Source organism: Pseudonaja textilis, chromosome 7 (assembly GCF_049901715.1).
Source record: "Pseudonaja textilis isolate UNSWEBS1 chromosome 7, rPseTex1.2, whole genome shotgun sequence".
NCBI classification, from domain to species: domain Eukaryota; kingdom Metazoa; phylum Chordata; class Lepidosauria; order Squamata; family Elapidae; genus Pseudonaja; species Pseudonaja textilis.
In genome coordinates this window covers 2,823,262-2,963,261 of record NC_141996.1, presented here as the reverse complement: position 1 = coordinate 2,963,261, position 140,000 = coordinate 2,823,262, and the positions used below count along the sequence as shown (strand labels likewise).

At 44.6% G+C, this 140,000-nt stretch overlaps 2 protein-coding genes and 1 long non-coding RNA gene across 6 annotated transcripts in view; 2 read left to right on the top strand and 1 right to left on the bottom strand.

Annotated features, from left to right (window-relative positions):
* FCHSD2 (FCH and double SH3 domains 2) overlaps positions 1 to 17,792 on the bottom strand; it is a 178,204-nt gene extending 160,412 nt beyond the window's left edge. The window contains 2 exon segments of the mRNA XM_087937803.1: positions 9,408 to 9,505; positions 17,573 to 17,792. Coding sequence (XP_087793929.1) covers positions 9,408 to 9,505; positions 17,573 to 17,593 — 119 coding nt within the window. The 5' untranslated portion in view covers positions 17,594 to 17,792.
* Positions 17,793 to 36,211: 18,419 nt separating this feature from the next.
* Positions 36,212 to 101,610, top strand: P2RY2 (purinergic receptor P2Y2). 4 transcript variants are annotated; one of them, XM_087936900.1, is made up of 3 exons: positions 36,212 to 36,650; positions 43,445 to 43,556; positions 79,668 to 82,997. In XM_087936900.1, exon 3 carries the CDS (start codon positions 79,683 to 79,685, stop codon positions 80,766 to 80,768), a length of 1,086 nt encoding a protein of 361 aa, XP_087793026.1. In that variant the 5' UTR covers positions 36,212 to 36,650; positions 43,445 to 43,556; positions 79,668 to 79,682; the 3' UTR covers positions 80,769 to 82,997. The 4 variants fall into 4 exon arrangements, 2 of the variants coding, with proteins under 2 accessions (XP_087793026.1, XP_087793027.1); XR_015744234.1 differs by lacking the exon at positions 79,668 to 82,997 and adding an exon at positions 99,809 to 101,610 and having other exon boundaries at positions 36,470 to 36,650; XM_087936901.1 differs by having other exon boundaries at positions 36,481 to 36,559.
* Positions 101,611 to 125,615: 24,005 nt separating this feature from the next.
* Positions 125,616 to 130,631, top strand: LOC148125222 (uncharacterized). The gene is made up of 3 exons (XR_015744397.1): positions 125,616 to 125,822; positions 129,924 to 130,069; positions 130,455 to 130,631. It is a non-coding gene; the product is annotated as an uncharacterized LOC148125222 (long non-coding RNA).
* The last annotated feature ends 9,369 nt before the right edge of the window (positions 130,632 to 140,000 follow it).

The window sequence follows — 140,000 nt, the reverse complement described above, 5'->3', positions numbered from 1 at the left end:
CTTACAATCATTCATTTAGTGACAATTCAAAGTTTTGTAAGTGAGAAAACGGACTTATGACCGTTTTTCACCCTTACGACCGTTGCAGCCTTCCCGCGATCACACTTGGCCGCTGACTTACATTTATGACGGCTGCACTGTCCTGTGATCTCCTTTTACGACCTTCCCAGCTGGCTTCTGACAAGCGAAGCCAATGAAGGGAAGCCGGATTTCCTTAACGACCACTTGATTCATTTAGCAGCCACCACGATTCGCTTAACAACCATGGCAGAACAGGCCGTAAAAGGGGTGGTGGTGCACAACTCACTTACCGACTGCAATTTGGGGCTCGGTTGTGGTCAAGGGCTACCTGTATTCTCAGTATTTCTGGATTATTTTTTTTTATTCGAACGTATTTCCGCTGGCAAAGGAATAACAGAGTCGGTAAGGAACTTGGAGATCATTTAGCCCTGTGATGATGAACCTATGGTACGCGTGACGGAAGTGGCACTCAGAGCCATTTGTATGGGCAAATTTACCTCACTGCGCATGCGCACGCCTCCCAGCTGATTTTTCGGGCTGTTTGAGGCCTTTTTCGGCCTCCCAGAGGCTTGAGGGAAGCCTCTGCAGCCTTTGCAGGCCAAAAAACAGGCCCATTTCATCACTTCCTGTATTTCCAGAAATACCAGAAGTGAGGAATTGGAGCAGTGCAGATAAGGGGGAAGGGGGATCATGCACGAATGCACAGGAGGTGTGGAGGGGCGCGCGCATTGCCTTCTAGGTACTGGCATGGAAGCCCCAAAAGGTTATCCACCACTGATCTAAGCCCCGGTTTAGGCTTAGGTGGTGGTCATGTGACTGTGTGGACATGGCTTGGTGGTCATGTGACTGGCTGGGTGTGGCCAACTCAATATCGCTCACATCGAGGCACGCATCTCCTCGCCTGGCCTCTCATGACTGTGGGGATGCTGCAACAGTCGTAAGTGTGAAAAAGGGTCATAAGTCACTTTTTTCAGTGCCATTGTAACTTTAAATGGTCATTTGACACAAGCAAAGTACCAGCAAAGGAGGGAAAAAATACTCCAGAGAAGTTCCAGAGACAGGAAGTCTAGTCTGGAATAAGACTGGAATAAGGGTTAACGGAGAGGCAGTTTCTGTAAGCAACACCAGAATGTTTCCTTCCTGCCTTCCTTACAGGATTAGCCCTGTAATTTCTTCTAACAACCGGTTCTCCCAACTGCTTAGAATGATAACAACCGGTTCTAGCGAATAGGTGCGAACCTGTAGAATCCCACCCCGATACAGTGTGGGGTGCATGCACGGGGCGCACACAATGCATTTGGGGGATACCCACGCATGCGCTCTGGGCACTTGGTGCCAAAAAGGTTAGCCATCGCTGCCCTATATCAAACTAGCATTCCTATCCCAAAGCTTGTCTACTCATTGTCTGCCTTCTTTAGCCATAAAGCAAAACACTGCAGAAGGCACTTTTGAGCGCCACAAGTTGGTTTAGCGTACGTAGCGCAAAAGAGTGAAGCCATCATCAAAGAACCCCACTGCTACGCAGAGAATGCGAGGTGTATTTATGTTCATTTTTCTTCTGTCTCCTCCTCCTCCTTGTAAGTGTGATTTTTTTTATGCACGCACAAAGGAACAGAGTTTTACACTGAGATTAGACTGGATGGAAAGATCTGACATATTGGGGGGGAAAAGGTGGAAAATTCAACGAAGACCCTTGCAAGCCCACTTCAAAAATCCTCCCCTTTAAAAAAAAAATCTCTCCCCCATTGGCACTGAAGCACATTTCAACCTAAGAAAGTGTTAATTCATTAACCTCCAACAATTTAACAATGCATATTTGAAGACGTCTGAATTCACTTGGCTGGGGAGGCAATTTTCTCACCGCCAAGGCAGGTAATCAACACCGCCTAAAGTTGATTAAAAGAAAGAAAAGAAAAAAAACTTTTCGGTATTTGCATATTTTCCAAGAGAAATAATAAGGAGCAAACGGAAACGTGTTTTTTTTAAAAAACCCACCAAGAAAAGAGTTGTTGGCTGACAGGAGATTTTGCAGCTCATGTTTAAAAGATGATAAAAGCGGCAGGGAGAACGCTCAATTAACAATAGCGTCTGAAAAACCCAGCGAAATCTTTCTTGAATCAAGAAGTTGCGATGATAGCAGCAGGAGGGAGAACCGATTAACAGGAACCTTTGCATGTTGCACTTCAACCACTCCCAGAAACCGTAAAACCTACACACTTGAAATCTGGCCCGTTGGTTCCTCTTGGCTTCTAGGGGCTCACTAAGAAAAGATTTTTCCAAATGACCCTCAGAGCATTTAGAGTATTTCCTATATTATTATTATTATTATTATTATTATTATTATTATTATTATTATTATTATTATTAACACGCTCTGATGCTAAGGAGTTCTGCTCCCCCTCCGCCACCTGGAAAGAAATCTCTTCCAAATGCAAAACACAAGCAGAGGAGAGGAGAGAGTGGAGTTTTAGTTTCACAGCAGCAAGCAGCTTTAGTACAGAACAGTTGAGCTAAGCCACGCCCAGGCTCCTTGCTGTCTCCTCCTTGCTCACACAGCAAATACTCTTTCAGTTTCCAAACAGCCCTCAACTCTCTCACACACCGACAGGACGCTAGCCAGGTGAATAGTGGTGGGATGCTGGTAGGCAGAGGCAGAATTTTATTCCCCTTATTTTCCTCCCCCAAAACTAAAGGTTATGTCTTATACTCTGGAGCGTCTTGCCCAGTCACATAATTTCATAGCGAAGCACGGGTACCCTGCTAGTAATATACTGTACATACATACATACATAATAAATCCCCTGCTCAGGCAGAAGACCCTATACTTATAAAGCAGTTTATGCATTATAATTAAATTTTATTCTATCTATCTATCTATCTATCTATCTATCTATCTATCTATCTATCTATCTATCTATCTCATCTCTCATATCTATCTCTATCTATCTATCTATATCTATCTATCTATCTCTGTCTATCTATCTATCTATCTATCTATCTATCTATCATCTATCTATCTATCTCTACCTACCTACCTACCTACCTACCTACCTACCCACCCACCAGAATAGCAGAGTTGGAAGAGACTTTGGTGGTCTTTTATAGTCTCCTTTACCATTTCAGATAAATTTTCATCTAATCTCTTCTTTAAAATCTCCAGTGATGAAGCACCCACGTCGTCTCCTGGCAAGTAGTTCCACTGGTTAATTGTCATCACGGCGAGGAAAGTCCTCCTTAATCCCAGGTTGCTTTTCTCCTTGGTGAGTTTCCATCCTTATTGCTTCTTGTCCTGCCTTCAGGGGCTTTGGGGAATAGCTTGACTCCCTCTCTTCTTTGGGGCAGCCCCTGAGATATTGGAGCACTGCTCTCATGTCATCCGTAGCCCTCCTTCTCGCTAAACTAGACTTATCCAGTTCCTGCAACTGTTCGTCAGTTTTCGCCTCCAGTCCCCTAATCATCTTTGTTGCTCTTCTTTGTGCCCTTTTTTTCCAGAGTCACAAAATCAATTTTTCTATCGAGGCCACCCAACCTGGATGCAGTATCCCAAGTGTGGCCTTACCGAGGCATTATAAAGCGATATTAACCCTTCCCTTCATCTTGATTCGATCCCTCGGTCAGTGCAACTCTATTGGCTTTTTGGGCCGCTGCCGCACACGGCTGGCTCCTATTTAAGTGATCGTCCACTAGGTCTCTCCAACATCCCTCTCCCAGTTCCTGCTCTTGAGCCAGGTACCACCTATTCTATACCTGTGCATTTCCAAGATATCAAACTCTCCGTTAGCACTAGGGATTCCAGCTCTGTTCTTTTCCGTGAGTCAAAGCGGAAATCCTTTTTCCATCGGGCGTAGCAGCCAAGCCCTCCCTCCCTCGGTTGCCCTCTGCCTATTTCTGCCTGTGAATTATTTCCTTCCCATCTTGCATTGAAAAGCTTTTGACATCTGCGTTACCACCGGAGCCTTAATTGGCCAAGCTGTTGAGGCAACACGGTGCCAGTTAGCTCATCCTTTCAGAATCTGGTGGTTACAAAGGAGGAACAGGACTCTCCCAGCAGCGTCTGCGCGGGGAAATAGCTCTTGGGGTGGGCCAATTGTGACTCCAAAGGGTCATGAAGGAAACGTTCGTAAGTTGAGGACTGTCTGTATGGGGGAAAGGTTGAAGGAAACTCCTAAGAGGGAGGACAATTAACTGGTGGAAGAGAAGTGGCCTCCGGAAGTTGTGGGTCTAGTTTAGTTTATTGACATTGCAGGTGGTTCAATGAAATTAAATACCACCTTCATTGCACATTATGACTATGAAAATAAACACAAACACACATCCTTCACAATCTATACGATTGAATGGAGAACCCCTTATATTGCATTGATGTTGCAATATACAGTAGAATTGCAATAGAGTTACTTGCCCTGGGATAGAAGCTGTTTTTCAGCCTGTTTGTCCTTGTTTTTATTATTCTCCTGTACCTTCTGCCAGATGGTAATACTTCAAAAAAAAAAAAGGGTGCCCAGGATGAGATGGATCTTTGAGGATGTTTTGAGCTCTCTTAAGGCAGCGGGAGCTATAAAGTTCTTCCAAAGAGGGGAGAGGACAACCAAGGATCCTCTGGGCAATGATGTTAACCCTCTGGAGTGCTTTCCTATCTGTCCCTGTGCAATTGGCAAACCCTACACAGGTGTGCAGGAAGTTAAGATATTCTCTATGGTGCAGCGGTAGAAGGTCACCAGCAGTTCTTCATTCATTGGGTGCTTCGTTACTGGAGGTTTTTAAGAAGAGACCGGATAGCCACACCTGTCTGAAATAGTATAGGTTTTTCCTGCTTGTGGCAGGGGGTTGGACTAGAAGACCTCCAAGGTCCTTTCCAAGTCTATTCCATTGATTCTGGGGAGAGCAATAGCATTTAAGACTTCTATACCGCTCCACAGTGCTTTCCAGCCCTCGCTAAGCGGTTTACAGAGTCAGCCTCTTGCCCCCAACAATCTGGGTCCTCGTTTTATGCACCTCAGAAGGACGGAAGGCTGAGTCAACCTTGGCAGTCGGCAGGTAAAGATTAAATGTGTGGAAAAGAGAAAAGGAAGATATACGAAAGATAGAGCCTGCAATACCGCATTCTGATCACTATGCCAGCCCGGTTCCTTCCTTCCTTCCTTCTTTCCTTCCTTCCTTCCTTCCTTCCTTCCTTCCTTCCTTCCCAATACATATATTCACAGTGCTTTCCAGCCCTCTCTAAGCAATTTACAAAGTCAGCCTCTTGCCCCCTTCCTTCCTTCCTTCCTTCCTTCCTTCCTTCCTTTCCTTCCTTCCTTCCTTCCCAATAAATTTATATATTCACAGTGCTTTCCAGCCCTCTCTATGCAATTTACAAAGTCAGCCTCTTGCCCCCAACAATCTGGGTCCTCCTCATTTTACCCACCTCGGAAGGAAGAAAGGCAGGACATAAGCCAGGACACAGCAACCGTCATAAATATGAGTCAGCTGCCAAGCGCCTGAATTTTCCTCGCCTGAGACCTTGGGATGCTGCAACGGTCATTAAGTGTGAAAAATGGTCATAGATCACCATTTTCAGTGTCGTCGTATCTTCAAACAGACACTAAACAAACACTTGTAATCAATAACATGTAAAAAAAAGTTGGGAGTTTTGGTACAAAATTTGGTTACGGCTAGAGGGAATGACGGGGTTAAAAATTAGTTATATACCACAGATGTTCTTACTAGGAATAACGGAAGAGAATTTTAGTAAAGCCGTTATCTATCTAATTGTACATGTAATCACGCAGAAAGAATGATATTCGCCCAAAATTGGAAAGCAAATGAAATCCCAAGTGAAGATGCTATGATTGATAAGATTTTGCAATGCGCCGAAATGGATAGGTTGACGCTAGAATTGAAGGAACAAGGTAAATCAGAATACTATAAAGTATGGAATAACTTTTATTATTGGAGGGACGTGAAAGGGAGTTGACAAAATTGAAATAAGAATTTAAGATGAAATAGGAAGAGGTGAGAGACCTCATAGCTGAGGAATAAGAACTAAAAAGGTAACAAAGCTTAAATGTGTATATGTATGTATAAATGTTTATATTTTTCGAATCTTTCTAAATGTAAAATGCTTCGACTGAAATGTACATCAAAGAAGACCACCACGTTCAATGTTTTTTTTAATGTTTATACTCAACAAAATTTATATATATATATTAAAAAAACATAAAGGATGCCAGATAGAAAGTGGAAATCCACTCTTCATTATTCAGAACATGGGACACAGAACAATAGACGTACACCAAAGGAAGGCCAAATCTAGTCAAATATTAGAGAAAAATGTAATGAAAAACGTGAATTTATCTGACATACAGAGTGACAGCGGTCTACCCTTGGTTGGATGTGATGGACTCCTATACTGAAAAGGGAGTAGAGATAGATGGCCTCAAGATAGATTTCCAACCCAAAGTTCTACGATAAATCTACAGGTAGTCCTTGACTTACAACCATTCCTTTAGTGGCTGTTCGAAGTCACAACTCAAGATAACATGACTTATGACCATTTTTTCCACTTAGAACCATTGCATGGTCATCAAAATTCGGATGCTTGGGCTACAATGTCCCATTATCTCTTTTGATAACCTTCTGACAATGGCAAAGCCAGATTCAGACAACAACCATGCTACTAACTTATCTGCAGTGATTCACTTAACAACTAGGGCAAGAAAACAGGGCAAACTCACTTAACAATTATCTTGCTTAGCAGCGGAAATTTGGAGGGCTCAGTTTTGATCCTAAGCTGAACATTACCTGTACTAAGAACATTTAACAAATATAACATTTCTACTGCAATTTCCCAAACGTACACATTCTTACAAGGTACTTTCCAAATAGCAAGTGGTTGGTTCGTTTTTCTTTGTGGTTAAGAAAAAAACAATTTTTTTAAGAAAAGGTTATTGCCAGCCGGGTACTCATTTGAATTTAGATATTTTTGTTTAACTTATAGGATAAAATAAAAATGCAAATAGGAAGACACAGTGGTGGGGAGAAGGGGAAAGAGAAGTGAAGGGGGGAAATTTTGAAAAAGTGACTTCCGACTCGCTCTGTTGCAGTAAAATAAAGCATTAACATCAAAGCACAACTTTTGACTTTTCCGCAATAACTATAAACTAACCATTTCTATGAAAATGATTCAACCTAATTGGTAAAACCCAAAATCAAAGTTTCATTATTTTTTTCGCCCCACATCGAACACAAAGTCCAGAAACTCCACCTGGCAACAAAAGAACTTATATTCTTTTTTTTTTTAATCTGTGCCAGCCATGCATTTATGATATAATTGGATGTGAAGATAACCTTGGCAAGACTGTTCTGTTCAGCCAACAAGAACTTTCCACAGATCTTGGACATACAGAACGAATTCCTAAGGGTCATAAAACGCAAATCCTTATTGATGGAAAAATATCTTAAGAGAGACAGTACTAGTAACCGGTCCAGCCAGCAATTTCTGAGCAAATAATTTTTCTTTTTTTTAAAAAAGGAACAAGCATTCTTGTAGAAGACACGGCAAAATTTCCACCGTGACACCAGGAGGATCTTAATGCGTGACAAGCATCCTGCAGACGGATAAATACTGACAGACTTTTATCACGCTGAATGCTTTCTAATTTGCTAAGAAAAGTCCCCAGAACTGCCATTTGATGTAGGATAATTTGCAAGACGCCCGTCGTCTTGCGGGATTTGCAGTCAGAAAGCACACCCAGGTTGATGTTTTATTATTGATTACATGGAAATAATTTCTTCGCAGGCCCGTCCTGAGAAATCAATTCTTTTTTACACCAAGCCAATGAGTATTTCTCAAGGGCGCTTATCCGAACTCGCTTGTCAAATAAAAAGGGATGAAAGGCTAAGGAGAAGAAAGTCCAGTTATGACCATTAGTACTACAGGTAGTCCTCAAGTTACGGCCACAATTGAGCGCAACTTTTAAGTTGCTAGGTGGCATATTTGTTAGGCGAACTTTGCCGCGTTTTTACGGACTTTCTTGCCACGGCAGCTGTTCGGTTAGTAACGTGGTTGTTAAGCGAATCTGGCTTTCCCCACTGACTTTGCTTGTCAGTGACCCCCAGACACCGCGACCGTCATAAATATGAGTCTGAATCTTAATCACGTAACCATAGGGATGCCGTAACAGTCGTAAGTGTGAAACATGATCGTAAGTCGTTTTCCGCGCCGTTGTAACTTTGAATGATCGCTAAGTGAACTGTTGTAAGTCAAGGGCTTACAGCCATTTCTTGAGTCACAACAGCACTGCAAAACGTAGCTGATGACCAGTCCTCCCACTTACGACCAGCACAACATCGCCATGGTCCCGTGATCAAAATTCAGAAGCGTGGCAAGTGACTCATATTTATGACGTGATCCCCGTTATGTGACCTCCTGGCAAGCAGTCAATAGGGAAAGCCAGATTCACTTAGCGACCATGTGACTAACTTAACCAATGCAACAATTCACTTAACATCCGAGGCAAGGAAGGTAATAAAACGATCAAAATTCGGATGCTTGGCAACTGACTCGTACTTACGACAGTCCCAGGGATCATGTGATCCATTTTTGGTGACTGCCTGGCAAGCAAAGTCATTGGGAAAACCAGATTCACTTAGCGACCATGTTACTAACATCACAAATGCAATGATTCACTTAACAACCGAGGCAAGGAAGGTCGTAAAAACGATCAAAATTAAGAAGTGTGGCAACGGACTATGGTTGCAAGGGTCCCCTGGGGTCACGCAATCCCCTTTTGCAACCTCCTGACAAGCAAAGTCAACGGGGAAAGCCAGATTCACTTAGCGACCGTGTTCCTAACCTAACAACCGTGGCAAGAAAAGTCGTAAAATGGAGCAACACTCAAGTCAATCTCTCGCTTAGCAACGGCAAATTTTGGGCTCTGCTGTTGGCGTAAGTCGAGGACTCCAGGTCATTTATAAAATTCCTTGTTGTTTTTTTTTTTAATCTTGCTGATTTTTTTCTCAAAAGCCAATTTGCAGAACGACCAATTCTGGCTCCCCCTTTTTTTCCCGAGGCGAAGCTGTGGAGAATCTGACTCGTTTTTAAGAGTCCCCCCAAAACCTCGACCCTTTTGGACGCTTTGCCTCCCATCTCGGTTCTTTGCAACTTTGGGTGGGTGGGTGGGTGGGGGCGAGAAAAAAACCCCCACATGCATTGTGTTAGTCGCCGTTATAACTTCCAGCTGTGGCGAGGCCTTCGCGAAGTTGGGAAAGGCAGGAAATCTTAAAAGGAAATTCCATCAGTTCCTGCCATTTTGTAAACCCCCAAACTGTTGTTCCAAAAAAGGAGCGCTGAGAAGGGTTTTAGGGAAGGGAAAATGTCACCGTTATTTTTTATTTTTTTTTACCTCATGTCTTCAAGTAAGTCGCATTCTGCCTGATGCTTTGCTTGAAGTTTTGTCATCTGCTCGGCCTGGATGAGTTTCAGCTCTTGGGTGATTTTCACCTAGAAGGGGAGGAAAATGTATTCTTTTAAAAATAATTTGTTTTCTGCAACGCCTTTCTTGTTTAATACTGTAAAGCAAGGGTCTTCAAACTTGGCGGGTTTAAGACTTTGTGGACTTCAACTCCCAGAATCCCTGAGCTAACATGACTGGAGGAGGAATTCTGGGAGTTGAAGTCCACAAAGTCTTCAAGCTGTCAAGTTTGAAGACCCCTGATCTACAGTATCCATCTCCATCCACCATCTATCGATTGATCTAGTCTGTCTGTCTGTCTAATGTGTCTGTCTGTCTACCTAATCTAAAGGTCTTCAAACTTGGCAGCTTGAAGACTTGTGGACTTCAACTCCCAGGATTCCTGAGCTAACATGGCTGGAGGGGGAATTCTGGGAGTTGAAAGTCCACCAGTCTTCAAGCTGTCAAGTTTGAAGACCTCTGCTAGAAAGGCTGTAAGTCGGGTTTTCCCCATCTTAGCCATGGTTAAGACCCCTGGACTTTAACTCCCAGAATTCCCCAGCCAGCATGGCTGGCTGGGAAATTCTGGGAGTTGAAGTCCAGGGTGTCTTAACGTGCTTCAGGTTGGAAATCCTTTTGTATTAAGTGTTAACCGGAGACTAAAACATATGGAGAACGGTTGCAGGAACTGGGCCTGGCTAGTCTAGGGACGAGAAGGACCAGGGGAGACAGGAGAGCAGCCTTCCAATATTTGAGGGGCTGCCACAGAAAGGAGGAAGGGGTCATTTTCCAAGGCACCCAAAGGCCAGACAAGGAACAATGGATGGAAACTGAACAAGGAGAGATTCAACCTGGAAATAAGGAGAAACTTTCTGACAGGGAGAACAATCAACCCATGAAACAGAAGTTGCCTTCAGAAGTTGTGGGAGCTTCATCCCTGGAGACTTTCAAGAAGAGACTGGACTGCCATCTGTCAGAAATGATGTAGGGTCTCCTGCTTGGGCGGGGGGTTGGACTAGATGACCTACAAGGTCCCTTCCAGCTCTGATTATCTGCTTATCTGTTAAGTGATAGACCTTTACACTTTACACTTGGGACGAGAATTCCCCTTGCTAAACAAGACGGGCGTTAAGTGAATCAGCCTGAATTGACAACCTTTTAATAGCCGTTAAGCAAATCACACAGGTTGTTAAGTGAATCCAGCTTCCTTTTCTCGGTTTTGCCAGTCAGAAACTGCCTTGAAGGTCACAAACGATGATGTGACTGTGGTATAAATATACATGTGTGGCCATGGGTATGTCATAACTGCGAGGACCAGTTGTAAGCTACTTTTTTCAGTGCCATTGTAATGTCAATCGGTCACTAGATGTAAATCGAGGATTGCCTGTAATGGCTAAATGCAGGTAGTCCTCGACTTACAACGGTTTGTTTCGTGACCAGAGTTAACGGTGGTAATGGGAAAAAAGTGACTTATGGCCGTTTTTCGTCGCAGCATCTCCCTGGTCACATAATCAAAATTCAGACACTTTGATTCATATTTACGACTGTCACAGTGTCTGCAGGATCACACGATTCCCCCTTTTGCCACCTTCTGTTGAGCAAAGTCAACGGGACAGGCGGATTCACTTAACAACCATGTGGCTAAATTAACAATGGCAGTGATTCACTTAACGACGGTGGTGAGGCAGGTGGTAAAAATCGGGCAAAATTCACTCGGCAGATGTTTTCACCGAGCGACAGAAAATCCTTAGTCATAAATCGAGGACTGCACCTGCATTACGGTTCCACTACCTTACAGCTCTCATCCCCTCCTCAACCAGATCGCCATGACGTAGCTTTCTCGAAAGACAAGAAATTAACTACCGGTTCGCCTGAACCGGGGCAAACCGCTAGCAGCTCACCCCCTGGTTCAAAGTTACAACAGCTTATAAATTATAACCGTGACTTATGACGGTTTTCTAGCAACAACCTTTGTAGCATCCCTGTGGTTATGTGATGAAAATTCAGACGCTTAGCCACGGACTTATAGTTATGACGGTGGCAGCGTTTCAGGGTCACCTGATCTCCTTTTGTCCAGCAAAGTCAATGGGGAACCCCGATTCACTTAACAACCGGGCGACTAACATATCCACTGCCGTGTTTCACTTAACAACAGAGGCGAGAAATTCACTTAAGCAGTGTTTCACTTAACAACAGAAATGTTGGGCTCAATTGTCGTTTTACGTGGAGTGCTACCCCTATTGTAACATGTGCTAATTTAAGATTGTATTTAAGGTTGTATTTAATATTTGCATGTAGTATTGCAGGCTAACTCAGCAATACTATTGCCCGCAGTTCGATCCTGACCAGCTCAAGGTTGACTCAGCCTTCCATCCATCCATCCATCCATCCATCCTGCCTGCCTGCCTGCTTCTTCCTGTGATTAGAAGGCAGTATTGCAGGCTAACTCTGCCAACCGACAGCAGTTCGATCCTGACCGGCTCAAGGTTGACTCAGCCTTCCTTCCATCCATGGAAGCAGAAATGGGTTTGATCTCCCTCGGAGCTATCCCAGATGCAAAATCCCCTTGCATTATGAACGATATTGCAAGCAGAGATCGCCACGTTCCCAAATAATCTAATACCTCCGCGGAAAAGTCACCTTCTACTCAGGTGACCTCTGCATCAGAGAAAGCCCGACTCCACTTAAAAAAAGGAAACAAACTCGACAATAATTCCAGCGGGCAGGAAACCCAACTTTTAAAAGGTTGTCGAGATGTTTTGTTTTCCTTTTTCTTTTTTTAAAGGCAGATCAATAGAAAGAAAAGAGAAACCTTCATCCTCGCGGTGTGCTTTGCTAGAGTCAACCATCAAGACGCCATTATTTGAAGGTTAAAAGTTTATATATTAATATTTGCCGCTTCAAAGGCCCTAAATGTTGGAAAGAGCTAAATGAACGCAGGGAAACTGATCAGGGAAACTAAGATCATTAAGACAGAAGCAGAAGGGGAAATGGAAAAATCCCTCCAAGAGCTAATAGGAACAAGGACCCGTAATGGATTCACAGGAGGGAAAGTACATATTCAGTAGGTGTGTGGGGGCAGAATCTTAAGGACTAGCTCCTTTCCCAATTATTTTATTAACAGGCAGAAGCTCTCCCACACCCACTGAGCATTTTGAGTCCCGAGAAGCTCCCGAAAGTTGCCGCCTTTTAATTGTGTTGACCGGAAAAGGATCCATCAACAAAACCTTCAGATGTTTTTTTTGGCAAGGAACTCAAGAACTACAGCTAGTCCTCGATTTAACGGCCGCCATTGGGCCCCAAATTTCCGTTGCTAAGCAAAGCAAAATTGTTCACTTTTGCCCAGTTTTACCACCCTTTTTTGGCCATCTTTGTTAGGTGAATCGCCACAGTTTGTTATGCAAGGAACACGGTTGTTAAGTGAACCCGGCTCCCCCACATGGACTTTGCTTGTCCGAAGGGGACTTTGCAAAAGGGGATTACGTGAACACGCCCCCCCACCAGGAACATCTCCACCGTCATAAATACGAGTCAGTTGTCAAGCCTCTGAATTTTGATCGGGGGTCCCCCCCCCATGGATGCAGTGACAGTCGTAAATGTAAAAAAAAAAAAACAACGGTCGTTGGTCACTTTTTCCCAGCGCCGTTGCAATGTTGAACGGTCCTTAAAGGAACAGTTTGTAAGTTGAGGACAACCTGCAATCCATCAATGCCAAAACGTGCGTTGTTGCCCCAAATGAAAATGCCCATTCTTAACAGATTGGTTGTGTAATCCTTTGCTCCCCAGCCACCCACTGGGCGAGAAAAAATTTCTCTTTTCCCCAGGTAGAAACCTCCAAGTCTACTGAAGGTCCCATCTATTATTCTATGTTCTAACAGGAAGGAAGGGAGGGAGGGAGGGAGGGAGGGAGGGAGGAGAGAGAGAGAGAAAGAAAGAAAGAAAGAAAGAAAGAAAGAAAGAAAGAAAGAAAGAAAGAAAGAAAGAAAGAAAGAAAGAAAGAAAGAAAAGATGAGAGAAAGAAAGGAAAGGAAAGGAAGGAAAGGAAGAGAAAGAAAAGAAAGAAAGAAAGAAAGAAAGAAAGAAAGAAAGAAAGAAAGAAAGAAAGAAAGAGAAAGAGAGAAAGATGAGAGAAAGAAAGGAAAAAGGAAGGAAAGAAAGAGAAAGAAAGAAAGAAAGAAAGAAAGAAAGAAAGAAAGAAAGAAAGAAAAGAAAGAGAAAGAAAGAAAGGAAAGAAGGAAGGAAAGAAAGAGAAAGAAAGAAAAGAAAGAAAGAAAGAAAGAAAGAAAGAAAGAAAGAAAGAAAGAGAAAGAGAGAAAGATGAGAGAAAGAAAGGAAAAAAAGGAAAGAAAGAAAAGAAAGAAAGAAAGAAAGAAAGAAAGAAAGAAAGACAGACAAACAGACATCTGAGTTAATCATGGATAGACAGAAGACGTGTGTTGTTTAAGGAAAAGAAGGATAGTGGGGACAGGATAGCAGTCTTCCAATATCTCAGGGTTTGCCACAAAGAAGAGATGTAAAAAAAGAGGTTGAGACTCTGGAAAGAGTGCAGAGAAGAGAAACCAGGATGATGGGGGGATTGGAGGCTAAAACCTACGATGGACGGTTGCAGGAACTGGGCCTGGCTAGTCTAGGGAGGAGAAGGACCAGGGGAGACAGGATAGCAGTCTTCCAATATTTGAGGGGCTGCCACAGGGAGAAGGAAGGGGTCAAGCTATTTTCTGTAGGCCAGACAAGGAACAATGGGTGGAAACTGACCAAGGAGAGATTCAACCTGGAAATAAGGAGAAACTTTCTGGACAGGGAGAACAATCAACCCATGGAACAGAAGTTGCCTTCAGAAGTGGTGGGAGCTTCATTCCTGGAGGCTTTCAAGAAGAGACTGGACTGCCCTCTGTCAGAAATGGTGTAGGGTGTCCCCCGCTTGGGCAAGGGGTTGGACTGGATGACCTACAAAGTCCTTTCCAACTCTGCTTATCTGTCATTTGTTATCGTCCAGGTTTCAATCAGATCTCCAGGCTCACTGAGATCCAAAGTCACAGTGTGGCAATCCGGATTAGAAAGATGCTCTAAAAATGGCATTTTGAAAAACTTCCTTTTTTTTCCTGCAATAACCGAGGGCGTGTTCACAACGTTCTATATATAGGAGGGGAAAGCCCAACCGTTTTTGTATTCGAGAGAAGAACCAAAACCAGGTGGGAAACATAGGAAAACAAAGCGGGCTGAGTCATTCAGAAGTTGTGGGTCTTCCCAACACTGAACAGAATAGAATAACCGAGTTGGAAGGGACCTTGGAGGTCTTCTAGTCTGACCCCCTGCCTAGCAGGCAGGAAACCCTACACCACTTCAGACGAAGGGTTACTGGAGGCTTTTAAGGAGAGATCGGACAGCCACTTGGCTGCAATGGGATCTGGTCTCCTGCTGGAGTGAGGGGTTAGACTAGAAGACCTCCCAGGTCCCTTCCAACTTTCTTACAGATAGTCCTCGACTTACAACAGTTCATTTGGTGGCCAAAGTTACAACAGCACTGGAAAAAAAGTGACTTATGACCATTTTTCACCCTTACGACCATTGCAGCCTCCCTGTGGTCACATCATCAAACGCTTGGCAACTGGCTCCTATTTATGACGGTCGGAGAGCCCCAGGGTCACGTGACCCCTTTTTCGAAGCAATGAAAAATCCAGATTCACTTAATGACTATGTTACTGCCTTCATAAATGCAATGATTCCCTTAACAACCACGGCAAGAAAACTTGTAAAATGAGGCAAAATTAACTTTAAGAAATGCTTCACTTAAGCACTGTAAGATTTGGGCTCAACTGGTGGTCGTAGCTCAAGGACTATCTGTGTTATCCGCTATGAGCTCAGCTCACCTCCAAATGGAGCCAAGAAAGAGCGAAACCATCCCAAGGAGAGAGGTGGGGGGGAAGACTTAATTTTCACAACCACAACAAAAATCCACCCTGTTTCTTTCTTTTTTTAAAAAGCAGAAAGGCTAAACTTGCTTTTATTTTTTCATCCAAACAGCCCAGGATAGAAATGTCCGCAAGCCAATCTCATCCTCCTTCCAACCTCTGAAACTCAAGCAGGGTTAGAGCAGCGACCCATTCAAACAACCGGTGGGGGGGAAATAAACCCAACCGCCTGTAAACACGGGCAGAACTTGGCTTGCCGGGCTGAACAAACCCCAATCCCGGGCACTTCAGGATCAGCCTCGTCCTTCTTTGCCCTTCCCTTCCTCCTCCCCCCCAGCCTTTTGTTGACAAAAAAAATATATATATAAAAATTAAACCTCTCTCCCTGGTGAATTTTAGCCAGGTCTGAACACGCAGGCACACGCCGGTGTGGGTGGCTGCTGTTGTTGTTGTTTTAAACCACACACACACACACACAGAGTTTGTTTTACGGCCGGGGCCAAGGCGGGCTGTGGGTTCCAGTTATGCAAGAGACAAGCCCGGCTGTCTTAAGTTGGTTGAATGGATAGACCTGGAGACCTACCCCCTCAATTGCAAAGGGACGGGGTCTCCAGGGTCTTCATGCCTGGCTTCTCCAACCCTTCCGGAGACCCCCACACCCCGCAGCTGGTCCCTTCTTGCAACGGCCGGCCGGCCAGACAGAAGCGTCCTGGCAGGCCCAAGCTTCCGTGGCTGGGACCCAAAAACAGCCTATAAATAGCCCTCCCTGGATCAAGGCCGGCCGGACAGTTCCTCCCCCCTTTTGACCCCCTCCCCCCAAGAAGGAAGGCCTCGAAGCCTGGGAGGAAAATAGGGAGGTCTTCAGCCCAAGGATGAATCCCCATCACCCCAGATTGGTCCCTTGGCCGTTCCCAAAAACTGGGGGAACCTTTGGTGACAAGCCGGATTTGTCCTCCAGCCCCACATCAGGCTGGCTGAGGATGATGGGCGCTGCGGTCCCCTCTCCCCACCTCGGAAAGGCCCCCCCCCAGGTGGGGAAAGCGGCCTGAGCTGAGCCAAGTTTCCAATCCTGGCTGGCTCCTTTCTGGGAGGAGGGAAGGGGGGGTGCCAGGACCCCCCACCACCACCAACCCCTCCCCAGCAAGCAAAGAGCAGGCTTGCCTTTTGAACCAAGGGGGGCTTGAACAGGGTCTCCTGGAGCACGGGAGCCCCCTATGTCTCCGGGTCAGGTCGGGGTTCCGGTTTTCTCGGAAGAGGCATCCTTTCAGTTTTTGGGGGACGAGGGGGGAGGGGGGGTCGGCAGAGCAGCCTCAAGCAAGCAACATCTTGTAGCCTTTCCCTCCACGATCCCCCTCCCCAGCCCTGCAGACCCTGCAAAACCTCTTCCCCAGGGGAGACATGCTTCCTGTAGCCCCCCAAGTCCCCCTCCTCCTCCTCCTCCTCCATCCAACCTCCCCAAAAATCCCTCCTCCGCCTGGCAACCCCCTCTCCATCCATGCAGCCCCCCAAACCCCTCCTCCCCTTGCAATCCCCAAGCCCCTTCCCCCTCCATGCAGCCCCCAAAACCCTCTTCTTCCATGCAGCCCCAAGCCCCCCTCCTCCTCCCCATGCAGCCCCCAACCCCTTCTCCAACCTGCAACCCCCTTCTCCTCCATGCAGCCCCCGAAAACCTCCCCTCTGCTTTGCAACACCCCCGAGTCCCCCTCCTCTTCCTCCATACAGCCCCCCAAACCCCTCTTCTTCCATGAAGCCCCCTCAAGCCCCTCCTCCAATCTGCAGCCCAAGCCCCCTCCTCCTCCTCATCCATGCAGCCCCCGAAAACCCCTCCTCCTCCCTGCAGCTGCAAGCCCCCTCCTCCTCCTTTGCAGCCCCCAAACCCCTTTCTCCAACCTGCGGCTCCCCGAAACCCTCCCCTCCGCCTTGCAGCCCCCAAGTCCCCCTCCTCCGCCCTACAGCCCCCTCCCTCTTCCATGCAGCCCCCCAGTCCCTTCGACGCCCCCACCCCGCCCAGACCCCCCACGCCCCCGCGGAGCTCCCCCGACACCCCCTCCCCACCGCCTCTCCCGATCGCCGGCCGGATCGTTTCCCCCTCCTGGGAAGCCGCCAGCGCCGTGGGAAGACCCGGCATCCCGATCCTCCGCTGGGCAATCCCACCCACCCCCCGACTCCCCGCCGCCTCCGGACCCTCGCCGCCTCCCCGCTCACCTTCCTCGGCGGAGGCTGCATGGCGGCGGCGGCGGCGGCGGCGGGGCCGCTCTCGGCCTCCACATCAATCCTTCCCCGTCCGGGACGGCGACGGCAACGGCCAGGCGGGCGGCGGGGGGGACGGACGACGCCGGGCCGGGCCGGGCTCCGATGCTGCGGCTGCAGCGGCGGCGGCGGCGGCGCGGAGGCAGACGAGCGGAGAGGCGTGGCCGGGAGGCGTGGCCCGGACGGAGGAGGGGGGCGGATCCCTGGCGCCGCCCGGCCTCCTCGCAAGCCAACGGGGCGGGGGAGGCGGGGAGGGGGAGGCGTGCCCGCGCGTGCGCAGGCGAGGCCTCGGGGAAACCGCGCGAGACTTCTTTCTGGGTATGCCTTTCCCCCCCCCCGCCCCGAAAAAAAAAAAAAGCCCGCGCTTTTTACGCGCTTCATCTTTCCTCAGGGTCGGAATAGAGCTGGAAGGGACCTCGGAGGTCTTCTAGTCCAGCCCCTTGCTCAGGCAGGAAACCCCACCCCCCTCCGCCATGGGCCATTTGAGGCAAATGGCTGCCCTGTTCTTCTCTTTAAAAAAACCCAGCGGTGGAGCACCCGCAACTTCTTTGAGGGAAGTTATTCAGGAGGGACAAGAGTTGAAAGGGACCTCGGAGGTCATCTAGTCCGGCCTCCTGCTCAGGCAGGAGATCCTACACCATTTCAGACAGATTTCTTCTTAAAAAACCTCCAGGGTTGGAGCACCCACAACTTCTGGTGGCAAGCCGTGCCACTGGTTAATAACTGGGAGCCGAAAGCTATAACGGGATTTTCACACACACACACCCGTTATCCTGCCGGCTTTCAATTCCCCACCTCGCGTAACGTGTAAATGCTGACGCGCGTCAGTCACCCTGAGGAGGTTGCGCTTTTTTTTTTTTTAATCTGCCGCGAGATTTTTTTTTTTAATACTATTCCTCCGGCCGTTCCCATTTGCCCCGGGAGATGAATTAAATGTATATATATATAACGGTTAATTAGGGGGTTCCTTTTTTAATTAAAGACAGTAAAACGAGGGCATTTTCTCGCTCCGCGCTGTCGGCGTGTGACAGGGCGCGCGAGAGAGGCGGGGCTTGAGGGAAGCCAATCGAAACGGGCGGCTCGCAAGCCGGGACACGCCCCCCCGACACGGCTCCGCCTTTCTATTGGGTGCCGCCCCTCTGGGCTGGTTCGCCCAGGACGAACGGATTGCGCTCCTAGTCGCTGCTGCCCCCTGGCGGCGACGCCCTGAACGGGGCGGCGGGCCGTTTTTCCCCATCCTGTTAAACAGGGTTGTTTTAATCGTGGTTTGTATAATAAGCCACCAAAAAGCTGGGTTGTGGCCCGATTAAACCCTCAATTGCAAACGACAGCTGTCCCTTCCGTAAGTACGAGAAGCCATAAGCAAGGATATTTCTTGCATTAATTATTTGGCTGTTCATAGTTGCCATTCAATCAATCGGAATAGAGCTGGAAGGGACCTTGAAGGTCATCTAGTCCAACAACACAACACACCCCAGCAGGAGACCCTACACCATTTCTGACAGAGGGCGGTCCAGTCTCTTCTTGAAAGTTTCAAGCGATGAAGCTCCCACAAGACTGTTAATGATTTGCAGGAATTAGCAAAATTGCCCACAAAAGCAATTGAACAAAAAACAGTCAGCCAGGAACTCAAATAATACAATTATAGCCATCATAAAAACAAGAAGAAAGATACTGCAGACCCAGGAGATGGATGCACTCTCTGGTGGCATCCCCTAGGTGAAGGCACTTTTACAGTTGCCCACAACTGTTTTTTTTAATAGAATAGGAGAGAATAGAATACAATACAATAGAAGACAATAGAATTCTTTATTGGCCAAGTGTGATTGGACACACGAATTTGTATTGGTGCAAATGCTCTGTGTTCATAAAAAGAAAAAATAATACATTTGTCAAGAATCATGGGTATAACATTTAATAGTAGTCAAAGGGTACAAATAACCAATCAAACCATATTAGGAAGCATAATAATAAGCGATCAAATGAAATTATACTAGTAAACAGTCAATTAAAAATCATAAGGATACAAGCAACAAGGGTTACAGTCATACAGTCACAAATGGGAGGGGATGGGGGATAAGGAGTGATGAGAAGATTAAGAGTAATAGTAGTGCAGACTTTGTAATAGTTGGACAGTGTTGAGGGAATTATTTGTTTAGCGGAGTGATGGCGTTGGAGGAAAAACTGTCCTTGTGTCTAGTTATTCTGGTGTGCAGTGCCCTATAGCGTCGTTTTGAGGGAAGGAATTGAAACAGTTTATGTCCGGGATGTGAGGGGTTTGACTTACAACCACAACTCAGCCCAGATTTTTTGTTGCTGAGCGAAACAGTTGTTAAGTGATTTTCATCCCATTTCATGACCTTTCTTCCCCTAGTCCAAGTGAATCCCTGCAGTTGTTAAGTTAGGAAGATGACTGTTAAGTGAATCCCTCCCACTATCCTAAAGCCCAAACTGGATCCTAACCCTAAACTCTTCTGCTAGTCCCGAAAGTGCTTTTTCTAAAAAAGGCAACTGGACTTTCTTGGGGGGGGGGGTGTGTTTCCTCCTTGAAAATGTTTCGCTCCTCATCCAAGAAGCTTCGTCAGTTCTTCCTAGATGGGAAGCAAAACGTTTTCAGTGAAACCAACCAAGAAATTCCAGTTGCCTTTTGGAAAAAGCATTTCCCGTGACCGGGGGTGATTGAGAATCTCCGTATATCTTCCTGCCAGTGTTGTCAAGGGGAGCAAATATCAACAGAAGTGGGTGCATCTCTGACCAGTTTGGGAATAGACTTCTTCACAAACTTTCATGATAGTTTTGGTAAGGGTTGGTAACCTCTCTGTCAACACTATCATGAAAGTTTTGCTGATAGAAATCCCTCTGTTTCAAAGGCTTATTTTATTTATTTGTTTTACTGATTTATTTGTCAATCGTTTACAAGATAATAGGTATAGGTATAAACATGAGTAAGAATACAGGAAATAGGAATAAATGGGGACAATAGGACAGGGACGGTAGGCACGATGGTGCCCTTATGCACCCCCCTTACAGACCTCTTAGGAAAGGGGTGAGGTCAATAGTGGCTAGTTTGAGGTTAAAGGAGTTTGGGGGTTTAGAGGATGTAACAAGAGAGTCAGTTGGTGCATTCGAGGCATTCACCACTCTGTTGCTTGTACTTTCTGCAGTCGAATTTGAAGCCGTTTACACTGAGTTTGTATCTGTTGTGTGCTCTTGTATTGTTGCGGTTGAAGCTGAAGTAGTTATTGATGGGGTAGGACGTTGTAGCAGATAATTTTGTGTACTATGCTTAAGTCCAACCGTAGGCGGCGTAGTTCAAGGTGGTTCCAAGCCCAAATTCTCAAGTCTGGTGGTGTAGGGTAGTCTGTTGTGAGCAGAAGAATGGAGAACTCTTCTCGTGAAATACTTCTGGACTCGCTCGATTGAATTAATGCCCGATATACGGTGAGGATTCCAGACCGAAGAGCTGTATTTGAGTATTGGTCTAGCAAAGGTTTTGTATGCTCTAGTTAGCAATTCGATATTTCCGGAGCAAAATATTCCGGAGCAGATATTTCCTTGTGGGAGGTGGTATCTTCATTGAATTCAAGGCGGCTCAGGCTTCGGCGGGAGATTTTCAGGAATCGTTCAGTGGCGTGGGAGTGAGACGCTGAGGAACGTCAGAGTGTTTGCAGCGTGACTACTATTGTGAGACAACCCAGGAGCACAACCCAGAGCCTTTGTCTTTTAACAGTGGTTTATATGCAAGACTGCTCTATACATAAATATGCAGTATGTGTTAGGCACAAAACAGGCAAGCAATCATTCTTCATTACTCTGCACTGAGAACTACAATGGAGATAGAACACAAGGAGAGAGAGAGAGAGAGGTGGTCCTGTCATGGCTGTCCTTATAGAGACAGCTTCTTAAAGTGGCAATAACCCTACTGACTCATTCTCATTGCATCAGCATTTAAAGCAGCCTTACAACAGCTGGCCAGCTACTAAATCAATACCTTAACAAGGAAACAGTACAGAAGAAGGGTGTACAGTAATTCATGACCGTAATATCATTGCACTGATGGTGTTACCTAGTTAGGGAATGAACGGCTGCAAGAAAACAACCAAGCTTAGACAACATCAAAGACCCCAGAGTCCTCCTCCTCCTCCTCTTCTTCCTCCTTTTCTTCTTCCTCCTCTTCCTCCTGCTTCCTCTTTCTCTTCCACTCTTCTTCTAGTCCCGCCTTAGGCATGAAATCTGGTTGGGTGACTTTGGGCCAATCACTAGGAGACGGTGAGTTCTAGTCCCGCCTTAGTCATGAAAGCCAACTGGGTGATTTTGGGGCAATCACCAGGAGATGGTGAGTTCTAGTCCCACTTTAGGCATAAAAGGCAGCTGGGTGACTTTGGGCCAATCACTAGGAGACTGGGAGTTCTAGTCCCGCCTTAGGCATGAAAGCCAACTGGGTGATTTTGGGCCAATCACCAGGAGACCGGGAGTTCTAGTCCCGCCTTAGGCATAAAAGGCAGCAGGGTGACTTTGGGCCAATCACCAGGAGACTGGGAGTTCTAGTCCCGCCTTAGGCATAAAAGGCAGCAGGGTGACTTTGGGCCAATCACTAGGAGACGGTGAGTTCTAGTCCCGCCTTAGTCATGAAAGCCAACTGGGTGATTTTGGGGCAATCACCAGGAGATGGTGAGTTCTAGTCCCACTTTAGGCATAAAAGGCAGCTGGGTGACTTTGGGCCAATCACTAGGAGACTGGGAGTTCTAGTCCCGCCTTAGGCATGAAAGCCAACTGGGTGATTTTGGGGCAATCACCAGGAGACGGTGAGTTCTAGTCCCACCTTAGGCATAAAAGGCAGCAGGGTGACTTTGGGCCAATCACCAGGAGACTGGGAGTTCTAGTCCCGCCTTAGGCATGAAAGCCAGCTGGTGACTTTGGGCCAATCACCAGGAGACCGGGAGTTCTAGTCCCGCCTTAGGCATGAAAGCTAGCTGGGGGACTTTGGGCCAATCACCAGGAGACGGTGAGTTCTAGTCCTGCCTTAAGGCATGAAAGCTAGCTGGGGGACTTTGAGCCAATCACCAGGAGACTGGGAGTTCTAGTCCCGCCTTAGGCATGAAAGCTAGCTGGGAGACTTTGGGCCAATCACCAGGGGACAGTGAGTTCTAGTCCCGCCTTAGGCATGAAAGCCAACTGGGTGATTTTTGGGCCAATCACCAGGAGACGGTGAGTTCTAGTCCCACCTTAGGCATAAAAGGCAGCTGGGGGACTTTGGGCCAATCACCAGGAGACTGGGAGTTCTAGTCCCGCCTTAGGCATGAAAGCCGGCTGGGGGACTTTGGGCCAATCACCAGGAGACAATGAATTCTAGTCCCGGCTTCAGTATGAAAACCAACTAGCTTACTTTGTGGCACTCTCTCTCTCTCTCTCTCATCCGAACCCACCACACAGGGTTGTTGTGGGGAAAAGAGGAAGAGGAGGAGTATCAGGTATATATTCACAACCTTGAATCGTTTATAAAAATAATAAAGGCGGGATAAACAAACATGTATTGAATAAATAAACGTGCTGTTGCAGAGAGATCTTTTAAGACCATGGCCAGGTAGTAGGGTCACCAGGAGCCCGCCAGATGGCAGCACCTCCCAGGATTTTGGCTGGCGTTGGATAAAGTCAGCAGGCTGAGGTCCCATCAAAGGTTGTGGGTTGAATTGGGAAGTCCAGGAAGATAATCTTGAAGGTGGCCGGGATCAACCACGTCTGCTATCGTTGCCAAGAAGAACAAACAACGATTTAGTCCCCAGGAAGCAAGCAATCGCAATAGCAATAGCCCTTAGACCTATATACCACTTCACAGTGCTTAACAGTCTTCGCTAAGCAGTTTACAGAGTCATCCTCTTGCTTGCTTGCTTGCTTGCTTGCTTGCTTGCTTGCTTGCTTGCTTCCTTCCTTCCTTCCTTCCTTCTCCCCCTCCCTCCCTGTTTCCTTTCCCCTTCGTCCTTTTCCTTTCTCCTTCCTTTCTTCCTTCCTTCCTTCCTTCTCTCCCTCCCTCCATTTCCTTTCCTTTCCCCTTCCTCCTTTTCCTTCCTTTCTTTTCTCCCTCCCTGTTTCCTTTCCTTTCTCCTTCCTTCCTTCCTTCCTTCCTTCCTTCTCTCCCTCCCTCTTTTTCCTTTCCTTTCCCCTTCTTCCTTTTCCTTCCTTCTCTCCCTCCCTGTTTCCTTTCCCCTTCCTCCTTTTCCTTCCTTCCTTCCTTCCTTTTCTCCCTCCCTGTTTCCTTTCCTTTCTCCTTCCTTCCTTCCTTCCTTCCTTCCTTCCTTCCTTCCTTCCTTCCTTCCTTCCTTCCTTCCTTCTTTTTCCTTCCTTCCTTCCTTCCTTCCTTCCTTCCTTCCTTCCTTCCTTCCTTCCTTCCTCCCCCTCAAGCGTTTTTTTTACAGAGTCTGCCTATTTGCCCCCAACAATCTGGGTCCTCATTTTACCCACCTCGGAAGGACAGAAGGCTGAGTCAACCTTGAGCCTGGTGGGATTTCAACTGACAAATTATAGGCAGCTGACAGGCAGCAGAAGTAGCTTGCAGTACTGCACTCTAACCATTGTGCCACCAACACCGAAGCTGGTATCAGTAGCTCATCGGGAAATAGTCTTCTTCCTCCTCTTTAGGAATCCACCTGCAGGTGGCTACGGAAGAGAATTTCATTTTCAAGAACACCCTTGCCCATTCATTGGGAGGACTACAACCCCCATCGTCCCCACTGACATACCCACAGGGCATACCAGCTAGGTGCAACCCAAGGGACATTGTTCAACTGATGATAGGAACAGATACTGCGCCTGATCTTCAGCTGTAAGCTGGGAAATGCCACTTTTACATCGCTTCTCCACTCCTTGATATAATGAATCATACACACACGAGGCAGGATATTTTTTTTACACCATCATCAAATAGGTCATAATGCAATTTGAGGAAATTTGCTGGCAATGGTGCCAAATCCCTAAACCAGAGGTCTCCAAACTTGGCCACTTTTAAGACTTGTTGGACTTCAACTCCCAGAATTCCCCAGCCAGCATAGCTTACTCTCTTGTAATCCCTTCCTCTGCAATCTCTCTCCGCTTTGGGAGGTTGAGAGAGAAAAAATAAACAGACATTGGCCGGCTGGGGAATTCTGGGAGTTGAAGTCCACAAGTCTTAAAGTGGAAAAGGTTGGAGATCTCTGACTTAGATGACCCTTCTGGTCTCTTCCAACTCTATCATTCCTGGCTGGCTGGGGAATTCTGGGAGTTGAAGTCCACAAGTCTTAAAGTGGCCAAGTTTGGAGACCCCCTGCCCTAAATGTTGACATGGGAATCCAAAAAGCCTTTCCTTGTTTGCCTCTGTATAGGTAGTCCTTGACTTACGGCCACGATTGAGCCTGCAATTTACGTTGCTGAGACCGTTCTTAAGGCGTGTTTTGCCCCATTTCACAGACTTCCTTGCCACCCTTTTTCAGTGAATCACTGCGTTGCTACATTAGTAACACGGTTGCAAAGTGAATCTTAGGAATAGGTATTCTCTTTCCTTCCTTTCCTTCCTTCCTCCCGGTCCCTCCTTTTTCTCTCCTCCCTCCATTCTTTTCTCTCCTTCCTTCCTCTTCCCTGTTCTCCTTCCTTCCCCCTTCCTTCCTTCCTTCTTTTATTTTTTATTTGATTTATTTGATTTGTCAATTGCTTACAAGATAATAGATGTGAGTATTAATATGAGTAAGAATACAGGAAATAAGAATAATTGGGGACAAGAGGACAGGGATGGTACCCTTATGCACCTCCCCTTACAGACCTTTTAGGAATGGGGTGAGGTCAGTCGTGGCTAGTTTAAGGTTAAAGGAGTTTGGGGGGTTTGAGGATGTAACAGCAGAGTCAGGCAGTGTGTTCAGGGCATCGACCACTCGGTTGCTGTAGTCGTACTTTCTGCAATCGAGTTTGGAGCGGTTTACATTGAGTTTGTATCTGTTGTGTTGCTCTTGTATTGTTGCGGTTGAAGCTGAAGTAGTCATTGACGGGTAGGACATCATAGCAGATAATTTTGTGTAGGACGCTGAAGTCCAACCGTAGGCAGCGTAGTTCTAGGTTCTAGTTCTAGGTTCTAGCCAAACCCAACTCCCTCAACTGTTCTTCATATGTTTTAGCCTCCGGTTGAAGTCTACAAGTCTTAAAGTGGCCAAGGTTGAGACACCTGCTCTGAAGCAGCAGTCACCAGCCAGTGGGCCGGGGACCACTGGTGGTCCATGAGAAAATGTTGGTGGTCCGCAGAGAAATGTCCTCCCCAAAGCAATTAATCCAGGCTGCGCGGGAACACAAGGCTGCGCCGCCCACATGGCCCACGAGATACACAAGGCTTCCGTCGCTTGTGTTGTGCACAACACGAGGTAGTGAGGGGAGGGGGGAAAGAGCGGAGGGGGAACTTGCCCCACTCGTCCCATGCGCCTGGCCTGGCCACCGGGCTGCTTCTTTCCGCTTCTTTCTTCTGCTTTTGGCTTCGTGAAAGGAAAGCAGCAAAAGTCTTTCTTTCTCTCCCCCAAACTCTGCCAGAAATGAGTCTTTGGGACCCTGCAAGGCCTCCCGCTCCAAGAGGCTCCGCCGGCAAAGACTCATTTCTGGCGGAGTTTGGGGGAGAGAGAGAAAGAAAGACTTCTGCGGCTTCTGCTGCTTTCCTTGCATGAAGCCAAAAGTCTCTCTCTCTCTCTCTCTCTCCTCCTAAGAACGGAGCTGCAGACGGTATCCTGTGATCCCAAATAAAGAACGATCAATCGGTAGGAAAATGGGGTGGGGGATTTTCCTGCAGGCTTTTGGGGGGATTTTTCCAGGGTTTCTGGTCCGCGGGGTTTAAAATGATGAGTTTGGTGGTCCCTGAGGTCCAAAAGGTTGGCGACCCCTGTTCTAAAGCAGTGGTTCTTAACCTGGGCGATATTCTCCCCCCCCCATGGAGCGATTTCATTTTTCAGGGGGGCAATGGAACGAAAAGGGGCGATGCGGGGCGAAGGAACGGAAGGGGAACGATATGGGGAGGATGGAGCGAGAAGTTTTGGGGACACTTTTGAGACTTTTTTCGTACAGTGAACCGCTGCATATCTGTTGTACAAAACCATCCGATCGCTCGCTATCAGCGGATCGAACAGTGTTTTAAAATGTTCCGCCAGCTAGCTTCAGTAGAGAACGCCGTACCTACGTGAATACGCATCGCTCATCTTCCTGCGCGATATGGGGAAAAGACTGGAAATAAATATGTTTGCATCGATATGTCCCGAGGACAAGTTTAAAGAAGACAAAACCCGTGTTCGCCTAAATTGAAGGATGATTTCCCTGTGTTGGGATTGAGAGGTTATGTTGGGGGGGGGCAATGATAACTTCCTCAATGGCTCAAAGGGGCGATTCTTTCGAAGAATCGGTTAAGAACCCCTGTTCTAAAACAGTGTTTCCAGCCTCAGCTCCTTTAAGAGGTGTGTGGACTTCAACTCCCAGAATTCTCCAGTCCGTGCATGTAAGGGCTGGGGGATTCTGAGAGTTGTGCATAAGGGGCGTGCATAAGCGCACCAACGTGCCTACGGTCCCTGTCCTATTGTTTCTTTTATTTTTCTTATATGTACCCATTTCATGTATTCATAACTATGCATACACTTATACTTATTATCTGGTAAACAATTGACAAATCAAATAAATAAAACTAAAGTAAATAAAATAAACGCCAAACATCTTAAAAGCACTGAATTTTTTTATTTTATTTTTTAAAAAAAGAAAACTGCTCCAAGTTACTCCTTTGAAACTTCTGACGCACCGCTGCTGCCATTTAATCAGGGAAAAACATCACCCAGCTCCTCCCGTGAACTTTGACAAAAATGTGCCCAAACAATGGTGCTTGAGCAAAGGTTTTGGATAGAGCTAAACTCCTCCTTCGCATTGATGTCACCTTTCTGCCCGTGGAAGGGGAAGAAACAATATCGATGCTTAATTGCCTCCTCTTCTGCAAAAGGTTTATTTATTGACCATGTTTGTTTCGGACCTTCTTCCGGGACATATTTTTCTTTGCACAAGCACCCTGCGAGGTGCGGTTGGTTTAAACCTTGCAGTCAACTTTCTTTTTGGGCTGGGCTGTCTGGACTAGACTAAACTAGAGGAAACGAGATGAGACGAGACAAGACAAGGAAAAAAATGCAGAATAGACTAGAACAAGATAGAATAATATAGAGTACAGGATAGGGATAGGAATTAGTAGAATAGAATAGAGAAAGAATGCAGACTAGAATAGAATAGAGAAAAAATACAGAAGAGAATAGAGAAAAAAGCAGAACAGAATAGAACAGAATAGAATAATATAGAGTAGAGGATAGGGATAGGAATTAATAGAATAGAATAGAGAAAAATGCAGCATAGAATATAGAACAGAACAGAACAGAATAGAATAGAATAGAATAGAATAGAATAGAATAATATAGAGTACAGGATAGGGATAGGAATTAGTAGAATAGAATAGAGAAAGAATGCAGACTAGAAGAGAATAGAGAAAAAATACAGAAGAGAATAGAGAAAAATGCAGAAGAGAAGAGAATAGAGAAAAAAGCAGAACAGAATAGAACATAATAGAATAATATAGAGTAGAGGATAGGGATAGGAATTAATAGAATAGAATAGAGAAAAATGCAGCATAGAATAGAATAGAATAGAATAGAATAGAATAGAATAGAATAGAATAGAATACAGGATAGGGATAGGAATTAATAGAATAGAATAGAGAAAAATGCAGTATAGAACATAGAACAGAACAGAACAGAATAGAATAGAAAGAATAGAATAGAATAGAAAATAGAATAGAATAGAACAGAACAGAACAGAATAGAATAGAAATAAGAATTAGGAATGAAGAACAGAACAGAATAGAACCCTACAGTTGGAAGGGACCTCGGAGGTCTTATAGTCCAACCCCTTGCTCAAGCAGGAGACCGTATACCATATCAGGAAAATGGCGGTCTAGTCTCTTTTTAAAAACTTCCAGTGATGGAGCACCCGCAACTTCTGGTGGCAAGTCGTCCCACTGGTTAGTTGTTCTAACAGCCAGGAAATTCCTCCTTTAATTCCAGGTTGCTTCTCTCCTTGATGAGTTTCCATCCGTTGCTTCTTGTCCGGCCTCTTCAGGGGCTTTGGAGAATAGCTTGACTGCCTCTTCTTTGGGGCAGCCCCTCCAATATTGAAGACGGCTCTTGTGTCTTCTCGTCTCTTCCTTGTAAGCATTCCGTTTTCGTTGCATTGTAATTCTGCGGAGCATGAAGCCAGTTTTGCCTGATATTACAAGCTTTCTTGCCAGAATTGTTAAGTGAGTCACATGGTCGTTATCTGGCTTCCCCGTTGACTTCGCTTGTCAGGAGGTCTCCAAAAGGAATCCCACGACCCCGCCAGGGACATCGCAACCATCCTAAATCTTGAGTCAGTGGCCAAGCCTCCGAAGGTCCATCCCACGACTCTGGGTCAGCATGCTGCAGGGGTCGTAAGTGTGAAAAATGGCCATAACGTGTCCCTTCTTTCAGGGACATTGAACGGTCATTAAACTGACGATTGTAAGTCAAGAACTATCTGTACTCATCCAGCGAGTAATTCAGGATGCAACGGAGTTGCTCTCGACTGTTGAGAAGAAACCCCGTGTTTCAAACCACAATTATGAGCGCAAAAGGAACCGTGGCTTCCCTATTCTTTGAAGAAACACACAATGTTCACACAATGGCATTCACTTCTGCAGGCTTTCACACACACACACACACACAACCCCCACCGTTGTTTTGCACTCATTAGTGCCAAGGGTTTTATTTTTCTTTTAATTTTTTTCCCCTATTTTTTAGTCTTTTTCTCCATTGCCCAGGATAGAAAATCCTGCCCTTCAAATGGGCAAAATCCAGGATTGGAATTCCTTCCTCACTTTGCATGCCTGTTCTTTTTTTTTTTAAGGACATTCCCACAGTTTCTCCATCGGCTAGGAGAGAGATTAACAGAGTTGGAAGGGACCTTGGAGGTCATCTAGTCCTACTTTTTTTCCCCCTGTTGTGTGGAACGTGAAGAAAGCAAGAAAGTTTTGCAAAGTTTGTTTTTCCTCTGATCGGGGAGGGAGAGAAACATCCCCCACACTAAGAGCCATCAAAGTGGATACAAAAAATAATTCAATCAGAATATTATAGAAATAGAAGCCTTGGTCTGGAAGGGATCGCTGAGGTCTTCTAGTCTAACCCCCTGCCCTGGGCAGGAGTCCTCATACCAGAGGTCTCCAAACTTGGCCACTTTAAGACTTGTGGACTTCAACTCCCAGAATTCTCCCCAGTCAGAATCGCTTGCTCTCTCGTAATCCCTTTCTCTGCAATCTCTCTCCACTTTAGGAGGTTAAGAGAAGAAAGAAACAGACACGGCTGGCTGGGGAATTCTGGGTGTTGAAGTCCACAAGTCTTAAAATGGCCGAGGTTGGAGACGTCTGCTTTGCTGGCTGAGGGATTCTGGGAGTTGAAGTCCACAAGTCTTAAATTGGCCGAGGTTGGAGACGTCTGCTTTGCTGGCTGAGGGATTCTGGGTGTTGAAGTCCACAAGTCTTAAAATGGCCGAGGTTGAAGACCTCTGCTTTGCTGGCTGAGGGATTCTGGGAGTTGAAGTCCACAAGTCTTAAAGTGGCCGAGGTTGGAGACCTCTGCTTTGCTGGCTGAGGGATTCTGGGAGTTGAAGTCCACAAGTCTTAAAATGGCTGAGGTTGGAGACCTCTGCTTTGCTGCCTGAGGGATTCTGGGAGTTGAAGTCCACAAGTCTTAAAATGGCTGAGGTTGGAGACCTCTGCTTTGCTGTCTGAGGGATTCTGGGAGTTGAAGTCCACAAGTCTTAAAATGGCCGAGGTTGGAGACCTCTGCTTTGCTGGCTGAGGGATTCTGGGAGTTGAAGTCCACAAGTCGTAAAGTGGCCGAGTTTGGAGACCCTTGCTGTAGATCATGCTCCAGTGAGTGATAATAACGGAAGGGACAGGTGAGTTCTGGGAACTGCTTGCCACCTTCTGAATGAAGGTACGTACCCCGGGGAAAAAGTAGCTGCCTGGGGAATTCTGGGAATTGAAGTCCACCCACCTTAAAGCTGCAAGGTTGGAAAAATTAATGATGTATATAGATCCTAAGCAACAACTTGGAACAACAACACCCCATCATTGCTTGACAAAGGTCTTTTTTTTAATATAAATAAATTTTATTAATTTTACAATTAAAACAGACCAACAACACATACACAAATGAAAGAAAAGAAAAAAAAAGAAAGAGAAGAAAATAGAAAGAAAGAATAGAAAGCAGTTAAAAACATTCTCATCTTCAACAGAAGACAAAAGTCTTGATGGCGGTTTTAGGATGCCAACCTTCTAAAAAACAGAAGGGGTGGCTATTTTTAGCTGGCTTTTATTCTTTGAACTTGGAAGGCTTTAGCCTTGGTGATGCCAAGAACAATCTCGTTTCCTCTACTCTAGAATTAATTGTTCCCTAATTACAATTCCGAACACTGGGCTGGGCCGGATACCTTTTCAGGTAATCCCACAGGTGAGGTGACCCATTATTTCACGCCTACATCAGACTGGCCTCTGTTGGAGGCTGAAGGGTTCCCCGAAACCAGTTTTTCCAGGGCTTGTTCCAGAATGCAGAAATGGGGCTTTGCTCACAGGGCAGCCAAGGATCAACCTTAAAATAAACCAGAATTAACTTAGGGATGTAAAAGGAGGGGTTGGCCCACCCATTTGCCATTCCACATTTAGGAATGTTTGTCTGTTTGTCCGGATGTATGATTGTTCTGGAGAATGTAAAAGGATTAGGTTAAAAGTAGGTACACATGTTCAGAGCACAATTCTACATTTCAAGTTTGAATGCTAAGCTAAGAGAGAGGGAGGGAGGGAGAGGGGGAAGGAGAGAGAGAGGAAAGGAGAGAGGGAGAGAAAGAGGGAAGGAGGGAGAGAGGGAGGGAAAGAGAGAGGGAACGAGAGGGAGAGAGTGAGAAGGAGAGAGGGAGGGAGGGAGGGAAGGAGAGGGAGGGAGCGGGGAAGGAGAGAGAGAGGAAGGAGAGAGGGAGAGAGGGAAGGAGGGAGAGAGGGAGGGAGAGAAAGGGAAGGAGGCAGAGAGAGGGAGGGAGAGAGAGGGAGAGAGGGAAGGAGAGAGGGGAGGGAGAAGGTGAGAGGGAAGGAGAGAGGAGGGAGAGATAGGGAAAGAGAGGGAGAGAGAGAGGGAAGGAGAGGGAGAGAGTGGGAGGAAGAGGGAGGGGAGATAGAGGGAAGGAGGGAGGGAGGGAGAGAGGGGGAAGGTGAGAGGGAAGGAGAGAGAGGGAGGGAGAGAGAGAGGGAAGGAGAGAGGGAAGGAGAGAGGGAGGGAGGGGAGAGAGTGGGAGGGAGAGGGGAGGGAGGGAGAGATAGAGGGAAGGAGAGAGGGAAGGAGAGAGGAGGGAGGGGGGAGGGAGAGAAAGGGAGACTGAGAAAGAGGGAGAGGGAGGGGAGAGGTAGAGAGGGAGGGGGAGGGAGGGAGAGAAAGAGAGGGAGGGAGAGTGGGAGGGAGAGAGGGAAGAAGAGAGGGAGGGAGGGAGGGAAGGAGAGAGGGAGGGAGGGAGAGAGGGAGGGAAGAAGCAAGGGGAGGAGCGAGGGAAGGAGAGAAAGGGAACGAGAGAGAATACATAAAATACAACACAGCGGCTGCATTCATTCAGACAGCAAGAACAATGAACCAGTGGAACATCCCGCCACCAGAAGTTGTGGGTGTTCCAACACCGGAGGCTTTCAAGAAGAGGCAGGACAACCATTTGTCTGGAAAAGTACAGGGTGAAGATGTCCAAACCTGGGAACTTTACGACTTAAGTAAGCTAGTTTCACAAATTGCAATTTTGTTTTCCTGAATGAGAAAATGGTCTGAATCACTTGCAGTCATTCCTTCCTGTTGATTTGGGGTGAGCTTTGGCCTTGTTAAAAATGCCAAGAAAGGAAGACAATCAGGATCCACCTCCAATATCACTATTAATATGACAGGGGTATCCAACCTGGGCCGCCTTAAGACTTGTGGACTTCAACTCCCAGAATTCCTCAGCCAGCCATGAATGATAGAGTTGGAAGAGACCAGAAGGGTCACCTAAATCAAGGGGTCCCCAAACTTGGCCACCTTAAGACTTGTGGACTTCAACTCCCAGAATTCCTCAGCCAGCCATGAATGATAGAGTTGGAAGAGACCAGAAGGGTCACCTAAATCAGGGGTCTCCAAACCTGGCCACTTTAAGACTTGTGGACTTCAACCCCAGAATTCCTCAGCCAGCCATGAATGATAGAGTTGGAAGAGACCAGAAGGGTCACCTAAATCAGGGGTCCCCAAACTTGGCCACCTTAAGACTTGTGGACTTCAACTCCCAGAATTCCTCAGCCAGCCATGAATGATAGAGTTGGAAGAGACCAGAAGGGTCACCTAAATCAGGGGTCTCCAAACCTGGCCACTTTAAGACTTGTGGACTTCAACCCCAGAATTCCTCAGCCAGCCATGAATGATAGAGTTGGAAGAGACCAGAAGGGTCACCTAAATCAGGGGTCTCCAAACCTGGCCACTTTAAGACTTGTGGACTTCAACCCCAGAATTCCTCAGCCAGCCATGAATGATAGAGTTGGAAGAGACCAGAAGGGTCACCTAAATCAGGGGGTCCCCAAACTTGGCCACCTTAAGACTTGTGGACTTCAACTCCCAGAATTCCTCAGCCAGCCATGAATGATAGAGTTGGAAGAGACCAGAAGGGTCACCTAAATCAGGGGTCTCCAAACCTGGCCACTTTAAGACTTGTGGACTTCAACCCCAGAATTCCTCAGCCAGCCATGAATGATAGAGTTGGAAGAGACCAGAAGGGTCACCTAAATCAGGGGGTCCCCAAACTTGGCCGCCTTAAGACTTGTGGACTTCAACTCCCAGAATTCCTCAGCCAGCCATGAATGATAGAGTTGGAAGAGACCAGAAGGGTCACCTAAATCAGGGGGTCCCCAAACTTGGCCGCCTTAAGACTTGTGGACTTCAACCCCCAGAATTCCTCAGCCAGCCATGAATGATAGAGTTGGAAGAGACCAGAAGGGTCACCTAAATCAGGGGGTCCCCAAACTTGGCCACCTTAAGACTTGTGGACTTCAACTCCCAGAATTCCCCAGTCAGCTGTGTCTGTTTCTTTTTTTTTCTCTTAACCTCCTGAAGTAGAGAGAGATTGCAGAGGAAGGGATTACAAGAGAGTAAACTATGCTGGCTGAGGAGAATTCTGGGAGTTGAAGTCCACAAGTCTTAAAGTGCCCAAGGTTGGATACCCCTGCAAATATGGTGTTTTAAACTTTACTCAATGACCTCCTGATTGACTTAATAACTGCATGGATTTGCTTAATAACACTGGCAAAAAAAAAAGGCTTGTAAAATCAGGCATACCTCCCTTAACAATGAACCTTTTAGGCTCAGTTGGGCCTGTAAGTTTATTTCATAAATAAATGCACATTTCTGGAAACCTCAGAGTCCATTCCAGGACAGGTAAGTACAATGGTTGATTTAGCTGCTGCTGTGAACTTATAATAACCCTGGAAAAAGTGACTTATGACCACTCCTCACACTTACGACCGTCACTCTATTCCCAACTGTCACATGGTAAAAATCCAGACGCCGGGCCACTGGTGTGTAACAATAATGGTTGTAGCATCCAGGGATCACAGGACGTTGCTAGCTTCTCAGAAGCCAATTCAATGGAAGACGCTGGATTCGCAACTCATTTAACAACGGCAGTAACTCAATTAACAATCGGGGCAGGAGTCATAAAATCAGGTGTGACTCACTTAGCAACCAAAATCCTGGGCTCCACAATGGTCATAAATCAAGGACGGACTGCATTCCTGTCTCACTTAGAGCAAAAATTTCAGGAGGGTTTGACAAAACTCGCCAAAAGCATTTCAGCTCAAAGGGGTGAAATTTTCATTTTGGGTGGTTTGGTTTTTTTAAAAAAAAAACTCACAAAGGTCAGTTTTTTCGCCCCCTTGAATAAGAAAAGTTATTTCTCCATTTTGGCCGCTTTGAAGGGTGTGGACTTCAGCTCCCAGAATTCCCCAGCCCTCCACAAGTCTTAAAGGGGAAGCGTAGCTGGCTGGAGGATTCTGGGAGTTGAAGTCCATAGAATTCCAAGTGGATAAAGTTGAAAACCGTTGAATAAGAGACGTCTAATGGAGATTCTCCGTCATCCCAGGTCCTGGTCGTCCCAAAGGTGCTTTTTTTTTAAAGAGGCAACTGGACTTTCTGATTTTTCTTTTGAAGATGTTTTGCTTCTCATTGAAGAAGCTCCTTCAGCTCAAAAGCCGAAAAAGCTCCTTGGATAAGAAGCAAAACGTCTTCAGCCCAGAGCCAAAGAAGCTTCTTAGATGAGAAGTGAAACATCTCCAGCTCAGAGTTGAAGAAGCTCCTCGGATGAGAAGTGAAATATCTGCAGCTCAGAGTTGAAGAAGCTCCTCGGATGAGAAGCGTAACGTCTTCAGTCCAGAGCTGGAGAAGCTCCTCAGATGAGAAGCGAAACGTCTTCAGCTCAGAGTTGAAGAAGCTCCTTGGATGAGAAGTGAAACGTCTTCAGCTCAGAGTTGAAGAAGCTCCTCAGATGAGAAGTGAAACGTCTTCACCTCAGAGTTGAAGAAGCTCCTCAGATGAGAAGCGAAACGTCTTCAGCTCAGAGTTGGAGAAGCTCCTCAGATGAGAAGTGAAACGTCTTCACCTCAGAGTTGAAGAAGCTCCTCAGATGAGAAGTGAAACGTCTTCACCTCAGAGTTGAAGAAGCTCCTCAGATGAGAAGTGAAACGTCTTCACCTCAGAATTGAAGAAGCTCCTCGGATGAGAAGTGAAACGTCTTCACCTCAGAGTTAAAGAAACTCCTCAGATGAGAAGTGAAACGTCTTCAGCTCAGAGTTGAAGAAGCTCCTCAGATGAGAAGTGAAACGTCTTCAGCTCAGAGTTGAAGAAGCTCCTCAGATGAGAAGCGAATCGTCTCCAGCTCAGAGTTGAAGAAACTCCTCAGATGAGAAGTGAAACATCTTCAGCCCAGAGTTGAAGAAGCTCCTCGGATGAGAAGTGAAACATCTTCACCTCAGAGTTGAAGAAGCTTCTTAGATGAGAAGCGAAACGTCTCCAGCTCAGAGTTGAAGAAGCTCCTTGGATGAGAAGTGAAACGTCTTCAGACCAGAGCCAAAGAAGCTCCTCAGATGAGAAGCGAAACGTCTCCAGCTCAGAGTTGAAGAAGCTCCTCAGATGAGAAGTGAAACGTCTTCAGTCCAGAGTTGAAGAAGCTCCTCAGATGAGAAGTGAAACGTCTTCACCTCAGAGTTGAAGAAACTCCTTGGATGAGAAGCGAAACGTCTTCAGTCCAGAGCTGGAGAAGCTCCTCGGATGAGAAGCGAATCGTCTCCAGCTCAGAGTTGAAGAAACTCCTCAGATGAGAAGTGAAACGTCTTCAGCCCAGAGCCAAAGAAGCTCCTTGGGGGAAAAGCGAAACGTCTTCAAAGAAAAAACCAAAAAGTCTAGTTGAAAAAAAAGGAAGAAAGAAAGAAAGAAAGGAAAAAAAGGCACCTTTGAGTTGAAGGGGAGCGTCAGTCCTGGGCCCGGACACCTGGGGCCAGCAAGGAGTCGCTTTGGACTTTCGATCCTGTTCCTTTCTCTGAACAAGGGTTAAAAGTCCAAAGTTTTGTCCCAGACTTTTGCTTTGGAGTTGAGCAAGAGGGAGGGGCGGGGGGAGGAGAGCGGCTCTTTGCCGTGCCCTCCCTTCTAGGCCCATGCCGGCGAGGGTTGGCCCTGGCAGGCACCGGCGGGCACGCCTCCTCCTTCCTCTTCTTCTCCTCTTTCACCACCACCGCCACCACCAGTGTTGCGGTGGGAACCTGCGGTGAACGGGCGGCTTTGGCTGGAGCCCCACATCTGGGAGGTGGGCAAGGAAGCCTCCTTGGAGGGTGGGGGAGAGATGGACCCCAAAGGGAGCCAAGCAGCTTGAGGGGCACCTCGGGAACCCTGGAAGGGTAAGTTGGGGCGGGGACCGGCTGGTGAGGCGTACGAGATTGCTGAACCAAACCGGGTGGGACGTGTTTCGGGGTTGCCTCTGGGCGCATTCCGACAGGCTCTCGGGCACAGGGCTTCCCTGGCGGAGGACTTCTTCGGGAAGGGTGGAAAATTCACCAAAGCTGGCCTTTAAAGTAAGGGGAAGAGGGGGAAAAGGAGAGGGAGGGAGGGAGGAGAGGAGAGGAGAGGGAGGGAAGGAAAGGAAAGGTAGGAAAGGAAACGAAAGGAAAGGAAAGGAAAGGAAAGGAAAGGAAAGGAAAGGAAAGGAAAGAGATGGAAAGGAAAGGAAAGGAAAGGAAAGAGATGGAAAGGAAAGGAAGGAAAAGGAAAGGAAAGGAAAGGAAAGGAAAGAAAGGAAAGGAAAGGAAAGGAAAGGAAAGGAAAGAGATGGAAAGGAAAGGAAAGGAAAGGAAAGGAAAGGATGGAAAGGAAAGGAAAGGAAAGGAAAGGAAAGGAAAGGAAAGGAAAGAGAAAAAGAAGGAAAGGAAAGGAAAGAAAGAGATGGAAAGGAAAGGAAGGAAAGGAAAGGAAAGGAAAGGAAAAGAAAGGAATGGAAAGGAAAGAAAGGAAAGGAAAGGAAAGGAAAGGGAAGGAAGGAAAGAGAAGGGGAAGGGAAGGAAGGAAGGAAGAAAGGAAAAGGAAGGAAGGAAAGGAAAGGAAAGGAAAGGAAAGAAGGAAAGAAGGAAGGAAGGAAGGAAGGAAGGAAAGGAAGGAAAGGAAAGGAAAGGAAAGGAAAGGAAAGGAAAGGAAAGGAAAGGAAAGGAAAGGAAAAAAAAGAACAGAGAGGGAAGCAAGGAAGGAATGGAGGGAGGGGGTGATAGAAAGGAAAGAAAGAAAGAAAGAAAGAAAGAAAGAAAGAAAGAAAGAAAGAAAGAAAGAAAGAAGGAAGGAAGGAAGGAAGGAAGGAAGGAAGGAAAGAAAGATAGACAGAAAGACAGAAAGGAAGGAAGGAGGAAGGGAGATGGAAAGGAAGACAAACAGAAAAAGAAAGAAAGAAAGAAAGAAAGAAAGAAAGAACAGGGGAGGGAGGGAGGAGAAAGGAAAAAAAGAATGAAGGAATGACACAAAGAAGAAAGGAAGGAAGAAGAGTGGGAGGAAGGAAAGAAAGAGGAAGGAAAGAAAAAAGAAGAGAGAGAGGGAAGCAAGGAAGGAATGGAGGCGCAGAGAGAGAAAGAAAGAAAGGCTGGTGAAAGAGAGGGAGAAAGAAAGAAAGACAGAAAAGAGGGATGGAGGGAGACAGAAAGAAAGGAGGAAGGGAGAAAGAACGAAAAAGAAAGAAAAAAAGAAAGAAAGAACAGGGAGGTAGGGAGGAAGGAGAAAGAAGGAAAAGAAAGAAAGAAAAAGATAAAAAAGGAAGGAGGGAGAAAGGAAAAGAAAGAGGGAAGGAAAGAAGAATGAGAGGAAAGTAAGGAAGGAGAGAGGGTGAAGGAAGGAAAGAAAGAGAGGAACGGAAGGACGGAAGGATGAAGACAGGGGGGCTGAAGGAAAGAAAGAAAAAACCAAAATTTGCAGGAAAAAGAGAAGAAAATATAAACGTAAATTGAACCCTGGATATACGTCTACTGCACAACTTTCATTTTTTGCTTTCACCGCCTATTGTTCCCAATCCTCAAACCCCCACACACATCCTAATTTCATTTTTGTTTCCCCCTTTCATGGGTTCCACCAACACCGAATTTAATCCACCCCTTTTCCCTAATCAAAGCTGTCGATTTCATGCTTCCAGCCAGCTCTGCCCACTTCCCCACCTGCATCTTCCACTGTGGATCAGGTCCAATTTATTAATAACAAAATCATAGAATAACGGAGCTGGAAGGGACCCTGGAGGTCTTCTAGTCCAACCCCCTGTCCAGGTAGGAAGCCCTCTACCCAGGGGTGGGATTCTACCTGATCGGACCAGTTCTATAAAACTATAAAACTCCTTATCTGGCAAATCTGCCTGCTAAGTTGCTATTTTTTCCTTTTTTTCACCCCCTCCCTGACCATCAGCTGTTTTTCTGTGCCGGGAGATTTAGATTAGCTAGAAAGCAGGAAATCCTTGGATTTCTTGCTTTCTAGCTAATCTAAAAGCAGAGCTGAACCTTCCTTAGGACCGAAGCTTCTATTTTTCAGTGCAGACTCAAGTAGCAGATGGCAGATAGATAGATTTCTGAATGAATCTGTGATTCTGCGAGCAGCTCAATCTGCCTGCCTGCTTGGCCTGATTTGGGGTAAAAGTTCCTCCTTTTTTATATATATATATTTTAAATATTTACATAAATATTTATCATGTTTACATACAAGCCACGCCCAGTCAGCAAGCCAGGGCCACCCGGTCACATGACCGTCAATCCATGGTCACAAATTAGGCCACGCCCACAGAACCGGTTGTTAAGAAATTCGAATCCCGACCCTGCCTCTAACATTCTTCTTCTTCTTAAAAACCTCCAGTGTTGGAGCACCCATTCTCACGGGAAAACCCTAAAAACCGCTTCACAGACCCTGCGTCCGTAAGCCCCCTGCCCCAAATAATCTCCTCCCCGAACCTTAATCAAATCTTAATTTCCAAACCTTGGAGAGATTGGACAGCCAATGGCCTGGAATGGTTTGAGATCTCCTGCTTGAGCAGGTCCCTTCTGTTATTCTGTTACCCGTATTACATTTTATTCCGCTTTTCTTTTCCACGGTTGACGGAAAAGCTATCCTCTCTACGTTTTCGATCACTCCTCTCTTCCCTTCCCTGGTTCCCCCTCACCCACCCTTCCTGCTATTTTTAGAATGCCATTTTCTCACCTCTGACTTTAAATAGGACGGGAACCTGCCCAAGGTTGATCTATGATATAAGGCGTTTGCAAATGCCCCTCGAATAAATGCTACCAAGACAACATCTCAACGAGGCCCTAGAGACTGCAATTCAAAATAACAAAAACTGGGGACCCTATGCCATTCCAAGCAAAAGCTCGTCCGATCTTCCCCTTAAAATCCTTCTGCGATGGACTACCCAGAACCTCTGGTGGCAAGTAGTTCCACTGCTTAAGTATTTTCGCTGTCAGGACCTTTAGCAACAACACAAGAGCACACAACACATACAAACTCAATGTAAACTGCTCCAAACTCAATTGCAGAAAGTAGGACTTCAGCAACCGAGGGGTCAGTGCCTGGAATGCACTGCCTGACTCTGTAGTTACATCCTCAAAACCCCCCAAACTCCTTTAACCTTAAACTAGCCACGATTGACCTGACCCCATTCCTAAGAGGCCTGTAAGGGACTTGCATAAGGGCACCACCTACCGCCCCTGTCCTATTGTCCCCATTTATTCGTACCTATTTCCTGTATTCTTACTCATGTTTATACTTATACCTATTATCTTGTAAGCGATTGACAAATCAAATCAAAAATAAAAGAAGGAAGGAAAGAAGGAAGGAAAGGGGCAGGAAGGAGAAGAGGGAAGGGGAAGGAAGGAAGGAGAGAAAAGAAGGGAGGGAGGAGAGAAAGGAAGGGAGAGAATAACCATTCCTAAGAGGTCTGTAACCCCCATTCCTTTAATCTCAAACTAGCCACGATTGACCTCACCCCATTCCTAAGAGGTCTGTAAGGGGGGACGCATAAGGGCACCGTTCTTTTCTTATTGTCCCCTTTATTCGTACCTATTTCCTGTATTCTTACTCATGTTTATACATACCTATTATTATTATACCTATTAATATACCTATTAAGCAATTGACAAATCAAATAGATAGATGATTGACTGATAGATAGATAGATAGATAGATAGATAGATAGATAGATAGATAGATAGATAGATAGATGGATGGATGGATGGATGGATAGATAGATAGATAGATAGATAGATAGATAGATAGATAGATAGATGGATAGAGATGTTAGATAGAAAGATAGATAGATAGATAGATAGATAGATAGATAGATAGATAGATAGATAGATAGATAGATAGATAGATAGATAGATAGATAGATAGATAGATAGATAGATAGATGGATGGATGGATGGATGGATGGATGATAGATAGATAGATAGATAGATAGATAGATAGATAGATAGACAGACAGACAGACAGACAGAGATTGATAAATATGAGAGAGATTATAGATAGATAGATAGATAGATAGATAGATAGATAGATAGATAGATAGATAGATAGATAGATAGATAGATAGATAGATAGATAGATAGATAGATAGATAGATAGATAGATAGATAGATAGATAGATAGATAGATAGATAGATGATAGATAGATAGATAGATAGATAGATAGATAGATAGATAGATAGATAGATAGGTCCAGGTTGCTTCTCTCCTTGATGAGTTTCCATCCGTTGCTTCTTGTCCTGCCTTCTTCAGGGGCTTTGGGGAATAATTTGACCCCTTCCTCTTCTTTGTGGCAGCCCCTGAGATATTGGAGCACTGCTGTCATGTCTCCCCTGGTCCTTCTTTTCATCCAACGAGACATACCCACTTCCACCAAGTGTTCTTTATATGTTTTAGCCTCTCAGTCCACTAATCCTCTTTGTTATAATATGATTTATCGCAGCTATGTGATTTACGATCATTGTTCACACTTAACAACCGTTGCAGCATCCCCATAGTCAGGTCATCAGAATTGAGACGCTTGGCCACTGGTTCATGTTTATGATGGTTGCAGTGTCCCAAGGTCACTCACATTTATGACCGTTGCTGGGGTTACGTGATCCCCTTGTGCGACCTCCTGACAAAACAAAGTCAATGGGCACACGAGATTCACTCCACAACTTTCTTGCTAATTTCACAGCTGCCGTGATTCACTTAGTAACGGTGGCAAGAAAGGCCACAAAGAAAAAAAGAAATGGGACAAAATTCCCTTAAGAAACGTCTTGCTTAACAGTGGAAATTTTGAGCTCAGTTGTGGTTATGCGTCGAAGTATTTTAGAGTTACTGGTTTTGTTTAATTATGAGACACAAGTTAACCTGAAGAAAAAAAATTGCTCCCCATTTCTTGTTCTTCAAATTGTTTCGAGCTGCATTTTTCAACCCTGGCACCTTGAAAATATGCAGAATTTGATGTCCAGAATTCTCCAGCCGTATCAATAGCTGTCTTTTTAAAACTATATTAAAATGTTTAATATTTTAATGTTAAATATCTGTCACTGTCCATATCTACCACTGTCTTTTCTAAAATGTTTATTTAACCTTTTTAAGAATATTCAAGTCTTCCTGGACAATTTTAAGCAGAAAAAAAAACCCCACCCAATTTTCAAAGCGTTTTTATGATATTCTAGTTATGGTATTTGTAAGCAGTTTGGGAAGTTGGTGGATTTCATATAAATCTTGGTTTATTTTTAGTATACTTTATTATTTTATTTGGTTTGTCAATTGCTTACAAGATAATAGGTATAAGTAAAAACATAGTTATGAATACATGGATACATATAAGAAAAATAAAAAGAAACAATAGGACAGGGATGGTAGGCACGTTGGTGCGCTTATGCAGGCCCCCTACAGACCTCTCAGGAAAGGGGTGAGGACAATAGTAGACAGTCTAAGGTTAAAGTTTTTGGAGTTTGGGGAAGAAACCACAGAATGAGGTAGAGTATTCCAAACACTGACCACTCTGTTGCTGAAGTTGTATTTCCTGCAATCAAGTTTGTTTATTTATTTATTTATTTATTTTTGTCAATTGCTTACAAGATAATAGGTATAAGTAAAAACATAGTTATGAATACATGGATACATATAAGAAAACTTTATGTATTTCTTGCAATCAAGTTTGGTGCGATTAACTTTGAGTTTGTATCTATTGTTTGGTCTTGTATTGTTATGGTTGAAGCTGAAGTATTCATTGACAGGTAGGACATTGCAATGTATGGTTTTATATACTATACTTAGATCGGACCGAAGGCGGCGTAGTTCTAGATTTTCTAGGTCTAGAATTTCAAGTCTGGTGGCATAAGGTATTCTGCAAGGAGTAGAGAAGTGGAGAACTCTTCTTGTGAAATATTTCTGGAATTTCTCAACTGTGCTAATATCAGATACGTAATGTGGGTTCCAGACTGATGACCTGTATTCGAGTATTGATCTAGTTATTAGTGTAACATTACCAGAGAAAAAGCTACGTAAGATTAGGTTAACAACTCTTAGTGCCTTTTTGGCTAGGTAGTTACAGTGGGCTCTAGCACTTAGATCATTAGAGATGAGTACTCCAAGTTCCTTGACAGAGTTTGGATCATCAACAAGGTCTTGACTATTCAGCTTCTATTTTATTTTCTGATTTTTTTTGCCAATATGTAAGGCGGAGCATTTATTTGTTGAGATTTGAAGTTGCCATTTGATTGACCATTCTGACACATAGTCAAGGTCTTTTTGGAAGGTAGCAGTATTGTCTGTGGTGTTGAATAGCTTTACAACATCAGTGAAGAGAATGCAGTTGCTCTGGATATGATCACAGAGGTCATTTATGTAGAATATGAAGAGAGTTGGTCCTAGAACACTGCCTTGGGGGACACCACTGTTGACAGGTACAGATATATATATTTTTAAATTTGTAAACATTTTGAATACAGTGTATTGTCATTTCTAGAAAAGCAAAGAAAAACAAGCAAACAGAAATATTAACATATACACTGATAACAATAATAATAGTGTAACAGAATAGATTTCTCTTTATATTAGCTTATTTGTAATTCTGTTGATTATATTGGCATAGTTATAATTATAAATCATCGTTGATATTTCATTCCTACATAGCAGTAAATTTTCTTTTCTTTTCTTTTTTTAGAATAGAAAAATTCTTTATTGGCCAAGTGTGATTGGACACACAAGGAATTTCTCTTGGTGCAAATGCTCTCAGCGGACATAAAAGAAAAGAGACATTCGTCAAGAATCATCAGGTACAACACTTAATAATAATCATAGGGTACAATAAGCAATCAAATCCTACTAGGAAACAGTCAATATAGATCATAAGGATACAAGTGACAAAGTCACAAACACACAGTCACAAGTGGGAGGGGATGGGCGATAAGAAGTGATGAAGAGATGAATAGTGATAGTAGTGCAGACTTTGTAAATAGTTGAACGGTGTTGAGGGAATTATTTGTTTAGCAGAGGGATGGCATTGGGGAAAAACCTGTCTAGTTGTTCTGTTGTGCAGGGCTCTATAGCCTCGTTTTGAGGGAAGGAGTTGAAACAATTTGTGTCAGGGATGTGAGGGGTCTGTGGATATTTTCACAGCCCTCTTTTTGACTCGTGCAATAGACAGGTCCTCAATTTAAGGCAGGTTGGTAGTAATTGTTTTTTCTGCAGTCCTAATTACCCTCTGGAGTCTGTGTCTGTCCTGTTGGTTGCAGGACTTCATCTAATTTCCACCTCTTTTATCTCTAACCACTCGTAAAATCCGTTCCATGTTAAGTAATTTTCTGGGTCTAGAAATCTCGGTTTAATATGTGACTTTTTGCTGGCAGGGTGAAGGTTTTGATAGCTGAACGTTTTAATGAGTGACATCTAATATTAGTCCTCACTAAATTAAGCCTCTTCTTCTCCCCGGCGTCATTCAGAGGGTGTTGGGTTTCATCACATTCCCCATAATCCCCGGCAAATGCCAAAGGATGGAACAACACGCTGAGATCCATGGGAGAAAAGTATTTATTTACAAACAGTCCTTGCTTTCCCATTATGATCGTAACTCGAGGAATGCTTCTAAATACAGATAGTCCTTGACTTAGAACAATTTGTATAGGGACCGTTCGAAGTTTACAACGGCACTGAAAAAAGTGACTTGTGACCAATTTGCACGCTTATGGCCATCTCAGCATCCATCCGTCCCTGGTCACATGATTTACAGATGCTTGACAAGTGATTCGCATTTATGACGGTTGCAGTGTCCCGCGATCCCCTTTAGTGACCTTCTGACAAGCAAAGTCAAAGGGGAGGGGAAGCTGGATTCGCTTAACGATGGTGTGACTCATTTAAGGACCGCAGGGATTCGCTTAACCAACGCTGCAAGAAAAGCCGTACCATGGGGCCATACTCACTTGATTTCTCACTTAGCAACATGAAAGGTGGGCTCCGTTGTGGCCGTAAGTCAAGGATTGCCTGTAGCTTGCCCGCCTATTGCAGTCGTAAGTCAGGATGGTTGTAAAACAGGTAATCAGGTTACTGAGCCGGTGTCAGCCTCAAGATCTCTTCGGGTACCCTAACTGCTATCTATCTCATTTATCTCTCTCATATCCTATCTACTGTATCTTCTCTACTACTAGGCTTAATTCTTTTGGCTGTCATTAGCAACGGTGGGGGGAGGTAATTGTGGGGGGGGGAAAGAGAGCTGGAGGTGTTTTGCATGCCTTTACTGTGGGCAAGCAAAAGGGGGGGGGGTGTATGATTTCTTCTTTTCAACTTTCCATTTCCTTGCTAGCTTCTATCCCTTTTTGCGCAGCTGCGCAGTTTTATCAAAATACGTCAAGGTCAACGGACAGAGGCCTCATCACCACCTGAAGATGCCCGCACACGATCATATGCAGAACTTTTAATTGGAAGAGACTTCTGGACTTTGGGGGGGGTGGTGGGAACAATTCCACCCCTTTGTATATGTGATCTGCGCGCCAAATTCTCAGATTCGGAATTCCATCTGTAACTTCCACTTTAATTTCCAGTAAAAGGATAACTTTGCTCTGATCCATGGAGTCTGGGTATTTCTTTCTTGGATTTTGAAGGGAGCTCACGCTGACATTATTCCGAATCTGAGAATTTGGCGTGTGGGCAAATCATGGCCACTATACAAAAGGAATGGAATCTGTTCCACCCCAAAAATCAGATAAATCAGAGATTGGAAGGGAATCTTGTAGGTCATCTAGTCCAACCCCCTACACTATTTTTGACAAATGGCAGTCCAGCCTCTTCTTGAAAGCCTCCAGGAATGAAGCTCCCACAACTTCTGAAGGCAAATTTCTGTTCCCTGGGTTGATTGTTCTCCCTGTCAGAAAGTTTCTCCTTATTTCCAGGTTGAATTTCTCCTTGGTCAGTTTTCATCCATTATTATTCCTTGTCTGGCCTTTGGGTGCTTTGGAGAATAGATTGACTCTAGAAGAAGAAGAAGAAGAAGAAGAAGAAGAAGAAGAAGAAGAAGAAGAAGAAGAAGAAGAAGAAGAAGAAGAAGAAGAAGAAGAAGAAGAAGAAGAAGAAGAAGAAGAAGAAGAAGAAGAAGAAGAAGAAGAAGAAGAAGAAGAAGAAGAAGAAGAAGAAGAATTATAGGAAGAGAAGAGGAAGAAGAAGAAAAGGTGGAAGTGGAGGAAGGAGGAGGAGGAGGAGGAAAAAGAAGAGAACAGAAGAGGAAGGAGGAGAAGGAGGAGGAGGAGGAGGAGGAAGAAGAAGAAGAAGAAGAAGAAGAAGAAGAAGAAGAAGAAGAAGAAGAAGAAGAAGAAGAAGAAGAAGAAGAAGAAGAAGAAGAAAAACAGTTATACAAACCCTTTTCGAATGATTAGAGCCCAGACAGAACCCACAATAATATTCATACAACCTTGGCTAACACCCAGACATAGCACCCCCAAAGGGTTTTTCAGTGGTGTGAAGGTTGTATCGTATGATGACACAAGGACCGCATTCCTGACTGGGTTAGGTAATACCTAGACAGCCCTCTCTGATTATTTAAATTTAGATTTAATTGTCTTGTTTGCTTAACATGGTACCAAGTGGTTTGGCAGCAGCGAAACAGGAAGTTTCGCAAGCCTCTGCATTCACTCCGAATCCCCCGGAAACAGTCACTTAACCTACCTGTAAAAACAGTCTTTTGCATTTTGAAGATTTTAGTGCAGTGTTTCTCAAAGTTGGCAACTGGAAAATGGGTGGACTACAACTCCCAGGATTCCCCAGCCAGCCTGGCTGGGGAATCCTGGGCGTTGTAGTCCACCCATTTTCCAGTTGCCAATGTAGAAAAACACTGCTTTAGTGGGGAAAAAAAGTTGATATTCAGGAGGTTCTAGGATAGTAAAGTGGCCTGGCCCTATTTTTAATAAGAAGAATCAATGGCAAAAGTACTACCCTGTTTTCCCGAAAATACGACCTACCCTGAAAGTAAGTCCTAGCTTGATTTTTACACGTGCACCCAATATAAGATCTACCCTCCCAAAATAAGCCCCAATTAAGGTCCTATCCACTCCAGGGTGCACAGGTAAAAAATTAAGCTAGGGTAAGGATGGGTGGTGTAACTGCCCTACTATTTACCTTTGGACAGTTGTAGCCAGGCCTCGCATACCTGCCTGGCAGGCCCATTTCTTCTGCAGCCCTCAAGGCTGGCCAGGATTTCCTGAGGGCCTCTGGAGCTGAGAACAAAGCTCTGGATCGATCCTGAGCTCTCTTATCTGCTGCAGAGGCCTTCAGGGAAGCCTTGCTGGCTGCAGAAGAAGAAGTTCCTGAAGGCCCCTGACAGCGAAAAGGAGGCCAGGGGTGAGGTGCACAAGTGAGGTTAGTCAGTGGATGACATCCCCTGAACATAAGACCTGGTGCCTTTTTTTGGTGGCAAAAATACAGTATATCTCTATCTCTATCTATCTATCTATCTATCTATCTATCTATCTATCTATCTATCTATCTATCTATCTATCTAGAATTCTTTATTGGCCAAGTGTGATTGAATTTGTCTGTCTGTCTGTCTGTCTGTCTGTCTGTCTCTCTCTCTCTCTCTCTCTCTATCTATCTATCTATCTATCTATCATCTATCTGTCTATCTAGAATTCTTTATTGGCCAAGTGTGATTGAATTTGTCTGTCTGTCTGTCTGTCTGTCTCTCTCTCTCTCTCTCTCTCTCTCTATCTATCTATCTATCTATCTATCATCTATCTGTCTATCTAGAATTCTTTATTGGCCAAGTGTGATTGAATTTGTCTGTCTGTCTGTCTGTCTGTCTCTCTCTCTCTCTCTCTCTCTCTCTCTCTCTATCTATCTAGAATTCTTTATTGGCTAAGTGTGATTGAATTTGTCTGTCTGTCTGTCTGTCTGTCTGTCTCTCTCTCTCTCTCTCTCTCTCCTCTATCTATCTATCTATCTATCTATCTATCTATCTATCATCTATCTATCTATCTATCTATCTATCTATCTATCTATCTATCTATCATCTGTCTGTCTGTCTGTCTGTCTGTCTATCTACTGTATATATGAATGGGTCTTATTTTGGGGAAAACACGCTCCATGCCAGTGAGCCTATATAAATTAAAAAAAAAAAGAAGATAAGGAAGCTGCCATATCCAGAGGTCCTCAAAATGGAAATAAAGAGATGCACAGTGAATCTCAACTCTTTGCTGACTCCTTCTGGTCATCCATTTTGGCCCTTCACTTTCAACAGTTCATTCAGTGACCATTTGACGTTACAACCAGCACTGAGAACAGTGACATGACCAATTTTCACACTAGGAAGGAGGCTTCACGTTAAATAATGTGAAATACAGGTAGTCCCCAACTTACAACAGTTCGCTTAGTGACCGTTGCAAGTTACCACGGCACTGGAAAAAGTGACTTATGACCGTTTTTCACGCTTATAACCATTGCAGCATCCCTGTGGTCACGTGATTAAAACTCGGACACTTGGACACTGACTCATATTTATAACGGTTGGGGGTATCCTGGGGTCATGTGATCCCCTTTTGCGACCTTCCGTTGAGCAAAGACAATGGGGAAGCCAGATTCATTTAACGACCCTATTACTCACTTAACAACTGCAACGATTCACTTAACAGTGGCATGAAAGGTCGTAAAATGGGGCAAAACTCCCTGAGCCAATGTTTCACTTAGCAACAGAAATGTTGGGCTCAGTTGTGATTGTAAGTGGAGGACTCCCTGCATAAAGTTAAAAAAAAAGAAGCTGCAATAACCAGATGTCCTGAAGATGGCGATAAAGAGATGCACAGAAAATCTCAACTCTTTGGCGATCCCTGGTGGTCATCCATTTTGGCACTTCTGGAAAATGAAATATTTGCATGGTTTTGCCATCTGATCCCTCCAAATCTTTCAGTAGGACTCCATGGATCATGCACTCCCACTTTTCTACACCCCCAAGCACCTGGCAGATGTGGTTGTTTGGTTAGATGAAAAATATTTTAATTTATTTATTTATTCAATGTATATGCCTCTCTCATCTTGCTAGCAAGCAACTATGGGCACCTTATCGGATAAAAATGAAAATATAAAACATCACGGTGATAAACGTAAACGAAATGAATGGAAATTAACATAGGAACCTTCTCACGCGTTCTATGCATTGTCATTGGTTTCTGAAGAAAGCTGGAAATGAGCAGGATATTGTGCAAAAATGTGGCAATTACGGGAACTTAAATAATTTCTTGCAAACTTGAGGACTGTCATGGTCACAGGACTCCAATTCCAATCAATCAACAGATCTAAAAGAAACAACAAACCCCAAAGCACCAAGTTTTGCCTGTATACATCGATTTTCAAAGAGTATTCGGCGTTTGTGAGATTACACTGTGTGTAAATATGTTTGCCATATCCCAGATCAGTCAGTTAATCTGTCTTTTTAAACAGGCTTCTAGCGGTGGAAGAGATGCTACAGACCATCTCTTTTATTTTTTTAAAACCCTTGAAGTCATTTAGTCTGATCTCTTTCTCAGGACAGGAATCCATGTTAAATTATCCCAATTATCCCGCTTCCACCTTGAATGAATCCAACAAACAGGAGCTCTCACCTCCTTAGATCAAGGTTTGCACCCTCAAACTGTTTCTGAAGATTTCATCAGGATTGCTTTTCTGTAACCTGAATCCTCTCCCTCTCACTAGTATTGGGATGTGGGGATTTCAATTGGCATTCAGCTGGGGAATTCTGGGAATTGAAATCTGGACTTGCTGGTTGCGGAAATCAGGAACTCATTGTCTCCTGGCGTTTGGTTTTCGTGCCTAAGGTGGGACTAGAACTCACTGTCTCCTGGTGCTTGTCCCAAATTCACCCAGCTGGCTTTTGTGCTTAAAGTGGTACTAGAATTCACAACTTCCTAGTGATTAGTCAATCCAGCCCAGCTTTCATGCCCACGGCGGGACTAGAACTCACCCTCTCCTGGTGATTAGCCCAAAGTCACCCAGCTTTCATGCCTAAGGCAGGACTAGAACTCACAGTCTCCTAGTGATTGTCCCAAAGTCACCCAGCCGGCTTTCATGTCTAAGGGGGACTAGAACTCTCCATCTCCTGGTGATTGGCTCAAAGTCATCCAGTTGGCTTTCATGCCTAAGGCGAAACTAGAACTGACTGTCTCCTGGTGATTGGCTCAAAGTCCCCCAGCCGGCTTTCATGCCTAAGACGGGACTAGAACTCACAGTCTCCTGGTGATTGGCTCAAAGTCATCCAGCTGGCTTTCATGGCTAAGGCAGGACTAGAACTCACTGTCTCCTGGTGATTGGCTCAAAGTCACCCAGCCGGCTTTCATGCCTAAGGCGGGACTAGAACTCACTGTCTCCTGGTGATTGGCCCAAAGTCACCCAGTTGGCTTTCATGCCTAAGGCGGGACTAGAACTCACTGTCTCCTGGTGATTGGCCCAAAGTTACCCAGCCGGCTTTCATGTCTAAGCCACGACTAGAACTCACAGTCTCCTGGTGATTGTCCCAAAGTCACCCAGCCGCCTTTCATGCCTTAGGCAGGACTAGAACTCACAGTCTCCTAGTGATTATCCCAAAGTCACCCAGCCGGCTTTCATGCCTTAAGGCTCACTTAACAAATGTCCCGCTTTTAATAGGAATTCCGGCCCTGATTGTAACTGTACATGGAGGACCAATGTATGGTTTTCCGCCTGCTATCCCTTCATTCGTAGAAATTTTATTTCCCCTTTGGAGCAGCAGCGAATACCGGTTGGTCCTGTAAAAGGGGAGATTTTGCAGAATTTTCTGCAATTTCCGGCAGAGATTTGCTTCGAAATTCCAAATCCAGCCGCTCCAGTCTTTGCCCTCCAAGCCTCTCTGGGCTTCAGGCTGTTTGATCCACCAGGTTTTTTTTTTCCCCGCTTCTACTGACGTCCATCGATGGGTCACTCTGTGGCGAGGTCTGACCTTTTGTTCTCGGAGTAGGAGTATCGGAGCTGAGCTGTTGAACAATAAGCTCTTTGAAACAATAAATGGAGACGCTTTGGAATTCGGCATTCTCACATTTCAGGAGAACCCGGGCAGGACGAGCCAATTGCGTCTACATTCCTTCTCGCTGATCCTTGCAAGCAAGTTTTAAAACTGGGGGGGAAAAAAAACAATGTTTCTTCCCCTCAGCAAATTTAAGCCGGGTGGACTTCAACTCCCAGAATTCCCCAGCTCCCATGACTCCATGTCCAATAGGAATGTTTCTTCTCTCAGCAACTTTAAGCCGGGTGGACTTCAACTCCCAGAATTCCCCAGCCGCCGTGACTCCACGTCCAATAGGAATGTTTCTTCTCTCAGCAACTTTAAGCCGGGTGGACTTCAACTCCCAGAATTCCCCAGCCCCCATGACTCCACATCCAATAGGAGTGCTTCTTCCCCTCAGCAACTTTAAGCCAGGTGGACTTCAACTCCCAGAATTCCCCAGCCCCCATGACTCCACGTCCAATAGGAGTGCTTCTTCTTCTTAGTAACTTTAAGCCAGGTGGGCTTCAACTCCCAGAATTCCCCAGCTGGCAATCCACCCAGCTTAAATTTGCTGAGACGGAGAAACACAGCTATGGCATCTGGAGTCACTCCGACTGGGGAATTCTGGGAGTTGAAGTCCACACGCCTGCCAAGATTGAGCAATGCTTCCGAAAAACCTTCTGGGGTTTATTAATTGATTTACTTGCTTGCTTCCTTATAAAATTTAATCGACCTTGGGGATCTAGTCGACCTTGGTGGGGGAGGGACTAGAAGACCTCCAAGGTCCCTTCTGAGTCTGTTATTCTATTTCCTATGTTCTATCTCGCCCAATGGGGTCCAATAATTAAACAAGGTGGCTGTTGCAGAAGGCAAGATTCTAGAGATGGGTGTCTTTCATTGGGTTTCATTCTTCATATATTATTATTATTATTATTATTATTATTATTATTATTATTATTATTATTATTTTTATTATTATTATTAACACGCTCTGATGCTAAGGGGTTGTACTCCCCCTTCCCACCTGAAAAGAAATCTCTTCCAAATGCAAAACACAAGCAGAGGAGTTTCAATTTCAGGTTTACTTTCACAGCACCAAGCAGCTTTAGTACAGAACAGTTGAGCTAAGCCACACCCAGGCTCCTTGCTGTCTCCTTACTCACATGGCAAATACTCTTTCAGTTTCCAAACAGCCCTCGACACTCTCTCACACTGACAGGACACTAGCCAGATGAATACAGATGGATGCTGGTAGGCAGAGGCAGAATTTTTTTCCCCTTATTTTCCTCCTCCCAAATTAAGCCCAACTACATAATTTTATAGTGAAGAACGAGCATCGAGCCAGTTACAGGTAATCCTCAGCTTACAATGGTTCATTTAGAGACCAAAGTTAACAACGACACTGAAAAAAGTGACTTATGACCACTTTTCACACTTACGACCATTGTAGCATCCCCCATAGTCAGGCGATTTACATTAGGATGCTTGCCAACTGACTCACATTTAATGACGTTTTCTCCATTGTCCCGGGAATCACACAATCCCCTTTTGTGACCTACTGACAAGCAAAAATCGATGGAGAAAACCAGATTCACTTAGCGACCGCCTTACTAATTTAACGACTGCAACGATTCACTGAACAACGGTGGCAAGGAAAGTCGTAAAACAGGATGAAACTCACTTATCGAATTATATAAGTTTTGGGCTCAGTTGAGGAGACTCTGTATTCACACTTACACCATGTCAGCATCCCCAGGGTCATGGGATCAAAATTCAAACGCTTGGCCATTGACTCACAGTTATGACGGGCCCAGTCTCCCGGGGATTGCCTTTTTCGACCTTCTGACTTGGTTCACTTAGCAATCGGAGGCGATTTCGCTTAACAACCGTGGGGAAAAGCATCATAAAATCAGGTGTGACTTACTTAACCGCCACCTTGCTTAGCGACGGAGGTTCTGGTTGCCGATTGTTGGCCGTAAGTCAAGGACCAACTGTAGAGTCAACGCTGCAGCTCTCCGATAGCCGGGCGTTTTGCATCTCCCAAGTACACCTGAAGAGATTGGGCGTGAAGGAGTTAGAAAAGTGATGATCCGGCAGAACGGATTGTGCCGCGTGAGCGGTATGAAGTGTGCGATGTTCAGACATGTCCTCTTTTTCGAACACAGCCCTTCCCCGCCTCTCCTTAAACAGGAGCCTCGCAGGCGAGTGAGGGAAGAAATCCAGCCCAGCCCTGTAACCTGTTAGATTTCTGCCTGCCAGGGAATTTTATGCTGCTCTGCTTTTTATAAATAAAAGCAGAAGAACCAAGAGTTGGAAGGGACATTGGAGGTCTTCTAGTCCAGCCCACTACGCAGACAGGAAACCCCTATGACAGTGGTGGCTAACCTTTTGGGGCTCCTGCGCCAAAAATTGTGCACGTGCTTATGCGTGCATGTGTGCATGCCAGCATCCAGAAGGTAACGTGCCCTGCAATTTCCCTTGCGCAGGTGCACGCAATCCACCACCACCCGCCTCCCCCTTACCTGTTCTGCGCTTCCCAGCTGATTTTCAGCCCATTTGAGGCCTTTTTCGGCCTTTCAGAGGCTTGAGGAAAGCCTCTGCAGCCCGAAAAACCAAACAGGCCTATTTTTCGGGCTACCGAGGCTTTCCTCAAGCCCTTAGAAGGCCGAAAAAGGCCTCAAACGGGCCCAAAATCAGCTGTGAGGCACGCGCATGCGTAGTGAGGTAAGTTGGCCTGCAGCTCACATACCGGCACAAATGGCTCTCAGTGCCAGCTGTGGCACACGTGCCATAGATTCGCCATCACGGCTCTATGCCATTTCAGACAGATGGCTGCCCGGTTTCTTCTTAAAAACCTCCAGTGATGGAGGCCCCCCCCCCGCAACTTCTGGTGGCAAGCAGTTCCGCCGGTGAATTGTCCTCACTGTTAGGAAGTTTCTCCTTAATTCCAGGTTTCCTGATGAGTTTCCATCTGTTGCTTTTTTTGTCCTGCTCTCAGGTGCTTTGGAAAATAGCTTGACCCCACCCGCCATCCTCTCTGGGGCAGCCCCTCCAATATTGGAAGGCTGCTATCATGTCTCCCCGGTCCTTCTTTTCATCAAATCTAGACCTACCCATTTCCTGCAACCGTTCCTTATATGTTGTAGCCTCCAATTCCCTCATCCTCTTCGTTGCTCTTCTCTGCATTCTTCCCAGAGTCTCGACATCTCTTTTTTTTTTACATCGTGGCGACCAAAACTGGATGCAGTATCCCAGGTGTGGCCTTCAAAGGTAAAGGTTCCCCTTGCACATTTCGTGCTAGTCGTTTCCGGCTCTAGGGAGCGGTGCTCATCTCCGTTACAAAGCCGAAGAAGAGCCAGCGCTGTCCGAAGACGTCTCTGTGGTTAGGTGGCCGGCAGGACTAAACGCCGAAGGCGCATGGAACGCTGTTACCTATCCCATCAAAGGCGGTGCCTATTTTTCTACTTGCGTTTTTTTTTTTTAACGTGCTTTCGAACGGCTAGGTTGGCAAAGCTTGAGACAAGGAACGGGAGGTTGCTCCGTTCTGCGGCGCTAGGGATTCGAACCGCCAACAAGCTCGGCATCTTAGCTTCTGAGCCACCATGTCCCTTTCTGTGTGGCCTTACCAAGGCCTTACTAAGTGGTCTTAACGCTACACGTGATCTTGATTCTATCCCTCTGTTTATGCAGCCTAGGATTGCGTTGGCCTTTGGGGCTGCTGCAGTGCACGGCCGGCTCTTATTTAAGTGACCATCCGCTAGGATTCCAAGGTCAAATTGCTTTTCTTCTCTGCTATTCGAAATCTCTCCTGTCCCCTCCATTCTATTCCCACTTCCGGCTCCTGGGAGGCCCTAGGTGAGCATTCACAAGCTATTTGAACAGGTTAGTTAAAGATCAAGCTTCGTTCAATCGTGGTTAGTCTCGATGCGCAGCACAAAAACCTGTATTGGGCTTGTTTCTGATTGTTGGCTTGAGCAAGTGGGTTGGCTTGGCTCTACTTATTAAGGGATCAGGCTAGAAACCAGGAGACGGTGAGTTCTAGTCCTGCCTTAGGCAGGAAAGCCAGCTAGCTGCTCTGCAACCACTAGGTGATGGTGAGTGCTAGTCCACACCTTTGCCATGAAAGCTGACTGGGTGACTTTGAACCAGTCACCAGGTGATGGTGAGTTCTAGTCCCACCTTAGACACAAACATTGGCCAGCTCACTGTTGCTAATCACCAAGAGACCGTGAGTTCTAGTTCCACATTAGACACAAAAACCAGATAGGTGATTTTGGGCCAATCACCAGGAAACTGTGAGTTCTAGTCCCATCTTAGGCACAAAAATTAGCTAGCTGACTGTGGGCCAATCACCAGGAGACAGTGAGTTCTAGTCCTACTTTAGCCGTGAAACCAGCTAGGTGCTTTGCAATCACTAGGAGATGGTGAGTTCTAGTCCACACCTTTGCCATGAAAGCTGGCTGGGTGACTTTGGACCAGTCACCAGGTGACGGTGAGTTCTAGTCCCACCTTAGGCATTAAAAGCTAGCTGGCTGACTATGGGCCAATCACCAGGAGACGGTGAGTTCTAGTCCCACCTTAGGCATAAAAGCTAGCTGGCTGACTATGGGCCAATCACCAGGAGACGGTGAGTTCTAGTCCCACCTTAGGCATAAAAGCTAGCTGGCTGACTATGGGCCAATCACCAGGAGACAATGAGTTCTAGTCCCACCTTAGGCATAAAAGCTAGCTGGCTGACTATGGGCCAATCACCAGGAGACGGTGAGTTCTAGTCCCGCCTTAGGCATGAAAGCTAGCTGGCTGACTATGGGCCAATCACCAGGTGATGGTGAATTCTAGTCCCACCTTAGGCATAAAAGCTAGCTGGCTGACTATGGGCCAATCACCAGGTGACGGTGAGTTCTAGTCCCACCTTAGGCATAAAAGCCAGCTGGCTGACTATGGGCCAATCACCAGGAGATGGTGAGTTCTAGTCCCGCCTTAGGCATAAAAGCCAGCTGGCTGACTATGGGCCAATCACCAGGAGACGGGGAGTTCTAGTCCTGCCTTAGCCATGAAAGCCAGCTGGGTGACTTTGGACCCATCATTTTCAGCCAAACCCGCCTCACAGGGTTGTTGTTATGGGGAAAAGTAGCAGGAGGAAGGAATACGAGCTACGCTTTGTGCCTTGAATTACTTCTAAAGTAATAAAGGTTTTTTTTTTTCCCAAGCTTTGGGGGAAAAAACTCAACCTTATTCAAGTAAACAGAGAACAGTTTAGACATGTGATCTTGATTATAAATGAAGGAATGTCCCCGTTCCCCACACACGAACACAACTGGGGAACCCCAGGCATCATCAGTGGACGATCCTAATAACCTAGAAGGAGATTTCAGTTCTGCTATTATTCTCACACGTTTCCGTTCCACCATGTAGGGCTTTTATACTTCCTTGCGTTAGATTAACTCCGTCATTTCAATTTTGCAAAAATGGCAAAAAAACAACACATACCCCTTTCTACAGAAATGCAACCGTCTGGCTTTAAAGGAGAGTAATAGCGTTCCGTAGTTGAGTGGACGTTACAACCACTCCTGCAATATGCTGTGAGTAACTCGCCGTTGGTTGGACTTACATCATCCTTTGCTTCCCTTGGTAAGTTCCCATTTCAAAAAATTCTTAGCGTTTGGTTATTCATCCCAAAGCATCGGCATAGAAACGCTCAGAAGTGGCACTAAGGTTAGTCACTTGGATTGACGGGGGACTCTCGCTCCCAAATTCTTGCATCCCACGCTAGAGGCAGTCCTTGACTTACAGCCAAAGTCGGGTCCAACATTTCTTTTGCTACGCAAGACATTTGTTAAGTGAGTTGCGTCATGTTGCAAACTTTCTTGGAGGTGGTGGGGTGGATGGAGAGAAAGAGAGAGAGAGAGAGAGAGAGAGAGGGTTTGATAGAGATAGATAGATGATAGACAGACAGACAGATAGAATTCTTTATTGGCCAAGTGTGATTGGAGACACAAGGATTTTGTCTTGGTGCAAATGTTTTCAGGGTACATAAAAGAACAGATACATTTGCCAAGAGTCCAGAATCATCAGGTACAACACTCAATGATAGTCACAGGGTACAATAAGCCATCAAATCATACTAGGAAACGGTCCATATAAATTGTATACAAGCGACAAAGTCACAGTCATACAGTCACAAGTGGGAGGGGATGGACAATAAGGAGGAGTTAGAAGATGAATAGTAATAGTAGTGCAGACTTTGTAAATAGTTGGACATAGATGATAGATAGATAAAAAGAGAGATGATAGATAGATAGATAGATAGATAGATAGATAGATAGATAGATAGATAGATAGATAGATAGATAGATACCGGTGGATGGATGGATAGGGAGAGGGAGAGAGAGAGAGTTAGAGAGAAAGAGGGAGAGAGAGAGATACCAGTGGGTGGATGGATGGATGGATGGATGGATGGGGAGAGGGAGAGAGAGAGTTAGAGAGAAGGGGGGAGGGAGAGAGGGGGGAGAGAGTGAGGAGGGAGGGAGAGAGAATGATAGATAGATAGATAGATAGATAGATAGATAGATAGATAGATAGATAAATGATAGATAGATAGATACCGGTGGATGGATGGATAGGGAGAGGGAGAGAGAGAGAGTTAGAGAGAAAGAGGGAGAGAGAGAGATACCAGTGGGTGGATGGATGAATGGATGGATGGATGGGGAGAGGGAGAGAGAGAGAGTTAGAGAGAAGGGGGGAGGGAGAGAGGGGGGAGAGAGTGAGGAGGGAGGGAGAGAGAATGATAGATAGATAGATAGATAGATAGATAGATAGATAGATAGATAGATAGATAGATAGATAGATAGATAGATAGATAGATAGATAGATAGATAGATAGATAGATAGATAGATAGATAGATAGATAGATAGATACACACAGAGAGACAGACAGACACCAGAACATGGCTGGATGGATGGATAAGTGGATAAATGGATGGAGAGAGAGAGAGAGACATAGAGACAATGATAGATAGATAGATAGATAGATAGATAGATAGATAGATAGATAGATAGATAGATGATGATAGATAGATAGATAGATAGATAGATAGATAGATAGATATATATGATAGATAGATAGATAGATAGATAGATATATGATAGATAGATATATGATAGATAGATAGATAGATAGATAGATAGATAGATAGATAGATAGATAGATATATGATAGATAGATAGATAGATAGATAGATAGATAGATAGATAGATAGATAGATAGATACACGCACAGAGACAGACAGACACCAGAACATGGCTGGATGGATGGATAAGTGGATAAATGAATGGAGAGAGAGAGAGAAACATAGAGACAATGATAGATAGATAGATAGATAGATAGATAGATAGATAGATAGATAGATAGATAGATAGATAGATAGATAGATAAGTAATGATAGAGATAGATAGATAGATCGAGAGGGAGGGGGTAGAGATAGATGATAGATAGATAGATAGATAGATAGATAGATAGATAGATAGATAGATAGATAGATATATGATAGATAGATAGATAGATAGATAGATAGATATATGATAGATAGATAGATAGATAGATAGATAGATAGATATATGATAGATAGATAGATAGATAGATAGATAGATAGATAGATAGATAGATAGATAGATACACGCACAGAGACAGACAGACACCAGAACATGGCTGGATGGATGGATAAGTGGATAAATGAATGGAGAGAGAGAGAAACATAGAGACAATGATAGATAGATAGATAGATAGATAGATAGATAGATAGATAGATAGATAAGTAATGATAGAGATAGATAGATAGATCGAGAGGGAGGGGGTAGAGATAGATGATAGATAGATAGATAGATAGATAGATAGATAGATAGATAGATAGATAGATAGATAGATAGATAGATAGATTAAGTAGGGATAGAGATAGATAGATCAAGAGAGAGAGAGAGAGAGGGATAGAGATAGATAGATAGATAGATAGATGATAGATAGATAGATAGATAGATAGATAGATAGATAGATAGATAGATAGATAAGTAGGGAGAGAGAGTGAGAGAGAGAGAGAGAGGTAGGCAGGCAGGCAGGCAGGCTGATTGAGAGAAACGTGACATCGTATCCGAGGCTAATTGAAAAAACCAAGGCAACCCCCAGGAACTGTGCCTGGCTCTTCGACCCCCTAACTAACGTTTGTGTGTGTCCCCATGTTCGTGCAAACGCAGCCCCCGTCTTGTGACGCTTCAGGAATCCTCTTAAGCTTCTTGAAGGGCTATTTGATCTGCACCCAGGAGCGCAAGGTGTGAAGGCAGCCATTGTCTTTTGATTAATTCCACGGTAAGCTCTGGTTGCAAGTCCAACCTCCTTTCGTAACCGGAGGGACTCTTGAAACTTTACCTCGGCTTGCAAGGAGTCCCGCAAATCGGTTACTCCTCGACTTACGCCCAGATCTGAGCCAAACAATGTCCACTGCTAAGCAAGACGGTTGTTAAACGAGATTTGCCCCAGTTTGCAACTTTACCTGCCACGGTGGCTAAGTGAATCATTTCAGGTTGTTCAGTGAGTCACGTGGTCATTAAGTGAATCAGGCTTCACTGGTCAGAAAGTCACAAAAGGGGGCGTCGCGTGACCTCGCGACACTGCGGCCATCGTCAGTATACGTAATCAAGGAGAGACCCAATCTAGAAACAAGGAGGAATTTTGTCTGAAATAGTATAGAGCAGCGGGTTGGACTAGATGACCACGGGGTCCCTTCCAACTCTGTTATTCTGTTACTACTATCTGCACCTGTGTCTGGACACTGGGGCAAAGGAAGCTGAATTTAAGGAATCGGAATCAGAATGGAGCGGGAAGGGGCCTTGGAGGTCATCTAGTCCAACCCCCCTGCTCAAGCAGGAGACCGCAAACCACTCCGGACAAGTGACTGTCCAGTCTCTTCTTAAAAATCTCCATGGATGGAGAACTCACAGCTTCTGGTGGGTGAACTCTTCTTCCTATCAGGAAGTTTCTCCTTAATTCGAGGTGGGTTCTCACCTTGATTATTCAAAAATAGAAAATTAACAGAATTGGAAGGGACCTTGGAGGTCATCTAGTCCAGTGGTCGCCAACCGGTGGGCCGGGGAGCATTGGTGGTCCGTGAGATAATATTGGTGGTCCGCAGAGAAATGTTACCCTCAAAGTAATTAATCCAGGCTGTGCGGGAACACAAGGCTGCGCCGCCCACATGGCCCGCGGGAACACAAGGCTTGCGTCGCTTGCATGGTGAATACCACGAGGTAGTGAGGGGAGGGGGGGAAAGGGCGGAGGGGGGGAACTTGCCCCACTCACCCCATGCGCCTGCCTGGCCACCGGGCTGCTTCTTTCTTCTTCTGCTTTTGCCTGCACGCAAGGAAAGCAGCAGAAGTCTTTCTTTCTCTCCCCCAAACTCCGCCAGAAATGAGTCTTTGGGACCCTGCAAGGCCTCCTGCTCCAAGAGGCTGCGCCGGCAAAGACTCATTTCTGGAAGAGTTTTGGGGAGAGAAAGAAAGACTTCTGCAGCTTCTGCTGCTTTCCTTGCATGAAGCCAAAAGTCTCTCTCTCTCTCTTCCCCTGAGAACGGAGCTGGAGACGATATCCTGCGATCCCAAATAAAGAACGATCGATCGGTAGGAAAACGGGATGGGGGGATTTTCCCGCAGACTTTTTGGGGGGGATTTTCCCAGGGTTTCTGGTCTGCGGGATTTAAACTTATGAGTTTGGTGGTCCCTGAGGTCCCAAAGGTTGGGGACCCCTGTTCTAGTCCAAACCCCTTGTCTCTTGTCCTGCCTTCGGGTGCTTTGGAAAATCAATTGACCTGTAGAAAGCCGGTCAAGACGTTCATTCTGCAATGACAACGTTGCTGTCTCAACTTGTGTGTAAATTCCACTCCCGCGGCCTGAGACCACCTCGGGTGCTGGCAGTGTGGGAGGTTAGGGGGTGTCGATGCGCCTGCTCTTGTCCCCAAAGACCCCTCCCCCTCCCTGCCACGTCCCCAAATAGCCTCCTCGGCGCCGTAAATCAAAGGCAGAAGAAAAGAAACCCGAAACCGGGCGTGTGTGAAATAGAGAATGCGGGCATCTAATCCCTCTCTGGAAAAGGACCAGGAAGGCTGAGTCCAGCTTTGTGTAGCCACAACGGAGGGCGGAGGGATGGAGTTTGCAACTTGCACCTGCTAGTTCCTCCCCCCCCCCTGGTCGTTTATTTTCCCCCTCCTGCCAGAGTGACCTCCGATCTCAGAGGCCGGCACCGGGAAGGGAGGGAGAAGGAGGTGCCTTAAAATAGCCTAATTCGACATTGGTTGCGACTCTGCTGCGATCCACTTGATCTCTTCCCGCTCTGGACACACAACCGGGGTGGGAAAATATATATTCCCCCACGCACAATTTTGCATGTTTCTTTTTCAGCCTCCTGAAACTGTTAACACGGTCACCGTCTTTCTTTTCCTCCTTAGTTTTTTTTTTGGTGGGGGGGGGGGTTTGTTGTCGTTGTTTGTTTGTTTGTTTGTTTAGGAGGTGTGTGTTTTGGATGTGCATGTTGCGTTCGGGGCTGGCTTGCTTTGCCAGGTGGTCCTTGCATGAAGCCAGTTTGGCCGAGTGGTTAAGAAGCTGGCCTAGATACCAGGCCACCCTGAGTTCTAGTCCTGCCTTAGGCATGAAAGCCAGCTGGGGGACTTTGGGTCAATCACCAGGAGACGGTGAGTTCTAGTTTCGCCTCAGGCATGAAAGCCAGCTGGGGGACTTTGGGCTAATCACTAGGAGACGGTGAGTTCTAGTCCTGCCTTAGGCATGAAAGCCAGCTGGGGGACTTTGGGTCAATCACCAGGAGACGGTGAGTTCTAGTTTCGCCTCAGGCATGAAAGCCAGCTGGGGACTTTGGGCTAATCACTAGGAGACGGTGAGTTCTAGTCCTGCCTTAGGCATGAAAGCCAGCTGGGGGACTTTGGGTCAATCACCAGGAGACGGTGAGTTCTAGGTTTCGCCTCAGGCATGAAAGCCAGCTGGGGACTTTGGGCTAATCACTAGGAGACGGTGAGTTCTAGTCCTGCCTTAGGCATGAAAGCCAGCTGGGGACTTTGGGTCAATCACCAGGAGACGGTGAGTTCTAGTTTCGCCTCAGGCATGAAAGCCAGCTGGGGGGACTTTGGGCCAATCACCAGGAGATGGTGAGTTCTAGTTTCACCTTAGGCATGAAAGCCAGCTGGGTGACTCTGGGCCAATCAACAGGAGATGGTGAGTTCTAGTTTCACCTTAGGCATGAAAGCCAGCTGGGGGACTTTGGGCCAATCACCAGGAGATGGTGAGTTCTAGTTTCACCTTAGGCATGAAAGCCAGCTGGGTGACTCTGGGCCCATCACCAGGAGACGGTGAGTTCTAGTTTCGCCTTAGGCATGAAAGCCAGCTGGGGGACTTTGGGCCAATCACCAGGAGATGGTGAGTTCTAGTTTCACCTTAGGCATGAAAGCCAGCTGGGTGACTCTGGGCCCATCACCAGGAGACGGTGAGTTCTAGTTTCGCCTTAGGCATGAAAGCCAGCTGGGGGACTTTGGGCCAATCACCAGGAGACAGTGAGTTCTAGTTTCGCCTTAGGCATGAAAGCCAACTGGGTGACTCTGGGCCAATCACCAGGAGACAGTGAGTTCTAGTCCCATCTTAGCTATGAAAGCCAACTGGGAGACATTGAGCCCATCACCAGGAGACGGTGAGTTCTAGTCCTGCCTCAGGCATGAAAGCCAGATGGGTGACTTTGGGCCAATCACCAGGAGACTGGGAGTTATAGTTCCACCTTAGGCATGAAACCCAACTGGGTGACTTTGGGCCATTCACTGGCTTTCATGCCTAAGGCGAAACTACAACTCACTGTCTCCTGGTGATTGGCCCAAAGTCACCCAGCTGGCTGTCATACCTAAGGTGTGACTAGAACTCCCCATCTCCTGGTGATTGGCCCAAAGTCTCTCAACCAGCTTTAATGGCTAAGGTGGTGCTAGAACTCACCGTCTGGAAATAAGAAGGAATCTCTGATTCCCATCGTATTATTTTTGGTGCAACTAGGTGTTGAACTGTGCCATCCTTGGTGCCTTCTGACCTTGTCGGTTTTCTTGCCGACGTTTCATCAGACAACTAGACCACATGCTCCCAGTTTATATACAGCAACTTGTAGCCCTGGTGGAGCTGTGATCTTTCTCTTCAATGGTTCCTTGATAAAATGTTTGTTTTTGTTGATCCTTAGTAATTCCTTCATTTGGGAATTGCTTTCTGCTGGATTGTTTGTCTGGTGTTGATCCCTGCTTCTCTGGAGGTTTGTGACTCCTTCAAATCGCTCTTTGGAATGGTGTGTAAATTGGGGTTGTGGAATCAACCTTCCCAGGTAGACCAAACAGGAAACACAACCAGGTGAGCCTAATTCTAAGGCTATACAGGTAGCCCTCAACTTACAAGCTTTCATTTAGTGACAGTTCGAAGTTACGGCACCGAAAAAAACCTGTTTTTTACACTTACGACCGTTGCAGCAAAATTCAGGCGCTTGGCAACAGACTCATATTTATGACCGTTGCAGTGTCCCGAGGTCGTAGGATTCCATTTTGTGACCCTCTGACAAGCAAAGTCGATGGAGAAAGGCAGATTCGCCTAACGCCCGCGTTACTAACTTAACTGCTGCAGTGATTCACTGAACAACGGTGGCAAGAAAGGTTGTAAAATGGAGCAAACCTCATTTAATAACTGCCTTGCTTCGCGACAGACCTGTTGGGCTCAGTTGTGGTCGCAAGCCGAGGACTAATTGTGCGAGCAGACTCTTGCAAATCCAAAAGCAACAGAGGCACAAAAACAGGTGACGTCCCTTTAATTCCTTCAATTTGGCTTCAAAGTTCCAAATATCCTTGACTGGAGACAAAAAAACTCCCCCACAAACAGTTACGACAAGGAGGAAATGCCGTCCAAACTAAAAATACCTATAAATTATAAATAGAAAAAACAACACAAACCACACTGAAGCAATTAAGGAGACAAGGCAGGATAAGGGCTTGAAGACGTCCACAGATATCGAAATACACACACTGGGAAGGACTCCAGAACTCAGATAAGAACAGACAAACTAGAAATATTTTCACGCTTTGCTTCCAGCACTGGCCCATACATATGTCCGTCCTTTTAACCTGTCCTCACAGCTGCAGCCCAAGAAGGGGATCAAGGCCCTTTCTTCCCCTGTAGACCACACCAGTCACGTTTCTCCCTTATCCACTCCTCCCTGCGTGCCCTAGGATGAAGAGGGGATGGGCCTGGGTCTTTGTCTGACTGCCCAGCCGGCCTGTGCCCTTCCCCAGCTTCCTCCACAACATCCGGAGCCACACTTCCACTTCCTGTCGGCTGTTCCTCCTCTCCCTCAGAGTCAGTCTCCACCAGGGGCATGGCAAAGCCCAAATCTCCCTCTTGTCTTTTTACAGCCTGAGAAACCAGGGAGGCTCCCTTCAAACTCTCTTTCTCCACCCATTATACAGCTGTGGGCCACGTCCTCTCTTATCTGACCACTTCCTAAGCTGCGTCTCTTTACCCAGTCTCCCAAGGTCTTTGCCACATACCATTACAACGGCTGACCGTACCTAAGAAATAGAGCGTAAATAATCGATGCTGCAATGTTATTACCGTATTTCCCCATGTATAAGCACCCCCTTTGTATAAGCCACCCCCCCCAATTTTTGGACTGTGAAGTTTTGAAAAAAATATTTTATTAGAGAAACAAGTTATGAAGAAAGAAAATTTACAAAGAAACAAAATTCAACGTCTAGATCTACAACTTGGTCATGACGCCTGAGCGGTGCGGGCGACGCTAGCAATCTACGCATCGGAGCGAGAGTAGGAACGCAAGCATTCAGGCGATGCCTAGCGTATGCATTTCTATCGCGTGCTCGCACTTTCGTAATTGTATCATCACGTACAATTTTTACAAAAAGTATAGCATACTGCTGGAAAACCAGTTTATTCCTACTTTATTATTTTATGCATTTTCACGTATAAAAAGTGTACCTGCTTTGTATGCCACCCCTACTTTTTGGGCTTGAAAATTTTGGAAAAAAGGGGTGGCTTATACATGGGGAAATACGGTATTCCCTTTATTGTGAGCATACAATATGTGTACAATGGGATTGGCTGAGCCTCCCTTCGTGCACACACACACACACACACACACACACACACACCAACACAACTCACAGTGAGGACAGAAGTCCCTAATCCAGTCCCAATCTTATTACACTAGGTGACCTTGTTGCACAGCACATCGGCCCCGCAAGTCTATCATACTATGTTGACGTGAACTGAGGTTGCAATGCAAGTGAGGTTTGAAATAAACATTTTTCCCAAAATCACAGTCCATACGGGGCTCACCTAACCTCCTGACACCCCCCTCCCCCAAATCCTAGGAGTGAATTTTGCTGTTACCATTTCCCCGAAAATACAACCTACCCTGGAAGTAAGTCCTAGCGCTTGATTTTTTTTACACATGCACCCAATATAAGCCCTATCCCCAAAATAAGCCCTAATTAAGATCCCGCCCACTCCAGAGTGGAGGGGTAAACATTAAGCTGGGGTGGGTGTGGTGGGGGTAGAGCTGTCCTACTACACATGCAGGTGAGGTTAGTCAGTGGATGATATCCCCCGAAAATAAGACCTGGTGCCTTTTTTTTAGTGGCAAAAAAAATACAAGACAGGGTCTTATTTTGGGGGAAACACAGTACTTATCCAGCTGTCCTACTACACATGCAAGTGAGGTTAGTCAGTGGAGGATATCCCCCGAAAATAAGACCTGGTGCCTTTTTTTTTTAGTGGCAAAAAAAAATATAAGACAGGGTCTTATTTTGGGGGAAACACGGTACTTATCCAGCATCAACACATTTCTTATCACCCCATCCATGATGGCTCACTGCTTTTAAGAACATCCAACTGAATAGTTCAACGGATCCAAGATCAGGAATAAAGATAAATGACCTTTTTTTTTCGCAAAAGGGCATCTCATGACCCCGGGAGATTGAAACCATCATAAACATGAGTGCCAAGCACCTCAATTTTGATCATGCGACCACGGGGATGCTGCAATGGTCATAAGTGTGTAAAACGGTTATAAGTCACATTTTGCACAGCCGTTGTAACTAGGGACAGTCACTAAAACATCCAAAGTTGAGGATTACCTGCAATTAATTACAACCCTTTGTGAATAGCAGAAAGCTACCCTGTTTCCCCCAAAATATGACCTGCCCTGAAAATAAGACCTACATTGATTTTTACATGTGTGCCCAATATAAGCTCTACCCCCCCCCAAAAAATAAGCCCTAATTAAGATCCCACCCACTCCAGAGTAGACAGGTAAAAATTAAGTTAGGGTGGGGATGAGGGGTGTGTGGAGCTGCCCTACTACTTACCTTTGGACAGGTATAGCCAGGTCTCGCGCACCCCAACACCTGCCTTGCCAGCCCATTTCTTCTGCAGCCAGCAAGGCTGGCAGAGCTTTCCTGAAGGCCTCTGGAGCTGAGAACAAAGTTCTGGATCGATCCAGAGCTCAATTATCAGCCTCAGAGGCCTTCAGGAAAGCCTTGCTGGCCATAGAAGGAGAAGTTCCTGAAGGTCTTGACAGCAAAAAGGAGGTGGATAATGCAAGTGAGGTTAGTCAGTGGATGACATCCCCCCAAAATAAGACCTGGTGCCTTTTTTGGTGGCAAAAAAATATAATACAGGGTCTTATTTTCGGGGAAACACAGTTATAGCAGCCAAGAATTGGAGTGGCCTCAATTCTTCTGCTTTGCCAGATTAACTGAGCCAAATAACACACACACACACACACACACACACACACACACCTTCCACTCGCATCAGCCTTGGGAATAGCCTGACCAAATATTTCAGCCCCTTGGAAGTCAAAACACATATTTGACCACTATGGTGTCACGGTTATTCTCTCCCTCCCCTTGCCTCAGACCATTGAGGAATAGAATCAGAGATGTGTCTTGTTGGATAACAACTCCAAGAATAAAGAGATAACAAAGGCTAACGCTGCCGTATATTCAAAACATCTCGGAAATAGCTAAGAGATTATTATAGCCACGTTGCAAACAAACCGATTCAAACCCTCCAAAACACCCTAAGTCAACCAAAAGGCCCATTAAGTCCCAGCAGAAAACTCAGGAGTCATCTACAACACGCAGTGTAAGGACGGTGCATCCACAAACCCCAACTAGAAGTTATGTTAAAAACGTGGCCTTAATTCTTGATAAAAACTCACTATAGCTTCAACTGGGAAATGGCGAGGATCCTAGATCAAGCCAGGTTCAAAAATGCTAGAAAATTCCTGGAAACTTCGGCCCTCAAATAAAGCAGCCATCAACAGACACGTAGAGGTAAACAACATTGACATACCATTCAAAAGACACCTTTGAAAAGCGAAAAGAGGAGAAGATCTCCTAGCCAGCAATGAACATACAGATAAGCAGGATTAATAGTAGGCCAACAACCAAGCAGTAAACAACATCCCAATCATGGCAATGCAAGCTCAGACAAACAATCCAACATTGAACAACCTAATCAAGGAATGACCAAGAACACTTCTACCAACATTGACAGAGGAAAACTTTCTTTTCTTTTCTTTTTCTTTCTTTCTTTCTTTCTTTCTTTCTTTCTTTCTTTCTTTCTTTCTTTCTTTCTTTTTCTTCATTCTTTCCCTCCTTCTTTCTTTCCTTTCTCTTTTCTCTTTTCTCTTTCTTTCTTTCTTTCTTCCTTCCTTCCTTCCTTCCTTCCTTCCTTCCTTCCTTCCTTCCTTCCTTCCTTCTTTCCCTCCTTCCTTCCTTCCTTCCTTCCTTCCTTTTTCTTTTTCCCTTCCTTTTTCCCTTCCTTCCCTGCCTCCTCCCTTCCTTTCTTTTTCTCTTTTTCCCTTCCTTCCTTCTTTCCTTCCTTCCCTCCTTCCTTCCTTTCTTTCCTCCCTCCCTCCCTTTCTTTCTTTTCTTTCTTTCCTTCTTTCTTCCTTTTTCTCTTTTTCCTTCCTTCCTTCTTCCCTCCGTCTTCCTTCCTTCCTTCCTTCTCTACTTTACTCGAGTTGTAGCCATTCTAAATAGACAAAAGACAGGAAGCTTGTAATTAAAGGTGAAAGGGTACTAGGCTAAACATGGTATCCTTTGGATAGGAGGCTTAATGTTAAATCATGTGAACTACAGGAAGTCCTCAACTTAAAACAGTTCACTTAGTGACTGTTGCAAGTTACAATGGTGCTGGAAAAAGTGACTTCTGACCGTTTTTCACACTTACGACTGTTGCAACATCCCCACAGTCATGAGAGGCCAGGCGAGGAGATGCGTGCCTCGATGTGAGTGATATTGAGTTGGCCACACCCAACCAATAACATGACCACCAAGCCACGCCCACCACCTAAGCCACACCCACAGAACTGGTTGTTAAAATTTTTGAATCCCACCCCGGTCACATGATCAAAATTTGACTGCTTGGCAACTGACTCATATTTACGACGGCCACAGTGTTCCACAGGGTTACACGATCCCCTTTTGCAACCTTCTGACAAGCAAAGTCAATGGGGAAAGCCAGATTCACTTAACAACCATGTTACTAATTTAACGGAGGAGATCCACTTAACAACCGTGGCAAGAAAAGGTCATAAAGCGGGGGGGGAAACTCACTTAAGGTCAGCTGTCACCTTATACTTCATTGTTATGCGGTGATCGACCGCCATGATCCAACCTGATACTTAACATTGGTCTTGTTTAGCAACAGAAATTTTGGGCTCAATGATCGTCGTAAGTCAAGGGCCACCTGTATTAGGTAAGGAGCCGTCAATATTCACAGTCAGTGATGTTTGCAAATAGGACGGTCATTCTCAAAGGCGTCTCAAGCTATGAGTTTAACCACAGTGTTTTGGCCTGTCGGCAGCCGAATCGGAGGAGGAGGAAGAGGAAGAGGAGGCATCGTGGGAATCAAGGTCAGCATCCAAGCAACCCGAGAGCTCCAAGGGGGACGATGGGATGGAGCTGGCAGAGATAGAGATGGAGGCGGAGCCTGAGCTGTCCATCAGCCCTGAGATGGAGAGTCAACAGCCCCCAAGTCTGGAGGTGGCTGATGAAGAAGAGGGGGAACAGCCGGGTCCAGTGCCTGATGCACAGAAGGCAGAGGAGAGGAGAGCAGTGGAAATCTATGGGCCGGTCCTCGGGATGGGAGCTCCAAGGGGAATGGAACTGGCACAGAGAGAGGGGCGGAGCCTGGGCTGTCCGTCAGCCCTTGGAGAGTCAACAGCCGTCAGGTCTGGAGGTGGCTGATGAGGAAGAGGAGGAACAGCTGGGCCTAGTGCCAGTGGCTGCGCAGAAGGCAGAGGAGAGGAGAGCAGTGGAAATCTATGGGTTGGTCCTTGGGGCGGGAACTCTGAGAGAGAATGGAACTGGCAGAGATAGAGAGAGGGAGGGAGAGAGAGGGAGAGGGGGAGAGAGGGAGGGAGGGAGGGAGAGAGAGGTGGAGCCTGAGCCGTCCATCAGCCCTCAGATGGAGAGTCAACAGCCCCCAGGTCTGGAGGTGGCTGATGAGGAAGAGGAGGAACAGCTGGGCCCAGTGCCCGATGCATAGATGCACAGAAGGCGGAGGAGAGGAGAGCAGTGGAAATCTATGGGCCGGTCCTCGGGACGGGAGCTCAAGGGAGGTTGAACTGGGAGAGAGAGAGAGTCAGAGCCTGGGCTGTCCACCAGCCCTCAGATGGAGAGTCAACAGCCCCAGGTCTGGAGGTGGCTGATGAAGAAGAGGGGACAGCGGATCAGTGCCTGATGCACAGAAGGCAGAGGAGAGGAGAGCAGTGGAAATCTATGGGCCGGTCCTCGGGCAGGGAGCTCCAAGGGAGAATTGAACTAGGAGAGAGAGAGAGAGAGACAGAGCCTGGGCTGTCCATCAGCCCTCAGATGGAGAGTCAACAGCCCCCAGGTCTGGAGGTGGCTGATGAAGAAGAGGGGGAACAGCCGGATCCAGTGCCTGATGCACAGAAGGCAGAGGAGAGGAGAGCAGTGGAAATCTATGGGCCGGTCCTTGGGACGGAAGAGCCATCACTCTTCCCACCCTAGTTCTGGGGATAAAAGGAGCGGGTGGAAACGAATTGGTGTGGCAAACAACTATTCATGTCCCTTCCAGACAGACTTATTAGCTTGTCGTGAGAGAGAGAAAATTTTTGTTGGGGCTGCCGGGCGCTCCTAATTAAAGGAATGTTTTGAGTTCACTTCAGAGGGTTCGTCATGTCTGGAGAGCTGGGTCCAAACACCCAACTGCTTAAAACAGCGAATCACTTTTTTAAAAAATGGATTGACCGGCTGGTCAAATGAATTATTCCCAGAGAGTTATGTCAACCTGATACTTTGATATACATGCACCTCCTTAATACCTTACTATAAAGATGCACAGGGACATATCTGAGGAATAAATCAGCAAAGGTGTTCTGCAAACAATCCGGTTCTGAGTTTCCGTGCCAGGTCGTGCCTATCACCTTTACAACAGAGTAAAGTTCAACGGGAAATAACAGATAATCAGAGTTGGAAGAGGACCTTGTACGTCATCTAGTCCAACCCCCTGCCCAAGCGAGAGACCCTACACCAATTCTGTCCAATCTCTTCTTAGAAGTCTCCAGGGATGTATCTCCCACAACTTCTGAAGGCAACTTCTGTTCCATGGGTTGATTGTTCTCACGGTCAGAAAGTTTCTCCTTATTTCCAGGTTGAATCTCTCCTTGGTCAGTTTCCATCCATGATTCCTTGTCTGGCCTTCAGGGGCTTTGGAAAATCGCTTGACCCCTTGATGACCCTTGGCATAGATAAATTTGATATATGAGGCAGATCACTGGGAGCCCTTCTTCTCCAACCCTGGTGCCCTCCAGATATTGGGGTTCCAACACACTAGAGACCCCAACTATCGATTCATCTGCGGGATACCAGATTGGGATGGTGATTGAAAAATAGCCCACCAGCATTTTCTGATGAGGGGAATTTGAATAGCATACAGAAGTCCTCGAGTCAACAACAACCACAATTGTTGCAACGATTCCCAGTCGTTAAGCGAGTCGCACCCAGCTTCATAACCTTTTCCCCATGGTTGTTAAACAAAGCCCTCAACAGCCAAAGCGGTGAAAGAGGAAGTAAACAAGAACTAAAACAAATCACGCTAGTTGTTACGTGACTCCTACGGTCCTTAAGTGAATCCAGCTTCTTCCCCGTTGACTTTGGTTGGTCTGAATCCAACTGGAGAGGTCGCAAAAACTCAATCGTGTGACCCTGCAGCCGTCATAAATGCGTGCTGATTGACAAGTGTCTGAATTTTTAATCGTGTGACCGGCCATAAGCCCCTTTTATTTTCCAGTGCCGTTGTAAGTTTGAATGTTGTTGAACGAGTGGTTGTAAGTCAAGGCCTATCTATAATATTTTCCTACTGAAGAATTCTGGAGGTTGGACTAGATGACCTACAAGGTCCCTTCCAACTTCTGGTCATCTGTTCTCTGTTATCTGAGTTGAAGTCCCCACGGGTAAGAATTCAAATTTGGGAAGTTATGTTAAGGGACGGGGCGAACTTGCAGATTTCCCCCATCTGCAAATGTGATTTTTTTTAAAAAATCGATCACTAAAGTCCAGCTTTTCTCCTGAGATGGGTGTTGTGTAAGGAAGTGCGATTGCCGATCATTTTTTTACGAGGAAGGTGCGCCCCGGGGCCTCTCACACCTGTGTGCAGAAGGAGGAACCATATCACACAAACCAGTAGAAACTCTGAGAGATGCACAGGTATTCTTTTTATGATCTCACGAAGAGGGAAGAAAATGCCAAAGTGACAATAACTTTGTTGGTTTTTGTTTTACTTAGAACAACTTTATTGTCACTGGAAATGTACACAAATCGGCATACCTTAAAATGAAATGTCACTGCACACAGTTTTCACTCACCACCTCCAATGTACACTACAAGAATAAAAATAAATAAATGCAAAATTATGCATATACCTACATCTATCAATATATAAAAGCGAAAAAACACTCACGCATCATCACAAAAATCTCCAGAACTGTAAAACCTACAAACTTGAAATTTGGCCTGTAGGTTTCTCTTGGCTTCTAGGGGCTCACTAAGAAAGGATTTTTTGAAATGACCATCAGAGCATTCATATTCCCTGTATTATTATTATTGTTATTGTTATTATTATTATTATTATTATTATTATTATTCTCTGATGCTAAGGAGTTCTACTCTCCCTCCCCACCTGGAAAGAAATCTCTTCCAAATGCAAAACACAAGCAGAGGAGTTTCAATTTCACAGCACCAAGCAGCTTTAGTACAGAACAGTTGAGCTAAGCCACGCCCAGGCTCCTTGCTGTCTCCTCCTTGCTCACATAGCAAATACTGCTTCAGTTTCCAAACGGCCCTCAACTCTCTCGCACACTGACAGGACGCTAGCCAGGTGAATACCAATGGAAGCTGGGAGGCAGAGGCAGAATTTTATTCCCCTTATTTTCCTCCACCAAAACTTGCCCGATCACATAGTTTCGTAGCCTGCTCGTATATTGTATGACACAGAGAAACAGCACGGTCTTGTTCAGATGTATGCATGATTTCTTGATTTGAGTGTGTCCTTGTTCCTCCTGGCATGTCTAGTTTAATGAAAAAAAAGGATTAGGGGTGACATGATAGCCGTCTTCCAGTATTTGAGGGGCTGCCCCAAAGAAGAGAGAGGGGTCAAGCTATTCTCCAAAGCACCACAAGGCCGGACAAGAAACAACGGATGGAAACTCATCAGGGAGAGAAGCAACCTGGAATTAAGGAGGAATCCCCTAACAGTGAGGAGAATTAACGAGTGGAACCGCTTGCCACCAGAAGTTGTGGGTGTTTCATCATTAGAGGTTTTTAAAGAAGAGACTGGACAGATGTGGCCATATGACATGAACTACATTTCCCAGGATACCTTAACTACACTTACCATGATGCATTTCCTTAAAGGAATAACTCCCAATTCCTAACTAACTATACCTGGCTGGACAGCACGTTCCCCTGCCTGAAATTATAAATTCCACTATTAACTAAAGAGCAAGTAACAGTATAACCAAGATAAACAGTAAAGAGTCTGGAACGGTGTAGAATTTCCCCTGCTCAAGGGGGTTGGACTATAAGACCTCCCGGGTCCCTCCGAACTCTGATATTCTGAGTGGCTTTGGCACAAACAGCACACAATTGCAGCTACCAAAAGGATGGGCTACAATTCCCACGTTCCACAAATGTTGGTTTGCAAATCCCCAAGCAATCTCATTACTGGGAAAACTCACTAAAGGTAGTCCTCGACTTATGACCACAATAGAGCTCCAAATTTCTCGTCCTGAGCAAGAGGTTGTTAAGTGGGTTTTGCCTCATTTTATGACTTTTCTTGCCATTGTTGTTACGTGCAGTTGTTAAGTTAGTAACACGGTTGTTAAGTGAATCTGGCTTCCCAGAAGTTGATCACTGCGCGTTCGCGATTACAAGGGCCCTGAAAAATGTGTTTTACAAGCCAGTCCTCGCACTTACGACCATCACAGCATTTCCCCTATGGTCACATGATCAAAATTCAGGCAACTGGCTTGTACTTATGACGATTGCACTGTCCTGGAGTCACATAATCATCATTTGCGACCTTCCCAGGCGGCTTCCGATGAGCAATTAGATTTGCTTAACGACACTCTGATTCACTTAACAACAATGGCAAAAACAAACTATTGCAAAACCAGGCCTGTCTCACTGAATGAACTACCTTGTTTTAGCTATGGAAATGGTCGTATGTCCAGGATGACTGTAAAGCCAAAATTTTATCCAACTGCATTTTTCGAAAAAATTGGAGGAATTTATTTATTTAGAAATTTTATATTGCCACCTATTCGCACCTGCCGACTCAATTTCCTTTTACCTCCATCAGGATCTGACTCCTGCCAATGGAGGCTTCTGCCCATAAAAGTATTTTATTTATTTAAAGTATGTCAATTCTGTACACCTGTTTATTACCTGACACAACCTGTTCAACTCCTTTTAAAGAGATTTTAAAAATCTGAGCTCCTCTGCTATCCAACCCATCTTATCTCTGTATAATCTCAGGCCATGAGAATTCTTCAATGCTTTCCTGCAAAAGCACTGAAGGAAAAAGGAACAATGAAACGGTAAAACGTAAGTAGGATTTACGGAGAAACAATCAAAAGCAGTGTGAGTCGTCCCGCCCTTACAACAGTTCGTTTAATGACCGTTCAATGCTACAACGGCCCTTCACAGGTACCTCGGGCAGCCTTGCAAACCTCCCCAGGACATTCCCAGCTCCAGGCCTGCCAGGGTGATGTAGTCCCAGGATATTTGGAGCATGGAGAGTTGCTAGGCCGATACCTCCCAAATGCCATCGTGTAGCAGCAATTACTTGGCAAGAAGTCAGGAACAAATATTCACACTAATCAAACAAACTAATTGTCTCCTACAAACACCTTTGTCCCTTTTCGCACCTCTTTATTCCCTATGGGTGGGACCATTCACCATCCACCATTACTCCCGAATCGACCCTTGTTCCTTAGCCGTTCCCTTCTCCTGGCAGCTCTGCGCATGCACACACTGGGAACAGGCTCCAGCTGTTCTTCTTCCCCACTGATCTCCAACTCTGAAGAGAGCTGATAATTGTCAGACGGACCTGTCTCCATCTATGCGTCTGACACAGAGCCCTTGTCTGGGCCTTCCCCAGAATCTAGGACTGGCCCTTTTTCCTCTCCAACCTCTTCACTGTCCGAGTCTGTCTTGCTGGCCTAGGCCACAACATAATTCAGGAGAAAGTCAGCTCACGAACCACCACAAATATTCTAAATATCACACTCCCACGCGCCACTGGAAAATGTCACCAGAATGCCAAGCAGCTTTCTCTTTTGCCCCGCGCCAAAACTCAACGGCTTTCTCAGAGCCTGGTGAATTATACACCCCTGGCAACATTTGCTGAGGCCGGACACTCCAAATACGAACCCTGGCCCTCCAAAAGCAGCCTCGAGAAGCGAGAAGGACATCACTCAGCTACCATCAAACAGTGGCGGATTGTTTTGCTTTGCTTTGCTTTTTTTTCCAAGTTTTTTATTTTTTATTTTTTTTACAAACACATCATTGTGTGAACAGTGTGGCACCCAAGCGTCGTACATTTTGGTACAAAATAATATTCTTCATATTTACTATATATAAGTTGACAATCTTATATAGCTTTAATAATAATAAGCATATTATTACACATATATTACACAAATAAAATAATATTCTTCATATTTACTACAAATTGACAATCTTATATAGTTTTGGTAATAACATAGACATATTTTGTTGAATTATAATCTTTTGTTATTTGATTGTTCGATATTTCAGTATGTTATTTTTATGCCAATCGCCATATTCTGAATGTAGAGAAAAGTAAAGTCCTACACTTGGGCAAGAAAAACCCAAAAGGACACATATAGCCTGGGTGAAACCAGGCTCAATAGCAGGAACTGGGAGGGGGATCTTGGAGTCTTAGTGGACAACCAGCTAAATAGGAGCCAGCCGTGTGCAGCGGCAGCCAAAAAAGCCAATGCAATCCTAACTTGTATTAACAAAGGGATACAGTCAAGACAAAGGGAAGTACTAATACCACTCTATAAAGCCTTAGTAAGACCACACCTGGAGTACTGCATCCAGTTTTGGTCACGACACAATAAAAAATGATGTTGAGACTATTAAATTAAATTAAAGATGCTGAGACAAATCAATCAATAAAATAAAATAAATAGAAAAAGTGCAGAGAAGAGCAACCAGGATGATGAGGGGACTGGAGGCTAAAATATGCAACGAACGGTTGCAGGAACTGGGCCTGGCTAGTTTAGGGAAGAGAAGGACCAGGGGAGATACGATAGCAGTCTTCCAATATTTGAGGGGCTGCCACAGGGAGGAAGGGGTCAAGCTATTGTCCAAAGCGCCCAAAAGCCAGACAAGGAATAATGGATGGAAACTGATCAAGGAGAGACTCAACCTGGAAATAAGGAGAAACTTTCTAACAGTGAGAACAATCCACCCATGAAACAGAAGTTGCCTTCAGAAATTGTGGGAGCTTCATCACTGGAGGCTTTCAAGAAGAGACTGGACAGAAATGGTGTAGGGTTTCCCACTTGGGCAGGGGGTTGGACTAGATGACCTACAAGGTCCCTTCCAACTCTGATGATCTGTTATCTGAATGTCACTCCTTTTGCTACAAACAAAACGCTAACAATCCTATGTGTTGTATTGAACAGGCTGACGTCGTTCTAATAGTAATGCACCTATTTAGGTTAAGTTATAATCTTCCGTTGTTTAATGATTCAATATTTCTGGGTGTTATTTTTATGCCGATCGCCATGTTGTTCAAAGTTTCTCAGGACGACCATCATTCAAATTCTAATTTCCCCTCTTACTACTACTACTCCTCATTGTATAAAACAGTGGTGGATTGTGAAGTCGACAACAACCCACAATCCAAAGCCACACTGGGGTCACATAGAAACAATGCCAGCCTTGTTGCCACCGAACTAACTCACAAAGCGGAGAATTCCTGTGGGAAAAGAGAAAAACGGGCATCGGGCCCGAAAGAAAATCCAGGCATTTTTGGCTGCTTCAAATTCTCCTTTCTTTATTCATCGTTCAACATTTGGAGACTTAGAAGCATTCCTTGAAAGTACAGGGGAGTCCTTACCTTACTACCGCAACGGAGCCCCAACATTTCTGTCGTTAAGCGAGACATTTTGTTCAGGGAACACAGGTGATCCCTCGGCTCGCAAACCATTTGTTTCATGGCTGTTCGAAGTTATATCAGCACTGGGAAAAGAGACTGGTAATGTTCTGACCCAAACCTGGTTCCAAGGAAACAAACCCAAAATGGAGGTAACAGCAAAACCTTTTAATGATTCTTTACGAATTCTGTTCCTTCCCGGTTAAAAGGCTGTTTCAAACTCATTGTCTCTGATAAGAACAAGCCTTGCCAAGGTGGCGCAAGGCTGCCAAGAACACCAGATAAAGTTGCCAAGAAATATTTCAAACACGAAGAGTCTCCAAACACAAACTAAGAGAGTCCGAATGTCCACAAGGCTTGAGTGTAAAAACTTCTTTGCTTCCTGCAAAGAACTCTGGTTTCTCAGCTGGCTTTTATCTCTTAAGGGAGGGGCCATTACCTTGCAGCCTTACTCCTGAGTCGCCTGTGCTGCCCTGCATGCACGTGCACTGGGCACAGGCTCCTCGGGAACCTCCTCATCGTTGCTGCCAGCCTCCACAATCTCCAAAGGCAGCACTCCACCCCCTGATGGTCCTGGCCCTATCTCTGCATCCCAGGTAGGCCCCTCATCCGAGTCCTCGCTCTCCGAAACCTCAGCCATCCGCACCTGCTGCTGGCGAACCACAACAGATGACCGTTTTTCACACTTAATGACCGTTGTGGCATTCCCCCCGTGATCACGTGATCAAAATCCAAGCGCTTGGCAAACCAGCAGGCACAGGGATTCCTCCTCGGCTTACGACCACCATGGAGCCCGAAATTCCTGTTGCTAAATGTGACATTTGCTAAAGGAGTCTTCCTCCATTTTACGATCTTTCTGGCTACAGTCGTTAAATGAAGCACTGGAGCTGTTAAGCTAGTAACCCGGTTGTTAAGCGAAACTGGCTTCCCCGTGTATTTTGCTCGTCCGAAGGTCACAAAAGAGGATCACGTGACCCCCCTGGGACTCTGCGACCATCATAAATATGAGTCCGTGGTCAAGCTTTTGAATTTTGATCAGGTGACCATGGGGATGATGCAACAGTCTTAAGTGTGAAAAACGGTCATAAATCACTTTTTCCAGTGCCGTTGTAACTTGCAACGGTGACTAAGCGAACTGTTATAAACCAACTAATTTTTACTTGGAATTATGACAGAAAGATATAATAAAGAGGAGATTTTTTTTAAATAATACATATTATCATGGCAGCAAGAATGACTTTTGCCCAAAAATGGAAAGATAAGAGAAATTCCCCAACAAAGGTGAGGTGATAAAGAAGATATTGATATGTGCTGAAACAGATAGATTGACTCTGGAATTAAAAAAAATAAGGACGAGACAGAATACCACAAAAAATGGAAAAAAAATTTTCCGTGGCTACGTTATCTGATTTTCTCAACGGCTCTTCCTTGCAAGCGCCAAGTGGATCGCTCATCTAGCTTGCCACACTGTTACCAGGTGTGCAATGCTCTTGCCTAAACGCCCAGAAGTTCAATTAAGCCTATTAAGAGTTTTCCCTTGCTGCTTGTCTTTCTGAGGTTATTGGGGGCTCTCCAAGCCCTGCAGAATCTTAGTGAGCCTCCAGCAGCCCACCCCTGGTTGGCTCCCTTAACAACCCCAATGGAAATGTGTGTCTTGATTGTGGTCGTAAGTCGAGGACTGCTGTAATTCTGCCTAGTTTACTCCTCCTTTCCTTCCCCGCTCGGCTGTCGCCTCCAGAAATTAGGGTGCGTGCGAACGATGATCCCTTTTGCTTCCTTCAGCATCTCCTCACGCGTTGCCAACAGCTGGCGAGTATCTTTGGAGAGTTAATAATTACAGCGCAAAACCCGGAAAGAGATGTTTAGAGACAGGATAGCATACACTGAAGGAATGTGAATTGTGCAATTCCCTTGAAGAGGCACCCAGAGACGTTGTCACATTTGCTGTGACCACTGATGTGCGGGGCAAGGGCAGCGTGGTCTGTTCACACACCTACCCGATCCAGTGCTTTCTGCTGCCAAAAAAGAAGCTAAACGTATTTAACTGTCTGTCTGCCTGTCTGCCTGCCTATCTATCTATCTATCTATCTATCTATCTATCTATCTATCTATCTATCTATAGTATCTATATCTATCTATCTATCTTCATCTATCTATCTATGGAATCTATATCTATCTATTTATCTATCTATCTATGGTTGGTCTATCTATCTATCTATCTATCTATCTACCTACCTACCTACCTACCTACCTATGTGTCTATCTATGTATCTATCTATCATCTATCTATAGTATCTATATCTATCTATCTATCTATCTATCTATCTATCTATCTATCTATCTATCTATCTATCTATCTATCTATCTATCTATCTATCCATCCATCTACCTACCTACCTACCTACCTACCTACCTACGGATCTATCTATCTATCTATCTATCTATCTATCTATCTATCTATCTATCTATCCATCTATCTATCTATCCATCTATCTATCCATCCATCCATCCATCCATTGATCTATCTATCTATCTATCTATCTATCTATCTATCTATCTATCTATCTATCTATCTATCTAAATTTATCTATGGCATCTATCTATCTATCTATCTATCTATCTATCATATCTATATCTATTTATCTATCTATGGTCTATCTATCTACCTACCTACCTACCTACCTACCTACCTATCTATCCATCTATCTATGTATCATCTATATATGGTATATCTATCTATCTATCATCTATCTATCTATCTATCGTATCTATATCTATTTATCTATCTATGGTCAGTCTATCTATCTATCTATCTATCTATCTATCTATCTATCTATCTATCCATCCATCCATCCATCCATCCATCCATCTATCATCTACCCATCCATTGATCTATCTACAGTATCAATTTATCTACGGTATCTATCTATCTATCTATCTATCTATCTATCTATCTATCTATCTATCTATCTATCTATCTATCTATCTACCTACAGCATCTACCTCCCTATCAATCAATCCTCCATCCTCAAAGCCAGGGAAGTACCTTGTGGGACTGCAACGCTTCCACCTGGGCTAACCTTTCTCCCTCTGCTTTCCTTCCAAGGACTCTCCCAGGGCGATGGAGAACCTCACGTTCCTGCCGTACGCCGTGATGATGAATGCCAGCGCCAACTCCTCGGAGGCCGACTGCGGTGAGGAGGAGCACCCTTACAAGTGCAAGTTCAACGAGGACTTCAAGTACATCCTCCTGCCCGTCTCCTACAGCATCGTCTTCGTGGTGGGCCTCACCCTCAACCTGCTGGCTCTCTACGTCTTCCTCTTCCGCATCAAGACCTGGAACGCCTCCACCACCTACATGTTCAACCTGGCCGTGTCCGACTTGCTTTACGTCATCTCCTTGCCCTTGCTGGTCTACTACTACGCCATGGAGGACAACTGGCCCTTCAGCGTGGGCTTATGCAAGATTACCCGCTTCCTTTTCTACACCAACCTGTACTGCAGCATCCTCTTCCTCCTCTGCATCAGCGCCCACCGTTTCATGGGCGTCTGCCTCCCTCTCCGGTCCCTGGAATGGGGCCAGGTACGCTACGCCCGTTGGGTCTCCGCTGCCGTGTGGTTGGTGGTGATCTCCTGCCAGTCGCCGGTCCTCTTCTTCGTCACCACCAGCCAGAGGTGCAACAGCATCACCTGCCATGACACGTCCGCCAAGGAGCTCTTTGACCAGTTCCTCATCTACAGTTCAGTGATGCTGGTCCTCCTCTTCTGCATCCCTTTCCTTCTCCTCATCGTCTGCTACTGCATGATGGCCCGCAAGCTTCTCCAGCCCACGCGAGGAATCTCCCGCATGTCCAGCTCCAAGAAGAAGTCCGTGAAGATGATCCTCATCGTCATGTTGGTCTTTATCATCTGCTTCCTACCCTTCCACATCACCCGGACTCTCTATTACTCCTTCCGCAGCTGGGACCTCAGCTGTCCCACGCTGGACGCCATCAACCTGGCTTACAAACTCTGCCGCCCTCTGGCCAGTACCAACAGCTGCCTGGACCCCATCCTGTACTTTTTGGCGGGGCAAAAGTTTGTCAAATTTGCTTGTCCCCAAACCGCAGCGAAAAATGGCACCCAGTCGGGGACGACCAGCGTTCCCCATTGCAACTTTCGGGGACGAGATCAACTAGCCATGAAAACCAAAACCACGGTATCGTAGCCAAGTCTCGTTTCTAACGTTGCCTGCCACCGGGAAAGCCTTCTTCTGAAATTCTGCAAAGGCGTTTTCCACCAGAGTTGGTTTCGTTTAGTTTATTGTCATTTGCACACACCGTACGATGAGATTAAACACCATCTTCAGTGTACTACGCAGTAGAAGGCAATAGAGTTACTGCCCTGGGATAGAAGCTGTTTTTCAGCCTATTTGTCCTTGGTTTTATTATCCTGTACCGTCTGCCAGATGGTAATAGTTCGAAAATAATAATAATAAGGGATGCCCAGGATGAGTTGGATCTTTGAGGATGTTTTGAACTTTCTTAAGGCAGCAGGAGAATGTTTTGAACTTTTTAAAAGCTCTTCCAAATAGGGGAGAGGGCAATTGCATTCTATGCAATTAATATTGTGTTAGTATTGCACTATATAGTAGAATGCAATAGAGTTACTGCCCTGGGATAGAAGCTGTTTTGCAACCTAATTTGTCCTTGTTTTTATTATTGTCCTGTACCATCTGCCAGGTGGTAATAGTTCAAAAAAAAGGGGGTGCCCAGGATGAGATGGATCTTTGAGGATGTTTTGAACTTTCTTAAGGCAGCGGGAGCTATAAAGCTCTTCCAAAGAGGGGAAGAGGACAACCTAGGATCCTCTGGGCAATGACATTAACCCTCTGGAGCGCTGTCCTATCTGCCACTATGCAATTGGCAAACCCTACACAGGTGTGCAGTAAGTTAAGATACTCTCTCTGGTGCAGCGGTAGAAGGTCACCAGCAGTTTTTCATTCAGTTGTTGTTTCCTGAGAAGCCTCAGGTAGTATAATCTCTGCTGGGCCCTTTTGACCAGGGCTGCAATGTGAGCACCTCCAGGTCAGGTCATGGAGGCATGAAGGGTATGGAAAAATCACTATTTAAATGTCTTTTTATTTTATTTTAGAAGCATGGAGACCAGAGCGCTCTTCATAAGCACTGGTTTATGTTTCCAAGGTGTATCTTGCACCGTGGAAAGTCGTTTGTCGATATAAAAATGTGAGGATATTATCTCATGGGGGGGAGGGAAAATTAATGTAAATCAGACATTGACTGTGTTCCGACAACATGGAAACAGGGTTAAAATGTGGCTTGGCAGGACAAGAGACCAGGGTGGGCCGACAACAACTGACAGCCAGGTATTATCGCTTCCTTGTTCCTAAATATTGTAATGTTTTCCTTTGCAATTATGGACAATTTCCCTTTATTAATGTCTCTTTGGAAGAGGTTTTGCTTTTGAGAGATGGAACAGAATAAAGATAACAATTGTACTGATCTAGTAATATATAGCAGAAATAATAGTCCTTTGTGATTCTTGATGTGGGATTTCAATCACAGAGGGCAGAGGCCTTTGAATAAAACGTGTTAGTCTGAAAAAAAAAATGCCACTGGACGCTGATTTTGGGCTAAAATAGACTAAAATGCTTGTGTTCCCACAATGTCAACATGTTGGGTGAACCAAGCCATCATGCTAAGTCATTGTGGCTGAGTTTACACAACATGTTTAACTCAGTTTAAGGAAAGACCTAGTGGAAATGTTGCTAAATTTAGCTAGAGTTAACCTTGATTGGATTTTTTGGTGGCTAAAGGTGCAGCGTTAAATTAACCAGATTACTAAACCGGGTTAATCTAGGTGTGTGACATGATAGCAATTTTCCAATATTTGAGTCTGCTACAAAGAAGAGGGAGTCAAGCTATTCTCCAAAGCCCCTGAAGAGGCAGGACAAGAAGCAACGGATGGAAACTCATCACGGAGAGAAGCAACCTGGAATTAAGGAGAAACTTATCAACAGTGAGGACAATTAACCAGTGGAACTGCTTGCCACCAGAAGTTGTGGGTGCTTCATCGCTGGACGCTTTCAAGAAGAGGCTGGGAAGTCACTTGACTGGGATGATATAGTTGAGCAGGGGGTTGGACTAGAAGACCTCCAAGTTCCCTTCCAATTCTGTTATTCTGTTACCCTGGTTCGATAACATAGTGCGCATAGTGTGAAGTTTTAGGCAATGTGATTTATTCATCGCATCGCAATATGTGATGTGAGCAACGTCACTGAGTTCTCTTGATTTTAAGAGGTTACCTGCGTTTCTAATATTGTACTGTAATTGACAAAGCATTGCATGAATAATAGCTGATATCCATTAACCTCCCAATTTTTATGGACCTCCATTCAGCAGATTTTGGATGCAATAAAGAAAATTCACTTGGACAACATTTGTATATTTTCTCTAGAATTTGAATATAAATTAGAAAAAAATCTCTATGTAAATTATGAAAAGATTTACTCAATTATCTACCTTCTCATTTAATGGAGATTTGGCTTTAACAGATACCCTTTCCTGATCCATGGGTTCATAAAATTAAGGTGTTTTTTTTTAAACTAATGGTATTATTATTTTTTTCCTGGGCTGCAACCTTTCAGCTTCCAAACAGCCGTAGAAAGGAAAATAGAAGTGGTATTTTTCAAACGTGGCAACTTTAAGTTGAGTGGACTTCAACTCCCAGAATTCCCCAGGAAATATACAGATTGGGGAATTCTGGGAGTTGAAGTCCACCCATCTTTAAATTTGCCACATTTGAGAAAGCCTTGATTAAAGTTTTGAGACTTAAACTTCCCTTTGCATTGATTATTCCTCCTCTGGAATGTTTCGATTCAGCAAAGTTTGTCCAATGCGGGTCATCCTTGACTTATGACCATTCATATTGTGACCGTTCAAAGCCAAAATGGCACTGAAAAAGGTGACTGATGACTTTTGCAAGAAAGGTGGCAAGAAAGATCCTAAAATGTGGCGAAACTCAAGTTAACTGCTGTCGTGCTGTCGGCAACAATTGTGGCCGTAAGTTGAGGACTTCCTATACTTGCAAACTGCCAGCTGCAATCCATGTGAAAACATGGCAAATTGGCCATTTAAATGCTTTATAAATAAGGCGAGTAGAACCAGGTAATTCACCTTTGCCCCTTTTCTTCCCGTACACCTTGGACAACAGCGACTCTTGCAGAAAGTTGCAAATGACGGTGCTTAATGAAGTGCTCTTAAAAAGGCCATTTTTCCAAACGACTGTTTGTTAAAGTCCCTGCAAGAATTTTAAGGGTTTTCTTTTCCTTCTGGAAACTCCTGTGTGTTGAAAATTTGCATCCCTTTCCCAGCCATAAAACCCACAAGATCCCCTTTTAGGCGAGCCGTTTTTGTATCTCCTGCCACAAACTTGCAAGTTGGGTTCACACAATCTTTTCAACCAGACCTGTTTAAAAAAAAAAAAAAGAACCTTGTACGTGAAGCCGGGGTTTATTTGAAGATGGGTTGTTGCAGGAAAAAAAATGACCTATTATTAATTACTATTACAAGATGGTTTGTGGATGAATTTCATTCTCTCGGGTTAACCTCAAAAAAAGGGGAAAACACAGACCCAGGAAACTATAGACCAATCAGCCTAACATCAATACCCGGGAAGATACTGTAAAAAATAATAATTAAAAAAAAACCAGATCTGCCAACGTCTAGAAATAAGTAAAATAATAACTAGCAGTCAGCACGGGTTTGTTAAGAACAGATCATGCCAAACCAATCTTATTTCATTCTTCAACAAAGTCACTAATTTAGAAGACCAGCAAAATACTGTGGACATAATATATTTAGATTTCAGCAAGGAATTTGACAAAGTATACCACAACCTACTTCTTAGTAAGCTAGAAAAAAAGTGGAATAGATAGCACCACCACTAGATGGACTCGCAACTGGCTGGCAAACTGTACTCAATGAGTCCTTAATGGGTCTAAGTCTACAAGTAAGCAGTGAGGTGCCACAAGGTTCTGTCTTAGGCCCAGCCAGGACTCTTCAATATCTTCATTAACGACTTAGATGAGGGAATAGAAGGGGAACTTATCAAATTTGCAGATGATACTAAGCTGGCAGGAATAACTAACACCCAAGAAGATAGGCTCAAGATACAAACTAGACTACAACACTGGGCCCTATCTAACAAAATGAAATTCAATGTAGAGAAAAGTAAAGTCCTACACTTAGGCAAGAAAAACTAAAAGGACACGTATAGACTGGGTGAAAACCAGGCTCAATAGCAGGAACTGGGAGGGGGATCTTGGAGTCTTAGTGGACAACCAGCTAAATAGGAGCCAGCTGTGTGCAGCCGCCGCCAAAAAAGCCAATGCAATCCTAAGTTGCATTAACAGAGGGATACAATCGAGATCAAGGGAGGTACTAATACCACCCTATAAAGCCTTAGTAAGACCACACCTAGAGTACTGCATGCAGTTTTGGTCACCACACTATAAAAATAGGTATTGAGACTCTAGAAAAAGTGCCGAGAAGAGTAACCAGGATGATTAGGGGACTGGAGGTTAAAACATACGATGAACAGTTGCAGGAATTGGGCCTGGCTAGTCTAGGGAAGAGAAGGACCAGGGGAGACAGGAGAGCAGCCTTCCAATATTTGAGGGGCTGCCACAGAGAGGAGGAAGGGGTCATTTTCTAAAACACCCGAAAGCCAGACAAGGAACAATGGGTGGAAACTGATCCAGGAGAGATTCAACCTGGAAATAAGGAGAAACTTTCTGACAGTGAGAACAATCAACCCAGGGAACAGAAATTTGCCTTCAGAAGTTGTGGGAGCTTCATCCCTGGAGGATTTCAAGAAGAGACTGGACTGCCATTTGTCAAAAATGGTGTAGGGGGTTGGACTAGATGACCTACAGGGTCCCTTCCAACTCTGATTTATCTGTTATCTGTTATCAGACATCCAAGCATTTGCTTGGCTGAATTTGAACTCGCTTCTCCTTTTAAACACGTTTTTCTGACCCCCGAAATCACCGGATAGGAAGATGTGCCTTGTTCACAGAGGTGCTTTGTTCCTCGCGAACTTTTAAGGCGCTGACTGGGATTCGTGATTTTAACCAAGATTCTTTAACCCTTTTATTTGTTGTTGGGGCTTTTTGGTCTTTTTTTTTTTTTTGGTGTCTTTTGTCTTTTTCTTTTAAAAAATGCACTCTGCTGGGAAGGAGGAAAAGCAGCTGGTGATTATTCAAATAAAGATGTTATTAATCAGAAGGAGTTGAATGGGGGCAGAGGCAGTGGCAGTCAAAAAAGTCAAGATGGCGGCTGCAATGGCACCGTCAAAACTTCACCTCAGGTTTTAATTGTTGCAGCCACCATCTCGGCTCTTTTGACCATCGCTAAGCTGCAAAATAGTGGAATCATATCAATTCAAAGGGCAACTGACCATTGCAGTAACCGAATGTTAATCTGGACAAAGGACTTTGTTATACCTAGAGGCAATCCTTGACTTACAATGGTTCACTTAGTGACCATTCAAATTTACAACCGTCCTGAAGGGGAAAAAAAAGACTTCTGACAGGTCCTCACACTTACAACTGTTGCAGCATCCGTTCCCCAACGGTCACAGGATCAAAATTCAGACGCTTGGAAAACAGACTCATGTTTATGACGGTCGCAGCGTCCTGGAGTCACATGATCCCCATTTGCGACCTTCCCAGTGAGCTTCCCACCACCACTAACGGGGACAATAGATTTGTTTAACAACTGTGTGTGTTTCACTTAACAACTGACATGATTCGCTTAAAAAACATGGCAAAAATAGATGATAAAATCGGGCGCAACCCACTTAAAAATTGCCTTGTGTTTGGGGTTCTCAGTTGCGGTCTTAAGTATGTATGCATGTATATATATATACACGTGTATACATATATATATACACACACACAAGCGAAATGCCCCTCACGCACCATCACAAAATCTCCAGAACCGTAAAGCCTACAAATTTGAAATTTGGCCCGTAGGTTTCTCTTGGCTTCTAGGGGCTCATGAAGAAATGATTTTTCGAAATGACCCATCAGAGCATTTAGAGTATTTCCTATATTATTATTATTATTAACACGCTCTGATGCTAAGGAGTTCTACTCCCCCTTCCCACCTGAGAAGAAATCTAGTCCAAATGCAAAACACAAGCAGAGGAGAGGAATTTCACTTTCAGTTTCAGAGCACCAAGCAGCTTTAGTACAGAACAGTTAAGCTAAACCACACCCAGGCTCCTTGCTGTCTCCTCCTTGCTCACACAGCAAATACTCTTTCAGTTTCCAAACATCCCTCTACTCTCTCACACGCTGACAGGACGCTAGCCAGATGAATGCTGATGGAGGCTGGTAGGCAGAGGCAGAATTTTTTTCCTCTTATTTTTCTCCCCAAAAACTAAGCCCGGCCACATAATTTTGTAGCGAAGCACGGGTATCTAGCTAGTTACGTATATTATCTTAGTGTTCCTCTCTGCCCTGTTGGAACAGCTCAACTAACCACACAGGTAGTCCTCAACTTATGGCCACAATTGAACCCAACATTTCTGTTGTTAAGTAAAACAGCTGAATTTTGCCCCATTTTACAACCTCCTTTGCCATTGTTGTTAATTGAATCACTGCAGTTAATAAGTTAGTAACCTGGTTGTTAAGTGAATCAGGCTTCCCCATTGACTTTATCTTGTCAGGAGGTCACAAAAGGGGAACCACGTAACCCCAGCAATGGTCATAAGAGTGAGTCAGTTGCCAAGCATCCGAATTTCGATTCGCAGGATTATGGGGAATGCTGAAACAGTCATTTAAGTGGGAAAAAATAGTTATAAGTCACTTTCTTCAGCGCCACTGTTTGTTTGAATGGTCACTCAATGAACTGTTTTAAATCGAGGGCTATCTGTATGTGGGAAAAGAATTTGGTGGTGGGGTTACCAATTCAAAACCACAGAGGAGGTTTTAACTAAGTTTTTATATGTTTCATGTACCGACTCCAAAATGCTTGACCACATAACAACATGGACGGAATGGAGTAAGGAATCCTCAAACAGATTAAGTATGCCTGACAATTTGGCAAAAATGAACCCCAAATTAAAATTTCTTCTGCCTTGAACCAGTTGGATGGGTTGCACCTGGTTTTTTTTGTTTTTTGAAGTAAAATTGGTGGAGATTATCAAACGTATTGATGGATTTTAAACAGAATTTTGAGCAGGAATGTTGTATACTCACAGATTTCCTCAACCAGACAAGAACTTCAAGGTTATTTTAATTTTGTGACTCCATGTGTAAGAGGAATTTATTTTTCTCTTGACTTAAAAGAAGAAGAAAAAAGAATGGTGTAGGGTCTCCCGCTTGGGCGGTGGGTTGGACTAGATGACCTATAAGGTCCCTCCCAACTCTGATGATCTGTTATCTGAAGAACTTTTCCCTAGGATTTCCTGTTCTTCCCTTTTCGATCCTATTGTTGATGTTTTTTAAGGATGGTGACCTGATTTGATCTTCTCGGAGGTGGGTCTTCACCCTCGCCGCCTCACCAAAGACCTTAAGGGGAAGGAAGGATTAAGGAAGCAACCGGGAGTTTTTGGTGTCTAAATCCACTCACTCTTCAGAGTTTCAGAGCTTTTAGAGACCAGATCCGCCACCAAGGGGCAGCAATGAAGAAGCTAAATTAAAGGCAAAAAAACCCTCAGCCCTGCTTAGCTGTACATGGGAATATTTTAGAAAAACTAGAAAGTGTAAGAAGAACCCAGGGGTTGTCATCTCCCACGGTGAACATCAGCTCCCTGCGTGTAAAACGAAGTGGAGGAAAACTGGCTGTATATGCGACGTATTAATCAGAACAAATATATACACAAAAAAAGAAGAATAAGGATGTATAAGAAGGATTTGCTAATGGGGCAAAGTATCCTAAAATCTGTGCCATATAGAAGAACGTGTTAGGAAGGAAGGAGGGAGGGGGAGGGAGGGAGGGAGGGAGAGAGGAAAGGAAGGAAGGAAAGAAGGAGGGAGGGAGGGAGGGAGGGAAGGAAGGAGGAGGGCAGAGGGAGGGAGGAAGGAAGGAAGGAAGGAAGGAAGGAAGGAAGGAAGGAAGGAAGGAAGGAAGGAAGGAAGGAAGGAAGGAAGGAAGGAAGGAAGGGAAGGAAGGAAGGAAGGAAGGAAGGAAGGAAGGAAGGAAGGAAGGAAGGAAGGAGGGAGGGAGGGAGGGAGGGAGGGAGGGAGGGAGGGAGAGAGGAAAGGAAGGAAGGAAGGAAGGAAGGAAGGAAGGAAGGAAGGAAGGAAGGAAGGAGGAGGAGGAGGGAGGGAGGGAAGGAAGGAGGGAGGGAGGGAGGGAGGAGGGAGGAAGGAGGAAGAGGAGGGAGGAAGGAAGGAAGGAAGGAAGGAAGGAAGGAAGGAAGGAAGGAAGGAAGGAAGGAAGGAAGGAGGGAGGGAGGGAGGGAGGGAGGGAGGGAGGAGAAGGAAGGAAGGAAAGAAGGAAAGGGAGGGAGGGAGGGGAGGGAAGGAAGGAAGGGAGGGCGAGAGGGGGAGGGAAGAAGGAAGGAAGGAAGGAAGGAAGGAAGGAAGGAAGGAAGGAAGGAAGGAAGGAAGGAAGGAAGGAAGGAAGGAAGGGAGGGAGGGAGGGAGGGAGGGAGGGAGGGAGAGAGAGGGAAGGAAGGAAGGAAAGGAAGGAAGGAAGGAAGGAAGGAAGGAAGGAAGGAAGGAAGGAAGGAAGGAAGGAGGGGGAGGGGAGGGAGGGAGGGAGGAGAGGAGGAAGGAAGGAAGGAAGGAAGGAAGGAAGGAAGGGAAGGAAGGAAGGAAGGAAGGAAGGAGGGAGGGGGCGAGGGAGGAGGGAAGGAAGGAAGGAAGGAAGGGAAGGAAGGAAGGAAGGAAGGAAGGAAGGAAGGAAGGAAGGAAGGGAAGGAAGGAAGGAAGGAAGGAAGGAAGGAGAGGGAGGGAGGAAGGAAGGAAGGAAGGAGGGAGGGAGGAAGGAAGGAAGGAAGAAGGAGGGAGGGAAGGAAGGAAGAGGAGGGAAGGGAGGGAGGGAGGGAGGAGTGAAGGAAGGAGGGAGGGAGGGAAGGAAGGAAGGAGGGAGGGAAGGAAGGAGGGAGGGAGGGAAGGAAGGAGGGAGGGCGAGAGGGAGGGAGGGAAGGAAGGAAGGAAGGAAGGAAGGAAGGAAGGAAGGAGGGAGGGAAGGAAGGAAGGAGGGAGGGAGGAAAGGAAGGAAGGAAAGAAGGAGGGAGGGAAGGAAGGACGGTGGGCGGGAGGGAGGGAGTGAAGGAAGGAGGGAGGGAGGAAAGGAAGGAAGGAGGGAGGGAAGGAAGGAGGGAGGGAGGGAAGGAAGGAAGGAGGGAGGGAGGGAGAGAGGGAGGGGAATGAGAGAGAGGAAGGAAACAGGAAAGAAGGGAGAAAGGAGAGGAAGAGGGGACAAGAGAAAAGGAAGAGAAGAAACAAAGGAGGGAGGGAGGAAACATACAGGAAGGGAAGGAGGAAGGAAAGAAAGAAGAAACAAAGAGACAGAAGAAGAGACAGAAAGATAGAGAAAACGAAAGAAAGAAGAAAGAAGGAAGAAAGAAAAGAGGAAGGGAGGGGAAGGGAGGGAGGGGAATGAGGGAGGGAGGATACAGGAAAGGAGGGTGGAAGGAGAGGAAGGGGGGACAAGAGAAAAGGAAGAGAAGAAACAAAGGAGGGAGGGAGGAAACATACAGGAAGGGAAGGAGGAAGGAAAGAAAGAAGAAAGAGAGAGAGAGAGAAAGAAAGAAAAAGAGAAAGAAAGAAAAAAAAAGGAAGGGGGAGGGAGGGAAATAAGAGGAAGGAAACAGGAAAGGAGGGGGAGGGAGGAGAGGAAGGGAAGAAAAGGGAGGGAGGGAGGAAATATAGAGGAAGGAAAGAAAGAAAAATAAAAAGACAAAGAGGAAGGAAGTAAGGAAGGAAAAGGAAGGAAGGAAGATAGGAAGGGACAGAGAAGAGGGGAATGAGAGAGAGGAAGGAAACAGGAAAGGAGAGAGGAAAGGCAGAAAAGAGAGGAAGAGGGGACAAGAGGAAGGGAAGAGAAGAAACAAATGAAGGAGGAAATAGGGAGGGAGAAGGAAAGAAGGAAAAAGAAGAGTGAGAAGACAGAAAAAGAAGGGTGGGAGGAAGGGAGGAAGGGAGAGGAGAGGAAAGGAAAGGAGAAGGGGAGGAGCGAAGGGAGGAAGGGAGGAGAAAGGAAGGAGAGAAGGCAAGGAAGGGAGGAAGAGAGGAGGGAAGAATGTAGCCCCCAACCCACCAACCTCAAGCTGGTAAAGAATTTGGGAAACTCGGCAGAACAGATGCCTGGAAGTGCAACTGGGCTGGGTGGGATCCGGCTGGCCGGGGACCACAAGCGGAAGAGTCGGTTCCCCAATCTCTGATTTCTGAGCCGCTCCAACCCCCTCGGCCAGTGGGAAGCCCCAAGGGGCAGGAAGACCCCTCCCCGCAACCGCCAACCCCAAAACGGCCGCTCTCGTTTCACTTCTCCATCCCCATTCGTGGCCCTTCCGCAAAGCCGAATCTTGGAAAGGCCCCGTGGTTTTGTCTCGGGGGGTAACCTTAACTCGCTGGAGGTTTGGGATTTAATCTCATTTTTAGAATAGAATCGAATAACAGGGTTGGAAGGGACCTTGGAGGTCGTCTAGTCCAACCCCTTACTTAGGCAGGAAAACCCTACACCGATTCAGACAAATCTCTTCTTAAAAAAACTCCCAGTGTTGGAGCATTCACGACTTCTGGAGGCGAGTAGTTCCAGTGGTTAATTGTTCTCACTGTCAGGAAATTTCTTCTTAGTTCTAAGTTGCTTCTCTCCTTGATCCGTTTCCACCCGTTGCTTCTTGTCCTGCCTTCAGGTGCTTTGGAGAGTAGCTTGACTGCCTCTCTTCTTTGGTGCGGCCCCGGAGATATTGGGGCACCGCTATCCTGTCTCTCCTAATCCCTCTTTTCATTAAACCAGAGATATCCAGTTCCTGCAACCTTGCGTCGTATGTTTGAGCCTCCAGCTCTCTAATCCTCTTTGTGGCTCTTCTCTGCACTTTTTCTAGAGTCTCAACATCATTTTTACACCGTGGCGGCCAAAACTGGATGCAGTACTCTAAGTGTGGTCTTACTAAGGCTTTATAAAGTGGTATTAACACTCCCTGGGATCTTGATTCTATCCAGTGGTGGGATTCAAATTTCTTTTTACTACCGGCTCTTTGGGCATGGCTTGATGGGCGTGGCTTGGTGGGTGTGGCAGGGGAAGGTTACTGCAAAACCTCCATTCCCTCCCCACCCCGCTAACCTGCTTTCCAGCTCCGTTCTCCTAAGCAGGGCAACAAAAGAAGAACCCAGCCAATCAGCTGTGGGCGTGGCTTGGTGGGCGTGGTGTTCTGTGGGTGTGGCTTGGTGGGCGTGGTTTGGTGGAGGAGGCAGAGGAAGGATATATCGCAAAATACCCATTCCCTCCCCACCCCGCTAACCTGCTTTCCGGCTCCGTTCTCCTGTGCAGGGCAACAAAAGAAGAACCCAGCCAATCAGCTGTGGGCATGGCTTGGTGGGCGTGGTGTTCTGTGGGCGTGGCTTGGTGGCTTTGTGGGCGTGGCAGGGGAAGGTTACTGCAAAATCTCCATTCCCTCCCCACCCCGCTAACCTGCTTTCCAGCTCCGTTCTCCTGTGCAGGGCAACCAAAGAAGACCCAGCCAATCAGCTGGGCTCAATGGGAGGCGGAAAATAGATGGGGGCGGGGCCAGTCAGAGGTAGGATTTTCCGGTTCTTTGAATTACTCAGGATTTACGCTACCGGTTCTGGAGAACCGGTCAGAACCTGCTGAATACCACCTCTGCACTACACCCTTGCTAACAAATAAACAGATCTGTTATTAAGGTGAAGAATTTAACAGGTGAAGTTCAGCCTGTTTCTATAGAGCAAACCCAGAAAACTGGTTAATTCAGTAACCAGGTTAATTGCTTGTGTTGAATGCAACCATTACATCCACAATCTTAATCATACTTTATACTCAGGATGTCCTACGTAAAAATAATAAAACACAAGGACAGAAACCAAAATACAACGCAGAGTAACATTTTTTTCCCCTATTTTTGCAGAAAACATCAGGGAGGAACTAAATGAAATAGCACATGGATCGTGTTGTAACTAGTTTCTCACAATATATGAAGCTACAGGGGGTCCTTACATACCAACTGCCTCGTTTAGTGATGGCTTGCAGTTGCAACGGCGATGGAAAAAATAACTTTATGGCCCATCCTTACAGATTTAGATTTAGACCAAAACAGATTTAGATAATCAGAGTTGGAAGGGACCTTGTAGGTCATCTTGTCCAACATTTACGTTACATCTACATTTACAAGCTTTGTAAAGAAAGAAAAAAAAGCTGAAGTTAAGATCATAAGCAGGTTTTACTTAGTGAATTCTTCACTTAATGACCAAGTTGCCGGCCGCAATTGTGGTTGATAAAACAAGGCAAAACCTTACCTGACCACTGATAATGAAATGACAGGCTTACCTGACCACTGATAATGAAATGACAGGCTCCATCCACGTGAACGGGCAGGAGCTACGCGCGCCTCCACCTTCAAGTACCTGGGAACTACTCTTGGGGAAGAAGGCCTACTACAAACTGAGGTGGCAGCCAGGATCAATGCAGCGTGGGGCAAATGGAAGTCCGTCACGGGCGTCCTCTGTGACAAGAAGATGCCGATGCGCCTGAAGGCGAAAATCTATAACTCTGTGGTGCGCCCGTGGCCATATCACGGCGCAGAGTGCTGGCCGACGACCAAAGAAGCGAAAGCAGACTCCAGATAATGGAGATGCGAATGCTCCGATGGTCGGTGGCCTCACCCTACTCGATCGCGTCAGGAACGAAGAAGTGCGTGAAGCGGTTCAACGTCGTGCCCATCCCCACGGTCATGAGGCAGTCCCGGCTACGATGGTTCGCCACGTGAGCCGCGCCAAGGAAGAATCCATCATCAAATCTGTAATGAAGGTGACTGTCGGAGGAGCGAGACCGCGTGGTAGACCTAAACAACGCTGGATGGACACGATCAAGGCCGATCTAGAGATCGCGAAGGCAGACCCGACACACGTGGCAGACAGAGAGGTGTGGAAGCAGTACTCAAGGACATTAGCGGACCTCGCCCGAGCGCGAGACAAACGCTGAAGAAAAAGAAGAAGAAGAAGAAGAAAACAAGGCAAAACCTACATAGTGAATTATCTGGATTTGCACAAGGTACTGAATGTAACTAAGAACACAGGATAGGTTTGCACACACTAAGCTGCAAAGAACATAAACCAAGTTCACATTGATGAGGGTTCGCATGTGGGAACGCAGCCTATATTCCTTGCTGAGCTAATTGTGTGAATGCAGACTCTATGGCGCTTAGGAAGGACCTCATTTCAAGGGGGAAAATGGTGTTAAAATAAGGAAAAGCTTCCATGTTTTGTGGGTCTAAACATAGAAGAAGCAAAGTCAGTAATAGCAAAGGGGTTGAACCATGTTAGAGGCAGGAATAGAACTGAATCATAAGGTTGGAAGGGTTCTTAGAGGTTCTCTAGACCAACCCTTGCCATTCTCCCTTGACTCCTGAAGGCAAGCTGATCCTTTGCTTAATATCTGCTCTGGTCAGGAAATTCCTCCTTACTCTGAGGGTGGTTCCACTCCAGCCCTTGACCTGCTCAACTTCTTCAACCAATTCGATGTTGCAAGAGAAAAGATTCTCATATTTAATCTCACAGACACGAACCAGACACAGCAATACAAGGCTACACCGGTGGGGGAGAGCCAAGGTTGTTCGCCTCCGATCCTTTTGCAACCATTTGCTGGGAGAGAGTAGCTTTGGATAGTAGATTCGTTAGGTGGCGATAGATAGATTTTATTGATAGATAGATAAATAGATAGATAGATAGATAGATAGATAGATAGATAGATAGATAGATAGATAGATAGATTGATTTGAAAGAGAGATAGATGATTGAAAGAGAGATGAAAGATAGATGATAGATGATAGATGGATGGATGGATGGATGGGTGAATGGATGGAGAGAGATAGAGAGAGGGATAGGAGATAGATAGATGATATAGATAGATAGATAGATAGATAGATAGATAGATAGATAGATAGATAGATAGATAGATAGATTTGAAAGTTAGATGATTGAAAGAGAGAGATGAAAGATAGATGATAGATAGACGGAAGGATGAATGGATGGATGGACGGATGGGTGAAGGGATGGAGAGAGAGAAAGAGAGAGAGATGAAAGATAGATGATTGAGAGAGAAAGAAGATAGATAGATAGATAGATAGATAGATAGATAGATAGATAGATAGATAGATAGATAGATGATTGAGAGAGAGATGAAAGATGGATGGACGGACGGACGGATGGATGGGAGAGAAATGGAAGGAAGGATGGATGGATGGATGGATAGGTGAATGGAGAGAGAGAAAGAGAAAGAGAGACGATAGAGAGATGATAGAGAGATAGACAGATAGACAGATAGACAGATAGATTATAAAGTTGTCGTAGCTGTCGATCCTTACATTAAAAGAAAATAACCAGTGTCATTTTAACACACATGTTTAACCATGGTTGCTACAAATCTAGTCACTGCATTACCAAACGTCATTAGCTTAATTTATCCTTTGTTAGCTTTCCTGTGGCTTAGCTTGTGGGGAAAACTAACGCCTTGAGGTTTATTTGTGTTTCATTGTCCTGTCTGAATCCAGATGTTTGATTTTTTTCGGGTTGTTTTTTTTTTTGCTGGGCCTTTTATTTTTCAGGAAACGGGTTAAGTGTATGTCACAAATGGTGTTAATCAGCTTTCTGTCTGGGCAGAAACGGTCATAATTCTCCACTACAAAGCTTCTTTCATTTGTTATTTTGAGAGGAGGGGAAAAGTTGAGTATTTCCAGACCTTGACAAAACATAGCAAATTCACTCTGATTTTTTGGGGGGGGGTCAGCAAAAGGACCAGCCACATCCTGCAGGGTCCCTGAATCACGACTGTGATTATCCCAACATTTCTCATGACTATTCAGGAAAAAGGGGTGGTTTGCCTAAAACAGTCCAAAGCAGGTCTCCAGATCCAGGGAGTGCTGGAAAAAACTCTGGTGATCCACTTTCCTTTTCCTTTTTTACATATTTATTTATGCCTTTTTACTTTAAATAGACATAAGCAGGAGTAGGCTTCAAAAAAATTAGCAGCTGGTTCTCGGCCTGGTTGCTGGCTGGGCGTGACCTAGTTGGCCTCCTGCACCAGCCTGGCCTGGGAGTGAAAATGGGCCATGGGAGGCCATTTTGGACCTCCCTGGGCTCCGGAGGCTTTCCTTGAAGGGCAAAAATGGTTTCCCAGGCTCTGGAGGCCAGAAACAGGCCCGTTTCCAGCCTTCTGGAACTGGGATTTGCCAGTTTGCCGAATTGGCAATAAATATTAGCAACCGTTTCACTCGAACCGCTGCAAACCGTTAGCGGCCCAGTGCTTAATGAACAGAGTATTGTCTGAGTCAATTTACTTACGCATAATAATAATTGTAATAATTTTGTTGATTTATATGTAAGGATAATAATCATTCATCGTTGATACATCATAATCATCTTTCTAATTTCTACCACTGTTATCTAACCAGGGGTGGCAATTCTACCGGTTTGGACCGGTTCTACAGAACCGGTTGTTATGATTCTGCGCCGTTCGGAAAACTGGCAAATCGTGCCCCTGTCTGCCCGCCCCCCCCCTCCACCCGCCCAGTCAGTCCTTATCGCACATGTGTGACATTGCGCACATGCTCGACATCCCTGACTGCATCCTTCCCCGATCACTCCTTAAGGCATTTCTTTCTTTTTTTCCCCACGCCCGACGATCAGCTGTTTCGATGATCAACTGTGCCAGGATCCCCCTTGCCTCCTTCCTGCTTCACCTGAGGCCCAGGAAGGCAAAAAAATGGAGGCGGGGCGCAGCACACACACCCCTCTGTTCTTTGCCCTCCTGAGCCCCAAGAAAGCCTTCAAAACCATTCCTCCAGGAGGCCCAGAGAAGGCCCCAAAATGGAGTGCAGGGGGATGCTATGCACCTCCCCATATTCTGTTTTTTGTTCCTTCCAGAGCCCCAGGGAAGCTTCCTGGGAGCAAAAACACCCCCCAGGGGTGTTTTGGGCTCAGAAGGCCCAAAAAATTTGGGGCGGAGGTTTGCTGCAGAAAAGAAGAAGAAGAAGAAGAAGAAGAAGAAGAAGAAGAAGAAGAAGAAGAAGAAGAAGAAGAAGAAGAAGAAGAAGAAGGAAGAAGAAGAAGAAGAAGAAGAAGAAGAAGAAGAAGAAGAAGAAGAAGAAGAAGAAGAAGAAGAAGAAGAGGAGGAGGAGGAGGAGGAGGAGGAGGAGGAGGAGGAGGAGGAGGAGGAGGAGGAGGAGGAAGGAGGAGGAGAAGAGGAGAAGAAGAAAGAGAGAAGAAGAAGAAGAAGAAGAAGAAGAAGAAGAAGAAGAAGAAGAAGAAGAAGAAGAAGAAGAAGAAGAAGAATTAGAGGAAGAGGAAGAGAAGAAGAGAAGAAGAAAAGGAAAGGAAGAGAAGAGGAGGAGGAAGGAGGAGGAGGAGGAGAAGAAAGAGAACAGAAGAGGAAGGAGGAGGAGGAAGAAGAAGCAGAAGAAGAATTAGAAGAATTAGAGGAAGACGAATTAGAAGAGGAAGAAGAATTAGAGGAAGAGGAAGAAGAAAAGGTGGAAGAGGAGGAAGGAGGAGGAGGAGGAAGAACAGAAGAAGAAGAAGAAGAAGAAGAAGAAGAAGAAGAAGAAGAAGAAGAAGAAGAAGAAGAAGAAGAAGAAGAAGAAGAAGAAGCCATGCCCACAGAACCAGTTATTACAAAATTTGAATCCCACCCCGAGGGTATTTACTGTCTGAGTCAATTTATTTATACATAATAATAATTGCAATAATTTTGTTGATTTATATATATATATAAAGCATTATTCATCATTTTCTTATACATATTAATAATCTTATATCTTCTCATTTCTACCTCTATTATCTAACCATTGGTAAAACTAAACCCACGTTAGGGAAGATTTTATATCTGCCTTGTTCTTTATCTTTAATGTCAATCTGTCCGTTTCCACACAATCTAGCATATATTAAAATGGTATTTTCATATTGCCGATAGTGTGCAAATACAATTCCGGCTGCTGTCAAAATAGGTAATATTATGTATGTATTCCCTTTATTATAGTTTTCTGGTAGTTTTCCCTAACAAGAATGTTTCTGGCTTTAAATCTATTCCTTCCATTCTCCACCATTCCGTCAGAACGGAAGAAGCTTCTTGGATGAGAAGCGAAACCGCTTTAAGAAAAAAAACCAAATTCCAGTTGCCTTTTGAAAAAAGCATCTTTGGGACGACCGTGACCTGGAAGACTGAGAATCTCCACTGACGTTGTAAGTCGAGGACTATATGTGTTTTATTTCTTCTCCCTCTGTTCCTGAATTTATTTTATTTTCTTGCTCACACCACGTGGAAAGGAATTCCATCAGCCCACTGATCGATGATCTGTGCCTGATCGCCAATCACAGGGCGGCATCGAGTGACTCATTCTTAATTTTACAACCTTCCTCCATCCCATAGTTATTGCTCCAAAAATCCTTTGCTGAAGGTTTTTACACATTGGACCTTTTATTGATTTCTTGCTGTGGGCAGACAAGGAAAACGTGATCTTCAAACAAATCAACCCAGGTTTTCTCCCGCGAGGCACAAATGACCATATCCAAATTACCCTACTTCGGACGCATGATGTGAAGAAAACAGCTCCCTGGAGAGGGATTTAATTCGGGAAAAGCTGGAAGGAAAGAGAAGAGGGCAACCCCCAGTGATGTGGAAAGACCCAGTTACAGCCTTGATGGAGGCACCACTGGTGACCTGGAGGTCCAGGTTATGGAGAGATCTTCACACATTAACAGATAACAGATAACGATCAGAGTTGGAAGGGACCTTGTAGGTCATCTAGTCCAAAACCCTTCACGGACTTTACCTATTGAGCTAGCTGGAGTGGTAAATTCAGAAGAACCCGAATCTTGGTGGTCCTCCTTGCTTTATTCATTTATTCGATTTCTGATTCCACCTATATTATTCTACTGGCTGGATACCCGTTTTTTTTCGCAACGAAACAATGTGGTCGGGCTTGGTTTTCGGGGAGGAAAATAAGGGGAATAAAATTCTGCCTCTGCCTATCAGCATCCCATCTGTATTCATCTGGCTAGCGTCCTGTCAGTGTGTGAGAGAGTGGAGGGCCGTTTGGAAACCGAAGCAGTATTTGCTATGTGAGCAAAAAGGAGACAGCAAGGAGCCTGGGTGTGGCTTAGCTCAACTGTTCTGTACTAAAGCTGCTTGGTGCTGTGAAACTGAAACTCCTCTGCTTGTGTTTTGCATTTGGAAGAGATTTCTTTTCGGGTGGGGAGGGGGAGTAGAACTCCTTAGCATCCGAGCATGTTAATAATATTATTATTATTATTAATAATAATAATAATAATAATAATAATAATAATAATAATAATAATAATAATATACGAAATACGAATGCTCTGATGGTCATTTTGAAGAATCATTTCTTAGTGAGCCCCCAGAAGCCAAGATGAATCTACAGACCAAATGTCAAATTTGTAGGCTTTACAGTTCTAGAGATTTTGTGATGATGTGTGAGGGGTATTTCACTTTTATATATATATAGGTAAGCTAATCAAGATAGTGAACATACCTAACATTCCTTCCTCCTCTTATTTTCCTCACAACAGCCCTGTGAGGTGGGTTGGGTTGAGAGGAAGACTGGCCCAAACTCACCTGGCTGGCTTTCATGCCTAAGGTGGGACTAGAACTCACGGTCTCCTGGAGATTGGCCCCAAGTCACCCAGCTGGCTTTCCTGCCTAAAGTGGAACTAGAACTCACCGTCTCCTGGTTTTTAAGCCAGCACATTAAACATGACACCAAACAGTCTTGGGAAGTTTGCCAGCTGAGCTAAAACCAAGTAAATAAACCCAAACACCCTCTTGTTTTCTCTACCCAAACAACACCTCTGTACAACTCAGCTTCTATTACCTGGCCAGGAGGAAATACATGAACTTTGAATTTCTTTTTTTTTCTTCTCTTTCTCTCTCTCTCCAATCTTCCTTATCTGAAACCCGAGGTCCATCGCAGCTCAAAGCTAAATATGTAATATCTAATCTAATATCTAATATATTTTTTTTAATGTTCTGACAGATCCAAGTGCTGTTGTGGGAAGTGAAGCCGGAGACAAATAGAGCATTTCTCAATTCTTCTTGAAAATGAGAGCTTTGTGTTGACTTTGGACCTGCCACGTCAGCGACAAGTCCTTGACTTACAATAGCAAAGCCGGATGTAAACCACAATGATTCATGTCTTCCTCGACATGCAGGTCTCCTAGAACTTTTTCTGCCTTAACAAAAACCTGGATCCAAGTCAAGGGTATCTTACTAGGTGGTCCTCAGAGCGTAACCACACAATTCAGCTGCTGAGCGAGGCAGTTGTGAAGTCAGCTTTGCTTCATTTTACGACCTTTTTTTGGCCCGGGTCTTAGGCAAATCACTTGCAGTCATGAAGTAACGCCAGTGGTGGGATTCAAATAATTTAATAACCGGATCTCTGCCCTAATGAGTTCTTCCAACAACCGGTTTGTCAAACTGCTCAGAACGTTAACAAACGGTTCTCCTGAACCAGTGTGAACCGGCTGAATCCCACCACTGAGTAACATAGTTGTTAAGTGAATCCGGCTTCCCATGGACATTGCTTGGCAGAAGGTGGCAAAAGAGGACCACGTGACCTCTGGACATTGCAACCGTCATAAGTACATGCCAGTTGACAAGTATCTGAAGTTTGATCCTGTGACCATAGGAATGTTGTAATGGTCGTAAGTGTGAAAAACGGCCACAAGTCGCCTTTTCTTTAAATAAATAATTTTATTAATGAACAACAAAGAGAGAAAAAACATAAACAATGAACGTGGTGCATACATAACAAAAAATACAAATTTACATATGTACATAAATATTAATCATCTTTGCTAGACGTCGCCTTTTTTCAGTGTCATTGTCACTAAACAAATGGCTGTAAGTTGGGGACTACCTATTTTTATAGGTGTAGGTGTTTTAAAGGTGTAAGTATTTTTATAGGTATGTTTTATAGAAATTGATCCCATAAGAAGAGATTGGACTCCCATTTGTCAGAAATTGGTGCAGGGCCGTGATGGCGAACCTATGGCACGCGTGCCACAGGTGGCATGCGGAGCCATTTGTGCCGGCATGCGAGCCACAGGCAAACTGACGTCACTGCACATATGTGTGCCTCACATCATTTGTAAATTTATGAAGAAGGAGAACTTATTTCTGTAGCAGCTCTGAAGTTCTCCCTTTTTTTGATCTGCCTGATCTGATGGCGGGATGAAAAAACTCCTCAAATCAATTTGCTTCCTGTCAAAGAGTTGATGACAGATCTTCCATTTTCCCCCAAATTTCCAATTCTCAAAAGACCAAAGTTCTGCTTTCATCTTTGCCAGAACCGTTAGGTTTGATTCCTAGGAAATAGGAATTCCCCGCACTTCGTGATTTAACTTGAACGCTGTCCTTTAATTCTACCTATCTGCTTCTGTTGATATAAATGGGTTCCTTTCAGAGAAAAGGGGAAAATATCATAAAGAAGAAAAGAGAAGATTAAGAGAGATCAGGAGAATTAACGCTGCGGTCAGAAACAGAAGTATTTTCAACGCCAGCCAAGGAGGAAAAACTCATTTCCAGCCCCCGCGCCCGCTTTTTTTTTTCCACTATATGTTTTATTTTAATTCATAAACATTTTGAATACAGTGTATTGTCAGCACGCATCATTTGCAAAAAAGCAATAGAAAACAAACACAGATATTAACATGTACGCTAATAACAATAATAATAGTCTAATAGAATAATTTTAACTAGATTTCTCTTATTTGTAATCCTGTTAATTATACCAATATGTTTATCATTATAAACCCTCCATATATTGAATTCATACATAATAGTAATCTTTCTTTGCCTAGTTTATCTCTAACCACTCGTAAAATCTATTCCACGTTGAGCAATATTCTGTGTCTTCTTTGTCCTTCATTTTTAATGTCAATCTATCCATCCCTGCACAGTCTAATATTTTCTGAATTATGTCCTATATCTGGTGGAGTGTTCTCATTTTTCCAATATTGCGCAAATACAATCCTTGCAGCTGTCAATACATGCAAAGCTAAATATATAGTCCCTTTATCATAGACCTCTGCAGTGGTGAGATTCCAAAAAATTTACTACCAGTTCTGTGGGCGTGGCTTGGTGCCCGTGGCTTAGTGGGCATGGCAGGCAAAGAATACTATAAAATCCCCATTTCCCTCTCCACACCACTAACCTGCTTTCCAGCTCCGTTCTCCTGTGCAGGGCAACCAAAGTAAACCCAGCCAATCAGCTGGGACTCAATGGGAGGCAGAGAAGAGATGGGGGCAGGGCCAGTCAGAGGTGGGATTGGCTGGTTCTCCAAACTACTCAAAATTTCCGCTACTAATTCTCCAGAACTGGTCAGAACCAGCTGAATACCACCTCTGCACTAGAGGCTTTCAAAAAGAGTGAGGAAAGTACACCCCCAAAAGGACACTGTCAGGAACCACCAAAACAATGCAGAAAACTTAAAACAAGCCATTCCCCTTTTCGAAAAAAAGTCAACCCCAGAAAAAACACAGTGGCTGAAAGGGAAGTCAAACTTTCTAACGTGACTTTTAAATTTCCCTCCTGTCGGTTTGATTTTTGCTTAATATTGAGAGGGGGAAAACCCCTGCCTTCTGGAATTTAATCCATACCTTTTCCCTCTTCCTTTTCACCGTTTGATGTCATTGAAAAGAACAAACGCGCATTTGTCGGAAAAGCAAGTCTCTTCCTGCAAAAGTTTGAATCCACTTGATCCACTTTTTTTTTTTTTTTTTGCTAACGGAGATAAAATACCAACGTTGTTGATAACGCACATGGCTGGGACCTGTTTTTACAGAGATGGGTAGAGTTACTAAACCACAGATGACAACATCTGCGCTGGTTCTTATCCAAATATTTCCTTAGCTCAAAGGCAGGGCTGCACCCATTGCTCATCGACAAAGGTTGAAAAATCATCCAAAGGTCCAATTTTATTCCCAGCCTGGATCTTCAAATTAAACGAAGAAGAAAAATTGGACAATAGACAACTCCGTTGAAACAGGGTGCAAAGACAAAAAGAAAGAAAGAAAACCGAAGAAAGAAATAGGAGGGAATACGTGTGTGTGTGTGTGTGTGTGTGTGTGTGTGTGTATGTGTGTGTTTGTATATGTGTGGCTTTGGGGTTTTCCCCCCCGATATAATCTTCTTCCTCTCCCTGGAATTCTGGTTGGAATGAAAACTTTATAAGGGAGAGTTTTAACATTTGGTACACATTAATTCTTAATGAGTGAGTGTGTTTTGTTGTATTTACGTTACAGCTGGTCCACTTAACCAGGGGTCTCCAACCTTGACCACTTTAAGCCTGGAGGACTTCAACTCCCAGAATTCCCCAGCCGGGAATTCTGGGAGTTGAAGTCCTCCAGGCTTAAAGTTGCCAAGATTGGAGACCCCTGCTCTTAACAACGGCTTCTTAACTTGCTCCAGCGTCATGATTTAATCTGAGTTTAATTAGTTAAAAAAAAAAAACATTGTATGGGTAGTCCTTGGCTTACAATCATCCATTTAGTGACCAAAGTTGCAACACGGAAAAAGCGACTTATGGCTGTTTTTCACACTTACGTCTCCTGCAACATCCTCCTGCAGCACTTGTGTCTCCTGCAGCAACATGATTGGCAGATGGCTCGTATCAATCAATCAGAATAGAGATAGAAGGGATCTTGGAGGTCATCCAGTCCAACCCAAGCAGGAGACCCTTTACCATTTCAGACAAATGGTGTTGTCCTTAAAAACTGGTGTTGGAGTATTCACAACTTCTGGTGACATGCTGTTAAATACCCTGTTTCCCCCAAAATACGACCTACTCTGAAAGTAAGTTCTAGCTTGATTTTTTTTTTACATGTGTGCCCATTATAAGCCCTACCCCCAAAATAAGCCCTAATTAAGACCCCGTCCACTTCAGAGTGCATGGGTAACAATTAAGCTAGGGTGGGGATGGAACGTGTGTGGAGCTGCCCTACTACTTACCTTTGGACAGTTGTAGCCAGGCCTCACACCCCCCGACACCTGCCTTGCCGACCCATTTCTTCGGCAGCCGGCAAGGTTGGCCAGTCTTTCCTGAAGGCCTCTGGAGCTGAGAACAAAGCTCTGGATCGATCCTGAGTTCTTTTATCAGCTGCAGAGGCCTTCAGAAAAGCCTTGCTGGCCACAGAAGAAGAAGTTCCTGAAGGCCTCTGACAGCAAAAAGGAGGCCAGCGGGCGACGCGCACAAGTGAGATTAGTCAAACCCCTGAAAATAAGACCTGGTGCCTTTTTCTGTGGCCAAAAATATAGAAGACAGGGTCTTATTTTCGGGGAAACATGAATACTTATCCAGCATCAATGCATTTCTTACCAGCCCATCCATGATGGCTCACTGCTTTATAAGAACATCCAAATGAATGGTGCAATGGCTCCAACATCAAGAAATTCTGGAACAACGACAAACAGATTTCTCCATCACATGCATTTTCCTGACTGTCGCCCCACCTAGAGGGTAAACATTGTGTTATGTTGGAGTGACGACTTACACAATCCCTCAAATCTGGGTCTTCTCTTCGAGGAAACAAAGTATTTGTTTTAGGAGGGAGCACATTTGGGATGATGGTTTATTCCAATGTATTGTTTATTAACAGGATATCACATCGCACTATGTTGACACCAGCTACAGCATTAATATAAACAATAACAAACCCACCGATAACCAGCTCTCATTTTGGGCAGAATATGTCATATTATTCCGTCTCAGTTCTAACAACGCTGCTATTCTCGAAGTGGATAAACAAGGGGCATGTGAGGTTAGTCAGTGGATGACATCCCCAAAAATAAGACCTGGTGCCTTTTTGGGTGGGGGAAAAAATTATAAGACAGGGTCTTATTTTGGGGGGAAATACGGTATATTGGAGGATATTAATTTCAGATCTTGTTGTTTAAGGGTGAATCTGATTTCCACCTCCTCCCCCAAAACATCTGGGGAAACGTCCACTTTAATTTTCTTCCCAAAGACTCTTGGTCTTCTCCAAGTCCAAAATAGCGTGTGTTTTGTCTACATGTGCAGGGAAATGACAGATCACAACAATCTAACTTCTTGCAGCTGTTTGGATACATCTTCCGGCGTTGAAACACATCCAATCATGCGACATACCACAACATGCCTACGCTACACAAAACAAACCACAGTTAGCACTTTACTTTATTGCCATTGCACCTCCGTACAACGAAATCAAACCCCATCTTCAGTGCACCTCATGACCATGAAAATAAACACAAACACACATCCTTCACATGCCACACCTTGAACCGGAAACCCCCGACACCACACCAATACAGCGGAATTCAAAAGAGCTCCTGCCCTGGTATAGAACCAAATACAGGGTCTGGGAAGGCAATTCACACGCACACGGTGAATGTCTTCAAGTATGCAGGCAGTCCTTGGCTTAAAGCTGCAGCCGAGCCCCGAATTTCCACGGCTAAGCAAGGCGGTTATGAAGTGAGTTTTTTTTTGCCCCACTTGACAACCTCTCTTGCCACAGTTGTTAAGTGAAGCACAGACACTTTTAAGCTAATAACATGGTTCGTTATTACCTTTCTGGGATCTGCTCGCATAATCCGCCGATACATCACGCAGTCCTAAACGCCTGGGAAGTGTTCGACTAGTGATTTGTGATACGAGACGCAGCATCTTGTTTGCTGTGTACACTGTCAGTTTTTGTGAATAATAATAATCATAATCATAATAATAATAATAATAATAATAACTGAGTCCAGAGGCAATTCTCCCTTTCCACAGGAATATCCCATTTACAGCTTATGTGCAGAGATGTTTCTGGTGTCAAGGTTAGTGATCAATCGGGGACAATCAAGGCTCAATTTAGTAACATTTCTGAAATTCAGACTTCATGCCCTGAATGAACAATGAGCAATTCCAATCAGCCATTCAAACGAGAGGAATTTCCCGCAGAGACCTATTTTCATAGGGAATTTCCAGGAAACGGCTTCCTATATCCGGTTAGTCAGATCTCAAGGAAGGGGGCAAGATGTGACGTCCTCAGTTATGACCATAAGTGATCCAAAAAAGAAAAAAAACATTATTTTTTTTATGAACACCTCAAGGCAGCAAACGTTTCTAATTCCTCCCATTTTCCTCACAACAAACCTGTGAGGTGGGGTTGGATTGAGAGAAAAATCACTGGCCCAAAGTCACCCAACAGCTTTCATGCCTAAGGCGGTACTAGAACTCACCTTCTCCTGGTGATTGGCCCAAAGCCACCTAGCTCAGATGGCTTTCATGCCTAAGGCTGGACTAGAACTCACTGACTCCTGGTGATTGGCCCAAAGTCATCCAATTGACTTTCTGGCTAAAGCAGGACTAGAACTCACTGACTCCTGGTGATTGACCCAAAGTCATCCAATTGACTTTCTGGCTAAAGCAGGACTAGCACTCACTGACTCCTGGTGATTGGCCCAAAGTCACCCAGCTGGCTTTCACATCTAAGGCAGGACTAGAGTTCACTGACTCCTGGTGATTGGCCCAAAGTCACCCAATTGGCTTTCATGCCTAAGGTGGGACTAGAACTCATCGTCTCCTGGTGGTTGGCCCAAAGCCACCCAGCCAGCTTTCATGCTTAAGACAGGACTAGAACTCACTGTCTCCTGGTGATTGGCCCAAAGTCACCCAGCTGGCTTTCATGCCTAAGGCAGGACTAGAATTCACTGTCTCCTGGTGATTGGCCCAAAGTCACCCAGTTGGCTTTCATGCCTAAGGTGGTACTAGAACTCACCATCTCCTGGTGATTGGCCCAATGTCTCCCAGCTGTCTTTCATGCTTAAGACAGGACTAGAACTCACTGTCTCCTGGTGATTGGCCCAAAGTCACCCAGCTGGCTTTCATGCCTAAGGCAGGACTAGAATTCACTGTCTCCTGGTGATTGGCCCAATGTCTCCCAGCTGTCTTTCATGCTTAAGACAGGACTAGAACTCACCGTCTCCTGGTGATTGGCCCAAAGCCACCCAGCCGGCTTTTATCACCTAAGGCAGGACTGGAGCTCACTGTCTCCCAATTTCTAGCCTGGTACCTTCACCAATAGATCAAACAGGCTCTAATTTAGTCCAATTCAATCTCAAATTTAGCTGTTATGCAAACAGGGAGAAAGGCCAATTGTGTTTCTCGTGGAAATAGCCGCTTTGGGGATAGAAAATCCTTGAACAAATCATTTGCCCTCCAGCTGCGCAGAAAATAAGCCGCCAATCCACCATCAATCAATCAGATGAAAAAGAATTTGCTTTTGAAATGTATCAGAGAGGATTTCCTTCGCCATAAATCCAGAGTTGGCATCCTGGTTCTTTTTAGCTCTAAAGTGGCCAAATGGTGAGGGTGAATATTCCACTTTTCATCCATCTTAGGGCTCCGCAGCCTCGCGGGTTTCCTACATTTCAATCCCAAACAGCAGCCCTAATTTTTCCCTGATTAGGAAAATTCGAGCAGCTGTTTGGCTTCTAAGCATGGGCCAAAAATATCCAAACAGAATACCAGGAGCTGGAAAGGGACTTTGAAGGTCTTCTAGTCCAACCCCTGCTCAAGCAGGAAACCCTATAGCATTTCAGACAATATATATAAGGATTTCCTGACAGGGAGGACAATTAGCCAGTGGAACTGCTTGCCTCCAGAAGTTGTGGGTGCTTCTCCGACACTGAAGAGATAACCGAATGACAGAGTTGGAAGGTACCTTGTAGGTCATCTAGTTCAGGGGTCGCCAACCTTTTGGGCCTCAGGGACCACCAAACTCATAATTTTAAATCCCAGGGACCACTAACCAGTTCTGTGGGCGTGGCCTAATTTGTGGGTGTGGCTTGGTGGTCATGTGACTGGCTGGGGATTGTAAATATTATAAATATTTATCTAAATATTGAATTTTTTATTTTAAAAAAGGGCAACGTTTACCCAAAATCAAGGCAAAGCATGGAGGCAGATTGAGTTGCTCACAGAATCACAGATTCATTCAGAGATCTATCTATCCGCCATCGGCTAGCTCAGTCTGTCACATAAAATTTGCTAGCAAGCAAACTCACAAAATTAACTCACAACACACCAAGCAGGAAACCCTGTATAATTTCACACAAATGTCTGTCCAGTCTTTTTCTTAAAAACTAGTGTTGAAGCATTTACAGTTTTGGAAGCCAAGACATTCCACTGGCTCATTGTCTTCACCGTTTCTCCTTAGAAGTTCCTCCTTAATTCCAAGGTTGCTTCTCTGCTTGATGAATTTCCATCCATTTCCATCTTATCATGCCTTCAGGGGCTTTGGAGAATAACTTGACCCCCCTCTTCTTTGGAGCAGCCCCTCAAATGAAACTGGACTACCATCTGTCAGAAATGGTGTAGGGTCTCCTGCTTGGGCGGGGGTGGGTGGGACTAGATGACCTACAAGGCCCCATCCAACTCTGTTAAATATTGGAAGACTGCTATCATGTCCCCCCTAGCTTTTCTTTTCATTAAACTCGACATACTTTTCACTAAACTAGGTTTCATGGCCATTTGTCCAGAATGGTACAGGGTCTCCTGCTTGAGTAGGGGGTTGGACTAGAAGACCTCAAAGGCCCCTTCCGACTCTGGTATTCCGTTTTTCCGATTTCCTCTTCTGCACAGCCTTCCTTTCTCTGTGTTTTTATAGCTGCAGCTCAGCCAGTCCCAGCAGGTTTCCAACAGAGCAGCCTGAGAGAAATTCATTAATTTGTTAATTAAAAATACATATATTTGGCGTTTCCTCTATGGGACTCCCAGGCCAGGTTGCAGAAGCAGCTGCTACTCCGCCTGCGTGTCTTGAAAGCAGCAAAAACAGGCTCTTTTTTTTTAAAGAAGAAAAAAAAAACTGAGTTAAATTCAGGCTTCTCAATAATCCCCAAAATATTGAACTAGTCTGCGGAGACCGAAGAAAACAGCATTTGAAAAATGTCATTGTTAAGCCTGGATGACAGAAGATGGAGAGAGGGAAAGCTTATGCCCCTTCCATTAGTTCGCTCGCTTGCGATGTTTTAACGCCCAAATCCAGACTTCAATGAAATGGAGCCTTCAAAATTGAGTGGCAGAAGCCGTGCAATTAATAGAACAATCAATCAGTGGAACAATTTGCCTCCAGAAATTGGGAATGCTCCAACACTGGAAGTTTTTAAAAAGAGGTTAGATAACCCTTTGTCTGAAGTGGTGTAGGGTTTCCCGCCTAGGCAGGGGGGTTGGACTAGAAGACCTCCAAGGTCCCTTCCAACTCTGTTTATTCTATTTCTAATCCGTAGGTAGTCGTCCATTTATGAGCACAACTGAGCCCAAAATTTATGTGGCTTAAATGAGAAATGGGTTAAAGGAGTTTTTCCTTCATTTTACGACTTTTCTGGCCTCATTTCTGAAGCGAATCACTGCAGTTGTTAAGTTAGTAACACATTAGTAACACTTGGACACTGCATCCAGATTTGGTCACCACAATGTCAAAAATGAAGTTGAGACTCTAGAAAAAGGGCAGAGAAGATCAACCAGGATGATGAGGGAACTGGAGGCTAAAACCTACAATGGACGGTTGCAGGAACTGGGCCTGGCTAGTCTAGGGAAGAGAAGGACCAGGGGAGACAGGAGAGCATCTTCCAGTTTTTGAGGGGCTGCCCCAGAGAGGAGGAAGGGGTCAAGCGATTTTCCAAGGCACCCAAAGGCCAGACAAGGAACAATGGATGGAAACTGATCAAGGAGAGATTCAACCTAGAAATAAAGAGAAACTTTCTGACAGGGAGAACAATCAATCTATGGAACAGAAGTTGCCTTCAGAAGTTGTGGGAGCTTCATCCCTGGAGGCTTCCAAGAAGAGACTGGACTGCCACCGGTCAGAAATGGCGTAGGATCTCCCGCTTGGCCAGGGGGTTGGACTAGATGACCCGCAAGGATCCCTTCCAACTCTGATTATCTGTTATTTTCCTTACGCCAATCAAGAAAGGAAGAATTTCTATTCCTCCTCCGCCACTTTCTGCTTTTCATGAAATGCAGGGAGACCTCAATGTATGACCAAAATTTGAGCCCTCAATTTCTGTCATTAAGCGAGACATCGGTGAAGGGAATTTGGCCCCCTTTTACTCCCGTTTCTGACCACCGTGCCTTGCAGATGGCAAGTGAGCGACACAGTTATTAAATGAATGAGGCTCCCTTCCTCCATTGATTTTGTCCATCGGAATGGAGCAACGGTCATAAGTATGAACCGGTTGCCAATCTAAGCCCAAGTGTGTCCTTATTGAAGAAATAAATATATTCTTCTTGAAGAACGAATGGGTTGAGGTGGGTTTTTTTTTTTAATGATTTGTAAATCAAATTTTTGATCTTGGAGCATTTCATTTCCTAGAATGTGCAGAAATGGATAGATTAACACAATGAAGGAAAAAGAAAACACTGAATATTTCTTTGACTTGGGACTTATTTTACCAATGGTTAGCTGACAAAAACAGAACTTAAGAATCATGGAAATATAAGAAAGGGAACAATGAAAAAAGGGAGGCCTGTTAAAAGGAATAAGCAAATATTAGTATTATTATCATGATCATTGTGATAGAAGGAATATCAAAGTAATGAATGCTGTTGTAAATACTTCGATGATTCTTTCCTAAAACTATTTCTACCCAGAAAACACAGTTTAACCAAAAATGAAATTTTTAATTCTTTTGCATGTTATAAAATAAAAAACTTCATGCAAAAAAAGAGAGATTTCACTTCCTATTATGTAATGTACTGAAACCAGCAAAGTATTCCCCGCAAAATTAAACAAACATGTCCTCTATACTCTGTTAAATCCGTAAATCTATTATTTCACTCATTAGAGAGAGATTAATCTGGACCTCCCTGAATTAAAATACCATTGTACATGCCTGCTGTAATTCGATATTCAGCCTCTGTTATTTCAAGTGAGGAACATTTGCACAAAGCAAGGCTGTTTCCTTTTAAAGATAAATAAATTCCTCCTAATAGCAGGATAAAAAACAACCAGGGAGGATTTAAGCCAAATCTTTATTTTCCTGCTAATTAGCGTAACTTCAAGCGTAACTTCACATTTAAAAATAGTAACGGGCAGTTCTCTGGATGAGGCAAAAGTTCTGTTCCAGAATAAACTCTTTTTTCTTTCATTAAATGTTTTTTTATTGTATTTTTCAACAAATCCATCTTTCAGTTATACAAGCATGTCAACTGGGTACATATATTTTGTGCCAATATTTATATTTAGTATACATTTCTTACTACGATTGCATTCATATTAAAAACACTCAAGCTTATATATCTTATCATTATAACAATATTCATTTAACTTCTTACTTTATTTTCCAACCATTTATAAAATAAATCCCATATCATATAATATTCCGCTTGATCTTGTTCTTTAATTGCTAATGTTAATCTATTCATTTCTGCACATTCCACTATTTTCATGATCACCTTTTCCTCTATCGGAATCTTTTCATTTTTCCAATTTTGAGCAAATACAATTCTAGCTGCTGTTAATATGTGTATGATTAAATAATAATTTTTTTCTTTACTATAATTTTTCGGTCAAATCCCCAACAAAAACATCTCAGGTTTTAAGTCTATGTGTTGTTTTATTATCTTTTTCCAACCATGTGTGTATTTTTGTCCAGTATCTTTTAGCTTCTGTATATGTCCACCACATAATAGGTAATAGGTAATAGGTTCTGGGTGTCTGGTGACATTTTCAGCATTTAGCTGATTTATCTAAACTCATTTTTAAATGTGTGGGTTTGGGTGTGTCACAAAGATGTGCAGAATTTGCCATTTTGGGCATACACAGAGAGGCGGCTGGGCCACCTAATTCAAGTCAGAGCAGGTAAAATTGGGGAGATTCCTGCACAGGTAATCCTTTTTTTCCTTTAGAAAATTTTTATTGAATATACACATTCAGAACATTGAACGTAGTGATCTTCTTTGACATACATTTTTATCAGTACATATTACATTCAAAAATAAATTGTATACCTTTATATACATGTATATACATATATACATTTGAACTTTATACTTTTTAGTTCTTTCCCATTACTTCTCAGGTAAGCAATCCCTCACATCCTCCCAATTTCACCTTTAACCCTTATTCCATTTTGTGAACTCTCTTTCATATCCCTCCATTGGGTAAAATTTATTCCATAGTTTGTGGTATTCTTCACTCGTCTTTATCCTTCAGTTCTAATGTTAACCTATCCATTTCGGCACATTGTAATATCTTATCTAACACATCGTCATCCCTAGGAATTTCTCTAGCCTTCAAATTTTGGGCAAATATCATTCTTGCCGCCGTGATTACATATATTATTAGATACGTGTCAGCTTTGCTAAACTTCTCTTCCATTATTCCCAGTAAAAACGCCTCAGAATTATAGCAAATTTTTAACCATAACATTTTAGATTTTATACCAGAACTCCTGAGCCTTTTTACAGGATAACTATACATAATAGTAAGTGCCCCATTGTTTCAGACATTTCCAACAATTAGGTGATTGGTTTCCATACATTTTTGGCTAATCATGCTGGTGGGAGATACCACTCTAATGCAGGGGTCTCCAACCTTTTGGACTTTGGGGACCACCAAACTCATAATTTTAAATCCCGCGGACCAGAGATCCTGGGAAAATCCCCAAATTGTCCGCAGGAAAATCCCCCACCCCGTTTTCCTAACGATCGGTCATTCCTCATCTGGGATCACAGGATACCGTCTCCAGCTCCGTTCTCAGGGGCAGAGAGAGAGACTTTTGGCTTCATGCAAGGAAAGCAGCAGGAGCCGCAGAAGTCTTTCTTTCTCTCCCCCAAACTCCGCCAGAAATGAGTCTTTGCCGGCGCAGCCTCTTGGAGCAGGAGGCCTTGCAGGGTCCCAAAGACTCATTTCTGGCGGAGTTTGGGGGAGAGAAAGGAAGACTTTGGCTGCTTTCTTTGCGTGCAGCCAAAAGCAGAAGAAGAAAGAAGCGGAAAGAAGCAGCCCAGGCGCGTGGGACGAATGGGACAAGTTCCCCTCCTCTGCCCTTTCCCCCCTCCCCTCACTACCTGGTGTTGTTCGCAATGCAAGCGACGCAAGCCTTGTGTTCCCACACAGCCTGGATTAATTGCTTTGGGGGGGACATTTCTCTGAGGACCACCAAAATTTTCTTGTGGACCCACCAGTTGGCGACCACTGGCCTACAGAACATCTTGTACACGTTTTCCTTGTAAGATGTGGCTATTGTTATTTTATTTTTTTATTTCACTCCCAAATTAATTACCATTGATCCAAATTTCTGTTGTGTCCAAAGTCCCTAGCCCAAGTCAGCATTGTTTCTTTGACTTGTTCTTCACCTGCACCTAATCCTTGATTTACAACAATTTGCTTAGTGATAATTTGAAGTTACAACAGCACTGGGGGAAAAACGGGATTTATGATGGTTTTTCACACTTACAACTTTTGCAGCATCCCTGTAGGCACGTGATCAAAATTCAAACAGTTGGCAACTGACTCATATTTATGACGGTTGAAGTGTTCTGGAGTCATGTGTTCCCCTTTTGTGGCCTTCTGACAAACAAAGTCAATGGGGAAGCCAGATTCGCTTAACAACTGTGTCTCAAACTTAATAACTTCACCGATTCACTTAACAACGGTAGCAAGAAAGGATGTCAAACGGAGCCAAACTCACTTAACAGCTCTCTTGCTCTGCGATGGAAATTTGGGGCGCAACGGTTTGGTCTTAAGTCAAGGACCACCGTGATAGTTCGTAAATTTGTGGTAATATCTGTAATTTGGATTCCTGCGCTGAGCAAGGAGGTGGTTTAGATGGCCTCAAGGATCTCTCCCAAATCTTGATGACCCTTCTGTGAAAGGAGCTTCTTCTGGCTCATGTAAAGGATGGACCAGGGGTGACATGATAACAGTCTTCCAATATTTGAGGGGCTGCCCCAAAGAAGGGGGAGTCCAGCTATTCTCCAAAGCACCTGAGGGCAGGACAAGAAGCAATGGGTGGAAACTAATCAAGGTGAGAAGCAACTTAGAACGAAGGAGAAATTTCCTGACAGTTAAACAATTAATCAGTGGAACGACTTTCCCCCAGAAGTTGTGGGTGCTTCATCACTGGAGGATTTTAAGAAGAGACTGGACAGCCCTTTGTCTGGAATGGTGTAAGGTCTCCTGCTTAGGCAGGGGGTTGGACTAGATGACCTACAAGGTCCCTTCCAATGTGTTCTTCTGTTAAAGGCTTGCTATGCAGGCCATTCAGCGGCTGAAAGCAGTGAATCTCAAGCTTATCAGCTTGAAGATACGTGGACTTCAGCTCCCAGAATTCCCCAGCCAGCACGACCATGGCTAGGACTTTTAGGAATTGAAGTCTAACCGTCTCTCACAGTTGGAAAGTACCGTTCCAGCCTGTACCACTTTAATCAGCACTGATCAGCCTTGGCTATTTAAGCTGTGTTGGTCTTTGCTGGTTGGGGAATTCTGGGAGTTGAAGTCCACACGCCTTCAAATTTCTGAGCTCGAGGAATAGTGCTTTAAAAAAAACTGTGCCTGGAAACAGACCGGACACCAGTGAGGTCACCTCTGCAGGAGCTAAAAAGAAGAAAGAAAGAAAGAAAGAAAGAAAGAAAGAAAGAAAGAAAGAAAGAAAGAAAGAAAGAAAGAAAGAAAGAAAGAAAGAAAGAAAGAAAGAAAGATGAAAAGCACAGAGAAAGGCTTGGTGTGAAGAGGTTACTAGTCAAGCGAACAGAATGACCAGGGCCTACGGAGCGGATCTGGTTCCTTCTCAATTGTTGGTTCTTAATTAATGACTTGGCTGGGCATTTCATGGACAAGGGAATCCAATCTGGACTCTATTCATGGCTGGCTCCGGGCCTCTGAGTCCGATGAATGCCCTTATTGAAAGCTCGCCTGTGGGTGGGGAAACTGGCATTTCAAGGGAACAAAAGAGTTAGTTCTGGGTGAGAAAGTGGGAAGAAAAAGAAAGAGAGAGAGAGAAAGAAAATTAGAGTTAGAAAAAGTAAACTATAGATAGATGATAAATAGAAAAGTGGGGAGAGATGACAGAAAGATTAGAGGGGAAGTTACAGAAAAGAAAAAAACTAAAAGATGAGAGAGAAAAGGAGAGAGGGAGAGAGGGAGGGAGGGAGAGAGAGAATCCAACCATCCATCCATGAATTAATCCACCGATCTATTGATTCAATCTTTCATCTAACCATCCATCTTTTCAATTATTCGCTCTTTCCTTTAGCCATCAATCCAATCATTCACCCATCCATTGATTTATCCATCCATCCATCAAATCATCCATCCATCCATGCAATCTTGATTTCATTTATCCATCCATTCATCCATGAATTCCACCCTTCTATTGATTCAATGTTTCATCCAATCATCCATCCATCCATCTGTCCAATTATTTGCTCATTCCTTTCTCCATCCATCCATCCATCCATCCATCCATCCATTGATCCATCCATCCATCCATCGATCCATCCATCCATCCATCCATCCATCCATCCATTGATCCATCCATCCATCCATCCATCCATCCATCCATTGATCCATCCATCCATCCATCCATCCATCCATCCATCCATCCATCCATCCATCCATCCATCCATTGATCCATCCATCCATCCATTGATCCATCCATCCATCCATCCATCCATCCATTGATCCATCCATCCAGTGATTAAATCATTTATTCATCTTTTCATCCCTCCCTCTCTCCCTCCCTCCCTCCTTCCATCTATTTTGTCCCTGTTCTTTACTTGTCCAGCATTCTGCGTCTCCTCATTACTCTAGAGTAAAAAAAAACCTTTACCCACCATTTAAACTTATCATATCTTTTCTTATATATTAAACAGATATGGGAACAATATGCATTTTCGGAAGCTCTCAAACTCTTCAAACCCTTTCTCTCTTAGTTGATTGGATTTGTGAAGACCACAGAACTCCAACTTGAAAATCCTCAACGTAGTTTCTTACTCATTGTAAATATTCCTCTCAAGAATAAATCCAGGGTTCTGGAATACTCACTCGCCTTAATACATTCCACTTTCCAGCATGCATATCGGACATTAATACAATCGAGCGAGTCCAGAAGTATTTCACGAGAAGAGTTCTCCATTCCTCTGCTCGCAACAGAATACCTTACACCACCAGACTTGAGAATTTGGGCTTGGAACCACCTTGAACTACGCTGCCTACGGTTGGACTTAAGCATAGTACACAAAATTATCTGCTACAACGTCCTACCCCATCAATAACAACTTCAGCTTCAACCGCAACAATACAAGAGCACACAACAGATACAAACTCAATGTAAACAGCTTCAAACTCGACTGCAGAAAGTACGAGCAACAGAGTGGTGAATGGCCTCGAATGCACCAACTGACTCTCTTGTTACATCCTCTAAACCCCCCCAAACTCCTCTAACCTCAAACTAGCCACGATTGACCTCACCCCATTCCTAAGAGGTCTGTAAGGGACTTGCATAAGGGCACCATCGTGCCTACCGTCCCTGTCCTATTGTCCCCATTTATTCCTACCTATTTCCTGTAGTCTTACTCATGTTTATACTTATACCTATTATCTTGTAAGCGATTGACAAATCCAACAAATAAATAAAATAAAAAAGAAGGAAGGAAGGAAGGAAAGAAGGAAGGAAGGAAGGAAGGAAGGAAGGAAGGAGAGAAAAGAATGGAGGGAGGAGAGAAAGGAAGGGAGAAAATAACCATTCCTAAGAGGTCTGTAACCCCCACTCCTTCAACCTTAAACTATCCACGATTGACCTCACCCCATTCCTAAGAGGTCTGTAAGGGGGTGTGCATAAGTGCACCATCGTGCCTACAGTCCCTGTCCTATTGTCCCCATTTATTCGTACCTATTTCCTGTATTCTTACTCATGTTTATACTTAAACCTATTATCTTGGAAGGAATTGACAAATCCAATAAATCAAATAAAAAATAAAAGAAGGAAGGAAAGAAGGAAGGAAGGAAGGAAGGAAGGAAGGAAGGAAGGAAGGAAGGAAGGAAGGAAGGAAGGAGAGAAAAGAATGGAGGGAGGAGAGAAAGGAAGGGAGAGAATAACCATTCCTAAGAGGTCTGTAAGAGGCATGCGTAAGCGCACCATCGTGCCTCCCGTCCCTGTCCTCTTGTCCCCAATTATTCCTACCTATTTCCTGTATCTTTACTATGTTTGTACTTACATCTCTTATCTTGTAAGTGATTGACAAATCAAATAAATAAAAAAATAAAAACGATCTATTCTATATACAACGAAATGGTATAATTTTGGTCATTAAAGCAAAGACACACCTCGTCCTTGTATTTTATTGTCCCTTCCATCTCTAGCTGTCTCGTAAATCTTTTTCTTCTCTGTCCAGATAAAGGTAGTCAGTCCCTCAATTTACAACCATTCATTTCGTGACTGTTTTAAGTTACAACAGTACTTAAAAAAAAAAAGTGACTTATGACCATCGATGGAGATTCTCAGTCATCCATGATTGTCCCAAAGTTGCTTCTTCAAAAGGCAACTGGATTTTGCTTCTCCTGGAGGATGTTTTGCTTCTCATCCAAGAAGCTTCTTCAGTTCTTGGAACGAGAAGCAAAACATCTTCAAGAACTCTTCCAAACTCTTTTTAATTTGTCTTTTTTAAAATGGTTTTAAATGGAATACTGCATCCAGCTTTGGTCGCCGTGATGTAAAAAAAAGATGTTGAGATTCTGGAAAGAGTGCAGAGAAGAGCAACCAAGAGGATTAGGGCAGTGGTCCCCAACCATTTTTGTACCACGGACCGGTACAATCCATGGACTGATCCACGGACCGGTACCGGCAATAGCACGCACGACCAAGGCAAGGCGAGCCGAGCGACCGGCCAGCCAGCCGTCCCCCTCTTCTCCCCGCCACCTTCAACTCCTCCTTTGTACCTTCTCGCGGTCAACGGGCTTTTCGGGCTCTTTCTTAATCTCCTCCTGAGTAACGCGAGACTCCATCGCCATCAGGACGGCTCTTCGTTTGAAGCCGTCCCCCACCTTCGACGAAACTAAGGCGTGAGGATTCCTTCAGCACCCAAACGCCGCTTTCCAACCGACGATCGACATGCTCATCCGGAAGCATTTTCTCAAGCGCCGTCGAAACAAGATGGCGGCGCCCAAGCAAAATTGGCGGCCCGGTACAAAATGATCCACGGACCGTTACCGGTCCGGGGCCCGGTGGGTGGGACCACTGGATTAGGGGATTGGAGGCTAAACATACGAAGAACAGTTGCAGGAATTGGGCCTGGCTAGTCTAGGGAAGAGAAGGACCGGGAGAGACCTGATAGAGGACTTCCAATATTTGAGGGGCTGCCACAGGGAGGAAGGGGGTCAAGCTATTTTCCAAAGCCCCCAAAGGCCAGACAAGGAATAATGGATGGAAACTGAACAAGGAGCGAAGCAACCTGAAACTAAGGAGAAACTTCATCACCGTATGAACAATCAACCAGTGGACCAAGTTGCCAACAGAAGTTGTGGCTGCTCCATCACTGGAGGTGTTTAAGAAGAGACCGGACAGCCGTTTGTTTGAAATGGTATGGGGTCTCCTGCTTGAGGAGGGGGCTGGACTAAATGACTTCTGAGGTCCCTTCCAACTCTCTCTTTTTCTGTATACGTAACCATCCAGACTTTTCCGTATGTGTTGACATATTGCGGTCAGTGCTTTTAATTGCCTTTTTGCCTGAAACCGTTGAAGGATAATTATCTGTGTGGGTGTTTTTGTGTTTGACCATTTGGTTTATGGCTGCCCTTTTATCACTTTCTCCTGGCATTGATTCCCGAATTTATATATATTCTCTCTCTCTCTCTCTCTCTTCTTGTCATTCTACATTCCCAGGAATAAAAAATTTCTATATAAGTGTTTTCGTTGGCTTTTAACTGCGTTTGTTTCTATTACCTCCCTTCCACAATTACTGTACAAGTCAGCGGTCGCCAATCTTTTGGACCTTAGGGACCACCAAATTCATACTTTTAAATCCCGCAGACCAGAAACCCTGGGAAAATCCCCCCAAAACTCTGCGGGAAAATCCCCCCAAAACTCTGCGGGAAAATCCCCCACCCTCTTTTCCTACCGATCGATCGTTCTTTATTTGGGATCGCAGGATACCAGCTCCGGCTCCGTTCTCAGGGGGAGAGAGAGAGAGACTTTTGGCTTCATGCAAGGAAAGCAGCAGAAGCCGCAGAAGTCTTTCTTTCTCTCTCTACCTCAAACTCTTCCAGAAATAAGTCTTTGCCGGCACAGCCTCTCGGAGCAGGAGGCCTTGCAGGATCCCCAAAGACTCATTTCTGGTGGAGTTTGGGGGAGAGAAAGAAAGACTTTTGCTGCTTTCCTTGCGTGCAGACAAAAGCAGAAGAAGAAAGAAGCAGAAAGCAGCCCGGTGGCCAGGCCAGGCATGTGGGGCGCGTGGGGCAAGTTCCCCCTCTCCGTCCTTTCTCCCCTCCCCTCACTACCTGGTGTTGCTCGCAATGCAAGCGACGCAAGCCTTGTGTTCCCGCGGTCCAAGACGTAGCCTTGTGCTCCTACGCAGCTCGGATTAATTGCTTTGTGGGGACATTTCTCTCCAGACCAGCAACACTTTCTTGCGGATCACCAGTGGTCCCCAGCCCACCAGTTGGCGACCACTGGTACAGGTAGTCCTTGACTCACGACCGCAACTCAGCCCCAAATTTCTATTGCTAAATGAGACAGGGCCACTGAGCTTTGTCCTTATTTTATGCACTTCCTTGTGAAGTGAATCCCTCCAGTTAGGAACATGGTCGTTAAATGAATCTGGCTTGCCCACTGTGACTTTTGAGATCACATGACTCCAGTATTTTGGAAGCGTCATAAAGGTGAATCAGTCGCCAAGGGCCTGAATTTTGAGCGTGGGACGATGGGAATCCTGCAACGGTCGTCAGTTTGAAAAAAAAACAGTCATCATTCCGTTTTTTTCCCAGTGCGCGTTTGACTTTGAATGGCCACTAAACGAACTGTTGCAAATAGAGGACTCCCTGCACTCAATATTTCTACCCTGGACACATTTTTCTTCCTCTTCTTTCTCGGATCTTCCGAAGAAGATCTCCCTTCCGGCATTGCTCGGGTTTGTTGATGTCCTTAATGGAGTCGGCTTGTTTCTCTCAACGTTGAAAGTCTGCAATGAGTCATGCGTCCTTCACGTTGACGATGATTTTAATCTTCTCTCTCAGGAATTCTTTCATCTTTCCTTTTCTGGAGACAATGGTCTCCTGTTTTGCTTTTCGACAACAGGTCCTGCCTGTCTTCTCCTATTGTAGCTCCTCAGATGCTCTTTCGCGTGGGCTGAACTTTATCAATCTGCTGTTGGTTCTAATATTCTGTTTATCTTACAGCTTCAGTTTTCCAGAGCCTTCCCTTCCCTTCCCTTCCCTTTTTTTAAAAGGTAACCCATCTCTTTAACACCTATCCAACTTGGCTTCTAGCCCTGATGATGTTGCCTAGTTGACCAAGCTTGAAGAGCACCAAGGACCCCACAATCATCACAGTCCTCCTCCTCCTCCTCCTCCTCCTCCTCCTCCTCCTCCTCCTTCTCTTCCTCCTCCTCCTCCTTCTCTTCCTCCTCCTCTTCCTCCTCCTCCTCTCCACAAACTCCACTCCTTTCTAGCACTGATGATGTTCCCTAGTTGGGTAATGAAATGTCTACAAGAAAACCACCAAGCTCAGAGTGCACCAAGGACCCCAGTTTTCTTTTACTCCTCCTCCTCCTCCTCCTCCTCCTCCTCCTCCTCCTCCTCCTCCTCCTCCTCCTCCTCCTCCTCCTCCTCCTCCTCCTCTCCAGCAAACCCCAAACCCTTCTAGCACCGATGATATTACCTAGTTTGGTGATAAAACATCTGCAAGAAAACCACCACCAAGCTCAGTGAACACCAAGGACCCCACAATCGTTGTTGTCCTTGTCCTCCTCCTCTTCCTCCTCCTCCTCCTCCACCTCTTCCTCTTCCTCCACCTCTTCCTTAAACCCTGCTCCCTTCTAGCACTTGATGATATTACCTGGTTTGGTCATGAAACGTCTGCAAGGAAACCACCCAGCTCAAGGGGCCACCAAGGACCCCACCGTTCAACCCCGAGCTACAATTTTTCTCTCCTTTTTTCAGTCCTGGCTGGTTCCACCTTCTGCCCCTAGAAATCTCCCTGGCACTCGAGACTGTATTTCTTCCTCTTCTGCTTCCAATTACTTAGATGATTTAATTCCAGGGCCGCCTCTGTTTATGTCGTTCCTCCTGCCAGAAACAGATGTGGGCAGGAAATAACTCCCGGGCAAAAGTCACAGAAGCTCTTTCCCCTGCGTTATTTCCAGAGGCGGCATTCAGCCAGTTCGGACCAGTTCTGGAGAACCAGTAGCCGAAATTTGGAGTAGTTCGGAGAACCGGCCAATCCCACCTCTGACTGGCCCCGGCTACCCCATCTCTTCTCTGCCTCCCGTCGAGTCCCAGCTGATCGGATGGGTCTCCTTTGGTCGCCCTGCACAGGAGAACGGAGCTGGAAAGCAGGTTAGTGGGTGGGAAGGGAATGGGGATTTTGCAGCATATCCTTCCTCTGCCACGCCCACCATGCCACACCCACAGATCCAGTAGGAATAGAATAGAATAGAATAGAATAGAATAGAATAGAATAGAATAGAATAGAATAGAATAGAATAGAATAGGAATAGGAATAGGAATAGGAATAGGAATAGAATAGCATAGGCATATAATGGGATGGAATGGAATAGAATAGAATAGAATAGAATAGAATAGAATAGAATAGAATAGAATAGAATAGAATAGAATAGAATAGAATAGAATAGAATAGAAATAGGAATAGGATGGAGTAGGAATAGAATAGAATAGAATAGAATAGAATAGAATAGAATAGGAATAGAATAGGAATGGAATGGAATGGAATGGAATGGAATGGAATAGAATAGAATAGAATAGAATAGAATAGAATAGAATAGAATAGAATAGAATAGAATAGAATAGAATAGAATAGGAATAGGGATAGGGATAGGGATAGGGATAGGAATAGGAATAGGTATAGAATAGCATAGGCATAGAATGGAATGGAATGGAATGGAATGGATTGGAATAGAATAGAATAGAATAGAATAGAATAGAATAGAATAGAATAGAATAGAATAGAATAGGAATAGAATAGGAATGGAATAGAATAGAATAGAATAGAATAGAATAGAATAAGGATTAGTATAGAATAGAATAAAGAATAGAATAAGGAATAGAATATAGAATAGAATAAGGAATAGAATAGAATATAGAATAGAATAAGGAATAGAATAGAATAGAATAGAATAGAATAGAATAGAATAGAATAGAATAGAATAGAATAGAATAGAATAGAAGGAAGCTCTTCCACTGGTTAATTGTCCTCACTGTTAGGAAATTCCTCCTTTAATTCCAGGTTGGCTTCTCTCCTGGATGACTTTCCATCCGTTGCTTCTCCTCCTGCCTCTTCAGGGGCTTTGGAGAAGAGCTTGACCGCCTCTTCTTTGGTAGTTAAAATAGCTACCTTTGCTAGTTAGGTAGCTAAGGTGGATTTTTTTTTTTTTAGTTCTTTTTTCAAATAACTCCTGTTTTACATTTTCCCATCCCTGGCTGCAATAATTCTGGATCTTTTCTTTCTCTTTTACGTTTGCAGGGATCTGGTTCCAGGTGGCCCTGGGTTTGCCCTCCATGTGAACTCCTTTCACCCGGCCAAAAACAACAACAACCACAGCCAGGACCTTGTTGATTGCAAACATCAGGATCTAAAGATAGCTGGTTTTCTGGTTTCCAATATTTGATTTCTGAATTGGACGGAAGCTGCTGGAATAAGAAAAACAATGATGATAGGAAGCCTCTCTTGACCTTCAGAAAACCTAGCAGGAAGTATCTGGTTGAGCGTAAAGGAAATTTGAGGAGGAGGAGGAGGAGGAGGAGGAGGCCATATTACTCATACGTCTCATGTTGGAAGGACCAAGAGAAGGTTGAAAGTTTCACTACTATTTGGAAGCTAAGTTGCATTAATGGAGGGATACAATCAAGATCAACTGAGGTACTAATACCACTCTGTAAAGCCTTAGTAAGGCCACACCTAGCGTTCTACAACCAGTTTTGGTCACCACATTATAAAAAAGTGCAGAGAAGAGCAACCAGGATGATGAGGGGACTGGAGGCTAAAACCTACGATGGACGGTTGCAGGAACTGGGCCTGGCTGGTCTAGGGAAGGGAAGGACCAGGGGAGACAGGAGAGCATCTTCCAATATTTGAGGAGAAAGGAGAGAGGTCAAGCTATTTTCCAAAGCAAAAGAAAGAAAGAAAGAAAGAAAGAAAGAAAGAAAGAAAGAAAGAAAGAAAGAAAGAAAGAAAGAAAGAAAGAAAGAAAGAAAGACATCTGAGCAAATCATGGATGGACAGAAGACATGTCTAATTTACAGAAAAGAAGGACCTGGGGAGACAGGAGAGCAGTCTTCCAATATTTGAGGGGCTGCCACAGAGAGGAGGAAGGGGTCTTTAAAGGTGAGACAGGAACAATGGATGGAAACTGACCAAGGAGAAATTCAACCTGGCAATAAGGAGAAACTTTCTGACAGGGAGAGCAATCAACCCATGGAACAGAAGTTGCCCTCTGAAGTTGTGGGAGCATCATCACTTGAGACTTTCAAGAAGAGGCTGGACTGCCCTCTCTCAGAAATGGTGTAGGGTCTCCCACTTGGGTGGAGGGTTGGACTAGATGACCCCCAAGGTCCCTTCCAACCCTGTTCATCTATTAAAAGCTTGCACGACAACGTGCTTACCCGCTAACTGACCCCAAGTTTTCCCTAAAGTTGAGATGTCTACCAGCCAGATGGGAGACTGGTCATCTTCTTAGGCTGGGAAATTCTCCACTAAAGTACAGCTAGTCCTGGACTTACAACAGCTCATTTAATGACCATTGGAAGTTACACGGGCACTGAAAAAAAGTGACTTGCGACCGTTTTTTGCAAAAGGGGGTCCCATGACCCCGGGAGTTTGAAACCATCATAAATATGAGTCACCTGCCAATCATCTATCTATCTTCTATAAAAAGTCCTTACATCTAAAAAACATGCAAGTTACCAAGGAGTTTGCTATTCCTGAGACCATCGTCTGTGAACTGTCCTTAAATATCACATTTTGGTTCTTACTGTGTTACAGAGCCCCTGATTATGACATCGAACAGGCAAACAAGCTAAATGCACAACTAACCTAGGCAGCATTCTGCCCACACACTTTTATCTTTCTTGGTGACTTCAATCTACCTCACATTAACTGGACCCTAAATTAATGTAAAACCGAACCCACACATGCAACCTTCTACAATGCAGTAACAAATTTGGGCCTAGAACAACTGGTAACCAACAATACTAGACTTAACAACTGCCTCAATCTCATCTTCTGCAACAGTTTGAATTCAATTTACGGAATACAAATTAAAGAACCCTTTTCCAACAGTGACCACAGCATGATTGACTTTTGTCTCAACATACATCCACACAAAAATCAACACAATGAGGGAATCCCCAATTATAACTTCAAAAAAGGCAACTATGACCTTATAAACAACGATCTCTCATCCCTTGATTGGCAATTTCTATTCTCTGGATGCAACACTGTAGAAAACCATTACAACATATTTTTACTTGAGGTCAAAAGAGTCAACAAACTATATGTACCAACAACAACTCCCAGAACAAAACAAAAAAACAGATTGCCCATAACTATAAGGAAGCTTCAATCCAAAAAGTGATCACTCTGGCGGAAAAACAAATCTGGTCACGTTGGCAACTTCAAAAGCCGATACAAAAATTTATGCCACCAGATAAAGACTGAATGCACCAATTATCACATTAAACAAGAGGAAAACCTTCTACGCACCAATTCCACCCGCGCTTTCTACAATTTTGTAAATAACAAACTAAAAGACTCAAGGTCCATCCCACCTAATGGTAAAGACTGCAACGATGACACTATTGAAGCCAACCTTTTTAACGCATTCTTTGGCTCAGTATTTGTAAACAGCAATGGATCATGCCCAGTATTTCCTAGTCGAACTTCAAACAACTACAATGATCTAATACATATTGATTTTACAGAAGACAATGTTGAAAAAGCACTACGCATACTAAAACCATCTCTATCTGTTGGACCGGATGGAATATGTGCCTACTTCTTAAAAAAGCTATCCACTGCCATAGCCGAACCTCTAAGCATAATCTTTCAAAAATCTTTCAGGACCAGCTCCTTGCCAAAACTATGGTCACAAGTAATGGGTCATCCCCATCTTCAAAAAGGGAGACCCTAGCCTAGTTAAAAATTATAGACCAATCTCCTTATGCTGCGTCACCTGTAAAGTCATGGAATCAATTATTAACCAATCCATTATCCTCCACTTAGAAACAAACAACCTACTCTCTAATAAACAATTTGGTTTTAGGAAAAAACTATCGTGTAATCTGCAACTCTTACACTGCAAAAACATATGGACTACACAACTCGATCAGGGCAAAGCAATAGACGCAATCTACATAGACTTCTGTAAAGCCTTTGATTCAGTGGTACACGACAAACTACTCCTAAAACTAAAATCTTATGGTATCTCTGGACACCTGCATAACTGGATAGAAGCATTCCTGTCAAACAGACAACAAATGGTCAAAATTGGGAGCGTCCTATCAAATTCTGTACCTGTCAACAGTGGTGTCCCCCAAGGCAGTGTTCTAGGACCAACTCTCTTCATACTCTACATAAATGACCTCTGTGATCATATCAAGAGCAACTGCATCCTCTTCGCTGATGATGTAAAGCTATTCAACACCACAGACAATACTGCTACCCTCCAAAAAGATTGGCCGTTGTAACTTTGGACAGTCACTAAAACATCCAAAGTTGAGGATTACCTGCAATTAATTACAACCCTTTGCGAATAGCAGAAAGCTACCATTCCCCCGAAAATATGACCTACCCTGAAAGTAAGTCCCAGCTTGATTTTCACACATGGGCCCAATATAGGCCCTACTCGAAAATAAGCCCTAATTAAGATCCCACCCACTCCAGAGTGGACAGGTAAAAATTAAGCTAGGGTGGGGATGCGGGGTGGATGGAGCTGCCCTACTACTTACCTTTGGACAGGTGTAGCCAGGCCTCGCGCACCCCAACACCTGCCTCAGAGGCCCATTTCTTCTGCAGCCATCAAGACTGCCAAGGCTTTCCTGAAGGCCTCTGGAGCTGATAACAAAGCTCTGGATCGATCCTGAGCTCCGTTATCTCCTGCAGAGGCCTCCAGGAAAGCCTTGCTGGTCACAGAAGAAGTTCCTGAAGGCCTCTGACTGCGAAAAGGAGGCCAACGGGCGATGCACGCAAGTGAGGTTAGTCAGTGGATGGCATCCCCCCCAAATAAGACCTGGTGCCTTTTTTGTGTGGCAAAAATATATAAGACAGGGTCTTATTTTCAGGGAAACATGGATACTTATCCAGCGTCAATGCATTTCTTACCAGCCCATCCATGATGGCTCACTGCTTTATAAGAACATCCAACTGAATGGTGCAATGGCTCCAACATCAAGAAATTCTGGAACAAGGACAAACAGATTTCTCCATCACATGCATTTTCCTGACTGTCGCCCCACCTAGAGGGTAAACATTGTGTTATGTTGGAGTGAAGACTTACACAATCCCTCAAATCTGTTGGAAAGAAGTAACATTAAAAAAAATTTTTTTTCCTCTAAGGTTCCTTTTCACGTACAGGAAGTCCTCGACTTTTAACTCATTGCTTCGTGGCTGCTTGAAGGTATAAGGACATTGGGAAAAGGGGCTTCTGAGTGGTGCTTCACACTTACAACCGTTGCAGCATCCCTGTGGGCAAGGGATCAAAATTCAAAGAGTTGGCAACTGGAATGTACTTATGATGGTTGCAGTGTCAAAAATTATATATATATATGTTCTTAAGTTTTCGCGGGTACTTACATGTATGGTATTCAGCTTTGTTTGGGTATTTTCCCACTTCATTGTAGTTGTGCTTTTAAAGTTTTAGCAACGTTTCGGCAGAATCTCATCTGCCATCATCAGGCTTCGGTATTGTGTCCGTCTGTGAGTCAGACTTTCACAGCCGTTTCTGTTTGGAATTTGGTGTTAGCCTACTGCTGTGCCAGATTTAAAAGCACCAAATTTAAAACAGAAATGGCTGTGAAAGTCTGACTCACAGACGGACACAATACAGAAGCCTGATGATGGCAGATGAGATTCTGCCGAAACGTTGCTACAACTTTAAAAGCACAACTACAATGACGTGGGAAAATACCCGAACAAAGCTGAATGCCATACATGTAAGTACCCGCGAAAACTTAAGAAAATAAATATATATATTTGTATAGGGTTGACATGATAGCAGACTTCCAATATTTGATGGGCTGTCCTATTCTCCAAAACATCTGAAAACAGGACAAGAAGCAAATGGGTAGAAACTCATCGAGGAGAGAAGCAACCTGGAATTAAAGAAGAAACTACCTAAGCAGTGAGGACAATTAACCAGCGGAACTACTTGCCACCAGAAGTTGTGGGTGCTTCATCATCCCTGGAGGTTTTTAAGAAGAGATTGGATAGCCAGTTGTCTGAAACGGTATAGGATCTCCTCCTTGAGCAAGGGGTTGGACTAGAAGACCTCCAAGGTCCCTTTCAAATATGTAATTCTGTTATTCCCTCAATAACCACAGCGCTTAGCAACAAATGCACCAATTCCAATTGTGGCTGTAAATCAAAAAGCATCAGTTAATGAGCCATGTCCTCTTTCAAAGTGGACTATTTCTTTTCTGATGTCCCTGTTGCTTCTCTGCACAAATCAATCCAATTTCTGTTGCCTTAAACCGGCTAATTCTTCATACCTGCCTTCCGAAAAGAACGGCTGTCACTTCTGCAAATTTCAAACGTATTTCAGACCTGCAGATTGTTTTCTCCAACCTGTAGAGAGTGTCATTTTTTTTAAAGGCAAGGATAGTTGTCTTTCGATTTGGGAAATTTGGAAAGCTGTGGCGTTCTGCAGGTGAAAAACGCGGGTAAATTTGAGGAAATTGAGCCAGGTTGGTGTAGCGATGAAGGCATCAGGTTAGAAACCAGGAGACGGTGAGTTCTAGTCCTGCCTTAGGCATGAAAGCCAGCTGGGTGACTCTGGGCCAATCACCAGGAGACGCTGAGTTCTAGTCCCGCCTTAGGCATGAAAGCCAACTGGGTGACTTTGGGCCAATCACCAGGAGACGGTGAGTTCTAGTCCTGCCTTAAGCATGAAAGCCAGCTGGGTGACTCTGGGCCAATCACCAGGAGATGGTGAGTTCTAATCCCGCCTTATGTATGAAAGCCAACTGGGTGACTTTGGGCCAATCACCAGGAGACGGTGAGTTCTAGTCCTGCCTTAGGCATGAAAGCTGACTGGGTGTGTTTGGTCCAATCACCAGGTGACGGTGAGTTCTAGTCCTGACTTAGGCATGAAAGCCAGCTGGGTGACTCTGGGCCAATCACCAGGAGACGGTGAGTTCTAGTCCCACCTTAGGCATGAAAGCCAACTGGGTGACTTTGGCCCAATCAACAGGAGACGGTGAGTTCTAGTCCCGCCTTAGGCATGAAAGCCAGCTGGGTGACTTTGGGCCAATTAACAGGAGATGGTGAGTTCTAGTCCCGCCTTAGGCATGAAAGCCAGCTGGGTGACTTTGGGCCAATCACCAGGAGATGGTGAGTTCTAGTCCCGCCTTAGGCATGAAAGCCAACTGGGTGACTTTGGGCCAATCACCAGGAGACAGTGAGTTCTAGTTCTGCCTTAGGCATGAAAGTCAATTGGGTGACTTTGGGCCAATCACCAGGAGATGGTGAGTTCTAGTCCCGCCTTAGGCATGAAAGCCAACTGGGTGACTTTGGCCCAATCACCAGGAGACGGGGAGTTCTAGTCCCGCTTCAGGCCCAAAAACTAAGTGGGTGAATTTGGCCCAGTCCCTCCCTCACAGCCTAACCCTCCTCAACCATTTTGTTGTGGTGAGGAAGAGAGGAGAAGGAAGGGGTAACCCATAAGTTCTCTGCCTTTGAGTTATTTATAAAAATAATAAAGGCAGGATGTGAATAAATAATAACCACTTCAAGAGACCTGGAGCTTGAAAGAAATGTTGACATCCTTGACATAGCGATCATAATACCATGCAAAAAAAAAAGAAAGAAAGAAACGACTGCAAATTGTTTTAAAGATAACCTTTTTGTAATTTTACAGATATTTCATTGTGGCTGTGAGTCACGTTGTGCTGGAATTGTTTATCCCAATTTTTTTGTCGCTGTTCATATTTTAATCTTTTTCTTTTGGTTGACTCCGTGAATTAGAATCGAATAGAATAACAGAGTTACAAGGGACCTTGGAGGTCTTCTAGTCCAACCCCCTGCCTAGGCAGAAAACCCTACACCACTTCAGACAAATGGTTATCCAACATCTTTTTAAAAACTTCCAGCGCTGGAGCATTCACAACTTCTGGAGGCAAGTTGTTCCCATTGATTAATTGTTCTAACTGTCAGGAAATTCCTCTTTAGTTCTAGGTTGTTCCTCTCCTTGCTTAATTTCCACCCTTGTTGCTTCTTGTCCTGCCTTACGGTGCTTTGGAGAATAGCTTGACCCCCTTCCTCCTCTCTGTGGCAGCCCCTCAAATATTGGAAGGCTGCTCTCCTGTCTCCCCTGGTCCTTCTTTTTATTAAACTGGGCCTATCCAGTTCCTGCATCCGTGCGTCGGATGTTTGAGCCTCCAGCTCTCTAATCCTCTTGGTTGCTCTTCTCTGCGCTCTTTCTAGAGTCTCAACATCCTTTTTACATCGTGGCGACCAAAACTGGATGCAGTATTCCAAGTGTGGCCTTACCAAGGCCTTATAAATTGCTTTTTACACTCTGTGGGATCTTGATTTTATCCCTCTGTTGATGCAGCCTAGGATTTGTGTTGGCCTTTTTTGGAAGCTGCCGAAAAAAGTTGGAAGAAGGCCTCTTTGACAGACCTTGATCCTTGCATGCATTGCCTAATTTTCAGATATCGTCTTTTTTCTTTTTCTTTTCCAAGGTTAAGGGCAAGGTCCTGTGATGTATTCAGAATTTGTTTTCCATTTCGGGCATTCTTCGCTGGTTTTTGAAACGTTCCCACCGTGAAACCGGAAGTGTGGAGGAGGACGCCAAAGATTCCAAAAAGAATAAAGAAAAAAAAAACAGGTTTACAAGCCTATTCGTGGTTAGATCTGGAGAAGAAAGAAAAAAAAAAGGCTTGGGCGCAAACGAGAATGAGATGGTAACAAAGATTGTATTCGCAAGTACAGACAGGTCTGGAAAGAGGCTTCCAATCACTGTCTTCTCAGTTCAAGGGTATCTTTGACTTACAAGGAATAGAAAAAGGAGCCGGAAGGGGACCTTCCAGAGGTCTTCTAGTCCAGCCCCCTGCTGAAGCAGAAGAACCTATACCCATGATGGTGAACCTATGGCACGTGTGCCTCAGCTGTTTGTGCAGGCACACGAGCCCCAGCCAAACATACCTGCACTGCACATGCGCCACCCTCCCAGCTGATTTTCGGCCCGTTTGAGGCTGTTTTTGTCCTTCCAGAGCCTTAAGGGAAGCCTTGGGAACCTCGGGAGGCTGAAAAACGGGCCTTCCGGAAGTGCCAAAATGGGCCCATCATGGAAATGGGCCCGTCTCGTTGTCAGAAAATTCCTCCTTAATTCCAGGTTGCTCCTCTCCTAGATTAGTTTCCATCTATTACTGCTTCCCCTGCCTTTCAGGTGCTTTGGAGGTTAGAACATCAGAATATCCACATTTGGAAGGGACCTTAGAGGTCTTCTAGTCCAACCCTCTGCTCTGGCAGGAAGAAAAAATATACCATTTCAGACAAACGGTTATCCAATCTCTGCGTAAAAACCTCCAGTGATGGGAGCACCCATAAGGTCTGAATTGATTGTTCTCACCATCAGGAAATTCCTCCTTAATTTCAGGTTATTTCTCTCCTTAATTACTTTTCATCCATTACTTCTTGTCCTGCCTTCAGGGGCTTTGGAGAATAGCTTGACTGCCTCTTCTTTGGGGCAGCCCCTCAAATATTGGGAGTCTTGCTATCATGTCTCCCCTAGTCCTTCTTTTCATCAAACTAGACATACCCAATTCCAGCAATTTTTCTTCGTATGGTTTAGTCTCCAGGCCTTATTAATCATCTTAGTTGGTCTTCTCTGCTTTTCTCTCAAACTCTAATCAGTTTCCTCTTTTGAATTATTTTCTCTCTCTTTTTTTTTTTTTTACTCTTCTGTTTGGATCCTCATTTATTCTTTTTTCCTCGTAAACCGCCACCCATGGAGAAACAGAGCTGCATCTGGAAAATTGGCAGATCAACGCAAGCTGTGCAGGAGGAGGACATCAAATAAACAGGACCCTTGGATGGAATTGAACCTGGAACATCGTGTGACTTGATGTCAACCGTGTTCGGAGGAAGCTGGCGTTCAAGAAGCGTTGGTGAAAATCCAAGAATTTTTTTTTTTTAATTTTGTCCCATCTGTAAAGGTGATTAAAATTCCAAGTAAATAAACTTCAAAAGAATCGCTTCTAAATTATCCAGAGCGTCGCATTTCTATTGAGGATGCCAAAAGATCTGGTCTTAAAAACAAAAACAAAAAATGAGTACAAATATATTTGATTGTTTGATTGATTGATCGTCGTAAACAGATGCCAAGTTGCCAAGCGCTTGGATTTTGATTAAGGGTGGGATTCAAATTTTTAACAACCGGGTCTGTGGGTGTGGCTTAGTTGGTGGGAATGGCTTGGTGGTCATTTTATTGGCTGGGTGTGGCCAACTCAATATCACTCACACCGAGGCACGCATCTCCTCGCCTGACCTCTTGTGACTGTGGCGATGCTGCAACAGTCGTAAGTGTGAAAAATGGTCATAAGTCACTTTTGTCAGTGCCATTGTAACTTTGAATGGTGACTCCACACAAGCAAAATACCAGCAAAGGAGGGAAAAAACTCCAGGGACGTTCCTGAGACAGGAAGTCTAGTCCTGCCAAGAATGTAGTGAGGGTTAACGGAGAGGCTGTTTCTGTAAGCAACACCAGAATGTTTCCTTCCTGCCTTCCTTACAGGATTAGCCCTGTAATTTCTTCTAACAACCGGTTCCCGCGAATAGGTGAGAACTGGTAAGAATCCCACCCCTGATTTTGATGCAACGCCGCCATAACTTTGGTCACTCAACGAATGGTCGAAAAGCAAAGACTGCCTGTATATATTCCAGTAGGTTTCCAGGTAGAATTGAAAGTGTTGATTTAGGCCAGGGAATCTCCAAATTTGGCAACTTTAATAAGACTTGTAGACTTCAATTCCCAGAATTCCTCACCCAGCCATCCAGCCAGATATTTTTTTGTTCCCTGCAACTTCTTTCTGTCTTCATTTTTTTTTCCTCCTTTGGGTTTTCCCCATTTTGCGTAACGTTTCTCAGTATCCACATTTTTCAAAGCGAGTAAAAATGCCGCCCTGTTGCACAAGAACCGTTTGTTCCGCGCCAACGTTTCTCAGCTTGCTGGAGAGTTGTTGGTTTTGTGTGTGTGTGTGTGTGTGTGTGTGTGTGTTTTCCCCTCTCTTTTCTTTTAAGGTGCAACCAACTTGACCTCTCACTGCTTTTGCAATCACGATTTTCCTTGAGGTGATGGCCTCCTGGTTTCACTTCCAATGCATCTGAATTTACAAAGAAGAATCGCACAGAATCATGGAATCCTAAGACTGGAAGGCGACCTTGGAGGTCATCCAGTCCAGCCCCCTGCTCAGACAGGAAGCCCTACACCGTTTCAGACAAATGTTTGTCCAATCTCTTCTTGAAAACCTCCATTGTTAGAGCATCCACAGCTTCTGGAGGGAAGTCATTCCACTGATTAATTGTCCTCACGGTCAGGAAATTTCTTCTTAATTCTAAGTTGCGCCTCTCTTTGGTTAGTTTTCATCCGTTGCTTCTTCTTCAGGTGCTTTGGAGAGTAAGACAATAAATCCCCTCTTCTCTTCAAATACAGCCCCTCAAACACTCGAAGGCAGCTATCATGTGTCCCCAATCATTAGAACAGAATAGAATAGAATAGAATAGAATAGAATAGAATAGAATAGAATAGAATAGGGAATAGAATAAGGAATAGAATAGAATAAGGAATAGACTAGAATAGAGTAGAGTAGAGTAGAACAGAATAGAATAGAATATAGAATAGAATAAATAATAGAATAGAGTATAGAATAGAATAAGGAATAGAATAGAATAGAATATAGAATAGAATAAATAATAGAATAGAGTATAGAATAGAATAAGGAATAGAATAGAATAGAATAGAGAATAGAATAAGGAATAGAATATAGAATAGAATAGAATAGAGAATAGAATAAGGAATAGAATATAGAATAGAATAGAATAAGGAATAGAATAGAATAAGGAATGGAATAGAATAGAATATAGAATAGAACAGAATAGAATAGAATAGAATAGAATAGAATAAGGGATAGAATATAGAATAGAATAGAATATAGAATAGAATATAAAATAGAATAAGGAATAGAATATAGAATAGAATAGAATAAGGAATAGAATATAGAATAGAATAGAATAGAATAGAATATAGAATAGAATAAGGATTAGAATAGAATAGAATAGAATAGAATAGAATAAAGAATAAATAAAGAATAGAATAAGGAATAGAATATAGAATAGAATAAAGAATAGAATAAGGAATAGAATATAGAAAATAATAGAAAATAGAATAGAATAGAATATAGAATAGAATATAGAATAGAATATAGAATAGAATAATGAATAGAATAGAATAAGGAATAGAATAGAGTAGAATATAGAATAGAATAAGGACTAGAAAATAGAATAGAATAGAATAGCAGACTTGGAAGGGACCTTGGAGGTCTTCTAGTCTAACCCCCTGCTCAGACAGGAAGCCCTACACCATTTCAGACAAATGTTTGTCCAATCTCTTCTTGAAAACCTCCAGTGTTGGAGCATTCACAACTTTTGGAGTCAAGTCATTCCATCGATTAATGGAATTAATCAAATAATTAAACTTCCTGTCGGGAAATTCCTCCTTAATCCCAGGTTGCTGCTCTCCTTGCTTAATTTCCATCCGTTGCTTCTTGTCCTGCCTTCAGGGGCTTTGGAGAAGAGCTTGACTGCCTCTCTTCTTTGGGGCAGCTCCTGAGTGCTATCATGTCACCCCAGTCACATTGGTCTAAAATTCAGCCTGAAGGAACTTTTTTTCTTTTTAAAAAAATGTCTGCATCACTGGCTGGGGAATTCTGGGCGTTGTAGTCCACGCTAAGAAATCCCCAGCCTGCTATGCAGAATATTGAATTGAGTAAAAAAAAAAATTGTCGGCCCTTTCCCCGCTTCCCCTCACTACCTCGTGTTGTGTACAACGCAAGCGACGCAAGCCTTGTGTATCTCGTGGGCCATGTGGGCGGCGCAGCCTTGTGTTCCCGCGCAGCCTGGATTAATTGCTTTGGGGGGGACATTTCTCTGCGCACCACCAACATTTTCTCGTGGACCACCAGTGGTCCCCGGCCCACCGGCTGGTGTCCGCTGGACTAGATGGCCTCTGAGGTCCTTTCCAATTCTATTATTCTGTCTTTGGGATCCCTCCTGCGATTCTATTTCCAGGCCATTTCATTTGCTAGAAACAGAAGAGATTCTGTCCCGCGTTCGTGACTTCTGCAAATGTAAATATAGAACGATGTAGCTTTGCTTTCTCTTTTCTTTTTCATCACATCTGTTTTTTCCCACCCAGAGTGGTTGAAGTTTCGTTCGTTCTTTCTGCTTCTTCAGCGTTAAGAAAGAAATCCAACTTCCTCCTCGTTGCCCATCTATTCGGCAAAGAGCGGTTTCAAAATTCTTTCTTCCTGGCATTCAAACGATGATGAATTTAATTGGAAGCCTCTGGCCAATTCCGGGTTTAAATGGGTTTAGGGTTTTGATTGCCCAGAACTGTCAGTCATTTTGATGTCTTTTGACACCTCCTGTAGCTAGTCCTCGGTTTGCAAGGATCTCCTGGTGATTGATCCGAAGTCACCCTGCTGGCTTTCATTACTAAGGCGAAACTAGAACTCACCGTCTCCTGGTGATTGGCCCAAAGTCACCCAGTTGGCTTTCAGGGCTACGGTTGGAGGCTAGAACTCACCCTCCCGTTTTCTAGCCTATCGCCTTAACCACTAGGCCGAACTGTCACACCAACGATGCTATGGTGTCATTCGCACCGTTGGTGTGATACTTTCCCAGCCCCGCTGACATCACCCCTGGATTTGCAGAAACTTACCGGCTTAAAGCGCATTGTCAAATTCGACCTCATGACCCACAGATCCTACAGTTCTCACACGCACTTCTGCATGCTTAGACCCTTACTAACGCTACGCCTGTGTGCATATTCACACACGGAAAAAATGGCAACTCCAAATACGGTGCCCAAGGCCTGTTCACTGTCCAAGTTTGCAAAGTAAAGAATCGATAGACGCGGCTCCCCTGGGAAAAAGAAAGAGAAAAAAAAAACCCCCACAATTTCCTGCCTGAAATGTATGGAATACTTTCCCAAGATGAGGAATGTGTTTGCCAGGAAAACCAAGAAACCAAATTAGGAACGAGACTCCGGTCGATAAGGAGATGCTGCTGTATCCTTGCCCCGCCACAAATTAAATCTAGTTATCTATCGTATCGGCCAATACGAACAAAAGATGCAAGGCAGTGACTTGAGTTCAGCTCATTTATTAAGGCTTAAACAAGTGAAGTGCGGCTGGGTGAAGCCGCGGCTTATATGGATCTGGTGCCGGGCGCCGCGGCCAATGACAGCCGTTCGAATCGCCCGCGATCGGCTCGGCCAATCGCGGTCGATTCCGAACGGCCAATCAGTGCCGCGCGCTCGACCAATCCGGTGTCTGCGTGCTTGACCAATCCGGGTTGCCAGATTTCAAGAATGTAAATGTCCATACAGAACATTATCCTTTTGCAAGTTTTTGCAGCAGCGGCCCAAAAGCCCAATGCAATTGTGGGCTGCATCAACAGATCATCAAGATCATAAGAATAAGGTGTTAATATCCCCTTATAATGCCTTGGTAATTATTTATCTAATATACTGTATAACGCCTTGGTAGGACCACACTTGGGAGTATTTGAGTTTAGTTTTGGTCACCACGATACAAAAAAGATGTTGACATTCTGGAAAGAATGCAAAGAAGTGCAACAAAGAGGATTAGGGGACTGGAGGATAAAATATATGAAGAACGGTTGCTGGAATTGGGGGTGTCCAGTTTAAGGAAAATAAATTTGGGGTGAGATGATAGCAGTCTTCCAATACTTGAGGGGCTGAAGAGGGGGTCAAGCTATTCTCCGAAGCACCCGAAGAGGCAGGATAAGAAGCAACGGATGGAAATCGAGGAGAGAATCGAGGAGAGAAGCAACCAGGAACTTAGGAGAAATTTCCTGACGGGACAATTTCTGAATTAGGTGGAACAACTTTGCCTCCAGAAGTTGTGGACGCTCCAATACTGGAGCTTTTTAAGAAGAGATTGGACGGCCATTTTGTCCGGAATGGTATAGAGTTTTGTTCCTGAGCAGGAGGTTGAACTAGTCGACCTTCAAAGTCCCTTCCAACTCTGTTATTCTGTTCTGTTAACACGTGGAAGCCTATCAAAGAGTAAAATTGGCAGCCAATAAATTGATAGATAGATAGATAGATAGATAGATAGATAGATAGATAGATAGATAGATAGATAGATAGATAGATAAACAGACAGATAGACAGACAAATTCAATCACACTTGGCCAATAAAGAATTCTGGATAGATAGGTAGATAGATAGATAGATAGATAGATAGATAGATAGATAGATAGATAGATAGATAGATACCGTAGATAAATTGATACTGTAGATAGATCAATGGATGGATAGATGATAGATAGATAGGTATACCATATATAGATGATAGATGGATGGATGGATAGATAGATAGATAGATAGATAGATAGATAGATAGATAGATAGATAGATAGATAGACCGACAGATAGATTGAGATAGATGGACAGACAGATAGATAGATAGATAGATAGATAGATAGATAGATAGATAGATAGATAGATAGATAGATAGATAGATAGATAGATAGATAGATAGGCATGCAGGCAGGCAGGCAGGCAGACAAATTCCAAGACAAATTCTTGGTGTGTCCAATCACACTTGGCCAATAAAGAATTATAGATAGATAGGTAGATAGGTAGATAGACATACAGACAGACAGATAGATAGATAGAAATTAGATAGATAGAAATTAGATAGGTAGAAAGAAAGAAATTAGTTAGACAGAAATTAGATAATAGATAGATAGATAGATAGATAGATAGATAGATAGATAGATAGATAGATAGATAGATAGAAATTAGTTAGATAGAAATTAGATAGATAGAAAGAAGATGTTCGGGGATGTTCACGAAGTCGGATCTCCTTTTTGCAGGACCAGGGTTGCAGAATCCTGCAGAATCTGCACAAAATATTTTGAATTTCCGCTACCTAAACCGGGCTGTTTCCCCACCCACCGACCGCAGGAGGCCTTTTGGTGGCTTCGCTGAGAACCACATCAATCGTTTCCCCTTCCCCGAAGAGCCTTCCTGCCATTCTCCGATTCTCGTTGGTGTTTTTATTTCTCGTTCCAAGCCAAATAGAGGAGGAATTTACCCCCCACCAGCTTCCACCAACATTTTATCTTCTTGGAATTGTCGTTTGAGATGAAATTCTCCCTTGTTTGTTCTGTGGGATTCAAAACTCACCGAGGTTAACGGTAAACCAAACTTGGGAGCTTACCCACACAACCAGGGTGCAACCCAGGGCCAAAACAGGCTGCTAAATCACTCTTGGATGTGTGTGAGCGCGCTGCATTGTCTACCACGAACCTGGCAGGCAGCGTGTGGTATGTCTTTTTCTGCCATGCATCCAAATTAGCATTTTCTGACTTGTGCCAGCTGTGCCATCCGAGATCATTTGCTGCAATTATCTCATTACTAGCTGGATTACCCGTGCTTTGCTACGAAACTACGTGGTCGGGCTTAGTTTTTGGGGAGGAAAATAAGGGGGGAAAATTCTGCCTCTGCCTACCAGCATCCATCGGTATTCATCTGGCAAGCGTCCTGTCAGTGTGTGAGAGAGTTGAGGGCTGCTTGGAAACTGAAAGAGAATTTGCTGTGTGAGCAAGGAGATGACAGCAAGGAGCCTGGGCATGGCTTAGCTCAACTGTTCTGTACTAAAGCTGCTTGGTGCTATGAAACGGAAACTCCTCTCCTCTGCTTGTGTTTTGCATTTGGAAGAGATTTCTTTCCAGGTGGGGAGGGGGAGTAGAACTCCTTAGTATCAGAGCGTGTTAACAACAACAATGTATGTTTTAACCTCCAGTCCCCTAAAATCATCCTGGTTGCTCTTCTCTGCACTTTTTCTAGAGTCTCAACATCTTTTTTTATAGTGTGGTGATCAAAACTGGATGGAGTACTCTAGGTGTGGCCTTACTAAGGCTTTATAGAGTGGTATTAGGACCTCCCTCGATCTCGATTGTATCCCTCTGTTAATGCAGTATAGGATTGCACTGGCTTTTTTTGGCTGCTACCGCACACTATTAGCTCATATTTAATTGGTTGTCCACTAAGACTTAATAGCAGTTCCTGCTATTAAGCCTGGTTTCACCCAGTAGATATGTGTACTTTTAGTTTCCAGTCCCCTAATCCTCTTGGTTGCTCTTTTCTGCACTTTTTTTAAAGAATCTCTTTTCTTTTGTAGCATTTTTATTATAGTGTGGTGACCAAAGCTGGATGCAGTATTCCAGGCGTGGTCTTACTAATGCTTTACACAGAATGGGATCGGTACCTTACTTGATCTTCATGACATCCCTCCGTAAATTCAATGTAGCTTCCAAGCAAGAGTGAGACCTTCAAAACTATTACAGGAACTGGGCCTGGCTAGTCTAGGGAAGAGAAGGACCAGGGGAGACAGGATAGCAATGTCCCAATATTTGAGGGGCTGCTACAGAGAGGAGGAGGAAGGGGGTCAAGCTATTTTCCAAGGCACCCAAAGGCCAGACAAGGAATAATGGATGGAAACTGACCAAGGAGAGATTCAACCTGGAAATAAGGAGGAACTTTCTGACAGGGAGAACAATCAACTAAAGGAACAGAAGTTGCCTTAGGAAGTTGTGGGAGCTTCATCCCTGGAGGCTTTCAAGAAGAGACTGAACTGTCCTCAGTTAGAAATGGTGTAGAGTCTCCTGCTTGAGGGAAGGGTTGGACTAGATGACCTGCAAGGTTCCTTCCAGCTCAATTCTGATTGATTGATTCAACCAAGAAATAAGGAGAAATTTTCTGACTGTGAGGACCATCAACCCCTTGGAACAGAAGTTGCCTTCGGAGGTTGTGGGAGCTTCATCCCTGGAGGCTTTCGAGAAGAGAATGGACTGCCATATGTCAGAAATGGTGAAGGTTTCCCACTTGGGCGAAAGGTTGGACTAGATGGCCTTCAAGGACCCTTCCAACTTTATTCTGAATTCATTAAAGTGGTGAGAGCTTCACCCCTAAAAGCTTCCAAGAAGAGCCATATGTCAGAAATGGTGTAGGGTTCTCCTGCTTTGGGGGAGGGGGGGTTGGACTAGATGGCCTCCAAAGTCCCTTCCAACTTTCTTCCGAATTCATTAAAGTGGTGGGAGCTTCATCCTTGAAAGCTTCCAAGAAGAGACCAGACTGCCGCATGTCAGAAATGGTGTAGGGTTCTCCTACTTTGGGGGCGGGGGGTTGGGGTCGGACTAGATGGCCTCCAAGGTCCCTTCCAACTTTCTTCCGAATTCATTAAAGCGGTGGGAGCTTCATCCCTGAAACCTTCCAAGAAGAGACCCGACTGCCCTATGTCAGAAAATGGTGTAGGGTTCTCCTGCTTTGTCGGGGGCTGGGGGCTGGGGGGGTCGGACTAGATGGCCTCCAGGGTCCCTTCCCCCTCTGCTCATCCGTATCCGTTGCTCTTTCCCAGAGGAGAAAGTGCGGCCACCCAAACTGGAGGCGGGGAGGGCAGGGCAAGAGCCTCGGCGAGGCTGGGCTGGGAAGAGCTGGGCGGGAC

Coding starts and splice junctions, on each gene's coding strand:
- P2RY2 (XM_087936900.1), top strand. CDS start 79,683: ATGGAGAACCTCACGTTCCTGCCGTACGCCGTGATGATGAATGCCAGC.